Source organism: Bacillus rossius, chromosome 12, assembly GCF_032445375.1.
Source record: "Bacillus rossius redtenbacheri isolate Brsri chromosome 12, Brsri_v3, whole genome shotgun sequence".
NCBI classification, from domain to species: domain Eukaryota; kingdom Metazoa; phylum Arthropoda; class Insecta; order Phasmatodea; family Bacillidae; genus Bacillus; species Bacillus rossius.
Window position 1 is genome coordinate 41,037,467 of NC_086339.1, and position 144,179 is coordinate 41,181,645.

A 144,179-nucleotide genomic window follows, 5' to 3' on the forward strand; every position below is an offset into this window, starting at 1 on the left:
TATTTCTTCCGAAAATATTTCGAAAAATTCTATAAACTTCTGGAACATTTTAATAACTTAATATACATATTATTTTTATGTTCTCCAATGTTAAAAAATGATCGATTAAATATTTTCTCATTTTCCATACCGGGAAAATATTATGAATATTTTTAACTCTATGCATTGAATAACTAAAACAAATGTTATATTACATATTCCAACTAAGGTAATTTAAACGCTATTTATCATATCTTGCACTAATAACGTGGTCATATAAAAATTTGTTTTGCACCAAGGTGTAAGATAATATTAAGATGGTTTAAAACAAATTCAAATATGATAAGATATTTTTATTTTTATTTTCAACCCCTGCTTTTAGGGTGATATTTTTTTTTCATCAAAAATTGTTTCAGTCAACGGTTTAAACGAAATTTAAGTTTCATACAAATACATATAACGGATTTGATAGCATATTTATTTTAAAAAATAAGGATTTTTTTTTACATTTAAACCTAGTAATTTCCACCTCTTGCAGTAATGGTTGGTTACACTATAATTTATTTTAACAATAGTTTTTGTCAATATTTAGAAAGTTAAAAAAAATGAATTAGATAGAATACATGGTAGAGAATTTTTGTTTATTTTCTTATTTCAACCCGTTGCAATAATGGTTGTGGTTTTGTTATTGTTACAGAAAAAAAATAGATAGAAATTGTAATATTAACAAACATTTTAGAAGAATTTGATAGTGTGCCTAATATCGGGAGTTACGAATTTTTTGTCATTCAAAACTTGTTTGTTACACCCATTGCAGGCATTGTAGGTCGTTCGTATAAGAAATTATTTTAGACAACAGTTGTAGATAAAAAATCAAGGTTTTACAACCAATTAGAAAGAAGTTGATAGTGTACATAGTACGAAAAATATGATTTTTTTTAAATTCTATCCTTGTGTATTTTAAACCCCTATAGCAGTGGCTGATCTTATCAAAAAATGTTCAGACAAAATGTTTAGATAAAAATTATATATTTACAAACAAATCGAACTGATTCGATTGTGTCCTTACTTAGAGAGTTATTAATATGTTTTTGTCCTCCAACCTCTATTTTCCACCCCTTGCAGTTATGTTTAGTCGTATTAAAAAGATTTTTAAACCATTGTTTTTTGGTATTACTCCTAAGAGTTATTAAACGTTTAAAGGGATGTGGTATTCATCATTTTATGGGAGTTATGCGATTTTTTTTTTTGTTTTTCATAAGGCTTCCCTATTTCTACCCCTTTTGTTGGATATTGCCCTTTAATGAACTCGACCGATAATTTCCATATTTAAATTTTATGTATCTGCTTGGAAATGACTTGTGAAAAATTATCGCAGTTATCGTGTTCCTTAAAACGCGATATATATATATGTATACATTTTAATTTTTTTACTTGAATTGACAATGGGTTTGGGGTCTATGGATCATGAAACGAAAAACTATATATACATTTTCCGGAAGTCGCACTATGGTAAAGGCCACAATAGGTAGCCTTTTTTCGGAAATTACATAATATAAAATAGCGATTGATTTCTTAGTTTATAAATAAATATTATGCAATAATTTAAAAACGTACAATTTATTTTTAACTTTAATAAACAAATATTATACAGTTACGAATAATTGTAGAATGTTATGCTTAATGTTAATATTATAATCAAGAGTTTTGTTAAGAGGAAAGCTTAAATAAAATTTTAACTTAAGTATAGTTAAAATATTGATAAGTAATAATGACCCATATTTATTTTTGAATAACATGTGTGGAATATTCTGTTAACGCGGTCACATTTTGTAACAAATATGATTTTATTCTATTACTTGGCTGTTTTTTAAAATTATTAAAAACTAAACAGCCTATTAAAGCCAAATTTATCTCTAAAACTCTAACAATTATTTTTACGAGATGTATTTAATTTGGTTGCTTGTATATTTATATCAGTAAATATTCTGTGACGTGCTAAATAATTTATATGTGGTTGTTAAATTTTACACTAGTGAGAATAAAGTAACACTGGGTGTTAGATATCAAACCTCGTTGAATCATCATCTCTAACTACCACGACACACAATGCTAGAGGTTCTACACGTAAACAAACCGCACAGTGTTAGCAACAAAAACTTCATTTTGCTCATAAAAAATAACTTTTTATGAATTCGGGAAACAAAGTGTCATATAATTTCCATTTAAGTTTGATAAGTAAATAAATTCAAAATAACTTCCTACGACACACTTTTTCTGAAACAAACAAAATGTGTATTTGCCTTTAAGTTTTCTTATAATAAGGGAGAGTACGATTCTTTATTATTCAGACACATTTTATGTGTTATTTAAATAAATCATTCGCTTATTTTAAAGTGTGTAAAATAATTTACAAGAAAATATTTAGGAGGTTATTATCCCAAATAATTATTGCGCATAGTCTTGTCTAGCCTTTCCGCCGTTTATATACTGTCTTTTGTTGTTGTAAATGGAACCGAAATATTCATGTAAACTTACAGATATTTGTAAATTAGTACATTTACCTCAAAACACTTTTATCACTACAGTTCAGTGATCGCAGTAATATTGGGTTCGGATTCTTACCCGGGCATTAATGCTTTGTGTCCCAGTACCTCCAATAGTTAAATTTATTTATTTTTCAAACCGTTCCCTTAATAGATCACCAGTATAAACTTTGTATATTATTAAGCACAGTAAGATAAAACAAATTCAAACTGTAGAATATTCAATAAAAAAACTCTATGCTTAAATGAAAAATCAATTTAAAAAATTAAATTATGAGGAAAATTTTCTTAACAAATACTTAGTGTTATCATGGAAAATGTATTACATACATACATACTCTAAAAAATTTCAAAAACAAGAAATAAACATTTCATATCCTATCCCCAATACAGTAAATTATGTGTAATGATACGCCTGCAGAAATAAAAAGGTAAAGAACCAAATCTTTTGGAGACTTGGCAACGTTTTTTCCAATCTCATTCCGCCATAAGTGCATCCAAGTATAATTTTGTACTGAATTTGTTAAAATTACCTTCCCTTTTTCATTACACAAACACATTATTTATCGCATATATGTGATTAGACAATTAATTTTTTTTCCAGTTACATAAATAATAAAAACGAACCTATAATTTCTTTATATATACCTACCTATACATGCAAAAGTAACCGTAGACATGGGTTGTGCAAAGGGTGTATTTCTTGGCAAATGGTTTCCAAAGGACAACATGTTTTCTGTGTATCCATCACTGACCTGTGGTCCTGTTGGAGCGGGGTGAGAAAGGGGAAGGAAGTGGACGGGGTAAAGTGAGGTCCTCGCACGCGCTGTTGCCCACAGGGAGGGGGGTGAAGGAAGAAATGAAGGATCTGTGTCCGGGGCTCAGCAGGACACTGGACGGACTCCGGACAGAGGGCGTCTCGCCGAGGAGTTGTTGTGTAGGACACCGCGCACAGCGGGGGCCTGCAGGGGTGCCAACCACCAGCCTAGACCCTAGCAGCCTAGCCTGGACCCTGTACCGTGCTTTCAGCCCGCAGGTTCAACTCGCTTCCTTCTTGCGAATAATGTGTTTATTCATTTAATATTAATGTAAAACAACCGAAAAATCTGAAATAATACAAATGGAAATGAAATATATACACATATACTGAAATGAGTTGGAAACATAAGATAACAAATAAAATTACTTTATACAAACAAGTTGAATTATTTGTATCTAAATGTAATTAACTAAATAAAATGATGTAAAATGACATGAAGAAGCATCAAAAGGACCCATTTATAAAGAAATAAATGTATTTTAATAGAAACGAATTTTGTTCATTTTCTCGACATTACTATCAGTAAAGGTTTTTTTTTTTTTTTAAATCGGACACTTTACCTCTCTTGTACATATTTGTGGTTTTGTTGCAAGTTAATTCAACTGATATTTATTTGGGCGTAAAAGTCGCGCAACTATTTTTAATTGTTATCTTTTGCACGACGTTTTACAGCAGTTATATCACACATACATAGTTAATACATGTTAAAATTGTTATGAAAGAACAACAAATGCAAAAGTGATAAGAGTGTTAAATTTACAGATATAGTTCCTGACTGATATTAATGATGAGAAAATGATGAAATGGACATGACCTGTGAAACCCCACCTTAAGTCATGTAGGTGGCAAAGTTAAGGTAATACGCATTTTCGTTCTTTTGAAAACTTTTTTTCCATTAAATACCACATAAATAAATTAAACTTTACAGACGTAGAGTTGACTAAAAGGTCGATAATATGCTGACAAAACAACTTAAAAAAATTTCAATAACAAGAAATAAACATTTGATATTCCATCCTCAATACAGTAAATTATGTGTAATGATACGCCCGCAGAAATAAAAAGGTAAAGAACACAATATTTTGGAGACTTGGCAATGTTGTTTCCAATCTCATTCCGCCATAAGTGCATCCAAGTATAATTTTGTACTGAAGTTGTTAAAACTACCATCCCTATTTCATTGCATCAGCACATTATTTATCGCATATTTGTTATTAGACAATTAATTTTTTCAGTTACATAAATAATAAAAACGAACACATTATTTTCTTTATGTATACCTATATATGTAAATATGTACGTTTATTTCCATAAGGAAAAAATTAATAATTCATCGCTCTATACGTAAATGGATATCCATAAGGCCAAGTAAAGGCGTGCTGCACCATAAGGTTGAAAACTTGACTTGGTGCCCTTGCGTGGCGGCGGTGGCCACCCCTACGGACCCCCCAGACGTGCGGGCTGGCAAGGTGTCGCGGCGGGCTCGGACAATGGGGCAGTAACCCTAGAAGACATCCATACCTACCCCCCAGGTCTCCCCGCGGTCGCTGTGGGGTAGTGAAGCGAGGGCTGGCGGAGGGAGAAGTATTCCGGCGTACCCCCGCGCTCACAAAGGCCCCCGGGGGAAGGGGGGTGGCTGGTATCACAATACACAAGCGGCGCCGTCAAACGGCTCTTATAAACGAGTGTGGCCACAACGGCGAGTATTCATGCGCGCGCCTCCACACAACACCGCTTACATTATTTTATTTCGGTCCTGCCTCGCTGCCTTCGGGACACAAAAAAAAATTGTTCCGTCCCGCCCTTCGAATAGACCGGCCCTATTCGATTGTGCCCAAGAATAGTGAAAGGGGCGGGTGGAAGTGGCCTGAGGCTTCCTCTGTCACTCGACGTGTTTTGACTGCGGGAAACACTAACACAGGAAATAAAATAAATATTCTGAGAAACATTTCTCCAAGACCCGAATTTTACTTTGCCATCGCTATATTTTTCCGCCCAAAACAATGCGCAATTGGAGTTTGATAACGTTTGAAGATTTTATTAAGACTTTAAACACAGTCACTTCACAATGCAAACACTATACCTACTTGAACCAATATTTCGGACGTTTAACAAACATGGTACAGACAATTTTATCGGAAGAAAAAAATGGCTTCACAATTTTATCATGTACGTGGCCACCGGCTTATCAGCAATTATTTGATTTTGAAATTCATTGCTTTTTGAGATTATCAGGAATACAGATCGTTTCAGCGAATTTTTTACGAAGCAAATTGTTTCCTAGAGAGTTAAATGGCCAGTGTTATATTTCATGGAGCTTTTCATTTTTACATGTACGTATGTAAATTTTTTCGCCACAGAGGTTACAATGTAAGTGCATACAGTCATTTGTGAACCTTAATTTGCATTTTAAAGTTTTAATTGTGTATAAACTGGCTAAAAAAAAAATGTTGCACTGATATTTAACATGTTCGGAATTATTATATTCACTTATTTCCGTGAACCTTCGAATACACTTTGTGGTGAAAGTTGGCACATTTGAGTGATGGAATGCCACCAGTTGTTGCTTCCTTGGTTATGAGTATCGCTGCAGCTGATGGTGTAGACGCAATAGAGTACTCAAGAATCTTCACTGAACTTATGCTAGGCTAGTCAAAACAGATGATCCAAAATCTACCAAAGCCACTGGTGAACTAAGGTGGTTGTCACCTGGGCCTCAATTATACACTCACAAAGTTGCTGGTATAGTAATATGAGAGTCAAAAAATTAACATTTAATTTTTTTACAGTTTATTGTGTTTTAATTCAAGATTGACTAATCGTGTTCAAACATTATTACAACTGCACATATTTGACTCCAATAGTCCCAACTAGCTTCAATGACATTTGGCTCCAACAAATTCCAACTGCTCCAGTTGCTCCAACCAGCTCCGACTGGCTCTGACTGGCTACATTGGGCCCCACTTGCCACAGTTACATTTGACTACAATGTCCTCAATAGTTCTAACCGGCCACAAAAACCATATAGAACAAAAAAAAATGTCTTCGAATTTAAAGGTCAACTAATCATATTGTACGCATCCTATAAGACCAAGTATCACTAAAATATTTTATTACGGTTTTGCACATCTGAGAGTTCCTGGATCATGAAATATTGGTTTAAAAAAATTGTATTGTTAATTTGGTTTTTTATGTTACTTTCGCTGTTATGACATGGTTCTAAAACTATTCCATACAAGCTGAGATAATGTATATCTATTTCTTCTTCGAATAAGTACTGCATTTTCATCCAGGTGTTGAATAATTTCATTAAAGAAGCTTAATAATAATTTGCAAACCGCAGTAATGTTATGTGTGCTGCCTGTATAATGAAACAGGGCAAGAGTTGATAGGTAGTGTAAACTAAAGCAGAATGTTAGTACTGTAGCGTTGTGAGTTAGATGCGCCGCTGGGCGGAGTGAGATACTGCTTTTTATGTCGTCTCGCGTCTCACAACTGTGAGATCTGAGCGGTAAACATCACATTACATGGGGAGGAATGAAAATAAAGGTGCTTTCAAGAAACGTTACCAGTCGTTTCATACCAAAAAAAAAAGTAGTTTCAAAGCACGCGACTAATCGCCTATTATTAGAGACCTGAAAAATTCGCGCATTCATTTCACGATAGGCTAGAATCCAAAATGTTTGCATTTTTGCTGCTTCAGTGATTGGGCCATAGTATATCTGAAAGACTTTGGGCAAATGAGAAAATGTAAACAAAAGAAGTAGCGAATCACAAGCATCCCAGTTAACAGGAGCTACGAGTCGGTAACCAATGAGCAGATGCAATTCGCCCGAGTGTATAGAGGATCAAGGAGTCTATCATATAGGTCATTGAAATCGCGAATTTTTCCCGTCTCTACCTATTATCTCTCCAAAATATGAAGTTCAAAAACTAAATAAAGTAACATAACTACACGTTCGCCTTCAGCGCATTCTTAAAAGCTTACCGCATTTGGGTATCTTGAGCAGTTTTTGGAGCACACAGTTTCTTATAAAGCTCTGCACTCCCTACGTATGCCCAGGTAGGAAAATGAATGAAGTAATGCGTGCTCTCATTATTTTGGTGGCCATTAGGCACTTATCTCTGAACTGAAGCGCTGTTATCACGTCTTACATTGACCGATTATGTATGAAACTGTTTAGTAGTGACCAGTGTATTGAACAATGGGGAAATTAAGGGAAAAAATATATAAAATTCGTGTACCCTACGATGCTTTCAAACATCAGTAAAGGAAGTTTTGCTCCTATATAACCCACTGCGTCCATTTTAACTAGTAGATAATGCAGTTTAAAAACAAACTCTGAGGAAATAAAATAACTTATACAGTTCCGATCACGATATATTCACAAATTATCTTGGTAAACCGACACCACTCGCATACTTTCAGTCGATGTGTATTTTTAGAGCTTTACATAATTACATAACGTTTGTGTGTTCGGGTATAGAGGACCCATCAACACTTATGTATTTATTAAGTAATTAATGTAACATTAATGTAGTGCCCTCCCACAGAAACTCGGTTGCCGTGCGACTCAGCCGGGGAATCCGCACGAATTAAAAACCTCCCAGAGGTCGAGAGAGTCCGAAGGATTGCGGGCTGTGGAACTTTGTCCGAGCGGCGAGATTGGCCAACTCAAGAGGGCAACTTGGCTTCTCTCTCTCTCTCTCTCTTGGGGTTGGATTTAGGGGTGCCTCTGTCGATCCGGCTGACCCTTCACCCCTGGCCACCCCCGCAAACCCCCTTCGCTCGGCGCTCGCGTCGATAACTCCTGTTCCACGGGTCGCCCGAGTCCCGCGAGGCCGCCGACTGCAGATTACTTTCCCCGCTCCGAGTCGAGGCGCGCACCAGAACCACTCCTCGACGTCCGAGAGAGGTCACTCTTATGTGCCTGGCGTTCTGGCACGCCCTGTGGCAGGCATTCTCAACGAGCGACTGTCCACTGATGCAGGACCGTCGGGCAGGTACGATCAATAATGCACGTGAAGCCTCGACCCAGAGGCCAAGAAGTAGCGAGAATTACGCGGCCATCTCGTAGGTACCCAATCACTAGTGACACCTGTATTTCGCGAATACATTTCGTGTCAAGGTATTTTCAAAACACTGTAGCTTTTTCTAGGAGTCATGGCTGGAGACCTGTTAAATTCGCGATTTCAAATCCCTAAAGGATAACTCCATGATCCTCTATGCACTCTTTCAAATTACATCTGCGGATTGGTTACCGACTCGTAACACCTGTTGATTGGAACGATCGTGATTCGCTAATTCTTCTGTTAAAGATTTTTCATTGGCCCAGAGTCCTTCAAATAAACTGTGGCCCAATCACTGAAGCAAAATAATGTCAAAAGTATTTGGACTCTACCGTATCGCGAAATGAATCCGCGACTTTTACAGGTCTCTAGTCATGGCAAATTGTAAGGGTGCAGCGGTACGGTGACCACATTCTCATTGGCCCCGTCAAGAGCGGGACGACACCTCTCACCGACCTCAGCCAATAACCACAGGAGAAAAGCTACAGTATTTTGTGAAATACCTTGACACGAAATGTATTCGTGAAATACAGGTCTCCCTACCAATCGCTTTTCCGACTATAGTAGGGAGCGGCTGGCGAACGCAATGGGACGCAATCTGCCCTGCTCCACATGGCCAAGGGAGGCCAGGGAGGAGGCATCCATCCAACTGCAGGGCGAAACGCTTCTCAAAGTCCGGGAGAACCAGGACCGGCGGGGTTCAAGGGTGAACTCATGGCCGCGTAAGCCATATATATATATGATCTAGATTTAAACACCCAATACGCAGTCATTCAGCGTGTGACACAATTAATTTACTTCATCGCAAAATTATGAGTCTGATGGTGCGTTGCGTCCTTTACCACCGATTTAAAACAAATTTTGGTTACTGATAAACCGTGCATAAAAAAACATCTTGTAAAGAATAAATTTCGCCATTGCGCTGTAAAAATGAGAGAGCGTGTAACTCAGTACACGTGATAAAAGTGAAACTTCTTTGGAAAATGGAACCTCGACTCGTAAGTATATCGTAAGGGGTAAAACGACAGAGAAAGAGAGAAAGAAACAATTTCCTAAATAAATATTTCTCACTGTTGAAATACACCACAAATAAAAACTGTGCGCGTTACTGTATCTTCAAATAAATCTGCCATTTTTAAAACGCCAAATCTCTGAACGAAAATTTATATTCATAATAGGTAGCATTACTATGCGGGAAATGCAGGGACTGTCTACAGCGCTCTTTACTCTGCCGGTTGAACAAGGAGGAATGGTAGCGAGTTAGTAGCAAATATAAAATTCAAGGCATTCACAGCTGACTTATAGGATACCTATATCTATTTTCTTTTGTTCATCGATCTCTCTTAGTTATATTCTCGGGGGGTGGGTGACGAATCATCGCACAAAGAGGAGAACGAAAACGAGCCCAGGTACTTATATAGCATAGTGATCTTTTTATATCTCTTTGGCCAAGTACCTATTCTCTGTCATTTTCGCTTCACAAACGTTGCAGTAAAAATTGGGCCCTGAAATTTTACTCTCGTGCTGCCCAAAGTAGTAACACTTGAAAAATCCACTCTTTAAAATGAAGGGAAAAATTTTTACTTTACACCTTTTTATACTTAAATGTCTCAAGCAGTTATTTTAAGAGATACACTTGGTTCATTGGAACAGGTATGTGTTTGATAATTTCTGAAGCATTGAAATATAAAGTCCCAGCTGATTTAATTTTTCCTTGTAAAATACCGAAAGCAACAAGTCTGGACACTTTCCAACGACAAGATTACAATAAAGCAAATGACTGATCACTCTCAAAAATGCCTACATTTGATATTTTGTTGCAGATGTTTTTATGTTGTTGATCTGAGTTTAAAATGGCCGTGAGCATAAGTGGAAAATAATTTACAAAACAAAAATAAAAAGTGTATTAAATTTGGTTAACCATAAAGAAGCGCAAAAAAAAAGGTAGTGATTCATAGTCCGTCTATTGCTCGATGGGAAACTCCTAACTCACTTCAACAAAAGTTTTTGCTTAAATAGTTCATCCATATTGACAAGGATATGGCGGTTTACGTGACTTCATTTTCATAGAGGGTTGTTCGGAAATATTATGAAAGGTGAGTCCTTGTGAAAATTTGAATATAAATTATTCAAGCCACTTGCAGACTGGCTCATTTCCCGAGAGTTGTATTCACATAGGAAATTAAGGTACTGAAACGGTATTTGTGCAAAATAAAAAAAAACAAATAAATTACTATTCCATAATATTTTTGCTAAGAATATTTTTTTTCTGTTCATAAAAGTAACAAATATCTAACGTACTATTTTTTTCATCCCTTGACATGTAATATTTTCAAGCCGAATTATTGAGGTTTACGACATAAAGCAAATTTTTTTTTGCAAAACTTTCTACTACAGTGAGTTTCTGTATGGCACACAAAAAACGTTTCAGCGGGAATAGTAAAACGCCTGGTAGTGACTCACTATGATCTATGGTCACCTTGTCGCGCGACTTAATGCCCTTAATATAATGTCTGTGTTGGAAGTGGCGTTGTGTCGCTACTGACATTATCTGTCATCTGTCGAGATAAAATATTCAACTCACCAAAATAAACAAACGAATTTAAAATCAAATAAGGCAATATACAAGCATCTGTTTTTAGAATGTTCCTAATAAATTTATTTTGTTTATTGAACATGCTGAATTTTTAATGAAAAAATATAAAAATGTTGCTATATTTTAATATTGGATTATTTTGTAATCACAATAGTTTTTTTTTTAAATATAGCGTAAACGAGTTAACTACTTTCGTATCTCATAAGAAATTTTATTGACTTTTTTTCTGTTTTTTGCCTATTTTAAGTATTAATAATTAAATGTATATATAATAAAGTACTTGGTATTATGATATATATAAGTGCATAAAATTATATTATGTTAATATACATAGGTTCATATAGTTTAATATAGTATTATAATTTAGTGTATATGTATATTTGAAATGATGAATGACCAATAAAATTTTTCTTTCTAAATTGAACACTAGAATTATTAGCGAGTGTTTTCATCTCATGTTAAAACCACTTTGAAAAACATCCGATACCACTAAACAAACTCACTTCATGAAAAAAGACAATAAAGAATGGCTTTAACTTATCAAATAAAAGAGATATAATTCACGGGAAAAAAATTTACTAAGTCAAAAAGTAATTTTCCTTAAATTCTCAGTATTCAGTCAAATGTTATCTGTTGAGGAGACCATAAAATTGGGTTTTCATGTCCTCCTAATTAAATTTATATAATTGATAACATTACTTAAATAATGACTGTTTTATAGACATGATGTTGTTAAGAGAATCTGCGAAATAAATTGAATAATGTTAATAAAGTGAAAATGGAAAAAAATTCATTCAAAGACATAACAAAGACAAAACGTTTTTCTGGATGCTCGTTTATTTAACGCGAATAAGGCGTCACAAAATTTTTATATGTTTATAGGTACATTTGAGGAGCTTTCAGGCAATTCTCTTTCCTAGCCACCAGCTTCGTATTCATCCAACAACAATTAGAAACCATTCAATCAAAATATTAAATAAAGTATTATAATTTTTAGTTAAGGAGTTGTGTTTTTGTCTCGCACGCACATTTCGTTTGACTCGGTTCAGTAAGTTAAACTTTGTCGGTCATATCTGAAGTGTCGTGAGTAGTTGACGACCATGTCTGAACTGTCGTGAAAAGTTTGTGGCGTCACGAGTGGAGACTGACTAGACTCATCTCACCTTCATACGCATCGTTCCCCCAAAGCGCAGCAACATTCCGTTCCGTTATGCGCGCCGTGTATAAAACATGCACGGGGAAGAACGTAAAATGAGAACATGAGAGTTAATAAGGGGGTGGTTTGGGCTGGGGTTATTTTGTTGTGTCACTGCGAACGCGGGCGAAGAGGAGTTTATTAAACAAGTTTCACTTGAGGGTATGATGGCAAGGGGTGATGGGAACTTCTACCAAGGGGGGCAAGTTATAAATTTGCTGAATCCTGCAGCACGGCAACGTGCCTTACAACGCGGTTTTCATTACCCTACAAGCCTCGCACAATCACGTGCTCACGTGCTCACGTGCTCACTTGCAACTGCACGACTCCCTGAGCTGCGCTCGACTGCTCCGGGTCACGCGCGCGTACTCCCCTCGCTGCTCGAAGTCCGCTCGTCACCACTGCTCGTAGTCCGCTCGTCACAACTGCTCGTAGTCAGCTCGTCACAACTGCTCGTAGTCCTCTCGTCACAAGTGCTCGTAGTCCGCTCGTCACAAGTGCTCGTAGTGTGCTCGTCACCGCTGCTCGTAGTGTGCTCGTCACCACTGCTCGTAGTGTGCTCGTCACCACTGCTCGTAGTCTGCTTGTCACCACTGCTCGTAGTGTGCTCGTCACCACTTCTCGTAGTGTGCTCGTCACAAGTGCTCGTAGTCTGCTCGTCACCACTGCTCGTAGTGTGCTCGTCACCACTTCTCGTAGTGTGCTCGTCACAAGTGCTCGTAGTCTGCTCGTCACCACTGCTCGTAGTGTGCTCGTCGCAACTCGCGGGGATGGCTGCCCTCCAGTCGAATATTTTAAATCCTAATTATTTTTTAACGATCTTAACCAAAACCGAGTGCTGATGCAAAGAAAAATTGGCATTTTTTCTGCCTTTTTTGTGTATCCGTTAACTCTCTTAGACCGCACTTTTACAACACCAGAGCTTTAAAAATAATTATCTAATTAAAAAACAAACCAATCTGAGTAAAATTATTTATAATAAAATTTCACACTTACTTAACGCTAATCATTATTTGAATATTCCTACCACACAAAAAATAAATGGGTATCATATTTAAAAAAAAATTAATTAGCTTGAAAAGTAAAAAAAAAAATACAATTATTGGAATATTATAGCTCATGTTAACATGATAACATAAATCACTTTAAATAAACTTCAGTTCTACATTATAGAACAATAATAAGCCAGGAAAAATAAACCAAAATAGCTGCAATGGGCTTCAAATCAAATTTCTGTTATATCCTTTCATGTGCAGTTCAGATTACAGTTCAGGGTAAGGAAATTCCTGAAAGTTATAATTTTTGACTGACAAGAGCAGTACAATTTACAACATGTTTTATACGCACACGACTGTAGAAGTGGCTGCAGACAGATCTGTATCTTGTGATAGCCAACCGATTGTTTCGTTACAGTGGTAAGCGGTCAAAGACCGCAGGAAATGAGACTAACCTGTTATCGTGATTCGTCATGAAGAAAAATATTGTAATACTTTTGCAGTTGAAAGATGAAGTACAACAGCTTCCTTGATCGCGATTAGTAAGGTGATATCTTCATGCATGAAGTAAACCTGAACGAATAGGTCTGAGTCATTATTTACAATAACCATTCGTTTATAAGAACTAATTCGACTTTCAAGATGTGTGGGAAGAATCCGTCTATGTTTTCTTTGTTATTGTTCAAATCTGTGCAAAAACATTTTTTAAGAATGTTTTCATTTAATTGTTTGTCAGCTATTGACGTATTTTTATGGTCTTGATTTTTAATGAGTCATCTTCAGAGTAATATTTAGCTATTCTTTTAAATTTTCATTGTTTTTATTCATGGTTTACTTTACTTAACTTGAAGCTAATATGGCAGGAAAATTTTTCTGTTTCATGTGTTACTTTATTTTTCGATAACTGATATTTTTACCAGGTTTTTGTTATTGTGGCAACTGCGCTACTGGAGGGTTTTATTTTGAATTTTTTAGTTTGAAGATTTTTGGACATTAGAACATTGCACTTGCATTTCCAGTTAAATATGAGACACACTTTCACCTTGATGATTTTTAATGTTTTATTTGTTTTTTGACAGTTCTATGCATAACGACATATGATATATGATTATAGTTTCAGTAACAAGATTGAAAAATTACCCGTAAAGAGAACTTAAAATATTGTTACATTAGTCATTTTAATAAATTTTATAGAGTATGCTTTGTTTGATTTATTATACACCCTTTCTGTTGGACGGATGTAGGATATAAAAAGTTTGAATTTATTTTGGTAATCTCAATTTATAATTACAAATTTTATTTTAACACTTGAACACACTAAAAACCTTGAAAAAATTCTAGTTGTGCTTAAAAAGATTCCCGAAGCTTGTTCCTCCTAAGCTTATACGTGACTCACGCCCAGAAAATAACAAATTAACTTAACTAATTATTTTTTCTACTACTGTAAACCAAAATATTTTTAAACTTTATTACTAGGACGCCATATCTTCAACTTTAATCTGACTGGTAAATTTATTTCCTGAATATAAATTCAAGTATACATCTCTTAAATAATAAGTATTACATTTTTCATTGACCTTCCTTTTCCTATACCTAAGCTGAAAAACACGAAAGAAATTATTCCAGCTATGAACGTACATCGTCATTCTAACACGTTTCTCGTAAGAAACTTAGCAATTTAGTTTCTTCGTTTTTTTATTTCCTTGTGAAGTTGTGGGCAGCAGATAAAATATTTAATTTCTTACTCCAAAATGTTGCTTTTCATTGCGTGTTGAAGATACTGGTGAAACTGATAAATATAGGCTATGGTAGGGAAAACCTTTTTTTTTGTTTTGTTTTCTGATGACAGATTTTTATTCGTTCCAAAAAATTAATTACGTCTGTCACACACACTGTGACGCATAAAACTTTGTTGTGTACCAAAACAAAAAGTTTGGTTTGCCCAGTGATATTCACCTGACTAGACGAGGGGAACAAAAGCGCGGTGAACAGGTTTGGACCTGGCACCCACGGTGATTCCCAGCATTACCGGTGATTTATGCCTGCGTCCAATTGCCATGCTTCACCCCCCACCCTACGTGTGGCTGCGCTCAGAGCTTGCCCGAAATCAGACAGAAAATGGGGTGTTATTTATGGACCGGATATGACAGGCGGTCTTACAAAGCTAGTCAGAATTATAAATTGATGGTAATCTGAGGAAGAAAAACCTGCAAATTATGGCTTACACGCTAGTGTTCAATCTTGGAAGTTCCAACACGTACCGTTTATTCGAAAGTATTTTTAAATAAACATAAAAAAGTAATGGCCGTACTTGTGCGTGATTCAGGGGTGGCTGTGTAAATAGCGCACCTTAATACTGACGTTACACACAAGAGATTTGAAATTTTAGAGCATATCGTTTACCAGTTCAACATGGTTTTCTGCTTTTCGTTGGCCCAGAAAATTTCCTACTACTGCAACAAATGAATTACAGGATATTCACTCAGCCACATTCATGGAATTTACGAAAGCTTGGTCCTTAATGACTTTTATTATATCTGAGCCGTTAAATATTCCTGTTTTAATTTTTTCCTTACTCAAGTGAGGCATGTTTTCCCCAGTAAATCCAAAGCATGATCCGTCCATATTAAGAGCCTTTAAAAACTGCTTCGTAAGGCCCAGTTTGATATGCAGTGGAGGAAACATGATTTTCTCTTGTTCAACTAAGGGTTCGTTAGTAAATTTTTTTCTCCAAAGACCATGTCTTCTTTCTTAGGCCACACTTTTGTAACACAGTGGTGTGTTTTGTCTCTATTATCCCAGAGGCACAAAAAAACAAGGATATTTGGTGTGGCCACTTTGCTGTACGAGGAGAAAGTTTAAAATTTTTAAGTCCACACAATTACCCATTGATGGTGCTATATGTTTCTTTGATTTCTCGTTGAATGAGCAGTATTGGTATTGAACCATATTTGTTCCCTTTGTGTAGAAGAATGAATTTCAAGCTTCACCAATCTTAAAAAGTAGAGCTGATAGAAAAAAAAAACTAATTTCATATTTATACTCAGCTCCCAAAATATAGTTAAATCAGTTCCAAAATCTTACGCAGCAATTTTTCTTTTTCCTTGTTGGCCTGTGTAATATTTTAAAAGATATCACTTCTACTTAACTAACAAATTCGGAAAATATTCAAGGCATTGGCACAGATTTGTCATTTACTAAGCACCGAAAAAATTAAGAAAAAAATAGGTATCGGGGAAAAAATTTCAAATGTTGAGACGGAATTGGGAATAATATCATACTTTATACGAAACTCCCATTTAACCCGATGATGATGATGGGTTCAACTACTAATAGCGCCGGTAGTTCGTAGGCCACCGCTAGCTTCACTACGAGGTTGGTGAATGGAGGTGTTGCCGTGTCCTGTCTGTATGACCGTGTGCGCGCCTGACCCGGTCACGTGGGCGTCGCCCCAGCTGCGCCGCCGGCCGCGACGAGCGCTCCCTCACCATCAATTGATTAATTCATTTGCTAATTGCCGCCCGGCGCGAGGGCGCATCATCAGGCTAATGGCGACCCACCTTTGACGCCACCTTCCCCTCCCCCCCAACCCTCCTGCCGAGAGTGACGCTTCCGGACCCGGTGCTACTTCCGGTGTGCCTGAGCCGCGAGTGACCTCCCAGACACCCGGCGCGGTCCCTCCAACTAACCTCCAGGTCTTGACCGATGACCTGGGCTCGTTGCCACCGGTGCGAACTCAGCACCCCCACTATTGGAAACCAAACTTTCCTTTGGGTCATTTGTACAGACCTGAAAATTTCGCGCATTCATTTCACGATAGGCTAGAATCCAAAACGTTTGCATTTTTGCTGCTTCGGTGATTGGCCCACAGTATATCTGAAGGACTTTGGGCCGATGAGAAAATGTAAACAAAATAAGTAGCGAATCACAAGCATCCCAGTTAACAGGTGCTACGAGTCCGCTACCAATGAGCAGATGCAATTCGCCCGAGTGTATAGAGGATCAAGGAGTCTATCCTATAGGTCATTGAAATCGCGAATTTTCCCGTTCTCTACCAATGTGCCAATCATTTCCCCCCACTTAATTTTTTTTGTAACTCCGTATCGTTGTGAAATTGTAGTTGAAATTGTTGGTGTATGGGTAAACGCCAAGGAGACGATTAGGACAACACAAATTACATCCATGTCTTACCCGGGATTTGAACCCAGCGCCCGGCGCGGGCTGCCCGCAGGCTATCTGAACGACACCGCGCCTTACTCCCGACCAGAGAATGAATGTCCCTTGCGCGCAAGACTCAAACCAGCACTCTACCGTTCGCGCCATTTCGTTCTCATGGTAGTGTTTCCAGAAATATATTTCTCTATAAAAATTGATATATTTTTTTAATTCTCTGTCTCCAGAAAAAAAATATTTTTCGCTTATTGTGAACAGTCGGAATATATTTTAACACATTTACAATTGAACCAAAGCTTGTAATGTCATTAATACAGTGGAATACCTTTTTTTATATAATAGCGTAGGTCATTACTATTATTATAAAATAAAATTGTTGTTACAAGTAAACTATTGCACCAACAAAGTCACATTTACCTATGACAAAATAAAATAAATATACCAATATTTAACGGAATGAAAACGAAAATAAAGTTAACCCGTAATGGCCTAACCATTTAACCCATAGCTTGTGCCCGTCAACTTTACCTATGCCGCCTCTTTTTATGATATTCTTTAGATACTGGTTGCATTTCCTATTTATGTGGAAGGTCAGTGCATTTTTTGTTTTATTGAAATATATACTGATAACTATTTAATTTATAACTGCAACTATGAAATCTGTAATTAGTTATTAAAACTTTTTAGACACAAACGAAACACCACAGCTGTTACAAGTTAGGAATCCAGAACATTTTTACCTATCATCCTGCAAATTCATGTCTACCCATTTTGCGACTAAGTATTGATGTTAAAAACATATTACGTTATGATATCTGCTACCAATTTTATTTATTCAGAAAACGTGAATCTTTATATAGTCTCTTTTAATATTTTCTAACTCAATCTGGACTTTATTTATTTTCATTGTAATGTAGTCGTTGGTCGTTACTTACCTGGACGTTAAGAAAAGAGCGGCCTTCATTATGACCAAGAGTAAAACGAAACAATGTATTTTGTGTGTGTATATATATAATTATATATGTATATTCCGGTGCTGTTGTCCTCTATTAGTGCAATACTCCCCACGGTCTTAGTTTATCTTAATACCGATTTCATTAAAATGCTTCAGTTATCGGGGCGTAGCCGAAGGTCTCATTGATTTACATGAGACTGGTATGTGTGCTGGGCGCTCTAAGAACCTCGCACGCCCCGAAGAGACCTGCTTTACATGCGTTATCTCCGCCGGCCGAAACAGACCGGAGGAATGAATAATGCATTGTCGGGGCAGCGCGTCCTTTTTTTTTTTAACTTCGTGGCGAGCCCGAGTGTCAGACGTATAGTGGCCGTGTCAGATAACATCGTCCGGTCTCCGTCTTTGTTTCGTTGTTTTCATTTCTTTGATCGCTCTCTCTCTCTCTCTCTCTCTCTCTCTCTCTCTCTCTCTCTCTCGGGCGCAAGGGCGTAAAGTCATTGTTTCTCCGAGGATGACTTTCACCAGGGCCGAGCATCTTAATGAAATGCTTCCGACGACCGAAGCTCGTACATCCTATTTATTTAGTTTTTTTTTTCCTTTTTTTTCCCTTTTCTTATCGTTATCTCGGCGCGCTCATTCAGCGCACGTCACAACAGGGCTCGGTCGTCCCGTGGCGTGTGTCGGTCTCTCAGGGCCGAGAAGTAGAGTCTCGACGAAGGGCGACTCACCAGAGGGTGTCACGACGGCGTGATGCCCTGGGAGCCAGTACTGCCGGCCCGTCACGAGCCAATCAGCATGCTCGCCACCCCTCCCTCCCCAAGCGGGGCCCGGCCACCCCTGGAATCAAGAAGCCGCTCGAGCGCTTGCCAAATTGTGCCTGCGAAACAGGGTCGATAAACGCAAACGTCTAAATTTTTTTTTTTTGGCGTGACAACGTCCAATAAATCGATGAACGCCGGCTGCACGCACGAAAAAGTGTCCCGTTACGCCGTGTCCCGTTACGCCCATTGTACGCTTGCGCCGCATCTATCTCTCTTCCACTAGATTGGAACAACCGTCGATTTGACTTTTTCGAGGCGCATTAAACTTGAAACACTCCCATTCGTTTCCTACTTTTCCTATCATCGTCCTATCAACCGAATAACACAGATTGGAATAAGTAAAATAGAAACATGTATAAAAGTTAAAGTTATATTTAAAATAATCTCTTCGTTAAAGTAATAAACATATTTGAATTATTGAGTGCAAATAAAAGTAAATTTATCAATTAAATTGTGGATTTCATTTCACTCCTTCTTTGTATCCATACAAAATAAAGATAATTCAATAAAAATGATTCAATTTTATTCATAAATGTATGCAATCATTTCATCAATGTTTTGTTATGACGTCACGTTAAACTATCGTCCGTAAATCGACTTTACAGGCAACCAATTTTATTTATTGGTTTATTACAGTTGTGACATGCGCTCCAACGCCTCGTAAAGAGGGTACTGGTGCGTGCGCTGGGCCACGGCATTCGCCAGCAATGAGAATACCTGGACGAGCAGTCGAACCTGGGTCCCCAGGCTTGCGGGTTCGGTATGTGACCACTACGCCACCTCGCTCTGTTCGAACGCAAGTTCCGCTGTGCCTTCTCTGCTGAGTCTCTCAGTGCCAAGTTCTGGCAGTAGACTGACATGTCACCATCGTGGTCACGGTGGCTCTTGTCGAAGGGGGTATCGACCCGCTGGTCATGAAGGGTTTGGGTTGAAACCCACTACCTTCGCCTCATGAGCGAGACCCACTAGAGACCTTGGCCACGGTGGACCGAAGTTGATGAGGTGCAAATATCATATATCGGCTCATGTATTGTTTTGAATTAATATTTTTATCTGCAAGAACCCCAATCTCAAACATTTTACACACAGAGTTCCCGTGTGAGCAAAAACGATTGCTCGAAGTACAACCAGAAACAGTTATGACTTTTTGAGTAGTCATTAAAAAAATTACAGTTTGAAAACACAAGTTTAAAAAAAAATTTAAGTTATAAGTAATTGGCATTAAAAATAATATTTTTTTGCCACAGCCAGAGATAATACTTAGTAAGCTAGTTTTTCTGTATTTTTTTAAAAATTTATATATATTTTTAAAAAGGACTTGTGCATCTTAAGTTTCAAACTAAAGGCTTTTTTGCTCTTATTTTGTTTAGCTCATGTCAATGAGAAAATAGTTAATATGTTCTAGTGATGTGTATGCAGAATGATTATTCATCATCTAGCTTACTATAACTTCATCAACCGTTGTCAAGGAATAACACGCAAAAAGTCTGTTAAAGCTTTGCTAAAAAAATACTAGTCCTTTTTAAATATAATGGCTTCTGGAAGCAGAAACAACTACCCAAGTATTACATGCTCTCAGTGGCTATGTGCACAATATGACGTACGTTATTTGTCTCAAAAAACAACAACCTAGTGTGCATCGCGACCAAACTATGGCATTTTAATATTAACTGTTAAGTACTAAATACGTTTAAGCCTGTGATCTTAACGGCGGAAAGGAGAAATTTATTTCCTTGTGCAGCTATTTATTTTTATTTTCTTTATATGTTTCTTAATAACATGTCGTTGGTGAGGTGGTCATAAACTGCAGCACAAGAGGACACAGATCACGGATGGACAGGGAAAAGCCGGCATCGAACCTGAAGTGAACCTAGTCCCACCGGAAGGAATTCAGGAAACCACTGAAAATCAAAAGTCAGGACAGCCGGACCCAGACCTCACTCTAATTGTAAACCTGTCCTTGACACCATATAGCTAGCATCCTTTGAACATTACGTTTCGAAAGGTAGCTTAAGTCAAAGCTTTGCTGTGCTACAGCTCATTGTTAAAAATAAAAAAATAAAAATATTATAACGAGGTTTCTATTAAGATTGCCAGATGTCAGATAATTTTTCTTTTTAATTTCTGTTAGAAATACTTGGTTTATAATATCGAAGTGAGCCGTCGCCTCAATCTAGCTTGACAAATTTTCGTGAATTTCCTCCCCACCCCCCTCCGCAAACAAAATAAATGCTATTCGAACGTAATACAACCAACGATGATGAACGACGAAGAAGAAATATTATCCAGGCCGCTCCCTCCTCCCATCACTTCATCCACAGTCCTTCAGCAACCGTGAACCTTCCTTCAGACACTCCTCTTCAGTCAGGTCCCGCAAGACTGCAGGACAAGGATCGGTTACTGGCCTGGTGTCGGCAACCGCAGACCCAGCGCTGGGAATGGCTCATGTCAGTGTCTTACAAATGAAGGGACTCTTCGTTCGCCCAGGACTTGGGTGGAGGTCCTTTCACCCCGAGCCGAACCGTGCTCTCGCACCACAACAGCGGTCGTAATTGGCCGAAACCGTGGCCAATAAGAATGCGCGGCTGGGGACTGGGCTGTTATTCCATTCTGACACCGCAATCTACCCTCCTGCTTTCCTCAAACGCAGCAGTGCCAACTGTACGGAAATTTCCGTACCAGTGCGGAAATATTACGGTTTCAAGAAGCATGTATGGAAATATAAACTAGTGATCTCAAGATCTGGATGAAAAAAAATTTATAAATTTTAAAGTTGAATTCTCTGGAGGGAAGTTAGTTTACCTATGTAACTGTCAGTTTGACGATATTAATGAGAGAATGTAGGTTTATTATGTTTATTTCTCAATGTATTTTTTGCCACTTCTTGTACATATATATATTTTTATTTTCTTTGAGAACAGTTTAACTTTTACTTGCTTTTAGTTTTCAGTTTATATTGTAAAATAATTATTATTTATAGTTATAAATGTTACTTTAAAACTCTTTTTAACATAATTTTTTTTCTACCATAGCAAATTAAAAAAAAATGTTAGATAACATACACATTGACATTTACTGTTTGAGTCTGTTTTTTCGACATGATGTATCACAATTCCATAATTGTACATACTTTTTGACTTTTTTATTTTAATTTTATTTTTAAAAAAAGTTTTGTGAATGTATGGGCATTATGGAGTCGGTGTTGAACATTTTTATTTTGAGTACGGAAGATTCACAGTACGTTGTTGGCAACACTACTTAACTGTGCCGGGCGGTGCAGGAGAGGGGTGTAGGACTTATGACTAACAAAACCACAAACGATGCCAGCTCCCTCGAGACAGGACACCCAGGGGAGACAACCCCCGAATATTCTTGTGTCCTTTCAGTACTTTCCGCGACAGGTCTCATCCCTTAAGTTTCACCCTCCAAAATACTTTTTTTCCCCCATACCTCTTTCAAAAACACAATGCGTGCAGGAGAAGTCTCGTGACCCATTCTGCACTTCTCCAAAGATTTTGTCGTGGTTTCCTTTGTGCTAGGGTTTCCCACCCCTCGTCTCTGTGGCACGGACACAGCTCCGTCTCCCACCTCCGCCCTTCTTTTGTCTTCACCATCGTCCGGTGCTGTCGATCGTTTTTCTTCGGCGGCAAAACTTTCCTTCCTCTCCTCTCTCCCCCTCTCTCTCACTCTCTCGCTCACGTGCGATTCGTCCTGGTGTGTTTTCCGCTGTCTTCTCGTCCCTCGGACCTCATTCCTGATTTTCTCCGAGTCCGCGCCCCAACGCGACTTTCCCACGTAGTCCAGGAAACCAAGACTTAAAAAGGCACAAACCTGTGAAAAATTTGTCCAAAGCTGAATTTTTGCACAGTTGTAGATTTGACTATGCTTAATAACATACCGAAAGTTTACCGCTGTAGACCTTGTGCGTATCGCCGAAAATTTGCATTTAAGTCCTAGATGACAGCGACTTACATCAGTCCATTAAAATGCTACCCATTTGTACAGTTTTTCATTTAGACTGCCCATAAAACTACCAAAATAATCTTGAGACTCTAATACAGCCATTAATGTTGTAAAAATCATAAATTGTTAATATTAAAGATGTGATATTAAGCGATTAATTCATGACATATTATTTTTTATCTTTGCCACTCAGATAAAAATACTATTTAAACCAATTTGAAGAGTCCAATGCGAAAAATGTCCAAATAAATGTTTTTGGTTATACCTTTAGCTTTAAGACAGTATATTTATAAAGAGTCAAACGTAATTAGTTGGCTCATTAAAGCGGCCCGAGCGTTGCAGTGTACTGCGGCCGTACTGATCTCGCACGGCCACCGCCGCGCCGTTCCAGCGCGGCATTGCGACACACTGCGTACTGCGACACTCATTCAACTGGGTCTTATTTAGGGATTACTTAAAACATAGCTAATTCATATGAGAGGGTGTATGTTACATGTAATGAGAAATGCAATTTTTTTTTCTTATATGAATGTTTTTTGATACAATAAAATTAACAATAAACGTTTTCTGCTTGGAACTTGTAAATGAAAAACTCTAGAGGACCTCTGGTTTTATATCTGCATGGATTTATTCTGTTTCAAAAATTTTATTATTAAAAATTATTTTTTTAGCAACAAAATTTTTTTTTATTTCTGATACATCGTTTTATTTTCGATCAGAACAATGCAAAATTTGAATGTAGCCTGTATTCGACAAAATGAAAAATTATATATTTACTTCTTTAAAATCAGTTTACTACATAAAAATAGAATAAAACGATACATCGTAAATGTACTCTGAGTTTTTTTTCACTTAAAAAACATAATTCCTATAATAATAGGTTTTTTTTTCAGAAAATAAATAAAACACGAGTTGTGTTGTAAAACGTATAGGTAGCATTACATATTCAGTTTTTTTAAATAAGTTAATGTATTTGAGTGCTGCGCCTAGCTGACGTCGTTGGATTGCTAGTGGCAAAGAGCGGTGGTGGATGTTTTTGCAAGAGTTTGACCGTATTTTATGACGCTACCTGTGAGAGGGTGTTCGTACCAGAAATCCTAACGGCTAAGGAAACTATCCATTCTCTGTAGTCACGTACGGGTGTGCTACTCGCGCAATATCGTCAAATATCACAACTTTCCGGGACGTTCGGTCATTTCTCGGTTAGCTCTGGTTTCACCAGAACAAAATCTTGTCTGTAGTGATTTCATATTCCTATTACCGTAGTAGTATGGCGTTTGAGAACAAACCAAGTTTGCTGTATACTGGGAGCCTACTTAAAAAAAGTATTTATAGAGTTATTAAATTATTTACGAAACACAATTTTGTGGATCGTTTGGGAAATTATAATTTAGGACTTAACTGCTCGTTATTGGTGTGACGCACAAGGGTTACATCGGTAAACTTTTGACATGTTACTAAGAAACGTTTATTTTACAACTGTACAAAGTTTCTGCTTTGGGATAATTTTCCATGTTTCTTAACAGCGAAATTCGTCCCGACCCCAAGCCGACTTCGGCAACCTCACAGTAGTACACACTACACGGCTCGGATAGCTTCAGGGGTCAAACAAATTGTATGAGACCCTTAACAAATATACCCATTTAAAGAAGAATAAAAATGCAACAACGTTTATTGAAAGCGATTTTCACGTAGTGTTCTTTATATTTATGTAAGATGTATTAACTTTTCCGTGAAATTGAATGAAAATGAATTTCTCAACTTTAGTGATTTAAAATGTCTATTTTATATAAAGATGTTAAAACTGTGTACTTTTTATTACTATCATCATATAGGGCAATGTTTCTAGATTATTTTGGGTTCCATACTGTCAGTCTACGCCATAAACTGCATTTGCAATATCCATTATTGTGGATCGTTGCAAAAAATTGACATTTTGGGCTTAACTGCTCGTTTTTTGCGTGACGCACAAGGTTTGCATCGGTAAACTTTTGATATGTTACTAAGAAACGTTCACTCTACAACTGTACAAAGTTTCTTCTTTGGGATAATTTTCCATGTATTAAAAACCTTTGTTTCTTTACAGCGAAATTCGTCCCGACCCGAGCCTACTTCGACAACATCGCAGTAGTACACACTACGCGGCTCGGATCGCTTCAGCGGTCAGACTAATTGTATGAGACACTTAAAAAATATACCAATTTAAAGATGAATAAATATGCAACAACGTTTACTCTAAGCGATTTCCATTTTGGGCTCTTTAAGATTATGTATAATGTATTTATATTTACTAAAAATTGAATGAAAGTGAATTCGTTAACTTTAATGATTTAAATTGTCTATTTTATAGAAAGATGTTAAAAATTAGTACTTTTTATTACTATCCTCAGATAGGTAAATGTTTCTAGATTATTTTGGGTTCCATACTGTCAGTCTACTCCATAAACTGCATTTGCAATATCCATTATTATGGATCATTGCAAAAAATTGACATTTTGGGTTTAACTGCTCGTTTTTGGCGTGACGCACAAAATTTGCATCGGTAAACTTTTGATATGTTACTAAGAAACGTTCATTCTACAACTGTACAAAGTTTTTTCTTTGGGATAATTTTCCACGTATTAAAAACCTTTGTTTCTTTACAGCGAAATTCGTCCCGACCCAAGCCTACTTCGACAACATCGCAGTAGTACACACTACGCGGCTCGGATCGCTTCAGCGGTCAGACTAATTGTATGAGACACTTAAAGAATATACTAATTTAAAGATGAATAAATATGCAACAACGTTTAATCAAAGCGATTTCCATGTTGGGCTCTTTAAAATTATGTAAAATGAATTTATATTTTCTAAAAATTGAATGAAAGTGAATTCGTTAACTTTAATGATTTAAATTGTCTATTTTATAGAAAGATGTTTAAACTTAGTACTTTTTATCACTATACTCAGATAGGGCAATGTTTCTAGATTATTTTGGGTTCCATACTGTCAGTCTACTCCATAAACTGCATTTGCAATATCCATTATTGTGGATCGTTGCAAAAAATTGACATTTTGGGCTTAACTGCTCGTTTTTGGCGTGACGCACAAGGTTTGCATCGGTAAACTTTTGATATGTTACCAAGAAACGTTCATTCTACAACTGTACAAAGTTTCTTCTTTGGGATAATTTTCCATGTATTAAAAACCTTTGTTTCTTTACGGCGAAATTCGTCCCGACCCGAGCCTACTTCGACAACCTCGCAGTAGTATACACTACACGGCTCGGATCGCTTTAGCGGTCAGACACATTGTACCAAGCTCTCAACAAATAAACTAATTTAAAGTTTAAGAACTTTGCAACTACTTTTATTTAATGTTTTCAAATCGGGCTCTACGTGTTTTTGTAATAGGTATTTTCGTTTGTGCCCTTTTTTTCAGAACACCTCTCTTCTAATATTATTGAATAAATATCATATTTAGTCAAACGTAGTGAAAGATTTTTAAATTTAATCATTGAGAATAATGTTTTGAGTAAGTTTTGGTTTGCTATTCTGAAAGTATACTATAGTAATTACGTTATAGTGCCATATTGTTGAGTGGTCAATAAAATATTATTTAGGACTTAACTTCTCGTTTTCGGTGTTCCGCGCAAGGTTTGCGGAGGTAAACATTTCAAATGTTGCTAGAAAACTTGAATGTTACCACTGTTTTAAATTTCAGTTAGGAGCAAATTTTACAAAGATTAAAAATCTTCGATTTCGTGGGAGTGAGAGTGGCCACAGCGCTTGCGGCTGTGGCTCTGTCGCAGTGCGTAGACGACATTGATAAGCTCGGGAGTCTCTAGTGATCCTATAAATTAAGCTAGACTTTTGAGAGATATGTTCCTGTAAAGCTTAAGAACTATACAACAACTTTTGTTAAAGAAATATTTGTGTAAGACCCTTTATTTGTAAGTGAATTGTCTTTTTATTGCCTTGACTGATGTAAAAAAACTTATTTCATTAATTTAACATTTTTTTATTACCTTTAATATTCACTTTTATAACTTTATTCATTATCAATGTGAGTAGTAGTGCTTTAAGATTATTTTCATATAGCTATCGAGAGTCTACGGTAAAAAGTGCAAAAATGGGAAGCATTTTAATGAACTGCTGCAAGTCGCTGTCATCTAGGACTTAACTGCAAATTTTCAGTAATACGCACAAGGTCTACAGCGGTAAACTTTCGGTATGTTATTAAGCATAGTCGACTCTACCACTGTGCAAAAATTCAGCTTTGGACAAATTTTTCACAGGTTGAAACCTTTGTTTCCTGGGCTAACGAAGGCCAGCTGTCCACCAGCTCGAGTGGACAAGTCGCGGCAGGCCAACACTCCAACGCGCTTTCCAGTTGGATGCGAATAGCGTTCCAATGCAGTTTTCTGGACATACGCCATTCCAGTTTTGCACCGTTTGTCATGGAAAAATTCCGAAAAAAAAAAAAAAAAAAAAACATGTTTTATGCAAATGCAATGGATTATGTAAAAAAAACTCCCTTAAATCAACAATTCCCCATTTGCATGAATCATTTAAAGAACTTAGCAAATATAGTATTGTTATTCCCAAGATAATATTAAAATACTTTATCTTTTACTTATCATGTTACTTTAGATAATTAGTAGGTATAGAATAGTGGAAAATATTTAGTTTATGCAGATAGAACAACGTTTGGGTAATTTAAGTGGTTCCGCCGAGAGTCTATGATAGTGGTAAATCAGTTGAGGGGAAGCCTTTTTATGCGACGCTGTAAGAACCCAACATTGAAGACCAAAGGGAAATCTTGTATTTCAAAAAAATATCAGCCACAGCTTGCCATACAGTTAAATGTTTTAATTTTCTTAGCTCCGAAAAATACTTAATACTTGGATACATTTTGAAGCCAACATTGTCATCTACAGTGAGACGCGTGATATATTTAGTCATATTTCTCCCTATTGTTAAATACGTATTTCCTTTACCATACATTAGATATTGGATTCGTAAATGATATAGTGCAAAATATTTAATTTTTGTTTTAACAGTCCAATAAATAATATACATTAAAGACAATAGGAAGCGAACAATTAACAAATACAGTATTGGGAGATTAATCTTTACCTTCACATTTCTGGTGTTACGCTAAGGTTTCTAAGCATAGTCAACACAGCTAATGTACAAAAATTCAGCTTCGAACCAATTTTTGGGCAGTTATGTAAAATGTTTGAAATATTTCTTTACATAAACTTATAGGAAGCAAAATTATTTTCAATATTTCTAGTAAGACCAAAATTTCACAACTTGGTATGATAACTATATTTTAGTCCATACATAGAACGCGTAAAACCAAGACATTTGTGGAAACGTAGTTATGTATGTAGTGAATTTGACAACTCTTGTGATTGTTACGTCAAACCATGGAAATCAAAAGTTCAGTGAAACATATTTTAGATGTTACACACATATATAACTAACCAATAAAAAATTAATACTGCGAATTTGTCTTCTGACGTAAATCCGATGAACGTCGTATATTTTGTACGGGAGGTCATGACATAATCTTGGCGACACGAAAATAGGATTCATTGAAACGCCCGCTACGGCCAAACTATACACTCGAGGCTAATAACAACTATACCACCGTAAAGCCCGCTCTGACAGCAACGGGAAACGCTGGCGCCAATGCTTCCTCCTCCCCCCCCCCCCTTCAACAAGCATCACAGTCAATGACGTATAAGCGCTGGTTAGTAGTAGACATGGCTAGTGTTCGGTCGCAAGCTAGCTAGCAACGAAAGTAATCAGTCGATATGCTCCAAACAGCTTTTTATTCTTTCCGTTTCTAAAATAAAAAAAACTTAAATATTTCTTGCACATGATTTATATTATTTTTACGCAATCCGCGAGGAATAATTCCTAAAAAAAAAATTTTAAAATAAACTAAGAAGCAATAAGTGACACACATTTCTAACCCGCCACCTAAACTATGCGATGCAGAGAGATGTCGGATCTAGTGATTAATAAAGAAAGAAGCCCAGGCGGTCCCAGTGAGCGCGCGCGACCGAACACACCTCGAGGGGGACACACCACAACGCCGAAATGCCAAATTGACCACAACGCCGACAGCTAGAAAACTGCTGTGTACCACAACGCCGAAATACACTAACGCCGAAAAATGTCATTGCAGGACTGCCACAAAGGTTAGGTTAGACTAGGTTAGGTTAGACTAGGTTAGGTTAGGCTAGGTTAGGTTAGGTTAGGCTAGGCTAGGATAGGCTAGGTTAAGTTAGGTTAGGTTATATTACGCTAGGTTAGGTTAGGTAAGGTTAGGTTTGATTGTGGTATTTCGGCGTTAAGGTACATTTAAGAAACACACACAAATTAATTCAGTTGTTATTTCGGCGTTGTGGTACACAGCAGTTTTCTATCTGTCGGCGTTGTGGTCAATTTGGACATTCGGCGTTATGGTATTTCGGCGTTGTGGTAACGACCCCACCTCGAGCTGCTGCCGTCTGATTCGGCCCAGGCCCAGCGATAACGCGTCGAATATAGAATCAATGGACATGGACAAACCAGAGGAATCAGAAAATCACAACATGGCACCCGATAAACATATTTTTATTTTATTTTATCCAATCCTTCAAAGCTTCCTCATTTGGAACATGAATTGAATTCACGAAGAAAGAAAGAAAAATATCCATGGCGGTCGATACTGTAACCGTCGCGACTTCTACCCACCCTAAATTATTTTGGTGAAATTATCCCAAAATTATATAGAATTAAATGCTGATCTATAAAATAAATAAGTAAAATTAGCTTATTTCAGAAGAAAAATAAACCTATCACATTTTTGCTAATCGTTGCATCAAAATAATACCAATTGTACTTAATACATAACTAAAATATTTGAAACTTTTTTAAGTTTTCTAAAGTGGGACAGGCACTCCACATTGTTTCAAAAATGTTCACCGACACTAGTGGCCAATAAAACTGCACGTCACCAGTAAATACATTTATTAAAAATTATTATTTTTTGCATCTGTCCATGTTTTGAAATATTATTTTATTCGAGTGCCTAGACAATTAATTCGAAACTTATTTATTTTGTAAATTTGAATTTTTTTGTTTGGATGTTGCTTTGTATTATTATGACCATGTTTTAAACGTTGTATCACTTTAAAATGGTACTAAATATCACAAAAGCGGATATATGATTGAAATTTATGTGAAAATCTGATTTATGAGAGACAGATAGTCTGGAAATTTGTATAGCACAGAATAAGAATTCACAGCATTCGATTACTACGTAATAGACCTACGTAGTCATTTTAAAACCATGAGAGTCACATGAAGCGTGTTTGTTTCTTTGACAGAACAGCTGTTGTGGAATGATATACATATAGTGACCTAGTTTTTTAAGAATTGTCAAAATGTAATTATAATATTTGAGGCATTCAAACATATTTTACTATGATCCGCGAAATAAAATTCTTTATTTTTAAAACTGGTTTGCTTAGATCAAATTAATCATCGGAAATATCATAACAGAATTTATTAAACTTAAGTTTTAAAGAAGCTTTTAAATTAGAATTTTCTTTAGTTTAATTAAATTGAATGTCTTGCTAACATCGTGGTATTGGAAATGGAAAATAATACGAATCAGGTGTGCTACAAGAGAAATCGGCCATGGCGGTTACAAAAAAATATATATATCAGCATTTACGTATAGAGTGATTTGAGGCGCTGTGAATAACTAAAGTCAGTTTTGCTCTATCGGGATTCGAACAGGTTTACTGTGATGTGAGTTAATTTTCACTCAATTGATCTCTCTTGAAATATCATTGAATTTAATTAACATGGATTGTGCGTGCCATTAAATAATGCCAACAGTTTTTTTTTTAAATAGTGGGTTACCTTTAGGCCCTGTAATAAAATAACCATGTTTTTGTTTAAATAAATGATTATTTCCCAATATAAGCATAAACAAAATAATGATTTATTATTTGATTTTTATTATCTTAATTTCACAACAGCGGTAAAATATAAATGTCCCTTTTATGTGTTTAAATCAATAACTAGTTAATCTGTTACCATTTAGTCCAAAAAAATATGGGTACATGAGATTGCGTTTTTCACGAAAAGCTACCCAAACAATACATGTTTTTAAAGTTGACTTTATTGAAGTTTTCATATTTTTACTACAGTCTATAAAAAGGTCAGTAACGTATACAAGGATTGTTTTTTTTTCGAAGAATGTCAGACACCAGGCTTTAGAAAGTTTTCAGATCGCTTCGCTGCATTCTTGTCATGGATGTTAGGTGTCAGTCGAGTTAATTGACTTCTAAACTGTTCCCTTGATAACACATAATAACGCATTCTTCTTCTTTGCCCGAAGCATTCATAATTTCTCCAGGAAATTGTCCAATCATGTGTTGGCTGTCTCCGTAATTGTGTGAATATGCTAAATGCGTGTTTGTTGAGTAAATGTTTTCGTGCAGTCAACAGCTTTTATACACTTTTTTTTATTCTTTTGTTCATAATTCACACTTAATAAAACTGCCTTTTATTACAGTTTATTTTTATTTTTAAACCTGAGACGAATTTATGATAATAATGCTGGAATTTAGTGAAGGATGTAAATATTTAAATTCTATGTTGAACATTTTCAAGAAACAAGTAAATAAATGACGACACAGTAATTAAAAATTTATATTATTTTAAACTCTAAGTATTTTTAATGTTATCTTAATGTTCATTATACCATGATATGGACTTATCACTTTTAAATGTGAACAAACCTTGATTGCCATATCGTTAAAGCGGCACTTAATCAATCCATGAATTATATTAAATCAAAACACTTGCACTTAAAGTTCATGGTATACTTAATACCAACTCTGGTGCTTGAAAACTAAGAACTGCATAAAACGCAAAGTTTTCACACGCTACATTGGCTTCCAAATAACAACCTGTTATGTGAGATTGCATACCGATATGTCGAAGTGATGCCTAGAAAATATTTCAGTTGTCCGTAAATAGAACGAAATAAGCACAAGATGAAAAAAATTTAAATAACGACGTTTACCATATATAACGTAAGACGCAAAAACGCAACAAAACATTCGCCACTTTTCAACCTCTTGCTTTTTCGGCTTCCGTTACCGTTAACGTTTCAAACTGAACTTTTGTGAAAATTTTTAATTTTAGCCAATGTTAAGTTTGTGTAAGGCTTTTATTTTCTTTTTTTCACATTTTTATTGTTTTCACTTATTAAACTATTTGACAGTGAATCTAAATTACGCTTTTTAATAAAAGTATTAAGATTTTATTTAGTTTTGTGAAATCCATCAATTACAAAAAAACTGATAAAGAAAATTTCTTCCACAGATACACAATTTCCATTTTTAGGGTAAGGGCTGTGTGGAGACTTACGCGTTTCGTAAACTACCGTAGTTTCCTTGCGCACTCGCGTCTCTTGTAAAGTAGGCGCGCCCACGAAAGACCTCAATGCAGCCTTTGATTATGCAGACGGACACTATGCTTCAACGAGAAACCACTCACGTAGACATTATGCTTACAAGTAACTCAGTTGACAATAGCAGTTGAATGCAATGATGTATTCACGTACTACAGTACTTAAGGGAGTGCTCTATCATAATCTACCTTACTGTTCAATTGAGTAGCTTCTAGCCTATTTTTACACTACATTCTATGCTCACATATTCTGAGATCTTTCCATCACATACAGGGGTAGTTTCCTAAACTATTCTGCATTTACAACTTTATGCTACTGCCCATAAAATAAATTAAAAATAATAAAATAACTAAAAATTTTTTTCCATAATGTCAATACTTATTAATTGAATGGTTTTATGAATTTTGAATGACAACATTAAATTTGCAAACCTTGTATGAACAGAGGGCAATTAATCATATTAAATTTGAACTATAAAATTTTATGTTTCTACGCTATTATGAGATTCGACAGTTTCGTACTGAAGAAGACAGCAATGTTTTGTTTTCATACTTGTTTTTGTGTGCACCTGAATGAGAACTGTGTGCTGAGGTATTCTCGCAGCCGGAAGCAATGGAACGTAGAAGCGAGTGCGCCTGGATCGTGTGCACACAAGAGCTCAGACTTGTTGCTCCATCAGGCAACAACACCGCCGCAGGGCAAGCTGCAACTGTACTGTCATCACAGCCCATCGCGGGCCTCGAGGTCCGAATGCAAGATCCGGGCATCGGACCGCGGGCCCGCGTAGAGTTCAGGCCACGGATTGCCACCCAGCTACATCTAGTTGTGCAAATAGATGTTAGGTTTTGATGGTGATGTAGATAACGGATGTTTGGTGGCCATGAGGTGTTGTGGGTTGGGCGGTTTGACGGGGTTGCAGCCAGGACTTGAACCCGTGCTGTGCTGAGGGCGATTTCAGGAGCACGGTGGGAGAGTGTGTGTTAGTGTTATTTGGGTTCGTGGGTTCGAATCCCAGTGGAGAAAGTTTCAGTGGGCTGCATGCCCTGCGCTCTCTATTTCGGGTGTGTAGGTTGTTAGCTGAGAGCGCGGCGTGTAGACTGTAGAGGCCTGCACGAGGCTGCGGTAGAGCCAGGGTCGCCGGCGCAGCCACCAGCCAGCCCCGCTGTCCCGGGGGAACAAAGAGCGACCATAACTCTCGTGTGGGGCTTAGCAGGGGGTTGGGGGGTGTGTTTAACCCACTGGCCGAAAACTTCTCGCCGCCGCCGCCTCAGCCATAACTCAGCCTCCCTGTCTTCCCTCGCCCTTATTATAACTCCCAAATGATGGCCGCGAGCTGCGCTCGGCCGAAACAACTGATAGTTGGCGCCCAACTTTGGCTATCGAACAGACCCACCACTCTACTAAGTCCTGGACCTCATGAATTTTTTTTCTTCTTTTTTCTTCCCCTGGATCTTTAATTGATTGCGATGAAACGCCGCCGAACGACACCGCGCTGCTAGCCACGTGACAGGTTGTAACCGATATGCTCGCCGGCAGCGTGGTTCGACGGCGGTCAGTGAGGGACCGCGATGGCTAGGGACCGGAAAAATTCGCGGGCTCAATGACCTGCAGGATGAACTCCACAGTTCTACGTAAACTCGGTCAAATGTTACCCACTCATTGGCTACTGTCTTGTGAGACGTCCCAACGTAGCAGCCTGTGATTCGATAAAGCTTTGGTTTGGTGTTTCTCATTGGTCCAGAGTCATCCAGGTGAGTTGTGAGCCAATAGTAGAGGCAGGACTGAGGTATAACTATTTGTATTTTAGCCTATCGCAAAAATTGAATTCGCGAATTTTTCAGGTCTCTAGCGATGGGGCGACCAGGAAACCTTCCTCCGCGCACGTTGGGTCGTCGTCGTAGCATCTCCCAGCAATGTTAGGTCTCTCTGTCATCGCGAAACCGTCTGTCCAGCTATGCAATACCAAAAACCAACAAAAAAAACTCTCAAAGCCTTAAAATTGAAGCTCTGAAAATCTTTGTACGGTAGAGTACGGGTGGACTTTTCATTTGTCTTCCTTGTAACATTTATTATTCTATATTTATATGATATAAAAAATTGGTTGTCTGTAAAGTAGGTTTACGTACGATAGTTCAACGTGACAACGTCATAACAAAACATTGATGAAATGATTGCATACTTTTATGAATAAAATTAAATCATTTTTATTGAATTATCAATATTTTGTATGGATACAAAGAAGGAGTGAAATGATATCTACAATTTAATTGATAATTTTAGTTTTATTTGCACTCATTAATTCAAATATGTTTATTACTTTAACGAACAGATTATTTTAACTATAACTTTTATACATGTTTTCTATTTAACTTCTTCCAATCTGTGTTATTCTGTTAAGGATAGGACGATGATAGGAGAAGTAGGAAACGAATGGGAGTGCTTTAAGTTGAATGTGCCTCGAAAAAGTCAAATCGATGGTTGTTCCAATCGAGTGGAAGAGAGATAGATGCGGCGCAAGCGTAAAATGAGCGTAACAGGACAAAACGTAACGGGACAATTAGTCATCCTTTTTCGTGCGTGCAGCTGACGTTAATCGATTTATTAGACGTTGTCACGTCAAAAATAAATAATAAAAATTATATGAACATATTTATTATCCGTAATGTTACGTTTCAAACATGTCTTAGCTTCTAATAAATTATTTACGTTTTATAATGAGTATTTAAATACTTGCCTAACTTGTATTTTATGTGGGGTGCTGCAATTTTTAAATACATAAAAATAAAACTTTGCTATTGGTTTGGTGACTTGTGTACATCCGTAATAGAAAAACACACAAGAGTTCATTTTAAGTCCACCAGATTATTGTTCTGTGCTCAAAACAACTCGATACGATGTTTAGTTGAATAGAAATAGATCAAAAGTGGGCATTCAAAAAAGTATTAAAAAAATTATCTTATACTGATATATTGGAGCTGATAATTTTATTACCATTCATATACATAAATTTGGCCGAAGAGTTAGAGATATCAATTTTATTTATTATGTTGATTTTCTTGATTTTATCGTTCTGTTATATTTCGCGAAAAATTAATTTATGATTTGTTTAAAATATACTTTTTGTTATTTTTTTAGTTTAAGTGATACCGAGAATGTTTTTTACGTTAGTTGGAAAGATATAAATTAAATTTGAAAATTATATATATATTTTTTTACTTTCACGTTTTCTCTTAGAGAACCTTGGAACATCATTTAACTACAATTAAAATGTTAGGTACGTAAATATTATGTTATAAAGTACCTTGTGACACTAATGAATATCACTTTACATTTCATTATTTTTATACATATGGTTTTTACCTAGGATAAATTTTCAAAATAAAAAAAAATTACGCAGTCAGCTAACTTTGTCAAAAATCACTATGGCGTGATTTTTTCAAATTAATTACAATAAAATGTTATTAAAAAAAATAACCAAATATTTCAAAGCTGCATAACAGGTCTCACCTAATTAAAAGTTCGTTTCATGGGAAAGGGATTGTTGAAGATATATCGCATTTACGCACAAGGATTTGAACTTTTGCGCAGCTTTTCATTGGTCGGAATGGAGTAAAGAAAGTGTCACCTTGTTCCATAAATCAGCATCTTTTTTTTTTTTTTCATTTTCCCTACCTGAGTGTGTTTTGGTATTCAATGCAATTTACTTGACCATTATTCTTTTTGTTCATTAATGTAGGAGTTTGCAATTTGGTAATATGCGAAGGTAAGATTAGTCAAATGAGTCGATTTCAGGCACAAATTCTTTAATATTAAATTTAAAACAACCTTGGCGTTGTATATTTTAAGCATAGATGGCCAAACCCTACGATCACACTCCCCCCATCGAAGTCATCTATCCAGGTCTGTTCCCCAGCAGCGTCCAAACAGGAATTTTTCACAAGATAGAAACCAATGCTTCTTTCTGAATCTAATCACTGTACTTATGAGGAGGAAAATAAATTACGAACGAAGTCATATTTGTTTGGAAATAAAATCGAGCCACTTGACTATGTTGTATGTAGGATCTGCAGTTTTAACACAAAGTGTGTTGAATACTGGTCCTAGCTGTTCAATGGGATTCCGCATTCATGTCCAATGTGTGCGGAGACTTTTTGAAAGACGTCCTCCGACGGAAAGTAGAGCCGATCAAATTTTTTCCTAACCTCTTTAAATCTAAGTGTATTTGGGAGGGTTCCGGCTCAGGGAGGGACCTAGGTGCGTCTCAGGCCGAAGCCCATACACCTAGCTTTGAATATATATATACTGTATAGAAGTCGCCAGCCCAGGATAAAATTTCTAATACGGTTTGAGGTAGTTGGTTAATTCATCGCCGCAATCGCCACCATCTCTAGGACATCGACTTGTGGTGGTCCCTAGCGGACAAGTGTCGAACTCTTCAAACACCCCTTCCCCCTCCCGTTGAACGACCTTGAGCTGCAGTGAATGAAAGGTGGGGGGTGCGGGGAATGACAGCAGGCGACAGTGCTGCGCTCTAACGTGTAAATAACAACTAAGACGATACAGGGCGTTACGGCAGCGCCCTGCAGCGGTAAAGTTCCCAACAAGCTGCTCATCATACGCTCCTGAAAAACGTAGAGTAAATCCTATCCACTCGCGACTTCTATACAGTATATATATTCAACGCGCCTAGTCATGCTGGGATTAACCATGCTGGGAAGGGTCACATGCTTCGTGTGCTCGGAGAGAATTGGCCAGCCATGGGATCGATTGATGCCATGACTAACTCTTAATTCTTGATTACAACTATAGACAGGTTGGGCCCAGGTGAAACCTGCATAGAAGCTGGTAAATCCCTGTTCACTGTCATGCGGGGTGAAAATTTGCATGCACTAAGTGTAGGAGGATACAGGAGACCGAGGCTGGTCCGGATGAAGAGTTGGACAGAGTAAAAAGACTATCAAGCAAAAGGGCGGGAGCTTGGACATTGCTGTCCGCATTTGTTTCGGGGGCGACATTTGTCGTTTCCCGCCAGGCTGCCAGCCAGCCTAAACTCAGTTAAGAAGGGAAATTTAGTATACGCCTGTGAATTTAAATATGTAAATAAACACTAATATTAACAATTTAACATGTTTAATCTGGTAGCTTTTATAAATTGTTGCTTTTTTTTTTCGCGAGCTGGTGCATCGAGCCTGCACTCCGGAGTGGACACAGCTTCAGGTTGACCAAAGTTGGGCAGGGTTGAAGGGCGCCGAGGAGGGAATCACGAGTGCGGACCGCGCAGAGAACAGCGTGGTTAGCGCGGCGCTTGATGAATGGTCGGTCGATGGATCGCGGGCAGTTGTTCTGCCCCCCTCAACCGTCCCTTGTCCACTGGCCCCGGCATGCCCTGCGGGGAAACTCGGTCAGTCTGCCCCCTCCTCCATCCCCTCTTCCAGACCCGTCTTTACCGCGGCGCGCAGTATATCAACTCTTACGGCCCCGCGCGCCCAGAACGTCCTGATGGTTGCCCGCGCCCGAGCCAGGGATTCCGGAACACAGCGGTCTCTGGAATTCCCGGCCTTCGCGCAGTTTCCGGGACTTGGACTTCAATTTTTTTTCCTAACCTAACTAAAATTAAGTGTATTTGGGAGGGGTCCGGGTTAGGGAGGGACATAAGTGTGTCTCAGGCCAAAGCCTATACTCCTAGTCATGCTGGGATTAGCCATGCAGGGAGAGGGTCGCATGCATCGAGTGCTTAGGAGGGGATTGGCCAGCCATGGCAGCGATGGGCGCCATGTCTAACTCCCCTCACTCTTAAATCTAGAATAAACTACTAGATAAGTTGGGCCCAGGTAAAACCTGCATAGACACAAGGAGAACCCTGGGCACTTTCATGCGGGATGCCAAATTTCATGCATTAATTTCAGGCAGGTTCAATACGGGAGAAAGAAGGATGGTTCAGGAAGAAGAGTTGGTCAGAGCAGAAAGTGTCTACCATGCGGGGTTTGGGCGCTTGGACTTAATGTCCGCATTTTTTGTTGTTCTGCAGTTCTGGATCTTCTCCTCGTACGTGAATAACCTGTATCCCTGCAGAGTGTCTGGAACCTCGCTGAGCCTCTCTCGAACGAGGGTAGCGTTGTGCTGAAGAACAAAACTGTTTACTGCATTTCAACTTCCCTCGGGGACATGTGTGAGCAGATGGTTCTCTTAGGGTTCTCTGACCCCCTCTCTCCCTCCTCTTGTTTCCGGCGATTTTTTTGATTCGCAACTATTCCCGTTAACCTTTTTCCACTCATTAATCGTCTGCAATAACTTCGCTGTCCACTAAACGGTGAACCCACATTACTAAAAATAAAACGTTGTGGTTTAAAAGCATTTTATTTTCTGTAATTATTAAAGATAGTTTTTTTAATAGTAATACAAACCAGATGAAAAAGGACTAAACGCAAATGAATTTCCCTCTAAAAATCAACTGGGAATTTAAAGTTAACACACCACAATTACAACTATTAAATGGTGGCATTTACTAGCAATATATATGTTTTAAATAACATTCCTAATTATGTTAGACTTCTCGATAGCTTTTAACACCATACTCGTAAGAAATATTGAATAAGTTAACCAGGACTGGCCTATCCACAAGTGCATTTACGAGCTTTCCCGACTACCAAAATAACCATTCTCAACTGGTATAAATACCATTATTATAATCTCAGCTGTTTGTTCCATACGAATAGTCCAGCTATTCCTTGCACCAGAGACCAGACATTATCATCAGACCTGTGTTATAAGAAAACTCAATAGACATAGTAACACAAGATAAATAAGATGCTTGCGACAAGTATTAAATTTACCTACGAGGGTTATTTTTTTTTCAACCTCCGATCGGCTGTAATAAAAAAACGGGAATGAATAGGGAAATTATTTTAATGTCAAAAGAAACGTACATCTTTACCCTATTTTTCCACATAATCACCGTGCAGATTGAGGCATTTGTCGTACCGATGCACCAGCTTTCCAATACCCTCTGCATAAAATGATGCCTCCTGCCTATTCAGCCACGTTTTAACAGTGCCCTGCAGTGTGATTACAGTTTAATTTCTCCATGGCATGCCCATTAATCGATACCCTAATCGCTCGTACACGAATCGACACGTCTCGTAGTGTTTACCCCCTTCCACCAACCATGTGGAGCGGCCAACTCACACCTCAGTTGAAGCTTGGTTATGGGAATGTCAACATGGCTGCAACGATAAACTGTACGGCGAAATGCGAGCTGCGTGGAGTCATCCACATCTTACAGGCAGAAGGGCACACTGCAGCAGAAATCCATCGCCGAATGTGTGTTGTGTACGGAGAAAACTTTATGAGCGATGGCGTTGTGCGAGAGTGGTGTCGGAAATTCCGCGAAGGCCGTATTGATGTTCATGATGAAGGTGGCCAAGGAAGGAAGTCGGTAGCAACAGATGAAACAGTTCAGAGAGTTGATGCAGTTGTTCGTGAGAGACGTCGATTCACGATTTCAGAACTGTCTGAACAATTTCCGCTCATTTAAAAGTCAGCCCTATACGCCATTGTTACAGACAATCTCGGATACAGGAAAATCTGTGCCCGATGGGTACCCAAGATGTTGACTGACATCAACAAGGAGCGGCAAATGGCATCAGCCTTGTCGTTTTTGCTGCGTTACGCAGACGATGGTGAACACTTTTAGACTCAAATTGTGACAGGTGATGAAACATGGATTCATTTCGATAATGAAGAAACAAAACTTCAATCACAACAGTGGTTGCACACCTATTCTCCAAACAAGCCGAAAAAGTTCAAACGGACATTCAGCACCAAGAAACAGATGGCTACAGTGTTCTGGGATCACCAAGGTGTGCTACTGGTTGATTTCATGGAGCCAGGGACAACAATCAATGCTGCTGCATACTGCGCGACACTACGACGGCTAAGACAGTCGATACGCAACACGCGGAGAGGAATGCTGACATCTGGTGTTGTCTTGCTTCATGACAACGCCTGACCGCATAGTGCCGCCGTAACACAACAACTCCTTGCAAGATTTTGAAGGGAAATGTTTGATCACCCTCCTTACAGTCCGGATTTGGCACCGAGTGACTATCACCTTTTCCCCACGTTGAAAAAGTGGCTTGGAGGACGACGCTTCAACACCAATGATGAACTGCAGAGCACTGTTAAAATGTGGCTGAATAGGCAGGAGGCATCATTTTATGCAGAGGGTATTGGAAAGCTGGTGCATCGGTACGACAAATGCCGCAATCTGCACGGTGATTATGTGGAAAAATAGAGTAAAGATGTACGTTTCTTATGACATTAAAATAATTTCCCAATTCATTCCCTTTTTTTATTACAGCCGATCGGAGGTTGAAAAAAAAAACTCGTATTTACTCATTTGCCAGTAGGAAAGTGTTTTGTGCTAACAGAGTCCGCAGGAAGGGAAATTAATAGTGTGACAACCACTGTAACCTATACTGTGAAAATAAACAAGTGAAAAAAGCAAAATATCGAAAATTACAAAATATTCTGCAAACACTACTCGTGTTACGGTTGAAAGGTAACAGGGAGCTATATTACTTAGGACTTTCATAAATGAGTACCACGTCTACGTTTTTTTTATCACATCCAAATTTTTTTACACAAAATTATATTTGGCAAAGTAGTAAAAGGAAATTCTCAAATTAAATGCGCGCAGCATAAATACAAATGGCTCAAACTAAACTAAATGTTTGGCGTATGTAAAAGAATGTTCTCTTTGTATATTCACTGGGGAGTAACATGTAGTTTTAATGATATAATTATTGTGCCTCGCGAACTCGTTGCAAAATAACTGAAGTTGGGCGTTGTGGAGCAAGTGCAGCATTACAAAACATGTCCGGGGCTTCTATCCTCTGACGGCGGGCGAATTTTCTTGCCTCTGACAGAAAATGGCCAAGTTACCTCGCTGTTGACGAAACTTAATTAAAGGCCCGTCGTGTGCAGGAGCGAAATTTCCGTAAGACCTTCGCGAAAAAAATTGATCATCTGTTAAAACTATTCGAGCGCAGCGCACTCACGTTCGGACGAAAGTATAAGTCTGCGGAGTGTTTGCTGCAAGTTATAACGGAAACTTTTCTGACGTCAAACACCGGAAGGTCACGACCATAGCTCAGTGTGTCAGCCAAGTCACAGTTACACTAGCTATGCTTTAACTGTTGCGAAAAGCTCGCGCGAGCGAAGAGGTGCTCATACCTTGCGCGAAAAACTCGTTCAAAAACCAATACGAGACGTAATGAATTACGTAACGAAAGTCCTCTCTCCAGCAGTTATCAGTGATTAGTGCCTCAAAGTAAAAATAAGTTTTAAAGGCTTGTTCACTGCGAACAATAGAAAAAATAAATACTAACAAGTTTCACAGTGGAGTGTCTTTTTCACTCTGTTCACTGAAATAAAAGTTAAAGTAGCGTCATGTTTACGCAACTTGTCTGTGGCTAACTAAAGGTCCCCCGAGGGCAAACTCGCAAAAATTCACAGTGGAATTTGACCTAACTGTTTTTCTTAGTAAAATGTTTGGCTAATTTAAAACATAGGCTATATATAGAAACATATTTCAACACCCATGTGGGTGAAAAAAAAAGTCAATATGATTTTAAGATTATTTAAACCATCACAGATAAATTATTTAGCATAAAGAAAGATATTTGATATAAATAAAAAACATAACAAAATTACCAAAAAATCTTTTACCGTTGAAATTATGGGGGCGCCGGCCTTACTTGGTAGTTTGCGGCCGTGGCAAGTCTTGCACCTCACGCGACTCGAACTGGGGGCCTGGTGGTTGCAGTTCCTCGGACCTCACAGTCCACATCCAGGTTACAGTAGCAACTGCCTCGACGTGATGCACAGTCACTGGTGTAGTCTCTAGCTGGTGGTAGCAGCAACTGCCTCGAGATGTTGCTCAGCATTAGTGCACCTTTTGCTCTTCGCGCATGCACGGTCCGAAACAACACACCACAATTTTCCCATTAGTTCCAAAGTTTTAGCACTACTCTCACCAAAGTTATGGTAGCCCCCGCCCCCAACCCAGCCATTAAACAACCCAATTATGGTACTCTTCCGGTACGTGCGTGAACATTTGATTAAAACTAAGCTATAAAAATATTTAAATGTTAACAGATTTCACACACATAAACTTGACCAGCGCTAATTGAATTAAATATAATTGAATGTTTTATGTAAAGTATCAAATACAGATGTATAGATATAACTTAATAATGTAAGCCATACTTGCGTTAGCGCATAGCGTGTGCGACTTTATAGAAGCGCACCATAATTAATAAATCTAATAAGCCAAAACTGTCTCGAGGCGGAGCACGCCTCACCGCTTATGAGCTTATTAACTCTGTCTTGTCGTCGTAAAATGTATGATTAAAAGATATTCTAAGTAACATAGTTGAGCTTCAAATTTATACTTTTATACAGAGAGGCCTGAGGACCACATTCCCCATTTTGTCGTTTTTTTAAGGGTTTTTATTAACTGTCTTTTATTGTTAACAACCTCTTGAAAGTACCATTTCTTCGTCGTCTGGTTTTTGCTTCTACCGTAGACATACAATTTTAAAATGTTTAGTATATTTTTTGCAGGAAAGCAAGGATTAAAACAACAGTTGTTCCCTAATGCATTTCAAGCACTGCTTGGGGCTAACCGAGTAGCTGGTGGCGTTTGAAAGTAAAGTAAACTGTAGCCAATCTTATTTATTTAATTTAGAAATTTTAGTTACATTCTTTGTTTGGCGTGGAAAAATGTTCCACTAGTACCAAACTAATTCTCGAATAAAAATGCGTAGGCGTGACACAACAAACAACCTTACAATATAGAGCTTTGCGTGCCAAAGATTTCAAGCATAGAAAATCCATGATTTACTAAAAAGTATAAAAATTATAGGTTATCGAAATTTTAAATTTGGTCAATTAAATTCAATCATTATTTTTGCAGAGTTTTTTTTCTTTCGTTTCAGAAATCAGCATTTTCAAAGCCTTTTCTGCCCTTTAGTTCTCATTTGCGCTTGTGTTCTGATGAACGTATGAGAAAATTTATTCTTTATTCTCGTCAGACGTGGGAAAAAGTAATTCTAAGTAAATTTACCAAATAACGATTTTACAAACAATAATTTTAGTTGCTGGAAATTAATTAAGGAATATCTGAAGTAATGAAGGGCCTACGTACAGGTATTACTATGTATATTATCGACGCAAATTGCTGTGAGTAAAAAACGTTTTGAAAAAATCAGAAAGTTAAAACGTTGCAAGGATTTCAAACTCTGACTAAACATCAGCTAGAAGGCACTAGTTCGCTAACTGTACCAAAATTTATAATTAAGAACTTTTCTAATAGCCGATATGAACTTAATTGAACGCAAAGTCTTAAAATTTACAAAAATAAACGGTATTTGTGTCAAGGATATTTTGATATGACAAACAACAACCTATCCTGAAAATGTACAAAAAACGATTGGTTTACAAATGTTTGGCACTTTGAAAGAGTTTTCGTTAAAAATACTAAATTATACACAAATATAACCTTTCTACTATAGTGTACAATTGGTTACCATAGCAATGATATTAATTAACTGAAATTAATAAATTTGAACACTTTAATATAAATTTCAGGAAATGTAACCAATAATTAAAATATTTATTAAAATTACAGTCCATTAATATACAAAAAAAATTAAATTCAAATAAGAAATTAAATTATTTCTTCATTAATACTACGACTAGTCAGGGTAAGCAATTTATGAATTATTTGTAAACATTCAATGAGGGAGAAATAATTTTTTTAAGAATGCAAAGAATTAGTGAAGCAAAAGCATAATCAGTTAGATATTTCGTAATAATATATTAACATTCACAAACATTTAAATACTGTTTCAGATGTGTTTTACATAACATTTGACAATACAAACCATTCTGGTTGTAAGACATTCTTCAGGGCATACTATATATTCCTCTGGACTAAGGTGGTTAGTCGATGTCGAGGACATGGAAGACTTCCTTAGAGTTCTGCATGACGATCTATTCAGAACAGTCCTTGAAGAGAAAACACACATACAAATAAATGCAAATCTTAAATTCGACAGTCTGTTCTGAAAGTGATGATTCACATCACAGTGTATGAGCTTTCGACGTGTAAAATTTGATGACCACAAATAATATTACTAGTCCCAAATGCAATTCGTGGAAATCTTCTTCAATACAGTGGAAACCATAATGTCTAATGTCTGGCTGTGGAACAGTTTTATCATGTTTATCTTGATAGGCAGTTATAAAATGTCAAAATATTTCATTCTGCATTCTAATACTTTAAGCCAATGCGTAGATACATAATCTTGTCTAATTCCGTACTAAATAGTTTTCAGAGATTTTGTTTCCTAGAACTTTTCAAAGTCTGGATACGATGTCTAAATGTCTACTGTCCCTCTCGCTGTGCCTAATACTCAACTGTTCCTTTCTAACAGCTGTACAAGGATACATGCTTCTAATGGAAACCGTACTCAGCCAATCAGAAGAGTCCTTTCATAATCACACGAATTCCAAACCACTATTAAAACGTAAGAAATAGGTTATTTTTCCTGAAATAAAATATATTCTACAGTATTCTGCAACAAAGCAAAACGTATGTGAGAAGCATTAGACATCTAACGCAATACCTTTATACCCAACTAGCTGACCCGGCGAACTTTGTTCCGCCTTAGAGGCAATAAATGAGCAGATTTTGGATTTTATTAAATTCATTTTTTTATTAAGATAATAAATATAAATAAAAAAATCAAGTATTTTAATGATTCTTTATTGGCCATGTATTTTAGTGCATGGGTTGCACTCTTCATTGAAGCACCCTGTGATAGACGACATTTTCTGTTTTATTATCAGGCGCAAGAACAAATAACGCAGATGGTCTTCCGACCCGTGAACATGCCACATATAATTGACCATGGGAAAAACATGGATTTTCTAGATTCAGACCACAAACTTTCAAGGATTGGCCTTGTGATTTGTTAATGATCATGGCAAACGCAAGATAGGATCGGAAATTGAAGTCGTTTAAACTCAAACGGCATATCGGTTGGGATCATCGGAATCCTCGGAATGAGAACTTCCTCACCTTCGAATTTTCATTTGAGTATCGTCGCGTAAATCACATCGTTCATCAATTTACTTACCACCAAACGCGTTCCGTTGCACAGTTTTTGTTGGTTTATGTTTCGAAGCATGATTACTACGGAGCCAACCTTTAGTCGTAAATTGTGCGGTGGTAAGCCAGGCACATCCAAGGAGTTTAAAAATTCAAATGGATAGTTGGTGGATTCATCTTCATGTGTTACACAGTCAATAGATTTGAATGAATGCAGTGTACCAATGATCTCATTCTGAATTATGTAGTTTAAGTCATCTACATCTTTATTCTTAGCCGCCAAAATTGCTCGCTCACTCAACCATTTATTACTTTTGTGGTTAGTAATGATGTTTGGGAATACTTTGTTGATGAGTTCGTCTTTCGATGAGACAAAGTTACAGAAATTCGGAGGAAATGAAATCAATCCGCTCGATTCATCGATAGGTACTCGACCATTACCGATAGTCAGCAATTGCTCAGAGAAATCTTCAGCAGATGTACGTTCAGAAATAAAACTCTCATGTTTGTTGTTAGCTGAAGTTTCTTCACATAGCGCCATAGATTCGATGATTTGAGGCAAGCGTTTATTTCGTCTGCAGCAGTTGATCTTTAAATTACTAGCAGTGTTTGACGGAAATCGCCAGACAGTAAAATCATTGCTGCCGACGAAATAAACGCTTGCCTCAAATCATCGAATCTATGGCGCTATGTGAAAAAACGTCAGCTGACAACAAACATGAGAGTTGCATTGCTGAAAGATTCATTCGCACTTTGTAGATTTATCGAGGACCGATGACAATACACTTATTTGCAAAATAAGATTTTCGTCAATTTATATAATTTCACAATAATTAGTAGGTTTTGTTTATATCGCGCCAAAGACAAACTGAAAGAAAAGAGTTCGCACATTGTAAAGAAAAAAATTTCGCTCATCTGCGAACTCTTTTCCTTCAATTTGTCTTTGGCGCGATATAAACAAAGTCTACTAAATGTTGTGACTTTTAATTAAATGAAAAGTAAGAGTGGGTTATGATTATTGTGAACAATATACTTTCTTGATTTTCTATTTTTTTTAGTTTAGTTTTCTATAGCTATACTGTAAAGGCTGTTTTTTTTTTTAGTTTTTTGACGTGATAAGGTCTAATAAATCGATGAACGCTGGCTGCACGCACGAAAAAGTGTCCCACTACGGATGTGTCCTGTTTGCTCATTGTACGCATGCGTGGCATCTCTCTTCCACTCGATTGGAACAACCATCGATTTGACTTTTCAATCATATTTTCCTAGTTTGAATACTTAATATTATGTAATTTAACGATCGTCCACCGATTTACAGCACAATTGGTACGGTTATTTAAAAGTAATGTTGAATATTCAAATACATTTTGAACCAACAATGGTGTTTTACAGTTACACATAATAATTCAAATTACACCCGGGATCTTTTGCACAATGTTTTAAAAAATATTGTAACAGATTATAAATAAGTTTGGTGTACATATTTGGGATGCGTATTTGTTTTATAATCGTGTTATAAAAACGAAATAATATTATTCCCCTACCGTGAACAAAATTTTTATAAATAATAATATAACATCTGAAACTATAATTTTTCGGGTATGGCCTCGTGACCGTACGGTTAACTGATCTGAACTGAACTGACTTCCAATTCAAAAGGTTGTCGGTTGGAGTCCCAGCAGCTGCGAAGTTTTTTTTTTGTACTTGTAAAAATAAATACGGCGCACGAAACATTTCAAAAGTAATAAATATATTTGAATTAATGAATGCAAATAAAAGTAAATTTATTAATTAAATTGCACATTTCATTTTACTCCTTTGTATTAATACAAAATAGTGATAATTCAATAAAAATGATTAAATTTTATTCATAAAAGTATGCAGGGGTAGATTTTATCATACAAAAGATAGAAAAAAAAAATTCTTCCTCAAAGAATATAATATTTTTAATGCCTAAATGGTTTGGTTACAAAAACCTATTACGGCTGTCTCAGGCCTAATATATTTCCTTTTCTTCTGGATCAATCATTTCATCAATGTTTTGCTATGACGTTGTCACGTTAAACTATCGTCCGTAAACCGTCTTTACAGACAACCAATTTTTTTAAACTATTATTTATTTTTCCCCGAATGTCCGTCTCCTGGTTCTAAGCTACCTCCCTACCAATTTTCAGCCAAATCGGTTCAGCCGTTCTCGAGTTATAAATAGTGTAACTAACACGACTTTCTTTTATATATATATATATATATATATATATATATATATATATATAGACTAGCTGACCCGGCGAACTTCGTACCGCCTAACAGTCAATGAATGTCGTGTTAACTTTTAGCTAAACCTAATTTAGGATTTTATTAACATAAAATGAATACTCAAAATTCAATAAAAGTACAAAAATCAAGTATTTCAATGGCGTATCAGCAAGACATTTGCTTTATCGGAGCTATGTATTTTGCTGCATAGGTTGCACTCGGGTTGATTCTCTTCAGTGAAGCACCTTGTTATATACGACATTTTTGACGTGACAACGTCTAATAAATCGATGAACGCCGGCTGCACGCACGAAAAAGTGTCCCACTACGGATGTCCCACTAAGGATGTGTCCTTTTCGCTCATTGTACGCATGCGTGGCATCTCTCTTCATGCTCATTGTACGCATGCGTGACATCTCTCTTTCACTCGATTGGAACAACCATCGATATGACTTTTCAATCATATTTTCGTCGTTTGAATTATTAATATTATGTAATTTAACGATCGTCCACCGATTTTCAGCACAATCGGTACTGTTATTTAAAAGTAATGTTGAAAATTCAAATACGGTTTGAACCAACAATGGTGTTTTACAGTTACACATAAGCTAAATAATTCAAATTACACCCGGGATCTTTTGCACAATGTTTTAACAAATATTGTAACACATTATAAATAAGTTTGGTTTATTTGGAATGCGTATTTGTTATAAAATCGTGTTCATATTATTCCCCTACCGTGAACAAAATTTTTATAAATATATATATATATATATATATATATATATATATATATAACATCTGAAACTACATTACTTTAGTATTGCCTCGTGGGCGTGTGGTTAGCGTACCTAACTCTTAAACTAAAAGTTGTCGGTTTAAAAATCCGGCATCTGCGAAAAATTTTTTTGTACTTGTAAAAATAAATACGGCGCACGCAACATTTCAAAAGTAATAAATATATTTGAATTAATGAATGCAAATAAAAGTAAAATTTTTAATTCAATTGCACTTTTCATTTCACTCCTTTGTATCCATACAAAATAGTTATAATTCAATAAAAATGATTCAATTTTATTCATAAAAGTATGCAGAGGTAGATTTTGTCATGCAAAAGATAGAAAAATTAAAAAAAAATCTTCCTCAAAGAATATAATATTTTTAATGCCTAAATGGTTTGGTTGCAAAAACCTATTACGGCTCAGTCTCAGGCCGAATATGATATTTCCTTTTCTTCTGGATCAATCATTTCATCAATGTTTTGTTATGACTTTGTCACGTTAAACTATCGTCCGTAAACCGACTTTACAGACAACCAATTTTTTTCGTTTTGTTATCAGGCGCAAGAACAAATAAAGCGGATGGTTTGCCGACAGGTGAACATGCCACGTAAAATAGACCATGAGAAAAACACGCATTTTCTAGATTCGGACCACAAACACTTAAGGATTGGCCTTGTAATTTGTTAATAGTCATGGCGAATGCAAGACGAATCGGAAATTGAAATCGTTTAAACTCAAAGGGCATATCTGTTGGAATCATCGGAATCTTCGGAATGAGAACTTCCTCACCTTTGAATTTTTCTTTGAGTATCATGGCGTGAATCAGATTGATCATCAGTTTTCTTATCACTAAACGCGTTCCATTGCATAGTTTTGGTTGGTTTAGATTTCGAAGCATGATGACTACCGATGACAGTTATTATTGTGCGGTGGTAAGCCAGGCACATCCAAGCGGTTGAAAAATTTAGTTGGATAGTTGATGGCTTCGTTTTCGTTTGTTTCACAATCAATAGATTTGAATGAATGCAGAGTACCAACGAATTGATTCTGAATTACGAAGTTTAAGTCATCCACATATTTGTTCTTAGCCACCAAAATTGCTAGCTCACTCGACCATTTGTTATTTTTGTGTTTAGCAATAAAGTTCGAGAACACTTTGTTGATGAGCTCGCCTATCGATGAGACGAAAACGCAAAAATTCGGAGGAAATGAAATCAATCCGCGTGATTCGTCGACAGGAACACGGTCATTACCGATAGTCAGCTCAGAGAAATCTTCAGCAGATGTATCGTTCAGCAATGCACCTCTCATGTTTGTTATTAGCTGAAGTTTTATCACATATCGCCATAGATTCGATGATTTGAGGCAAGCGTTTATTTCGTCTGCAGCAATTGATCTTTGAATTACTGGCAGTGTTTGACGGAAATCACCAGACAGTAAAATCATTGCGCCTCCAAAACATCTCGAGTCATTGCGTAGAACTTTCAATGTTCGGTTAAGTGCTTCCAATGCACGTTTATGCACCATTGTGCATTCGGCCCAGGTGCTGTCAATCTGTTTTTTTTTATGTGGTGTTGCTGTAGTGTTAAGGGGCCTCCCTAGTAGCATCAGAAGTTAGCGGAACACTATGTTTTTAAAATAATGATGGGACTTTATTAATCGACACTACGAATCTGAAAATTTTTCACCCACGAGAAGATAATACACGAATTGTCTGTATACTTTTACATTTTTGTTTTTTTCTATCAAAATATGAAATAAAAAATCACCAACTTGTCCAACTTTGGGGCCATTTTATACTGCTTAGGAGAATGACAGAAAGAAAGTACAAGTCTAGAAAAAAAGATAATTTTTTCTGAAGAAATTCATGTATTTAAAACATATAGTCATCGCTTTGAATTCTGAGATATCTTTTCCACAATTTCTGCAAATCCTGAAAGTTTTCCACCGTCTCGTGCTGCCGCTCGGCGAAGCCAGCTCGCAGGCCACAGCCCAGGTAGCGGGATGAGGGAACCCGCGCCCGGAGAGGAGGCAGGCCAAGACTGGAGTCTTGGAGGCAGGCTACCTGTGTGTGCGTGCGTGCGTGAGAGGGAGACAACCCACAACCGGCACCGGTAAAAGATAATCCCGTGACCGAAAGAAATTCTCAGAATTGCTTTTAGTGTGCCTCGCCACAGTACCATGTGCTCGACTTACTCTGTGACTATATTCGTGTATCTCTAAAACATTGCTTTTGTTTAAACTACAAATATCCTAAAGCTTACCATACTAGATCATGTATTACGAAATAAAGTATTGAAACTAATCAATCAATACATTGAAAGTTGTCCTTCAAACTATTTATTGGTGGCTTTACAGACTCGCTAGCTAATTCGACAAAATTTATATTTAATTTTTAACATGAAAATACACTTCATTGTTTTTCCTTTTATTTTTAATAAAAATTCAAGAAACAATTATTATTCTACCCAATATTTTTTAAATTTTTTTTAGTTTTCCAAAATGATTTTACACATCTTACAACGCCGGGGAAAATTTTTATACTGGTATTAACCAAATGGTTAACTATTTACAAAAGTTTTGATACTTAAAAATGTAGGTTTTATATAAAATGTATCTTAAATTAAAGGAAAAATCGTATTTTGAAAACTAAATGTCATTTTGCAATGCTTTTTGATTAGATAGATATCTGATTGTCTGCACTGTTTTAAAAATGTTCATTGAATGATAAATAAAAAATAAAAACTAGGGAAGTTCTATATTAAATAAGCTAGTCAGAATTTTGTAAATGTTCCTCCTGGCGCAGGAATCACGAGGAGGATTAAAGATGAGGTCAGTGACCGATCGCTCACATATGTAGTTATGGATGGTTCGTTATTAATTACAAAATTCAAAAACCATTTTGAAGTTAAAAAGTATAATTAGTGGCAATGTTTAATAAAGATGACGTAAATTTTCAGATAAACTTATTTCTACAGCTCAATTAATTAATAAGGGCAGGAAATAAATTTTTTACAGCAATTATACAAAATTATTAAAAAAATTTAAACCACAATTAATTTATCCAAAAACCAAAATTAAGTAAATATTGCCCACACATTACAACATCCACGAAAGAACCTTAAAAAATTATTTTTGATAGATGCATTATTTTGCATTCAAGTTCTTTATTTTTTAATACTTCACCTACTTATAATTGTTAAATATTTGGCACATGGTCCGTCACGCCCAATTAAAGGGCCTGAATAAGTATCAACTTAAATATTTATGAGTTAAAACAAAACATAACTACCTATATGTAACGGATGATCAAAGAAATTGTGAAATTTTGAAAGCTTGTTCTGTTTTTATATAGCACACAAAGCAGTTAAACCATAAATTATTTGTTGTTGAAAAAAAATAATCCTTAACCTTTCATGCTTTTTTCATTTATTTTTATTACCACATATTTACGTTGAAGTAATACTTATATATATAACAATACAGCAATCTAGAAAAAAAATTAAGGTAGCCTTATTTCAAATATGTTATGATAGACGTTAGTTAACTAAGAATATAAATTCGCTTTACAACCACAGCTTGTACACAAGTCGTAAAAAAAACATGGTTCTACTTACAGGCCGTATTGAACGTAGGGTAGGTTTATGACAAATACAACAGCAATAAACATATGGCTGAGTCTGCTTTCATGTACACTTTTTTTTAAGTTATCACTTTTAAAGCGGGTAAAGGGTATCTATCAAGTAGCTTAGCATTACCCAAAGTGAATGTCGTGCTCCAGAAAATGTTCGAACTATGTAATATTTGTATCACTGTTGCGTTACAGACCTGCAACTTTTTTCAGTGCGCGATGTCACTCTCATGTAAAAATATGTCGTGTTTAGCGCAAACGTGTTCGAATGAATCCACATAGAGCTGCCAAAGAATACCTATCGATGTCGGCAACATACATAAGTATACAAACCAACGTTTACAAGTGTATTCATACGTAAGTATAAAACTGGCGGCGGGCCATGATGCAGTTGGTTCTTCGCGTACAGTCCACTGACGGGATTAGAAGCGTCAAAGATCTTATATGGATATTTTGTAAACTTGTATGTCATTTCACTGCCTGCTTTAGACAAACAACATCCATTACTTTTAGCTTTGGCTTGAAAATAATTACTCCGGCCGGCTTTCTTATATGACTTATTTCAGCTCCTCGTGCGACCAGTGTGTATAATTTGTCCGCGGCCTTATCTTTGGGTGAAAGTTATTTGGAAGGGAAGTTGTATCGGTAATGTTCATCATGTATTACATAACAATTTGACTTAGATACGCACATGTGTTTTTAAAATATATGTTTAATAACTTGCAATACAAAGTATGTGTTGAATTTCATGTATTGAATTTTTTTTACATTATGTACGAACATAATAATCACAATATTTCATGAGAAATTTTTAAAACATTTTACAAAGCAATCTCTAATTTCTTCCACACCTCATGGTTAACCTTACTATTTTATTTCATGTTTCAGTTGATTTAAACTGTTTGGAATCATAATATGACGGACATGAAGAATATTAGTTTCAGTAAATTTTATGAGAGGATTTACTTATTACATTAAATATACCTCAATTTTTACCTCAAAGGAAAATAGTTGCATATCATTAAATGATAAATATTTGTTTCCCATTAATATAGTTTATGAACACAACTTATTGTTATAATACCTACATTAGTTAAATTGTGTTTTTGTAATGCTCTCCTATTTCAGTAAATTTTTTGGGCAAATTGAATAGCATATAGTCGATCTTTAACATAAGCTTTTGGAATACATAAATATAATAAATTATGTTCTCGTGATTTTAACAATTAAATATTTCTTCGCATGAAAAAATTTCTTAACTAAAAAATATTTCAGTAATTTATACTTAAGGACTAAAAAATTTTATTTTTATAATATAATAATATTGTATGTATGTATACTTTTCTGAAAAAAGTAGATTCAAGAAAACAAATTTTCTTTTTTTTAATTTTTGTTTTTGAACTTACTTGACAAGCGATATTGAACTTCAACTTTATACTTTCGGTATAGCACTTTTCGATTTATTTTCTCCAAACGGGAATTAAAAGTAAACAATAAATAACATTTTCCTCTATAATTATTGCAGCCGTATACTGAAAAGTTTAACTTTCCTTTATTTGCATGATGCGGAGCTCCTAACTACACAAAATATTTGTTATTTATTTTGAACGTTGTATTTATGTTTCCTTACAAACTTAAATGAACCTAATAACATTTAATTTCATCAAAAGTTATACAATATAAGTATCAAGTTAAAATATTTTTAAGTGTAGTTGTGGCTATTTTATTGTTGAAAATGACAATCTTAAGTTTGAATGAAAGTGAGATATGATAAAATTATATTTGTAGTTAAAAACAGATAATTCATTTCAAATTCAATCTTTTGTTACATGCATATTTCCAAATAAATTTGACAATATATTAAATTCTATGCATTTGAATCTATTCGTATATTCTGCAGCATTAATTCCTATAAGCAAATACTTATTACGTACAATGTACTTTTAGTCCTGTCGTATAGTTATGCAAAACATTGTATCAAAAGTATTGTTTCTTCTATGCGGTTATGGTTGAAAAAGAAAAAAAAGTAATTTAATTTATTTTTAAATTGGGTTGTCAGTAAGAACACGTATTTAGTGTAATAAGACATATATTATTCTGTTCATTGAAACATTACTATCGATAACTCTATTTTAGATTTATCTGTCTATGTTATATTTAAAATTGATTCTTTTTCTTCGGCTTATGACAGCAGCAAATTTTGTTTTATCGCATATGTAATGTTTTTATGTTTTGCATATTATAATTAATGAGTTAGTATTGTTGGCGGGTGAGGCTTTTTCACAAATGGACGCGTTCTTGGCGGCTAGCAGATAGGACGCGTGTATTACGCAGGCTGGATAGGAAAGTACGACTGCGGGCGAGCTCCATGATAGAAGTAACGGGAGTAGTAGCACTCGGCTATTTGTATAGGTTGGGATAGCTGTGCGAATGGTAGAACAGACCACGGGACTATGGTGAGGAAAAAGGTCCCAAGCTCGACATCCCGACGATGAGACCGTTTACGAACTGTCGATGGATCATCAGGAAAGTTAACAACTTCTTCAGAAACTTGAGTCCCTCTTTCAAAATTCAGTTTAATACCTGGAGATGACTATATTCGGTGTTCTACCAAGCGAAGCATACTCTTAATTCATTACTAGTTGATGTTTAATATTTTGACGCAAAATAAAATTGTGAATCAGCTTACTTTGCTCATGCCAGCTTTTACAAGTTTTGTCAAAGTTAATTAAATGAATAAAAATTGTATCCCTTTGTTGCTGGCTACCCGCAAGAAATTATCATGGTGAATAATAATAATTTTAAGTCGACATGTAATATTATGATTTTTATGGGATTGTGTTTTGGAAATGGTATGTGTAACTGTCTTGTGTATTTTATTACATTCACTTCACGTAACGAATTGTCTGAACGTAATATTATTGTTTGTTTGTTTTAATATTTCGTTTTATTGAACAACGATACATAGTTTGCCGCTTCGAGCGACTACAGAAATGACAATACAATTAGTTTACAGTGTTACAAACATTTTAGTTTCCTCTACTGTACATGGGGCAAAATTTTTTTATGTTATGTTTACTGAAACCATTTTACGCGCTAAGTGAGATGTTGCGATTGAGTAGAAGGGAAAATATGTCTTAAAACCCTGCGTAATGTTATGAATTCCATTCATTCGTTTACTCTGTGATCCGGAGGGTCTAATGTTAAGACTGAATACATGTGCACTTCCTCTATGTAGAGTGGCTTCATTGAGATGAAAGCAAAGCTCACGTTGATGAAATACTTATTAATTTAAAAATAAAAATGTTGTTTTATGCCTCAATTTCTGTTAGTGTCGTACACAGATTAAAAATGTAATGCAGAGTTCCTCAGTTTTATGTATATTGAAATTTGCTCATGTGTAGAGTAGTTATTAAAAGCATAAAAAACATATATGACGAATTGTTTTGTATTATTTCCATTAGGCGTAACCATGAAAATAGATAAGATTTTATCATTATGTGAAATCTACATTTTAAATGTTGGCGTTTAAATATTTATGAAAGCGTGTGATCTTAAAGCACTATTTATCTATTTAGGAAGTAGGTAGTTTCTTTGATTTTAGAAGGTTTTTTTAAACAAACAACTAAATTAATTCAAAAATTTGAACTACTGCAAGCAAAAAATACTTTATTCCATTTTTATTTTAAAATTAGCCATTGTATTCTACCTTGCTTACACTCTATTATCGAAAAATATTTTTTTTTACAGAGATGAATACCGTAAATTAATACACAAAACATACATGTTTTCGTATGATACAATAACAGCTAGTGACAGTGACGAAACCAAAATTATTTTGATAGTTTGTATAGAAAATCCCCAACAGTAGTGGTGGTATATTTAGGGATTTCTTTGTAGATGGGTACTATTCCACAATAAAAAGGAGTTATCGTCAATTATCAAAGCAGCCATATTTCGTATCTTCTTTGACAGCCTAAATACAGCACCAAATGACGTACTTGGCTAAAAATTAATTCCAGCTGCATGCGTAGATTCCGGGAGGAGGGGAGAATCTCAGGGTGGCCCGAACCTCCCTGAAATAAAAAAGTCCGTCTGAGGGGGCCCGCTTGCATTTGCAAAATCTTCACGTTATCCCGTGGGCCTCATGGGAATCCTACAAATTTTCGCCCGTGATTCCAGCTGTACATTTCACTGACACCTTGAGCACAACAGTCAGTGCACACTGAGTTCTTCCATACCACCCGCACTTGTTTTCGATAAAATCTGAACTCAGGTGGATTCAGCGTGACTGACTAAGCCTGCAGTCTGAATCCACCTGTAGGCCGCTGTTGCAACAGCTAAGAAATTTACACTGCTCGTAGTGAACAGTCTGTATGTAACTCGAAACGGGATTCCAGTTCATTCGTATATACTTATTCATCATATTATGCAACGTTAAAGTCATTAAAAAAATATGAAAAAATAAAATAAAATGCTAAACATGTAATAAGAGCCAGAAAATAATAATATGCAGTAATATTTAGTGTAACTAAATACGACGTGAACCCTAGAATACAAAGTTGACGATGTGTCGTTGGTGGGAACACTTGTTTGTTCCTGACATTTTTTTTCTTTACAGAATTTAAAAGTGAGTTTGACATGCACTTTTTCTTCAGGAAGTAAGTTAAAAATTTATTTGTCGTTATTGTGATTTAAAAAGTTGATTTGTGTCTAAGAGTAAAAATAAATAATATTATTTTCATCATTTTATTCCCAGTTTTATTACTCAATTATTAGTAGGACGTGATTTCTCGTCGCGGTGCGGAATACTTTTATGAATGAAAGCACATCTGTTCGTGCAAAACCATTCATCACACAAATGTCAGTTCGAAAGTATAATGTTGGAAATTTTTTTAATGATATAATTTTTGCATTTTTTCCCCCCTGAAAACACAAGCTAACACATCGATTGTTGGTGACAGCATTTTTTGTAATGTATGTAAATCTCTTAATTATGTAGAACGTTAATTAAAAAATAAAAATACATGTTTTAAACAGAATTGACGATTGTTTGCATTTCATGGATATGGACTGGATCGCAACACTAATTTAATGTTTCGAGTTAATAAACACTGTCAGGAAGCAAGCAAGGCAATGCGAGAACATTATCCTTTTGGTTGAATGTAGCGAAAGGGAAAAACAGTCACCTTTCTTGCCACGATCTTGTTCGCAGATAACGCAGGTATAAGTAGTAAATGGACTCCACACAATGACAACCCTCCCATTTTTCCGCCCCCCTCGCTGAAACGCCCTCTCCCCCCTCCACCACGGCGCAGGCGACAGGCTCAGGTATATCGCCCCGCCCAACCACTGGCCGTAGCACGTGGCCAGTGGCCCCACGCGCTAAACATTTTTACTAGGGAGGCCCCTTAATGCGATTGGGTGATTCATTTTAATTAATTTTAAAGATAAAAGTAAACAATAAATCACAAAATGGGTACAAACAATTGTCCCTACCATGGCGACGACAAAAGGTTTAAAGCTTTGGTTCTTCTACTCTCTCTACTTCATTTGTTTGAATAGCTTCGCGGCTATTGCTTGGCGGACATAGAGAAATAACACTCTCAGTTTGTACGTCTGTAACTTTGTATGTCTATGGCCAACCTGCGTGACATGAGTTGTCAATTGCGGAATATGGTGGAGTTACAAACCTTATTTATTTAAAAATTATTTTTTTTCTGTGAATTTTATTAACATTTTAATAGTTATTCTGCTATTCGGGGCGAAGACGAATCCAACAAATCAGAGATCATTAAAATCGGTCCAGCCGTTCTTGAGTTATAAATGGTGTAACTAACCCGACTTTGTTTTATATATAGATAGATTAAATTTGCAAAATAAGATTTTCGTCAATTTATATAATTTCACAATATTAGTAGGTTTTGTTTATATCGCGCCAAAGACAAATTGAAAGAAAAGAGTTCGCACATTGTAAAGAAAACCATTTCTCTCATGTGCGAACTCTTTTCTTTCAGTTTGTCTTTGACGCGATATAAACAAAGTCTACTAAATATTGTGACATTAAATTAAATTAAAAGTGAAATTTAATTAAATGAAAAGTGAGAGGGGGTTATGATTATTATGAACAATACACTTTTTTGATTTTCTATTTTTTTGTTTGTTTTTCTATATAAAGCGTGTTTTTTTTAGTTTTTTTAAACTATTATTTATTTTTTTCCCATGGGAACAGGATAAAAAGTATCCTTTGTCCGTCTCCTGGTTCTAAGCTACCTCCCGACCAATTTTCAGCCAAATCGGTGCAGCCGTTCTTGAGTTATAAATAGTGTTACTAACACGACTTTCTTTTATATATATATATAGAAGATATAAAAATATAAGATTTTACATATTAAAAATATATCGTATAATTGGTCGCTAAGCAAACACTATAAAATTTAAGCTCCTATGCATAATTATGAAGATAAATTGAAGCATAAAAATTTTTGTAGCCACTTTATACAGATGAAAATAAAAGGATGACGTTTTTCATAAATTTCAAAGTTTTAGATGGTTGATTATAGTTTTTTCAATAAGGTAACTTGAAGAAAAATACTCCTCACACGTGGTCTCAGCCATTATTAAAGAGATGAGCGATTGAAAATATTTTGATGCAAAAAAAAAGATGAATTTTTTTTTTTTTTTTTTTTTGCGATGTTGGCTGTGACGCTGGGCCTCGCGGGTTGGGTTGGTGGGCCTGCTCTCAGGCAGGGCCACTCTCCGAGTGTATCCTCGTCTCGAGTGCGGACCGCCCACTCGAAACGCTCTCCCGAGGGTGCTGGCTGTTTACCCTCGCACCTCTGCTCTCCTTCCAGGAGTCCTTCCCCCTCCTCCTCCCCCCTTGCCCTGCTTCCCAGTGGGCGCGCAACGACTCCAGGCAAACATGTTCTAATTTCCAGAAACCGCATTCTTCGACGCCGGCCTGCAGATTGGCGCGGTTCCGGTTTGCGCGCGCCGTGGAGTCTCAAAGCGGCGTCTGACGCTCTTGGAGCGGTATTCTAAGACATTCGGGTAAGGTGGCCAATAAGCATCGCCTTGTTGGAATACAACCGTAACGTACCTCGCGGGCCGTATTCTAGAACGTGTCAAACAAATACGCAACGGTTTAAATAAACGACGCGCTTGAAAATGGTTTCAACGCATTGTAGCGGACGTTTCGGAACCATCGATACAATAATTTCTACGGTAAAAATACTTGACATTGCAGCAACATCGCACTTAATTTCTCAAGTACTTTTTAAGTTTGCGATTATTTCTTGTTGTGACCATTAAATTGTACAAAATGTATTCCAGGATAGTTTCGGTATCATTAAGTTTCTCTTGGCACACCAACATGCTTGGTAAGTCCCCCGATGACCAAAAAAAATGACTATATACGATTTTATGGCACCAGACGCGGGTCCGCCATTTGGACATCAACGAAAAAGTTAGCTCTGCACATGCGCGGCATCTGGGTGATAGATAGACAACGGATAGGACACCAAATTTTTTTTTTTCATAAATATAAGGGACTGCTCGTGTCCTATCGTTTACTCTAGGAAAACGGTTAGTGTACAGATATACCATTATATCACCCAAACCCATATTTTTGTGTATTGGAATACCGACCTTAGCGGAGTAGGAATTTACTTTACCCCGTGGCATTACGAAATAGACGAGGGGGTGAGATGGCGGCTTGTCCATTTCCGTTAGTGTCACATTGATAAAAAATCGTACTCCTGAAAACACAATCCAGATAATTCACGCAGTTACTTCAAATCACATGATGTTATGGAAAATTCATCTGAGGAATTATTTTATTTAAATTCATGTTTTAAGGGACATGAAAATCACAACGTATCTTTTTTACTGGATTTTTATTGTGTGGATGACTCAGCCATCTTAACCTCTGCCAGACTTCCAAAGTTCACTGGTTCACCAACATTTTAACGTCAGCAAAGAGAAAGTCTACTGATATAAATTATTTTATCATGCACAGTTGGAAGTTTATTTATTTGTAGGAAATAAAATTAAATGGTGGTTCTTTCTATGGTTGTTTAGTAGCACATAAATTATGTTTCGTCTCAGGAAAAAACACTTTCTTTAGCTACCTTGCTCCAAATTTTGTCAATTATTCAGTGACACTTAATTCGCAATGGTTCAACGTATTTCCATTTCAGGATTAAAAATTAGTGGAATTCGCAATGTAATCGATTTTTGACTTGTGAGTTCATTGAAATATCTGTAGAATCTCACTTTAAAACCGGTAAACTAGAGACACCCACAAGATGCAGTGACATAAGTTGCTCATTTTTCTTAAAAGTTTATTTACTTATATATTGTTTTATTTTAAATGTATCGACAAGGATTTTAAAATCTGAAGAAGCAGAAATATTTTCATATATTTGGCTTATAAACAAGAAACCTTTGCGCTGTAAAACAAAGTACGCTCATTGTTTGCAAGACTGCAACTTTTTTCCATTAAAAACTGATCTGTGTAACAAAATGTTAGCTGCACACATCACGTAAAGCGTTTGCGGTCGTCGTTTTGCATATCAGATAAGCCCTTTTGTGTAAACGGAACCCCAACTAACGTTTAACAACTTCGCTTGTGATGGAAACCACGTCTGCGCGTCACTTGATTACACATTCTCTTCGAAGAAGCGCAGTTCAGTGAGAGTTGCGGTCAGCACCAGCTAATTGGCGTCAACAATGAGTTTGTTGCGTAGAAGGGGTTGCTCATCATGCGTTCACATAAAATCGTGTCGTGCAAAGAACGATACTTATTTTACTCAGTCATGCCTCCCATAAATTAGTTGTATGATAGCAGTGAGGTCCACTTTCATAAAATATGTCAAGTTGGTAAATCCTGCAAAAGATTTTAAATTTAAAAAAATAGCCGGAAAATAGAAGTACTTGCAGGTCTGTAAAATATATTCTTGTAGAAATATAACTAATACAATATATTATGCCTTATTTGGGTTCGTTTGTAACGTAAATATTGTAAAATTTTAAAAGAAGCGAAAGAAAATTACCCCGGACGAAGACAGAAACCCGCGACTTTTGTCGCTGCGCCAACCACTGCTTGGGAATTACGTTAACATAAAACTTATGTACAGACCAATCAGCGACAATTATTTTTTTTAATTTCCTAAACGATTAGCCACCTGGTGACCTCACTTGCGTCACTTTCATTTCTAACAAGCCCTAAATGCACTGTGAGTGCGGACGAAATCGTCGATGACGAGTAGCCGACCACCTCTTGTTCGTAAAACAGAGCATTTTTACATCTAAACTTGACTAGGACCACAATATTAACACTTTGCAATGTGTAAATATATGACTTTAACTACAAAAATAGCCAACATCGCCAGGTTTACCATTCCACCTGGTATTGAAAGTCAGGTATTAGCCAAATTCGTTTCGACAGTAGACAAATGTTCGCCCCTGAGTGCTTGTGAGAAAGGGAAAAGTGACATAGACGACGTCGTGTACAAATATTGCGCATTAAGTACTTAAATTCGTATTTGTGATTGGATTTTGTTTATATTTTAACGCGGTTTTAATTTTTCCACTCGGACTCTGTGTATTCCTCTCGAGACAGGCATGCGGGACTCTGAAAAATTTTTGCAGGGGAGCCAGAAAATTCTCCCGGCGATCGAGGCCTCCGCGGCCGGGGAAACACCCGGCGCTCGGGCTCTGTGAACACGCCCACGCGTTCATTACTGAACTGGAAGCACATGACTTAAAGGATACAAATTGTTTTGCAAAATAAATTTTGAAAAACCTCTTACGTGTTTTTCTGTCAAGAAAATATATAGTTTTGTCTGTTATGCGCTTAAAATGGTAACTGTAAAACACATGTTTTTAAAACTGATATTAAAAAATCCCTTTTTATCCATTTTACAAAAAAAAAAATTAATTCCTTCAATTTGGCCTCTATAGTGAGGCCGGGCCCCATCAGAGTCCCAACTCCCACTGCAAGCATAAACTCTTGTTTCCTTCCACAAGGTAACACTTGCCCAGATGGGGCCTAACCTGCATATTAAAATCAAAATCAAAACCAAAATCTAAACCTAAGCTGAAAAATGTAAGGAGGCATAAACATTGACCGAACACAAAATATATTTTCCAAGTTTATTGTTAATCTTTATATCTCATAAATGGTATAAAAATAGTTAGATCTCATAAATATATCACAAATGTTTTATAATTTACTAGAGATATCTCATAAATAACATATTTTATAATTTACACACAATAAATATTCCTGACTAATACTTTCTTTGGTTTTCAAAAATCTAGGCTAGAAGAGCCAACATTTATTACAAGGTACATTTAAATGCTTAATGACTTTAAACCAAAAATAAACAAACTATTAATCAACTCGCAAGGAAAAGGTCTTTGGAGAGCTAAAATCAATTAATTATTGAAAGCAATATGGCCGCCAACAACAAGCAAAATGCACAGGAGGTGCAGCAAATTTTAAATCCACATCATGAACACCTAAGGCAACACTAAGTTTAAACAGGTGCATCATATTCGCACAAAACACAAGTCCAATGGTTACTACTCAAAGTTATTTTCATCATTATCAAAACTTTAAACTCTACTGGCCATATCATAAATAATTACAACACTCATACTTAGCTCTCCAAAACACCTTGCCTTCTGTCAATCTCTCTCTCTCTCTCTCTCTCTCTCTCTCTCTAATGCCTCATGATGATGTTGGTGATGGTCCTGCTGCTCCATGCCTAACTGATCAAAATCCCGGGCTTATATACCCATTTCTCACCCCCCCCCCTTCCCTCCTATTGCCCCTCCAATCTCTGGATTAATACAGATAATTTTCGAATGGTCTAGAAAGATCTTCATTCCAGTTCACATAATCGATAAAAAAAACCAATATCCGGGATTTATTCTTCTTCTTGCTAAATCCGGAGTTGTTAACACTGAATTCGATGTTGTGTAGGAATGAAGTCTCCACTTTGTCTATGGTATTTTGTTTGAAAGTGCACTGTCTTCTGCCGCACACAGCCGTAGCCTATCTATGAGTCGTGACGTAACAAAAGATCAGTTTATTCCTACACGTCAACATGGAAGGTAAGCTTCTTCATGTCCTTAACTGTTTTGTGGTGCAGGGTCATAAATTACCATCTCGTGACCACACACGGCCACATCAGGCTCATAGCCAAATCACAACACAGCTATAAAGTGAAAACTCGCAATAAACTTTAGTTTACGACGTGTTGCTTATTTTTCACCTATTAAAAGATATTTTATGTACGAAGTTTTACAATCATTAGAGACCGGAAAAATTCGCGATTTCAATTACCTATAGGATCCTCTATACACTCGGGCGAATTGCATCTGCTCATTGGTTACGGACTCGTAGCACCTTTTAACTGGGATGCTTGTGGTTCGCTACTTCTTTTGTTTACATTTTCTCATTGGCCCAAAGTCATTCAGATAAACTGTGACTCAATCACTGAAGCAACAAAAATGCAAACGTTTTGGATTCTAGCCTGTCCTGAAATGAATGCGCGAATTTTTCAGGTCTCTAACAATCATGATCAGAGGCGAGTTCCTTTAGAAACGACAATACAGCCAGCAAGGACTGAAAAGTGCTATGGACCTTCAATGGATGACGGAAGAGGAAAGGGTATGTATGGGGCATCATGTCGAAGACAATCGCGCTGACCTAGCTGAAAGTGCCTGCAAATGTCCCGTAAACACCCCGAACCCCCCCCCCCCCCCCAACCCCAAAGTTGTTTGTGACGATCGTCTTTGAGCTGGGGGGTTGAAAAGCTTTTCCCTGGACGCACCCGCCAATGCGGGCCCCAAGGTCAAAGCTCCCGACCTGAGCAACAATTCTTCCTGGACCATCCTTCCTGTCCTTTTCTTGCTCAATGTCTGCAGTACTTTAGCCCGCATGAATGAGCGCAAGGTTTTTCTTGTGTCCGTGCAGGTTTCACCTTGGCTAGAGTTTATTATAGGTGAGTTAGTCATGGCATCAATTGCAGCCATGCATAGCAAACCGTGAACAAAGTACACGATGCATGCTGCCCTTTCAGCATTGCTGAAACCCAGCATGATAGACGTAAGCGCTATATTTTGAACCCACATTGAGAACTTTTTCCAATACAGCAGGTACGTAGCGTCCTTCATACATGTCTGTTCCATCGATAAAAGTTAAATTTAGAGTGCCAACCATCGTACAGTTTTAACCAAGGGTTCTCATAGACTCGAATGTGTGATTTTCATGGTTTCTGTCACAAACGAATTATTTAAAACCCAATTTTAAAAATTGAGTCTTAGAGACATGGGGTCTTCCAACACAGACCCTGATCAAACAGATACACTTAGGTTTAGGTAGATTAAGGGGGGGGGGGGGAACCGTGGTATGGATGGACCTTCGACGAATGAGGAGAGGGGAAATTGTGTAACCGTTATTCCGAAGACAAGATGCGGCTGACCGCACCAGAGATTAGAGAAAGTTATACAGATGAAGCATAAACTCTGAACACTGTGGCCAGTTTGTTCACGTAAGAAGATGGCGGCCATTTGTTTATATAGTACATAGAAATGTAGTTTACTACATACTCTTGTACACAATCATTTTTCTCGAGTCAACAGTCTTTATTTGTTTAATATTCATGCACTTTTCCACCACCATACATATATCACTTAAGAGAAAATGCGATTTTCTTCATGTCACAATATGGCGGCGACCTGCTACCCCCTTACGTCCCCTGGCTTCAGCAGAGATACCTGCAAACTGTGTTTATGATCCATCTGTAACTTTCTCTAATCTCTGGACCGCACTGGAAGTACCTGCAAAAATCCTCTCCCTCCCTTCTAGCAATGTTCTTTGTGACGAGCGCCTCTGAGCCGAGGGTTGACGCAAAGCGCCCAGAGACCCTCGTCAACATTCTGCCCGCGGTGCGCGATGCCGTCCCAGATAGCCGCTAACAGAGCGCGCCCCACTCTCCCGACCCGGCGCCGGGACCGGTTCGAACCGGCGGAGAACACAAGGAAAAAAATCCCGGATAGCAATCTCCGGAAGCTCCCCACAAACAAGTCGAAAAGACCCGAGCAGAGGGACTTACAGGGACCTACTTACTTGCGGAGGCATTTAGGAAGAATGGCACTTTGCGGTTCGGCGCTGCTGTCCAGGAATTTTTGCTTGCTCGAGCCTGTGTTGAAAGCATTTCAGAAGTATACCTTCATTGAGAAACGTTTCGTCAAATAAGTAAATTTCTGCATAATTCGAGTTATGATATGACGACAGTCTATAAATAAAATTAGTCTACGCCTAAACCAGACATGGACAATTCTTTTAAGGGGGGGGGGGGGTCAGATAAACTATAATATATCTAGACAAGTAAAAAATAAATTAAGAAAACAAACAAATTTTTATAAGTGATAAAATTTATTTTTTATTGTTACATAACACACAACTTATATAATATTTTACAACGTAACTGGCATATGTAGCTTGCTTTTGAGAACAGCTTTGTTTTTATTGTTTATACATTTTGCTGGCCTGACAGTTTTTTTTACGTTCTTCTTCGTTCATAGTTTCATAAGTGGCGTACTTATGTTTTGTCATGAAGTGTCGAGAGTGGTTGAATTCCTTGAATACGGCTACAGCTTCATTGCAAATAAGGAACACAAATTTATCTTTAAAAGGAAATTCCAAGTCCACTCATATTTAAAAAAAAAACGACATTCTAAATCAAATTTACGTATTTTAATTGTAATTGTAACGATTAAAAATGTCAAAAAACACTACCAACAAGGCAAAACTATATATACACAAGCCAGACACTCAGCCGCAGAGGTGACTTGACATTGACTGCGTGACTGTCTGAACTTCACTGACCTTGAGAAAAGACGAAACGAAAATGGAGGCGCCCGAAAATACATGTTGTCCTATGTGTAATTGTAGGGGTTTACAAAACCATGTCGTGGACCGTAATTTGCCCATGAATGGTCTAAACGCAACTTCTCATGCCACCAGTAGTTACTGATGGGCCCTTAATTAATTTTATCCATTGTAAACACCTAGAATTCATTCGACAGTATTACGTGCGACTCGGAGAGATAGTGGAAAGCGACAACAGCCAATAAACGCATGGCATTGCCTGGATTGTGCACACAAAATTTCCAGACCCCTCGTCAATAAGACGTTTAGAAATAACACCAAATTAGTTGTGATGTCAACTAGTATTTAAGATGTTCTAATCAACTGGAATACACTTGGGGACTCATGCCTTCAACACCGAGAGGTTGCACAGGATGTCAGTTTTATCTTCCTTCCAGCCTTGTTTAAGTCATCGATATCAGCTGCAAGGGAGAGTGAATCCTCTTGCAGTTAGATACCGTGTAGGCTGTGAAGAAGGAAACAGTATATACCTTTTTATGAGTGCATTTATCACGAGTTTTCCTTTCCCTTATGAATTTTATATTTTATAACAGCAGCTTTTCTCTTTAAACAAATACAATAGAAATTAGAATTACCGAAATGTTAACTGACCGATGCACGTATGCAGTAAAAAAAATTATGTAACAAGCTGAATTCATATTTGAAAAAAAAAATAGAAAAAAATTTAACAGTAGAATTTTATTTCAAATAACAGATTTTTCTGAAAAAAAAATGGTTAATAGCACTACCGCTTAAACTTCAACAGCAGTTGTAAAATGAAACTGCGTGCGAGGGATTCAGACTGTTGTCCCGTTGACTCAGAGATGGAAGGAATGATGGTTATGTTTATACATAAAGATGTACAGATATAGAGATAGATACAAAAAGGTCATGGAAGCCAGCAGAGCAAGAGATCCGAAGGGAAGGCAGACGGAGATAATGCTGGGCATTTTCAATTTCCGTCTCTTCGAGCGAACGCGGAAAGGATGGGCAGCTTTGCGCGGGTGGTGGAGGGTGGGATGGTAAAGGGAATTGGGGGGGGGGGGTTGGGCTATGAAACTGTTTCTCCTCAAACTCGCCCGTTTCCTTTGCTTGCCTCACGCTGCCGGCCTGGGTGTATCACTGAACCCCGCGCGGCATTGCCGGCTGATATTGCCCAGGGGGGAGGGGCTCGAGGCACTGTGAAAACACTCTCCCGGGGGAAGAGACGTTTTGCCTAAGCGAGGAGCGAGTGGTATTGCGCGCAAGTTCCCACCTTTTATTCAGCACGCTCCGACGCCGATGAAGTTCTCCGGATTATTTCCTCTCGACCTGGCGCCCAAGTTCCGACCCCGCCATTTTGCGAATGAGGGGCAGAAAAAAAAGGGGGGGAGTTGGCAGTTTGACGTCACTCGTGAGTGTATGTCGGATTTCCTGAGATAGCCACACGTGCCTCTCCCGGGTTTCTACTGGTCCATTACGACAGACAGTTTTCATCTAAACTACGCGGAGAGACCGAAAATTCAAGCTCTACATCACGTAAAAAAGGGGCATCTATTTTTTGGCGAAAAGATTCGAAACCATCTATGTGTTAAAACACAGTAGGAATCGTCTGTGCTTAGTAATTGATTGTTTTTTTTTATGGGTTCACCCCCACTTTCGGCACACGCAAATGCGTAACTAAGTTCTGTTTGGCCATGCCAAACTAGGCAATGACTTCCCTTTCAGACAGCTGGCAATTCCGAGAAAGAAACCCCTGGTGTTGACAGGTATTCTCGGAGTCTAATGAACGTTCAGATCTTTCCTCTAAAACTAACTAGCCACACCGAAGCAAACTGATTGAATGGGGAAAGGTACGTGATTGGTTGTTGGTGAAATAATGTTCCTGTAGCACATTAAACTGTTATTAACTCTGGTTTAATGTGCAAGAATGAGTCTGAATTCGAACGAAAAAATTATGTTGCACTTCCATCACGACAAAATAAGTTGAAAACTTCCATACAACTTAGAGCCTAAAGGGCATCTAAAGGCTGGTATACGTATTTGAAAGTGGAGCCAAACGAATATTTTATTTAAATAATAAATAATGTATTTAATATAAAAAAAACTGGATAATTTATCATTCAACATAATTCAACAACCACAGTAAAAATTTCGCTCTCGTGAAATAATTTTTATAGAAATGATTGAGGGTAACAAATTTAATCCCCAACATAATTTGTAACATGTAACCTAATACCGTCAATTATAATTTTTTTGATATCACTTTACATCAACGACGAAATTAGTGGTGATTCTGGATATTCATTAAATTAAACGTAATGTAGACGCCAAGTGCTCAATTTTAAACACTTTCTCTATTATGTATTCATAAAACAAATATTCAGCTTCAGTTTTAAATGCATAATTATGCCAGCCTTAGAATGCACTCTATACCATAAGTAGAGACCCGAAAAATTCGCGGGTTCAATGACCTCCAGGATATACTCCAATATCCTCTACACACTCAGGCAAATGCCAACTGTTCATTGGCTGCTGACTTGTGAGTCGTCTCGACTGAGTGGCCTGTGATTCGACACTTCTATGAGTGGGGGTCTCTAATTGGCCCTCAGTCCTCCAGATTAACAATGAACTAATGACAGAAGCAGCACTAAGGTATAATTATTTGAATTTTAGCATAACACGAAATGAACCCGCGAATTTTACGGGTCTCTAACCATAAGTCGTATAAATGTATTCAAATTTTTATTTTTAAATTTGAATTCAGACTCAACCTGTATATATTTTTGCTGGTAGGACTCAAGTTTGGTTCCAACTGCCTAGTTGGTTGGTCTGTGTATTGCAGAAATGCTTTTTTATTCCTTTTGCTTTGCTTATTCTTATAAGCTTGGTCACACCATTCTGGCAAGTTTTACTGAAGTTAATTCTTTTAAATTTATGCAGCTTATTATTCTTGTGATTTATTCCTACCATGTAAATTAAATAGTAAATTTCGCTAATGCACAACGGTTGTAAGTAACAGCTTAAGGCACACATATAAAGTAAATCACACAACAATTGAGTAAAGGAAGGTGTGTAGTGTATACAGGAGAGACCGGTTGATTCTTCAAAGTTGTCAGTCACAGCCAACAGGAAAAAATTTAAATTATTGAAATAAAAACCAATTGAACGAATAGTAATTATGGTACATGGTCGTGATTCTACCGTAGAAAGTAAATTTTCTGATCGGTACTCTGTCATATATTCAGCTTGCTGACACAAATTATAATCTCTTTTCTTATATGTAGTGGGAAAAATGGAAAGTTAAAATGATGCAACATGAATGCAAATATTTTATATTCCCACTTCGATATATATTTGCTGGGTAAAACATTAAAAAATTCGAAGAAAACCTTAGTAACGTTCATGTTTCATGACTCTGGTGGTATTTATAATTATCTAAGTAATTATATAGATGATAATAATATTCGTAAAGCTCATCCAAAACTATAAGTTATCGTTAACTCGACGTGAAATTATCAGAGTGCATTTATTATTAACGTGTTCTCATGATTAAACTGAAGAAAAAATAAAATAAAATTTTATCTTTGACTTACAAACGTTTTAAAAATTATTGTGCACTCTTTGTATACGAACGAATGAATTACACTTGATATGGACTATTAATGTTTTCTACATACATAATATTCTACCAATAAATACGAATATATTACTAAGTATTTGTTTATTTCAACATTAGGTATGACATCAACTGCAAGCTCCATATTTCAAACATTAAAAGAGAATTTTTATTTTTATTTTTGGTTCATCAATACCAATACATTCCAAGAAGCTGGTCATAGTGGATAAACTATCAACTCTACCGGTACAATAAAATGTTTTAAACGGGAACTATTGTCTATTAGCAATAAGCTTGTAAGGCTGATTCGTTGTTAAGATGGACGCTAGTTTCAAGAGCCTTCCACCTCCCAATCCGTCCGTCAATACTCCGCTTTCATTTCACCCCCTACTCCTTTTTATTCACCCTAACCTCATCATTTAACGTGACCTTGGTTTCTTACAGGCGTTCGTGTAAAACAACGAAGAGCTGTTTACAAATAGATTTGGTTTGTAATGACGTTTGTGGTGAGATAGCAAGGACCAATCTATATACTTAGGCCAAGAAATCCTTGATTCGTGTGTGAACAGATAAAAGAGTTGTTTAGAACCAGCAGTGTTAGAACCCCAACTTTCTCATACAACTATCGGACATAGAATTAAACTATTCTTTTTTCTTCTTGTGTATATATATATATATATATATATATATATTGATTAGGTCTGTTTTTAAAATTTTTTTTTAAATGAAATCTAATGCATTAAAAAATATCTTCTCATTAAGTTAAAAAAATATATATATATAAAAACACACTTCCAGCAAAACTTTAACTTTATTTTTGTCGTTCGAAACTCAGGTTAAAATAAAAAAAACTCTGGAAGCGATAATTAGGTTGAAAGTTTTTAACGACGTGCCGTGTTTCATTTATTATTTTTTTTTGTCTCGTCTCGCCGGTTCGCCGGCCGTGTCGGGAACTGCCCGGGGGCAGGCGCGCCTCTCCCGCTCCTGGAACAATCCCCCGCCTCCAACCCCCGCCGCCCCCGCTCCGCCGCCCCCAACACAATTATTCCGACGGCCTCTCGTCTCCACCCGCGCGCTGCCTGGGGCTCTTGCCCCGCGAGGTCTGACGTCACGGGGGGCACCAGGGGCAAATGTCCCCCCCCCACCCGAAAAACCAGTTGTCTGCTACATTAATATTGCCGACAAAAATGATTGTTTCTGAAACCAATAAAATATTTTAATATAATTAATGAATTTCTTGTAGATACATAAAATCTGGTGGTTGGATGTTAAGTGTAGTGCGAGTAGATTAAATACAAATTTAGTAGTTTTAAGACATTTTTTCTCTGGCTATTCTGAAATCCTAGAGTGCCCCCTCCGAGGCGAACCTCTGGATCCGCCACTGGTCACTGCGGTGCTGGCCCGCCAACAGCTGGCTTCTCAAGTGGCTTGTGTTATGGGTTGCAGCCGTGTTCTTTGCGAATAGTTCACCGCGACGTCTTCGGTCTACGTTGGAGTCGCCATCATCAGAGAGCAGTCAACCTCAGTAGGTTAACTGCTCCCTGATGATGGCGACTGCAATGTCGACCGGAAACGTCACGGTGAACTAGAGACCTGCAAAATTCGCGGATTCATTGACCTCTAGGATAGACTCCACAGTCCTTTAAATACTCGCGGAAATGACACCTGTTCATTGGCTACTGACGCGTGAGACGTCTCAACTAGGCTGTCCGCAATTCGGCACGTTCTTGGTTTAGTGTTTCCCATTGGCTCACAGTTCCCCGGATAAGATGTGGGCCAATCGCAGAAGCGGTACGAAGGTATAGTTGTTTTGATGCTAGCCTATCGCGAAATGAATCCGCGAATTTTGCATGTCTGTACGGTGAATTATTCGCCAAGGACACGGCCACAACCCAGACGCCAAGCCGCTTCAGACAATGGCCGCGAAAGCCTGCGAACATTATTAGCTGGCTTCTCGAACATAACTCTTCCTTTGCCAATCATGCGAGTTGAAATAATGATATACCTCTATGTAAATGATAAAAAAAATCTTGCCACTGTTAAAAACTAAGCGTTTGTTTCTGGTTTTAAAACAGTTTTCAAGCCAAGATAAATTTTTATTCTAGCATGTGGTATACAGTTTGTATGTTATTACAGGAAATTTGTTAATATCCGATATTATTTAAACCCTTAAAAAAACTTATATTCCCAAGATTTCTAAATACTTTATGTAAATTTTAGTATGAGTGAATTCCTAAAATGAAGAGTTAAACGAAAATGACTACATTCAAACAATTATTTCGGAACAGTAAACTTTACTAGACAAATGCATGCAATCAGTGCTAAAAAAATGCTAGCAATCATGCTAAAGTCTAAATATGAAAATGCATTAAACCTTTTTCTACAAATCATTAAGGAAACACCTTTTAAAAAAGATACATTTAAAAGGCTATTAACCATTGTAATATTATAAAACCAATTTAAATCACAGGGAAAAAACATAATTGTAGAGAAAATTAATTTTTAATCTTAATATCTTCCTAATGTTAATTTTTTCGTAGTTCAAGACGACAGTATCTTCGTAATAACAACGTCACATGCTGACTTCAGAGTAGTATTCTTTTGTACACACAACATATTAAAGTGGAAAGAGAAATAGATTTTTTTTTTGTAAACCAATTTTGAAGGTTTTTTTTTTTTTTTTAGTATTACAAAACGTTTTTGGCGAGTTCATGGTCAAAAAAATTGAACTCAACTCTCGTAAATTTAATAATATCTCAGTATAATTTAAAACAGGCATTCTTCGTAATGTAATGTACAATTTCTTTAAAATTTTGTTAGGAATAGTCACAATTTGGAACGTATGACTTCTGATTGTTCATTTATAAATTTGGTCATTTAGAAAAGTCTGAAAAAAAGTTTTATTACGGCTTTTTACATTGGTCACAGTCAGTACCAGTTAACAGCAAAATATAAGATCCAGACATAGGACACAAGATATATATCTAAACACAAAATACATTACTTCACTGACTCATGTTACAAACATGAAAAATATTTTGTGTTTGTAGCCATAGTAGTCTTTGCAAATATAAGTTACACGTGATTCTTACGCCACGCCAAGGAATCGCTAACTCAACTGAATAAACCAGCTGGCTGCAACCCATCAAACACAAAAAAAAAAAAAAACAAATACCAACTGTCGGTAAGACTCTACATCTACTCCGGCAAACAAAAGTACTTTCAGCCGAGCCGATGAGCGAGCTTATGTACCCCTACCACGACAAGGGCGTTGGACCGTGGAAGGGGGGGGGGGGTTAGACCTCCCCCCCCCCCCCCCAAATTAGGGACCCGCTTGCGCCTGTAAAGCGTGACTCTGATACGGGTTTCATGTCAAAACTATGTCTTATGGAAAACTTTCTCTATATTTTAAAGTTTTGTGCTTATTGCATGCATGTAGACCAAATATGTGGGCAGCATACAACATACAAGCACCAGAGATGACGTGTTGGTTAAGGGGGTGCCTCCTATTTCAAGTCAAGATTTTATATTTACAGTAATTATAGATAAACTTGTAGAATTTTTCAATTGTGTAACATTCACGAAATGAAACATACATATATACAGCGCACACTTTTTGCATAATTAGCTGCCAAAGTTACATTTTTAACGTTTTTTGGGTTGTACAAATCAGGAGAATTAAATTTAATACAGAACTGAAACTTTTTAGGTTTGGCTGCAATGCCACTGGCTACTTCAAGAAATGGTTTGAATTTCTTTCAGAAACTATTAATTAATTTTACGTGACATTTCAAAATTCTCAAATTTGTTACGATTTTGACAGTTAAGAAACATGAAATGAGTTTTTGTGATAGAAATGCAAACCATATCATGAAGTTAACATGTCACTATATGTTTCTAAGGAAGTTAGCTTTAATTTTAGAGATAGTTAATGCTCTTTATATATTGTTTTTTTAAACTTAATTTATAAACTAGTGTTTCTAAAAATATTATATTGATATGAAGCTGGGTGTAAGTGGGATCGATGTAACTTCAACTGGTTAAGTGGGAACCAATGGTGTACCATTCCAGTATGATACAACAGCAGTTGTAAAAATGTTGTTATATTAGAAAAAACATGAAAGTAGAAAAAAAATATATTTTATTCATTAAACAAAAATGATAATATATTAAGGTACAAATAGATATAACAAATGTGCAGGCAACACCCATTAATCGTTGTGGTTTTTACAAACATGAGTATAAAACAGATGCTTGAAAAGAGAGCATCATGAACAATTTGCGCAATGAAATATGCGCCTGACGTAACACGTATTTAAGTACTGCGCATAAGGAAAATTCTCTTAATTAATGTACATTTAAAAGACCTTAGCAGGCAGACAAAAGTCATATAAAAGTCTCACGCAGAGCAAATTCGTTATCAAACAATTAAGTATAAATATTAAGGCTTTAAATTATGCATTAAGTTTACACGCAACATAAGTTTTCATGGCAAATTTAAATGGGAATCGCGTACCCCAGCTAAAAGACAAAAATATTACGACAGGGAGGAAGCCCAATGCGCAAAACAAATAATCAAGCAAACACTCATGTAAATTAAGGTCGGTGGTAAATGGAGCATCCAACAAAATTAGGTACAAGACCCATCTAGACCACTCTATCAAGAGCCGAAGGCTCGTAAGAAAGAAGGTAAACTTGAGCAAACAGACCATTAATTCCCGCGGAAATTACAAGGCAGAGATCCATAGTGGATTTAGAGCGAAGCTTCTAACATAACTAATCAACCATGAGCATGAGTAGCGCGGCCTCCTCCCAGCGTACTGCCTACGAGCGAGAGTGACTGAAGACAGTGCCGGCCTAAGCAAACTCGCGGCCTTATATACAGGCGAACTGTCTTTCGAGAACAATAGAGAAAAGCGGCGGAGGGGAAGGTTCGAGAAACGAGGAGAAGGGAAGACGGGAAGCCTCGGGAAAGGAGGGGAAATGCGGAGGGGAAGGCTGGGGCAAGGTGGAGAGGGGGAAAGGATGGAGGGGAAGGGAGCGCTCTGCTAGCCCGGGAGGCGGCAACTGCTGCAACCCCCCCCCCCCTTAAGTGGCCCTACCCTGAGAGCATAAGATCACGAAGTCGAAGAACAATGCGAAGCCACGCAAGCTGCAAAAACATGGATGCTGGCTCGCAGCTCGAGCCGAAACGTTGACGAGTCCAGAAGCGGGGCAGAAGACGCCATCAGTGTCGTTTGGTGCAGGGAATCCGCGAGTCTCAACCACCCAGGCCTAGGTGGGACTCCAGCGGAACCCGCCGTAGACCGAAGTGCCGAGGCAGGCAATCCAGAGCGGCAATCATCGTAAATGAGGGATCACCTCTGATGGGCTCTGGAGCATCCGAGCGCTCACAGGAGCGCGAAGGCGTTCAAACTGGAGACTGCAGGCGCTCAACAGGGCACCTCAACATGGGGCCTGCATCCGGGCCCCGCGAAGGAGCCATGCCATCAGGCAAGAAGTCGAAGCGAAGATTGCTCTCAGGGGGACACGTCCCGGCGGGGGGAGGCGAAGACGACGACGACGACCCGAAGAGACGTCTCTCCTCGAGGCGAAGAAGCAGGCTGGTGAAGATCGTAGAGATGCGGGGCCACCAGAGCGAGGGTAGGGGAGAAGAGGATGGCGCGCCAAACTAAAAAGGAAGAAAAAAAAAAGGAGAGCCGCAACAGCAAACACAACGAACAAACAACACTAAAACTTAATAATAAAACAGTTATCTAAACGCAAGCCTAATAAACACTCTCAAGTAACAATAGCAAAATACTTTAACTCACAAAGGCCTTGACTTGACTCACATGAGCCTTCTTAAACTTATGTTTAAACTTACATGACTTAAGTAACAAGGTATTAGCGGCCAAAATTCTATGCACACTATAAGGTCCTTCATAGGGAGGCAAGAGTTTCACATTTAATTTACTGGCCAAAGAAGGGAGGGTGAAGCTGCGACAGAGAACAAGGTCTCCGACTTTGTAACCATGAGGGGATCTGGATTTGTTATAAGATTCAGCGACAGCCTGACGGGCCTTACGTAAATTGCAAGCTACCGAGTCGAGCACACTGTCAAGGCCCGAGGCATCGAGGGCGGAGTCGAGAGGGGGAAGGCCCCACTGGTTAAGTAAGGGATGAGTGAGCTCACGCCCAAGGAAGGGAAGAGAGGGAGGAAATCCAGAGGAGGAATGAGTAGCAGAGTTCAAACCCACGTTAATATAATCCAAATCGGAATCCCAAAGAGTTTGGTCAGAACGATAGAAGGATATAAGGATGCTCTTCAAAACCTTATTTACTCGTTCGACCATGTTACCCTGAGGAAAGTAAGCAGAGCTATAGATGGGTTTCACAGCCCATTCAAAAAGAAAATCACTGTAAACAGAAGATCTGAAATAAGGAGCATTGTCAGAAACCATGATACAAGGGGGACCAAACAATTTAAACACCTGTTCTCTAAGAACTCTAACGATCGTAGCAGCCTTCATGTTTTTGAGAGGAAGGAGAATGACAAATTTCGAAAAAATGTCCAGAACCACTAGTAAACAGATATTTCCCTTTTTGGACCGGGTAAGAGGCCCAAATATGTCGATATGTAAAGCGTGCCAAGGAGCAACAGGAGGATCGGCGGCATAGAGCCCTACCTTGGAGTTGTGAGGGGGCTTTGATACTTGACAGTCTACACAAGAGCGAACATAGCTACGAACATCGCTCAGTAACTCGGGCCAGAATAAATGCGCGGAAATCCTGCGCTGGGTTTTCTCAATACCCAAATGGCCACCGAGAAGTGAAGAATGAAAATAAGCCAATACCATGGCCCTTAAGGCGGCTGGAACGACTGCCTTGCGAGCTCTACCTGAAGTTCCAGTAAAGTAAAGTAAACCCTGTTCTTCAATATAAGGCACAGGCCTTTTGTGATGAAGATCTCTACGAATCTCCTGGCAAAAAGGGTCATTGCTCTGACATTCTCTAATATTTAAGTATGACTCTGGAAAAATTTTACAAACAGAGAGGAATTCAGTTCTCTCAGAATAGTCCTCATCAACAGGCTCAAACTCATCAGTACAAAACATACGGGAAAGAGAATCAGCAATAATGTTTTCTCTACCTGGTATGTGATGAATGGAAAATCGGAACCGCGAAAACCGAAGGATCCAGCTACCCAACTTACCCAGCTGGTGTGGGTGGTTAAATAGCCAACTAAGGGCTTGGTTGTCGGTAAATAGGTCAAACTCGTTAGCATCCAAATAATTTTCGAATTTTTCAAGAGCAAAGAGGCACCCAAGGGCCTCCTTCTCGTACACACCCAGGCGCTGCTCAGATTCCGAAAGAGAACGGCTTGCAAAGGCGATGGGTCTGATCTTACCCTCTTCCAAATGACCTAAAACTGCTCCAAGGGCGATAGAAGAGGCGTCAACCTGAACTGCGAAGCGTCTACTGAAATCGGGTAAAATAAGAACTGGAGGAGAAGCCATACAAGTCTTCAAGGCCTGGAAAGATTTTTCTTGTTCAGGACCCCACTCAAAAGCTACATTCTTTTTTCGAAGGTGATTTAAAGGAGCACTTAGAGAAGCAAAATTATGAATAAATCTGGAAAAGTAACCCAGCATGCCTAAAAAACGCTGAACTCCCTTAATGTTGATAGGCTTAGGAAACTGTACAATGGGTGCAATTTTATCTGGATCCATGAGGAGGGTTCCCTGAGAAATGACATAGCCAAGGAATTTTACTGACGTCTTTGCCAAAATGACCTTATTAGGGTTAACAGTCAGATGAGCAGCTCGTAAACGAGTAAGAACTTCTGTTAAGTGGGCAATGTGATCGTCAAGAGTATCGCTATACACAATAATATCATCGACATAATTAAACACAAATTTATACTTAAGGTCCTTTAGTACATGGTCCAAAACACGACTCATGGCCTGACTGCCAAAATTAACCCCCATGGGTATGCGATTAAATTCAAAATGGCCAAACGGGGTGGAAAAGGCGGTATATTTGCGACAAGAAGGATCCAGGAGGCATTGATGGAAGCTTTGATTTAAATCAATAATTGAAAACACCTTGGCCTTGCCTAAGTGCTGCAAGGCACTTTCTACAGTAGGGAGGGGATAAACATCCTCCATGGCTATTTTACGATTCAAGGGAATGTAGTTGTGAACCATTCGCCAATTAACCCCATCCTTCTTACGCACTAGGAAGGTGGGAGTGCTAAAATCAGAAGTGGAAGGAGAAATAACGCCAGCAGACAAGAGCTTATCTACGATATCATGCATGGCCTGAAGTTTAGGAGGGGAAACCTTGTGATATTTACTGCGAACCGGAGTTTCATCCTTCAAGTAAAACTTGTAGGGCAAGATGTCGCAGCGTCCGATTTTAGGAGAAATGACATCGGAAAATCTATGCACGAGGTTGGCAACGGCTTGCTTCTGTAGAGAGTCGTTACTATCACGATATTCAAAAATGACAGGCTTAGAAGAGTCGAAAGTTAAAGGGATTTTGACAGTAGGTGCGAATCCAAAAGAAAGCTCATGAAGACCAAAATTTAAAACTGCTTTAGTCTTGCCCAAAAAATCTAAACCCAAAATAAATTCAGGGTGTAAATCAGAAATGACAGCGAATTTCCAGTTCCAGGAAAAATGTTTAATCTTTAAATGTAAAGTGACTGACTTGTTAGATCGAATGCATTCACCATTTGCAACACAAATATTAACTGGATCATTGCAATACACATGTGAAGCAATACTAGGAAACATTTTAATTAAATTCTGCAAAAAACCTTCGCTAATAACCGAATGGGTGGCGCCAGCGTCAACTAGAGCCGGAAAAGAATGCTCCTGAATATGAATTGGAAGAAAATGCAAATAGACTGGCACAGAGGATTTTTTAACAAACCGACAGAAACGACCTCTCTTACGTCCCGTCAGACGGAGTTTCCCGGACACTTAGCCCGGTAATGCCCTGTTCCCTTACAGGAAAAACATTTCCGGTCATTGTGCGGTATGAATGGCTGACCGCAGTCTTTAGAAATAAGTCCAAATATGCAACAGTTTGCACAGCGAGTGCGTACATTTCTTTGATCGCACTGTACATGACCTGTGGCTTTAAGAGCGGAGGCGGCAGCAAGGTGGGCGGGAGCATTTACACGAGGCGAAGAGAATGCGCCCGCTGCCGGCGCCCTAATGCGTTCAGTGTTGTGTGACTTTGCCTCTGAGCGAAATGTGGGTAACGAGCGAACCTCGCACTTTCAGTCGCGAGGTTGCCACTTACTATCAGTGTCACGACGCGATGGAAATTCCGTCTCATATTTAGAGACGGCTAACAAACGGGCCTATATTTCACTACCCCAGGCTCGTAAAGAATCAAGGGTGGAAGGAGGAGTTAACATGCTAGCAAGACTGAGAACACGAGGGGCAAAGTTACCTAAGACAAGCTGAACTAATTCCGCCTCGGGGGTATCAAGTTCCAACACATCCGCGTACGAAAGTACCGAATCAATGTACTGAGTCACCGACTCATCGGGGCGCTGAAAGCGAAAGACTAAGTCTCTCTTGCAGGCGTCCAACACCCGGGGGGGGGGGGGGGGGCAAACTCCCCTCAGCACGGATAACTTAAATGTGTGAAAATCCGACTTTTGCACAATAGCCTCAGTTAGCCTATTCACAAATATACCAGAACACTTAGTTAAGAGCGCCTTCATAAACGCCTCAGAAGGAACCAGGTTCAGCTTAATGAGGCGCTCAGCCTCATGAAAAAATTCAAGAACACGCTTAGGCTCACTGCTGTCAAGAGCGGGCATACACTTCAAAAGGGAAAAAAACAACTTTTGAGAAAAGGAATGAGTGGGAGCAGGACTTACTTCCAGTGAGGCTTCCACCTCGCCCCTTACAGGTGTGACGTCACTGCTGTCACGCATAAACCGAACGAGTCGGGCACGCAAGGTCGTGACAGTGTCGCCCGACTCGGCAGGCAGTTGATTTTCTTCACAGTACCGGAAAAGTTCATCCCGGTGCAGCTGATAGATCCATGTGACTCCAGGGCGGCTCATGGTAACAGAGAACAAACAACAAAGTAACAACTGCCGAAGCAGAGTTGCGCAGACGTTGAAGCTGGGTGTAAGTGGGATCGATGTAACTTCAACTGGTTAAGTGGGAACCAATGGTGTACCATTCCAGTATGATACAACAGCAGTTGTAAAAATGTTGTTATATTAGAAAAAACATGAAAGTAGAAAAAAAATATATTTTATTCATTAAACAAAAATGATAATATATTAAGGTACAAATAGATATAACAAATGTGCAGGCAACACCCATTAATCGTTGTGGTTTTTACAAACATGAGTATAAAACAGATGCTTGAAAAGAGAGCATCATGAACAATTTGCGCAATGAGATATGCGCCTGACGTAACACGTATTTAAGTACTGCGCATAAGGAAAATTCTCTTAATTAATGTACATTTAAAAGACCTTAGCAGGCAGACAAAAGTCATATAAAAGTCTCACGCAGAGCAAATTCGTTATCAAACAATTAAGTATAAATATTAAGGCTTTAAATTATGCATTAAGTTTACACGCAACATAAGTTTTCATGGCAAATTTAAATGGGAATCGCGAACCCCAGCTAAAAGACAAAAATATTACGACAGGGAGGAAGCCCAATGCGCAAAACAAATAATCAAGCAAACACTCATGTAAATTAAGGTCGGTGGTATATGGAGCATCCAACAAAATTAGGTACAAGACCCATCTAGACCACTCTATCAAGAGCCGAAGGCTCGTAAGAAAGAAGTTAAACTTGAGCAAACAGACCATTAATGCCCGCGGAAATTATAAGGCAGAGATCCATAGTGGATTTAGAGCGAAGCTTCTAACATAACTAATCAACCATGAGCATGAGTAGCGCGGCCTCCTCCCAGCGGACTGCCTACGAGCGAGAGTGACTGAAGACAGTGCCGGCCTAAGCAAACTCGCGGCCTTATATACAGGGGAACTGTCTTTCGAGAACAATAGAGAAAAGCGGCGGAGGGGAAGATTCGAGAAACGAGGAGAAGGGAAGACGGGAAGCCTCGGGAAAGGAGGGGAAATGCGGAGGGGAAGGCTGGGGCAAGGTGGAGAGGGGGAAAGGATGGAGGGGAAGGGAGCGCTCTGCTAGCCCGGGAGGCGGCAACTGCTGCAGATAAAAAAATTTGCTCTATTAGACATGAATTAATTATAAATAACATTATTACTACTAAAAATTGCTTTTGCTTAGAAGAGATAAAATTTTAATCACTAAAATATTCCATACATTTATAATGTTTTGTTTACATTATTATTTAGCGTTTTATTGCTCTTTAATCAAATTTATTTGGTAATCACAATGTAGATATCCTAAATCATTTATATCTTAAAACGACACGTGGTATGTATGGAGACTACACTTGGAGCTCAGTAATGGTGGCCTGGAAGGTAAATGAGGAACTGAAACCGAAGCATATCGAGTGTTTGTAAGTAAGCGTGGTTATGCAGTGAGGCAGCACTAATTTCTTAGTAAGAATATCAGTGGAAACGTCATGCCTTGTTATAAAATAAAAATGCAGAGGACTATAATCCGTGATCTTAAGTCCCATCTTAGAGAGAACATTTGACTTAAATTTTACAAGGATAATTTAAAACCATGTATCCTATTTATTGGATTAATAGGAGTGAAAATAACACGTTTATATTTTTCAGGCACCCAAAGTTAATACGTATATTTACAAGCCATATTTAAATCATGACCTGTAAGACATGAAATAACCTACCCAGATAGATAAAAAAAAAATATTTCTCTTGTCTCATTCAGGAAGAAATATAAATATGTCTTCCTGTAAAATCATTTTAATAAAATAAATCTATAGAGTTCTTATTTATAAGATTTTAATTAATTTTATGTTATGTTTTAAATGAATTGTATTAGTATCTATATAAATTAACCTTCTATGTTCTGAATATTTAAATAGGCCTAAGTGTTTTGATAACGTGATGAATTCATAGTGACAATATTTTTTCACATACCAATTTTAAAACAACTCTATGCTAAATTTCATTGTGAATAATTAAAGAATAAAATACGTATAAGATAATTATCATGTGTCTATAAACAAAAATAACAAGGAAACCCGTCTTAGTATTTAAAAAAGTTTATTTCAAGCGGAATTACTACCACCTTGTATGTGATCGTAAAATGTTTTGTCCGCACATATAATTTTAACTTTTTTTATTTGAAACATGGTAATGGAATCTGTCGTAAGCGTACATTTTCGAGGGACGTTTCCATGCACACACTTCGTAAATTGCTTTCATTTGCAGCGGCAGCGTCCGACTGCTCTCGGGGCGCACGAGACCAAAAAAAAAAAAAAAAAAAAACGAAACACAGGTGAGCTTGAAAACATGTTATTACAGAGGTTTTGTCTTATTATCTCCGGGAGCGAATCATTACCGCAGACATGTTGTTATCCGCTTCACTCTCCCGCCGCGCGGCGCTCTCTCGTCGGAAGGCCACACATAGGGAGGCAGGCATGCCTCGGAACTCTTAGCCCGCTTGCGGAAGCGCGATTATTTCATTAGACACTCACGGAACCTCAGTTAAGTCATCAGCCTTGGAATGACTCTCAACCGCTTATGATTAAAAAAATAAAGTTGAATTTTTACATGTTATAATACATATTATGTAAAAATTAATGTTTGTATGTTCGTCGTCTATGCGTTCGCACGTCGCTCATCAGATTGAGTTGTAACTTTGTACAGTTGTTGGTACTTTCCCGAAAGTTTCTGCCACAGTACCATCAATGTAAAATTGGTGGCGCGCGAGTGGTATCGGATAACTTATATTTATATATATAAATTTCGCTAATGTGGAGCATGATGAGGCAAACACACTGTCAGATATCCTGAAAATAATCATATCCAAACAAACTTTTAGTTTAGTTTTTTTATAATTTCGTCTAGAGAAACATTTTGTTGAGTTAGTTTACCATTAAGTTGTTTTTCAAAGGAAAAACTAAGTACCCAAAAGTGTAAAAAAAAATTTAAAAAAAAAATTATGAAAGTATATAGACATAAAAAAACTATTTAACAGAAATATATATAACTCTAACAAATTTTCAATAATGTATCGAAAATTTCATAAATGCAACATTCGGCAAATAACTTGATAGCAGTTACAGGTTACTTGTAAATTATGATTTTTTTTCTTCAAAATAATAAAAACATGAAAATTTAGTTACTAGAAGTGTTAAGAGGCTTCAAAATAATGTCTGGCAATTGCAATTGAAGTGTTTGCAACAACAAGGACTCATCAGAACCAATTGGAACAAACATGACACCAAATAGCAATGCATTTACATACACCAGTTTATCTGGTCGTGACATCCCATAAGTAGAGACCCGAAAAATTCGCGGGTTCATTTCGTGTTATGCTAAAATTCAACTAATTATACCTTAGTGCTGCTTCTGTCATTGGTTCACTGTTAATCTGGAGGACTGCGGGCCAATTAGAGACACTCATTCACTCATAGAAGTGTCGAATCACAGGCCATCCAGTCGAGACGACTCACAAGTCAGCAGCCAATGAACGGTTAGTTGGCATTTGCCCGAGTGTGTAGAGGATATTGGAGTCCATCCTGGAGGTCATTGAACCCGCGAATTTTCCGGTTCTCTACCCATAATCTCTGAACGTAACCATTTTTGCTACGTTATTTTTCGCTAAGCTCTAACGACCTTTTTTCACATTCAATTACCCTACCGGCTGTGAACAGGATTCGCTTCGTAAAAAAAAAAAATGCTCCAGATCGATCGTAACGACCGTAGTCACAATGCGTCGCATTACAATTGCGTTGAACGCCACCCGTACAGTGTGTGTGGTCAGGTCCGGTGCTACCACCGCCGCGACGTTAGCGTGTCTGGTTGCCTTGGTGACGCCCGCCGCACAGTGGGGCCAAATGCCAAAAAGCTGGCCAAAAGTCAAAAGTGTTATCAATTTGGCTGGAAGTCAGTGCTAGGGGGTTTTCGGGGTCGCTGATTACGAATCCGAAGTCAAAATGTGAAATAAAAACAAAATGGCTGATTTAAATTGAACCACTTTTATAAGAAATGTACAAAATAAATGCATATATTATATAATACGATAAAACATACAATTGGTTGATTAAACGTTCATGCATCGTCACCCGAAGAAAAGTTTGATTCACAATCAGTTGTTTCGACTTCGAAATCGCTGTAGCTTTCTGTACTTGCTGGTATATGTGGCACAACTAACAATAAAACTGCTTCTGGAATCAACGATTTTGAGTTTTTTCGAGGTAATTCGCGCAAACTCGAAATAAACGGATCGGATAATAATAACAAGCGTATAATAACGTCTTCCATTGTTTTGACTCGGGAACATTTTCTTGCAAAATCTTCGCGAAACATTTTAATGAACTTATTAGTAGACTCTTGAGCGTCTTCAGACATCTGCCCAATCGGTAATACCGATGAATTTATCACGTCTGCGCCATGAATCAATATCTTATGTACAGAATTTGGCATGTATAACCACGGATATAATTGCACAAAGTAGCGAGCTGTTTGTAAGGCATAATCTTGAAATTTTATGAAATCGATATCAAGACCACACGAAATTGTCTGCAATATGACATGGAAACGCTTAATTAAGACCTCGTCAACCCCTGTAATAGTTGCAGAAATGCTTGAGTTGGTGAAAAATCGTCGAGCTGTATTCCCGTAATTTGAACTACCGAAACCAGGCTTTGGTTGGTCGACTATTAGACCCAATTCCTTACGGAAACCCTTCTGTATATTCTTTTTTCGGATTATTATTTGTTCTTTTTCTACATCACTACGCGCTTGCCACTTTTTTATTTCAAGCTTATAAGCTATATGCAAACAACATTCAAAAAAACGTATCCATGCATGCAAATTTGATAATCCAAACTGTAAATGATCTTCAGAGATTTCCTTTCTTAGCATTGCATCGATATTGTTAAAGTCTTTTGAAGTTGCTTTGCATAATCTGATAATTTGAGTAGACATATTATGCGTAATAGCATTACAAACTTTACCATCGATCATGGTGAAAGCAAGTTGGAAAGAAACACTTATTTCTTTTCAATCTATGATATTTTTGAAAGGGACAAGATTGTTCTCTTGCTGTTTAATATACTCCATTTCGTCACGAGTTGCTTCAGGACTCTCGTGAAGAAGTTGGATCCTAATTGGCCTACAAAAGCGAGGTGATGAGGGCCTCGGATTTTTTCATACAAGAAGTCTAGCATTTGTTTCATGGTCGTCTGATACAAGCTGCAGTGGGACGATTGAGGTAACAAAAATATTAGCATCGGACATGCTTCCATCATCATTGGTAAACTTTTGCTTGTACGTACTTTGGCCAGAAGTGCCATCGCAGCCCCACTTACAAATTGAATTCAAGTTGCAAGTATTTTCAGGAGACAAGCTTTTGATAACATCCATTTGTGATAATAATATTCTTTCAGCTGTGTGATTCAGCAATGCCTGCAATTTTACCTCAGCACTACATTCATCGACAGAGATATCTGACTTGGGCGGATAACATTTGAGCTTGGCTTTATATAGCAATTTATACGGTGGATATAATTTGCATCTGTTCTCTTTGCTTCTATTACGAAGTCCCTGATATTGTGATTTTGATAGCTTTAATTCCACTATGAGCGACAGAGCAGCATCGGCAAATAAAGTCGTTTCTTCAATCGTATTTATGGATTCCTTATACTTATTAGCTTTAGTTGGGCTTCCCAATCCCAAATCACGGACAATTTTCGCAGCATCTAATTTCCCAGATGATCGAAAGCTCATTTGGGTCGCATACGTCAATTCTTCTGTACTATGTCTTGCGCGTAATTCTTCAGTCCTCCTTCGTTTTGTCCGGTCACTAGACTCTGCAAATTCTAAAGTGGGCCGCCCCAAATTATGGGATTTTTCTAGAGATGGATTAGTTTCTTCGAACGAAACAAACACGCTCAACCATGCAGAATATTTTTGCAGAAATATGCCTTCATTTCTTGATACTTGCTGCCACTTTTTACGAAAGTCATACAACAACTTTCGGAGTACAGGTTTTACATTGTCTGATAGAGAAAAGGGGCGTTTCAATTTAAAATACATGAACTTTTCGATCTCTACATCTGTTTCAGTCGCTTTGTCATTCAAATGACCTTTCAATAAAGAAAATATTTCTTCTCTTGTTAGGCCACATGATTCACGTTCATCAGCGACAGATTCTGAAATTGGAATATATATTATCTATATATATGGATACTTCCATAGTTAATCTCGTTATTATTATTTATTCCAAAATATTATTTGAAAAGGAAACTGAATTGTCATAAAAGTGAATTACGTATAATAGAACTCAATACAGTACAGACCTCACACAAATTCAAGAAAAAGAGCAACATATTTCGCGTCGTTAATGTACACAATTCAGTAACCTATGTTTTACATTGAAATAACTCGCACTAATGACACAATTGCCGCTAGTTGCAGCTAGTTTAAATTTTTTTTAATTCAATAGCAGTTCCACCTACAACATGCGATCGGTCCAATCACAGAATACTATCGAATTTATGAACTTTTCTCTACGTGTTTACATTTTTAATTTTACTTGTAGGTGTTGATTCCATTTTGTAGATTTAAAATCGATTGATTTTTAGCGATTTTTTGTCCTCTTGAAAATAGCGATGAAATCTTTACTTACTGCACGACACATCCAACTCAATTGAGGGTCACCTTTCAACTGAACTACAAAAGCAGGTATATGGGGTAGGGCGCGCTAATGTCTAGAATTCGACCTTCGGACTCTTACCCAATCTAACCCACGACTCGAAATTACCGGAACTTTAACTCTATTTTTAGACTTTTGGCCAGCTTTTTGTGATCTGGCCCCACTGTGCGCCGCCCAGTGTCTGTAGCACTCATATCACAGATGATGGAACAGTTCACACGGGGTGCCTGCTAGCAATAATGAGGCCAAACAAACCGACCATAGCCTCCTTCCATTGTGGCGACACTGAGATCCTTTCATTACACGATCACAGCACTGCGTTCGCCACAGTCGACCGATGTTGACTTTTAGTTAGAAACACGGTGATTCAGCTTTGGTATACCATTAACAGTTCGATTTCAGAAGTTACGACAGAAGAATTGTAGGTCTGCGCGCGTTACACACTAAAAGAAAACATTAAAAAAAATTGGTTGTCTGTAAAGTCGGTTTACGGACGATAGTTTAACGTGACAACGTCATAACAAAACATTAACGGAATAATTGCATACTTTATGAATAAAATGGAATCATTTAAATTTTAATAATAAAAGAATAAATTCTTGAAATTATACTAGTAATCAGATTTTTAAAATGCAAGAATAATTAACCTTGATGGCCGAAATTGTTGTAATAAGCAATCTAAACCACACTAACTTTTCACTTCACTTTAAAAACAGTCGAGTGGAAGAGAGATAGATGCGGCGCAAGCGTACAATGAGCGTAAGGGCACACAGCGAAATTGAACAATGTGCGTAACGGGACACAGCGTAACGCTACAATGAGCGTAAAGGAACTTATCGTAACGAGACATAGCGTAACGGGACATAGAGTAACGGGACACCGCCGGCGTTCAACGATTTATTAGACGTTGTCACGTCAAAAAAAAATCATTTGGAAATTAAATGCTGCAACAGTGCGATTTCACTGATAAACCTTTTGAAAAGTTTGCAAGCGATGTTCCCCGGATTTACCGTAGTTAGATCACTCCCGTGTTGAGAGTGACGTGTCCAGAGATGAGACACTCAGGCCGGTATTCCAGCACACGAGGTGTTGGATGTGCACCTGTACCCTAACCTCCCACAGCGGTCCAGCAGGGGTAAGGGGTGGGGGAATGATAGTCTGCGGGTTTATAGCTCGTAAAGCTCGCGGCGGGGTCGTCGGCGCACAAAGTGGGCGGGGGAGGCGAGGTGAAGGGTCGTTCCTGCGGTCCTCCAGCGGACAGCGAGCCACGGATTCGCGCCAGCTGGATGGACACAGGCGCCGGACAATCGTGGCTTTTCGAAGCGCCTCGGCTCAGCCCGACAACCACGACGGCGCTCTTTTAATCCGGCACATCCTGCACGGCGTCCCGTGGCGGATTGTGGCGGATTGTGGCGGATTGTGGCTCGTCGTGGCCGAGGAGGGTAACGCGGCAGGACCGCGACGAAAACAATTTTTTTTTTTTTTAAGTTTTATATCTTTAGGCGCGTCGAGGGTGAAATTTTTGCAAGCAACGCAAAAGCAGTGGAGTTTCGTGCGTACCATGGACTGGACACTTAAACGTAATGAAACGTCTAAAGCGCACGCGCTTCGCTGCTATACCTACCCGCATGTGCTGAAGTCGCCCAGAAAAGCCGGCCGCGTGTGGCGGCATTTAACTGTATATATTTGCTTACGTGAACACCGATGGACGTACCTAGCCTCGGTGTGCCATTGACTACATTTTACAAACTTTAAAATATATTTTTAAAAAATGATCGTTTTAAAAAACTTTATAATCCTGGGATTACAACATAGATAACACAATATTTTCCACCTCTGCCATTATGTCTATTCAGCTGAGTGGTTATGTGCATCACTTAGGATGTGAATTTTTTGAATTTTTACAGTGTAAAATACTGTTGCGGGAGGTTGCTAGTTTTTATTTGATCTGATAAAACATATTATTGTATTTTAACACTTAAGTTTAAGAACATTTTCCCCTTAACTATTAATTAATTAATTTGCCTTAACCTAAAATAACATTTTATAGGGGGTAGTACTGCGACGCCAGGAACATAACTTGCGTAAGAGAATATAATTTTGAATATTTCTCTATGCATTTAATGTGATATTTTTATTCAAGTTTAATTTTCAATTTTTTTCCTTTGGTGTGTCAAATTTTTGCAGTCTTTGCAATCAACAACCAGCAAACTGATATTCAGATTAATCAATGTATTTTCATAAATAGAAAAATTTGCAGAACGTGAATTTCTTATGTTTGTTTGGAACTTCTAATTAGTATTTAGTACAGCAATTTTTGTTTTGTAACAGTTAGTTGAATTTAACGTCTCGTTCAGGCTTAAAGTATTTGCAAGTGATACTTGAAATTATTTAGTAATCTTTATAATTTAGCAACCTAATCAAGTGAGATGTAAGTTATGTGGCATTATTTACAAACATACAACATCTACCAACTCTTTCTTACAACATGCTGAAGTTATACATTTTTAAAGGAGATGTTTTGAAAATAGTGTTTTAACATTAAAAATAATATATTTTGATCAAATCAAATTTAGTTTAAGTTCAGAAAATATTTAATAAACATACATTAACCATATCTTAATTCAACATTTTCCTTAATATTAATTTACTCAATACAAATATAAATATATTTTGGAGTTCACATTTGCGGCAAAAGATTTAAAAAATGGATGAGTTTTTTTTTTTGGTTAGTAAATACTGCCATATTTACTTAGTTCTTAATTTTTAGAATGTCATCCCTGTAGGAAAATATGATAGGGGTAAAAATTTGGGTATTTTGTTTAAGTATTACTAAGTAAACTAAGAGTCAATTAATATTTTATATAATAAATTTTTTATCTGTATTTTATATTTCAAATAAAGATGTGATTATATCAAATGTACTTTAAAAATAGGAGGTATTTGTAAGAAAAAGAAATTATTTAATAATTCTAAGAATATCTCTAATCATACTAAATGAAAGTTTTAGTGTAAACTATGGGATGAACTTTGTTTAAGGTGCGAGTTAAATAATATATATTTTTTTTTACAATTGTCTAACTCATAAAATGAAAAGGAGGAAAGTGCTATTTCATCAAGGTTGAACACTCGAACACTCTGAAAAAGAAGTTTTAAAATCAGATAGTTAATCTAAACTAAAAAAAAAAGGGCCTACGCATATTTCTCCAAAAAATTTTTTTTCTCAAACTGATATGTTATGAGATAAATATTTTATACATCTGATAATTCATTTTGTCGATTTATTCAGTAAAAATGTTTGGAATTAATGGCATAACTTTATTTTATTAGTAATATTTTAATAATATTAATAAATTGTGCGAGCGAAGCCGCGGGTTTATAGCTTGTGTCTAATAAAATTACATTCTCTCACCATCAGGATCACTTTCACGATGCTATGCCTCTGAGCTGCGACAGGCCGGATCTAGGTTTGGTACGTCAGAGAGATGACATATCCTTTTGGCAGCCGCCTGACTGTCGCGTGCAGCCTTAGAGCTTTACACTGCACTCAAACAGCGAGTTTAATCAGGCCACCTTTGCGCAACACACTACAAGCCTCAAAATACAGACATCACGACCATCACATGCATCAGTTAGCCAACTAATTCAGGGGGGAAGGTGACCTCTCCCCGCCTGACATCTACTAATTAACTTAGAGCCAAGCAACACGCGACAGCTACTTTACTTCCTACTGGACAGCGAGCCATTGTTAATGTTAAATGCACACACACACATCGCGGCCCGTCGTCGTTCCAAAGATTTAAACCGTGTTACGGGGTCGCAATCTTGATTTATATCACACAGAGCGAGTTATGGGAACATAATGCAGTTTGTCCATAAAATAATGTCCCATTTATAAATTTTAATAGTAGGGTTTTAACTGTAAGCGTGGTAAAGTTTCCGTTAAAGGTCACAATGAAAGAGTAACTCAGACAGTTTTTATATAAGCACATGCGCGTATACGGCTTTGTTTGTTTTTTCTCACGGCCCACCTAATGGCGAATCCCGAGCGTAATATCCTCAATTAGCAGAAGGTGAAACTGTAAACATTATTTGGCAACCGGATGGGGCCCCTCCACGTTGGAATCTCTTTGCACGAGAGTGGTTGACCGTCGGTCGTAATGGCCGAGACGACAGAGCTCTTTTTTCGCTGGCGTCCGCGTTCACATGACATATCGCTAATTATTTTTGACGTGACAACGTCTGTTAAATCAATGAACGCCGCTGCATGCACGTAAAAGTGTCCCGTTACGCACATTGTTCCGTAACGCTGTGTCCCGTTACGCTGTCGGCGAGTGCAGTAATAATAGGTTATGTTACAATTGACTAAAAAATTATGGTGATTCATATAATTAATGATAGATATTTGATTACAGTTTATTTATATGATAACTTGTTCATAATTATATTTAAACTTTATAGCTAAACGCCAGTTTTTAAAATTAATTAAGAGTCACCTACACGTGAACTGTTTCGTCGAATGTTTATAAAGTGAAGTGAATAGTTAATGTGGTTTTCATTGCTTATTACAACAACAATTTCGGCAATACATAAATGTTAATTATTCTTGCATTTTAAAAATCTGATTACTAGTATAATTTCAAGTATTTATTCTTTTATTATTAAAATAAAAATGATTCAATTTTATTAATAAAAGTATGCAATCATTTCATCAATGTTTTGTTATGACGTTATCACTTTAAACTATCGTCCGTAAACCGACTTTACAGACAACCAATTTTTTTTTCCTTTGGGGGGTCTATATAATATCTAGTCTACGTTATTTGCCAGAGTTGAGACACAGAATTAAAGAAGCTATTGCTTTTATTACTCCGGACGTGTTGACCAAAATGTGGGAATAATTTTATTTTAGATCGGATGTGTGCCGTATAACTAAAGGTGCACTTATTGAACAGTTGTGAAAAAAATAGGTTATTTTACCTTCAAATTAATATAGGTATGATTTCTTGAAAAAAAGTCCTATTTGAACTGTTATAATATACCACTGAAACTGGGACATTGTTCTATGGACTATCTGCAGTTCACACACGGCCGACCGAGCACATGAGGAAACGGAGGCGGCCTAGTGCTTGGTGGTGTGGATACAGCTCAGTCTGCATGCAGACCAGAAGCTTGCTGTGTTCTTTGTTCCTCTCGACGTCTCTCCCGACACAGCTCACGGATCCGCCGTGACTGCCTGGCCTCCGTCGACTAATTCCCCGCCAAAAGAGGGCCCGTTTGGTAATTGTGTCGCACGCGCAGTGGTTTCAGGCTTCCCACCACCCCCTCCCCAGACCTTTACATAACATGCTCCACATCAAGTTTACCTCCCGCAGTCAATTACTCGGCTCATGCTCTTTTGTTTATTTCGCGCAGTTTGTTACTCTTCTCACGCTCCTTTGTATACCTCGTGCAGTCAGTTACTCGGCTCATGGTTCTTTGTTTACCTCACGCAGTCTGTTACTCTTTTTATATTCCTTTGTTTACATCACGCAGTCAGTAACTAAGCTCATGTTCCTTCGTTTACGACACGCAGTTATATACTCAGCCCATGCTTCTTTTTTTTTAACATCTCGCAGTTAAATACTCAGCTCATGATTCTGTGTTTACCTTGTGCAGGCATTCACTCGGCTGATGCTCCTTTGCTTATCTCACGTGGTCAGTTACTCAGCTCATGCTCTGTTAGTTTACCTCGCGCAGTCAGTTACTCAGCTCATGCTCTGTTAGTTTACCTCGCGCAGTCAGTTACTCAGCTCATGCTCTGTTAGTTTACCTCGCGCAGTCAGTTACTCAGCTCATGCTCTGTTAGTTTACCTCGCGCAGTCAGTTACTCAGCTCATGCTCTGTTAGTTTACCTCGCGCAGTCAGTCACTCAGCTCATGCTCTGTTAGTTTACCTCCCGCAGTCAGTTACTCAGCTCATGCTCTGTTAGTTTACCTCGCGCAGTCAGTTACTCAGCTCATGCTCTGTTAGTTTACCTCGCGCAGTCAGTTACTCAGCTCATGCTCTGTTAGTTTACCTCGCGCAGTCAGTCACTCAGCTCATGCTCTGTTAGTTTACCTCCCGCAGTCAGTTACTCAGCTCATGCTCTGTTAGTTTACCTCGCGCAGTCAGTTACTCAGCTCATGCTCTGTTAGTTTACCTCGCGCAGTCAGTTACTCAGCTCATGCTCTGTTAGTTTACCTCGCGCAGTCAGTTACTCAGCTCGTGCTCTGTTAGTTTACCTCGCGCAGTCAGTTACTCAGCTCGTGCTCTGTTAGTTTACCTCGCGCAGTCAGTTACTCAGCTCATGCTCTGTTAGTTTACCTCCCGCAGTCAGTTACTCAGCTCATGATCTGTTAGTTTACCTCGCGCAGTCAGTTACTCAGCTCATGCTCTGTTAGTTTACCTCGCGCAGTCAGTTACTCAGCTCATGCTCTGTTAGTTTACCTCGTGAAGTCAGTTACTCAGCTCATGCTCTGTTAGTTTACCTCGTGCAGTCAGTTACTCAGCTCATGCTCTGTTAGTTTACCTCGCGCAGTCAGTTACTCAGCTCATGCTCTGTTAGTTTACCTCGCGCAGTCAGTTACTCAGCTCGTGCTCTGTTAGTTTACCTCGCGCAGTCAGTTACTCAGCTCGTGCTCTGTTAGTTTACCTCGCGCAGTCAGTTACTCAGCTCATGCTCTGTTAGTTTACCTCCCGCAGTCAGTTACTCAGCTCATGATCTGTTAGTTTACCTCGCGCAGTCAGTTACTCGGCTAATGCTCCCTTGTTTACCTCGCGCAGCAAGTTACTCGGCTCATGCTCCGTTGTTTACCTAGTGCAGTCAGCTCCCGCTCCTTACAGACACCGCGATAGAAGTTTCTTTTACTGCTCCACCTTCACCCCATCGACTGACTCATCAGCGGAGGTAATTAACACGTGGCAGTAAAACTAATTAAGTAGCAGTGATCTCACCTAAGTGGGTTTACTTTTAAGTACTTTTCTTCCGAGGAAACAAGTCGTTACCTCCAAAGCATGCTGCGTTTTAACGACAGTTTGGAGTGGCTTTGTGTCCCGAGCTTAAAAATATTGTGTGACGTCACCATTAAAAAAAATATTTTTTTACATGTGTAACCACAAACAATCTGTGGCAGCATAAGTATTCTTTTTTTACGTAATAAAACGTTTAGTTTTAACCACAACTATCCTTGCTACGATTCAAGTGAAAGGCAACTTTTCACTTTCTACAGCTTTCTATGTAATTGTCCTGCATCTTCTCCCGAAAACTACTAATCAATTAGTTAAAAAAAATAGACTTTACAAAAAAACATACATATAAATGGACTTAAATAATGGACTGTAAATCAAAGTGCATTTAATTAGATTTATCTAAATTATATATGAAATTTTAAATTTATAGGGCTCAGGGTTTGTACTAATGACATATGAATGGATCAAAAAAAATGAATACGAGAGTTGCGAGTGTTTGTTCGAAACATATAATATAAGCTGAACCGCAGAACATGTAGGATTCGTTGGATGGCAATCACTGTTAAGAATTGACCGCACCTTCTTTATAAGATATCTAAATATTGCCGTGCTTTTGCAACAGGTCGATGCAAGCTGTTTTAACGTTTTGAGTTGCAGCACAGGAGACATTTGCTCATAAATATATGTAGGGAGCTGAAATTATAACTGAAAAATGGCGGGAGAAGATGAGCTGTCGGCGCCACCAAAAAACTTGTTCCTGTCCGTCCAATCAGCGGCGCGGAAGAGGCGTCGTGTCCTGCCGTGCGATGAGAACCCCGTCTTCAACAAGCATATGCTGTCGACGAGGAAGATATTTGGTGACCATCCTATCAACAGCACCGATCAAAGCCAAGGAGAATTTCTTCAGCTGTATAACGAGAAGCTATCCCAAAATAATCAATGTTTCGTGAACGTGAAATAATGAGTAAGGATTATTCGTATATTAAAAAAAATTTGGTTGTCTGTAAAGTCGGTTTACGGATGATAGTTTAACGTGACATCGTCATAACAAAACATTGATGAAATTATTGCATACTTTTATGAATAAAATTGAATAATTTTTATTGAATTATCACTATTTTGTATGGATACAAAAAAGGATTGAAATGAAGTCTACAATTTAAATGGTAAATTTACTTTTATTTGCACTCATTAATTCAAATATGTTTATTAATTGAACGAAGAGATTATTTTAACTATAACTTTTATACATGTTTGCTATTTAACTTCTTCCCATCTGTGGTATTCTGTTAAGGATGGGACGATGATAGGAAAAGTAGGAAACGAATGGGAGTGTTTCAAGTTTAATGTGCCTCGAAAAAGTCAAATTTACGGTTGTTCCAATCGAGTGGAAGAGATATATATGCGGCGCGAGCGTACAATGTGCGTAACGGGACAGAGTTAAACGGGACAATGTGCGTAACGGGACACATTTTATTGCGTGCAGCCGGCGTTCATCGATTTATTAAACGTTGTCACGTCAAAAAAAGTGTTGCAGGTCTGACGACAAGTAAAGTGACGTGTCTCAACCGCTGGGAACACGGAACTGCGTAATCTCGTACGAGAGCTCACGAAGTGCAGAGTGACCAACCGCTGGCGACAAATTATTCGGCTCGTTAAGTGCGCACATATAATACCTGGATTTAGGATGGCAGATAAAAACACACAATAAGTATGTTAAACATCTGTTTTTTTTTTCATTGTAATTTTACGGACAATCTAATTACTTGCCCTTACATAATAGCCATTTATTAGAATTCAGACTGGAATTCACACAATCACACTAGTTGTTCCATAAAAACCAACGAGATATCACTTAATATAGTTGTAAATGTGGCTAGGGAAAATTGTTTGATTTGAGTTAAAAGTGAACTTGGCTTATCATGTTATCTAGTTAAAAAGTGATATATTTTCAACTGAGTAATTAGGAAATTTTTAATTTTACGTTTTATTTATGTACTTACTAGCTTTTACCCGCGGCTTCGCTCGCGTTGATGTCCTTAAATAAGTATCAAAGATCATTTCAAAGAAAATAAAATAATATGGTAATTGTTTTTTTTATTGCGTGACTGGGATCATCAGTGTTTAAAAATTCTAACATGCAATTTAGCTTAAAAAACTGAAAACTTGTTTTATTGAAATATGTTTCACTATTACAAAAATTAAATAATTTTAAAACTAACATTTAAAAAAGTTAAAAGTATTAACGTAGGAAGAAATTAATTTTTCTTTAAAAAATCTTAAATCAGATTATTATTCTAGGATGCTCCTGAATACTTTGTTATATATTTTTCTGTCCGGTGCATATATGTGAAGATTTCTGGTATTGGACACACGCGAACAGGCTACACATGGTTGGCCATGCGAAAAGCATGGCTTTTCCAAATGCACTCCTGCTATGCAATGTTTTTCCTTGAGCTTTGTTAATTGTAACAGCAAAACTAAGCCTGACGGGAAACTGAACTCTTTTGAATTGGAACGGTAGATTATTAGGGATAATAGGAATTCGAGGTATGATAACACTTTCTCCTTTACTTTCTCCTGCCCGAATTGTGTGATCCGAAGCCACGTTCCATTACATAGTCGAGGAGCATCTAGATTTCGCATAAGCGTAACTTGTAAATTTAGTTTCATTTGAAGTTAATGTGAGGATACACCCGAAAGTTCAAGTGAATTAAAAAACTCTGCAGGATATGAAGTGTTTTGTTCTGTATTCATGATTGTATGTATTGACAAATACTCCTTTTCCCCTTGCACCTCTTTTAAAATATGTTTTTGATTTTACTAACGATATCATTTGTTGGCACCAATATTGCTCTTGAGCACAACCACCAATCACTATTCAAATTTTGTTGCAAGTCCGGGAAAACTTATTTTATACTAAATTACAAAATTCTCTTGAAAGTAAAATATAATATTCAGCATCAACGTCCAAACAACCATCACCGAAGAAAATAAACAGACATTTTACCTAACAGTACTAGATTGGCAAATTATTTAATTTACTTACTGACACGCCAGATGGCGATAAATTTCACTCACATTACTCAAACTCTCAGTTGGAAGATTATACAGACCAATATAAAAATTTTTGCCCTTCGGAAAAAAATTATGATTTTGTTTTTATAAAAAGTGTCCTTGAAAATATGCGTACAAAATTTCATGATGATCGGTTGAGTAGTTTCTGCGTGAAAGCGTAACAAACAAACAAACTCAAATTCACATTTATAATATTGGTAAAGATGTTTCATACATGTTTCTTATTTTTTTTGGTCAATCCCAAAAATTAAAGTGTTTGGGAAATTTACGTCTCGAAGTTGTCGGGACTGGAAATCGTGAGCGATGACGCGACGGTGTGGGGTGGGAAGCCTTATTTTCACAGACGAGAGAGCCACACCCGAAGTTCCCCGAAGGATGCTTAGCAAATAACTTTTTAATATGTAGCTATCCAGGGCTAGGAAACCGTTTACATGATTTCACAGTATCTTCAATGTAGCTATCCTAACCACATCAACCGTCCGAAATGTTTTAAAGTATTAATAATGTAGCTAACTTAACTTAATTGACCATTAGTTATCATGAGTTGTCCAAAATAATAAAAAAAAAAACCGAAGATGCACGATCGGGCGTTTGGCACTCTCGTCTGTGAAAAGAAGGCTTCCCGTGTGAGGTCCGTTGGCTCTGGACGTTTATTTCCGTCTCGCCTGGGACCGCGCAGGGCCTGACCGGGGACGGACTCGCAGTCATTCATTGGTCGTCCCTGGCAAGGGGTCTCATGGGGGATGGAGGGGGAACTCGTGCGCGCACAGCCGGCGCGCGGCGACAAAGGGAACACAGTTGAAGCGGGATTACTGTGCCAGGGTCTGCATCGCCCGCCCGCGCGCTAATGAATTTTGGAAAGTTTTTTTTTCCAACTCGAACAATGACGTAATCAAAAAAAAAAAGGGAGTTGGGACGTTGGCCGGGCGCGGAATGGGTGAGCGCTCGTGTGTGCGAGACAACAGGGATATTAATTTTTTTTTTTTTAGACAATCGAATCCCTGCAGGACGCCCGTATGTACGTACGTCATTGTTGAAAGAGCGGCGACATGCTGGAGAACAATCCACTCCGGGGAATCATCTTGGCTGCAGGAACTTCTGAATTTTTCACGACCGTTTCACTTTTATGATCATGTTCTGTAAAGTTCATCCCAGGTTTTCTTGTACATTTCCACTAAATATTTAATACTTCATTGAAACACCCTATGGACTATAGATTAAGTATGTTTTGCAAATTATACATTTAATATGTATTTCACGTAGATAGCTTTCAATTCAATATATATCTTACATTTTGTGGGCCTACTTCATAGAATATTCGTGGAGAACACGTCTGAAACTAAAACTTTCCGTGTAAATATTCTGCGCTACAGACCAATACATGAAAAAATTAAAGAAAATTTTATTAATTTTTTTTTAAACTTTTTCATGTTCCATTACGACAATAATAACATTTGGATTATTTAAAGATTAACTGCAATGGTTTACTAATAATATAATTTTAATTTATACTGACGGACGTTATAAAATAAATATTTAATGTCAACAATCAAATAATTTTTTTTTCATTAAAGTCTTAAGTTATGTATTTGTGAAGATCACAAAATTTTTACTCTAATCGGTTTGGCTAATTTAAATAATCAATCTTGAAGCATTCGTGTAAACAATGACTTTTTATATTATTTGGTTGAAATAAACTCATAAAAAATCTAACCACAAAGATATTAAAAATCTAACCAAACCATAAACTTGGGTGGTTTGTATCCGAACACCAACATTAGCAATGTTTTTTTTATTCATATATAGCTATATTAATATTACATATTTAATTAATTTTGTTTCTTTGGTATTTTTTTTTATTTGCAGCGAGTCAGTATCACCATTTAATGACTTCATATTGTTTAGTTTGACATTCAATTTTCATTGGGCAGTGAATTAACAATATGACAGATTTGAGAGCAATTTAGGCGACAAACGTTACACACATTCCTTGTCTGAGACTCGAACCCGGACCCCTCGGAATGAAAAACATCGCGCATCTAATTGTGATGAAGAGTTTGGCTCTACTGGCTCCTTTTACCAAACTGTAATTTTGCTTTGAATTTAGCTTAAAATGTGACGGTAACGTCTTTTAAATTGTATAGTGTTTCGAGTTCAATTTTCTAAGTGAAATATTTGATGTCAACATTTTATAATTTCCAGGAATTCTTTCGTTCTGCTGCTTTTCTTATCCATAACAAAGCAAAGATTTTTCGCACAGGGTTTTCCATTTCGCTGATGTAAGCAAATGTTGCGCAGCATTATTCAGCGTATCGACGGGCAGAGGATTTTATCGTACAGTGCCGTGATTTTTTAAAATTATTATATAAGGTAAAACACATTTAGCATACAAAACTCTTGAATAGTATGTTACGTCAGTAACATATAATCATTAGGTTTTTGGAGTGCACCTATACGTACTAACAAATATTATAGTAATGAAAAACCAATCAATGTAAAGAGAGTTATCTGATGCGGTGTTCGTAGCATACAACTGTTCCTACAATACACGTAAGTGTAACGATTATGATTTCGAATGATGTTTAGGCAGATAATTAATATGTTTTCTGTGGTTACTGATCCTAATGATTTGTAACTCCTGCCTTGCCAAATAATTTCAGTAGTCATTTTCCTTTTTGCTTTCGTTTGGCAACGCTTTGAAAATTGAGTGTAAACAATGCTGTTCACTGACGAAAAATTAAAAAAAAAAAGTTAGATATATGTCAAAAATAAAAAAGGACCTAAATCTTCAGCCAGAATATTTAAAAGCATTATGTAATTATTGCGGTTGTTCTCATTCGCAACCATTAAGCAGGCGTTCCCACATTTGGTAAACCAGCGTCTCCAGTTATCCACAGACTGTTTCCGGCGTCTCTCCAGTATCAACCAATATGAGGTGGGCCCCAGAAATAGTTTAATACTAGCTTTATTCTACTATCTATGATTTTATTGAAACTTTTTATGTTTTGTGACATTTAAACTGAATTAATCTTTGTAATCTTTATTATAAAACGTTACTTTATGAATAGTTTACATGAGCTGGAAAAATGGAAGATGTACGGAAAAGTACGTAAAAGAAAGAGTGGTATAATACAACTGTAAATGATTAATTATTAGAGAGATTTATAGTTTATTTAAAATTAAAAACTGCTTTTTCCGTTCAAGGAACTGTTAGCTTACAAAACTTTGACGTTGCTAGCTGAGATATATATGCACAGATCAGTCAGTCGAGCGAGTGATTGTGTGACGTAAAAAAATATCTGTGGCGCGCATTCTTTTGGCATAGAGAAATTGAAGGTACCATGATCCGTTCATTCGTGTGATACCTAAGGCTACTGTGGGAATATGTGATCTGGCTTCAAGATATGCAGTGCACGTTTATCTATAGTCTTTAACTAACTAACTTGTAAACATCTAATGGTGTTAAAATAATTTAAGATTATTGTAAGACACATTTTTTAACTACAAGGAATATAAAGCGGAAGCTGAAACATTCTGTAAGAATGTTAAAAAAACCCAAACCTACATTTCATTTGAATCATTTCCAGACATTCTTCCTATAAATAAGAAACAGAGATGTGTAAAATAAGTAAGTTTGTTTCTGTGTAAAATTGCTAAGTAAAAATTTATAATTGGTTCCCCACTTATTAATATATGCGATGGATATACATGGATAAAACTTTTAAATGTTAAGCATACTTTAATATCACTGTCTATCAAAAAAATGTCTTTTCGAAGGGAATTTTATTTTTGGTTACGTAATCAACACATATTTATATTAAATAGGACGTATGGTTAAAAACACAATTCCTTTTGGTTTTAAGTTTGTTTAACAGGTTTTTATTGAACATTATTTTCTCTGCAAAATAAACCTTTTGTTGATTTCTTTTAAATCGCGAAAATATCGAGGAAAATAACGGTTCAAAAACCATTGAAAGGCTGGATAAAATTGTAAATATATATTTTTTTTTAATTCACTTATAAACTAAATTTAAAACAAACTTTAAAACTTTTGAATTGTTTATAAATCTAAAGCAGTCAAACACGTTTTGCTATAGTACTAAAATATCTCAGAATTTATTTCGCAATAGGTACTACGCAAGCAGGAAAGTCGCTTTTGAGAAAATTTCAATGTATGTCATTCGACGTATGCATGTAAAAACATCCCATGAATATGTAATAAGGAAATATGCTGAAAACGCTTATAGGTTTACACATATATTTCTAATGGATAAGTTGGCAACATTGAGGAAAACAGAGTAAACAGGTTTCACAAATTGCTTTTTATAATTCACTGCGGTCGCTGCTCTGCTACGTGACTATCTTCACATTGCCCATCGTGTGACAACTTAATAAAAACAAAACACCGCTGTGGAGTATTTACGGTTGCTGTTACCGAAAATGGCATCCCCCCACCGCCGATAGATAACAAATTTATTCAAGAAGATTTTCACGTCGTCAGAATTATTAACTCAGCCCGAGATTGCTACAGGCTGTAACATCGCGGGTAACTGGTTCCCTGAAGACCAGTTTTCGCCCAATCAGCCTCCCAGCTGATCACTATGGCTTGTTCCAGGTCACTTTCAACACTTTCGCAAATTGCTCGGCCTCAGATCATTGCTATTCTATCCACCGCCTGTGGAAATAAATATTTATGAATGCCTAGTGACTGTTCTCATTTGTCGATCACAAAAACATAACTGTAAATCTTTAGTTATGTAAGAGAGTTACTGCGAGAAAAGTTTTACCCTGATGGCAATAGGAAAAACCACTTTCAGTGTTTAATAGTTTAAAAATATTTTATTATTTTTGTTCTGACCAGAAGTGAAACATGACAAAACTCTTATTTGTGAGCCTAACTGTAAGTTACTGACGTACATGTTTGAGTTACACCTTTTTCATCTATGCATTAAATGAATTTTTTTCAAATATTGGATCAAATGTGTTATTAAAATGGCAAAAATCATTAACCTCAAATATGTTCGTATATAATCTGTTGCATTCATGTTCCAGCGGTGTGTAATTTTCGTTTATAATCGGGCGTTTTCTGCAAGGCCGAGGATTGGCTTCAATTTCTTTCTAATCATATGTGTTTTTTCTGATAATGAAAGTGGTGGATGTGCTAAAGTCTTCTGGGAAATACGTTAGTTATAAGTTAAATTTTGATTTTTGGTAAATATCCAATCGCTCATAACCAGTTTGCTAAAAATCGATGCCCATAAATTGTGAGTCATGTAAGAGTTAAGGGGCCCGCCTACCCGGGCACACATACGGTGTGCAGAGCTTCAGGAAAAACAACGCGATTTCAAAACTACTCAAGATATCCGCGTGGGGCCTATTTACGAATAGCATTTAAGAGTTCGCTGAGGACCGAAAAGTACTTTTAATTTCGGATTAAGTTTTTAAACTGTATTTTTAGAAGCGTTAAAATGCCTAAAACGCGTGTTTTCAGAGTAATTTTTAGGCATAAAACAATCAGTACAGATTCTTGAAAGCACTTAAGGGGCTTGCATAACACTTTTATCTTCATTTCTCCGCCATATAATGTTACGGTCACCGCTCAAATTTCACAGTTATCCTGTGACGACGAGACGAATGCGCGCCAGTTCAGAGACTTGCGCTTAGAGGCGACACCGCGCTGGAAGCACCAGCGAGCGTCGCGCTTATCATCCCGCCTCACTGACACACATACACCCCAGACGAGGCGGGCCCCTTAATGCGTGATAGCTCAAGTCTAAATTTTATTTCCACTTGAGGGGAACATGTGGCTGCCAGGTAACTCGTATTTATTGATAGTAACTAATTTAAGACAAACAATTGGTATCATTTCTCTTTCAGCGAAGCCATTAAGTTTTGCTCTAATACAGAATTAAGTAGAGAGTAAGAAAAATGAAAGTTCTTTGCATGTTTTCATCGACCATAGTTGCAACTGTAATCACACAGTGTGTACTTTATTGGTAAGTTTTATCAGTTAGGTGAAATATCACACGTTGCCACGCTACACATTACCACACACTATCACATTTGGGCATACTACACTTTACTGCACACCACAAAACACTCACCTTTGCAAAATAATTTTTTGTACACTTACTTCACAATATTTCTCGCACTTTGCATTTCGGCATACTTTCACGCACTGTCGTATACTTATGCATACTTCTGAAATATTCGTCATACAATTGAAGTAAATGTGACTTAGAATTATGTTCAGTAACTCACATATATTGTAGCAAATGACATTTGTATCGCACGCATGATCAAGTATATGTTGCTTGCTCAAGAGTAGGAACTCCAAAAACTATATACATCTATAAACCAAATCGGTAAACAAAAATGTCGTTCATCAACTTGCGTTACGTTATTAGTATTAGTTAAGGTTTCTAGTCACATGACTAAATGTTAATGTTCCTGCTGAAGAACAGACATGGCAGACACGTGAGCTCGGCGCGAGCTGGAGCAGAGCTCGGTGGATGCAGGCTCGCAGTCCGAAGTGCCCCGGGCCCCCTAGCCAGTCCCGCCGCCGGCCAGGAGACCAGCCCGCGCGCCAACTACCGGTAATGGCGCGAGAGAGCGGCGTAACTGATTATTAGCGGTGTTTTCCTCGTCTCCCGTCCCGGCCTGCAGGCAGGCGCGCCGCGAGGGCCGCGAGGCCACCAGAGGTCACGAGACGACAGGGCGACAACGAGACCGTGACACGGATGACGAATGTGTATCCCAAAGTGTGTCCTAGATGGCGAATGTGTGTCTAAACTGTCTCCTCGATAACGAAAGTGTCTCCAACTGTGTCTTCTAGATAACGAATGTGTGTCCAGATGAATCTCCTTTTGATAGAATGTGTGTCCAGATGAATCTCATTTTGGTTGAATGTGTGTCCTAGACCACGAATGTGTGTCCAAATGTGTCTCCAAGATGACGAATATGTGTCCAACCGTGTCTCCTATATAACGAATGTGTGTCTAAATGAATTTTCTTTTGTTGAATGTGCATCCAATGAGTGTCCTAGATGGCGAATGTGTATCAAATGTGCCCTTGATTACGAATGTATGTCCATATGTGTCTCCAAGATGACGAATGTGTGTCCAACTGTGTCTCCTATATAAACTAATGTGTGTCCAGATTGTTCTTTTTGTTGAATGTGTTTCCAGTGTGTGTCCTCGATGACGAAAGTGAGTCCAGATGTGTGTCCTAAATAAATGTGCGTTATTCAAGTCTTAAGTCAGGACTTAATGGTTCAGAACATCTAGGTTTGTGATAAGCGTAAAAACATTTTTCAGGGATACCTGGGCCCATAGTAAGTTAGTAAGTGTAAAGCATGGCTAATTAGCTGGTCTATAAGCTTGAAATAGGTTAAATCCATACTGTAGGACTAGCAGTTCAGATACTCTTGTATTGTGTGCTTTAAAGAGGTCATGGCTTGTTTCAAAGTTATGATAATTTTCGAAATAGGTCTCGTGTTTCGTATACGCTTAGTCTATACATTATACATAACCTGGTTATAATGTACGTCAAGTATCTAAAAAGTAGACTTTGTAGTTCAGAGACGCTTGGACTATATGCTTAATATTGGACATGACTTGGTTGAAAAGCATACCAAGTTTTAACGAAGAAGGCCTCGTGGAACGACCCTTGGTCTGTTTACTTGTAGCTGGAACTCTAGTAATTATAAGGTGAACCTAACATGGTACTCCATGGTAGGGATAGTGATATTGCGTAAAATATTTAGTCCAACAGTTTTCTTATATAGGGTCATTTTTTGTAGTGATGGTGATTAATAAACTCGACATAATATTGATTTTAAACTATAACTTCTCGTGGCACTGACCAAGGATTAACAAAGGATGGAAATCTTTTAAATAAATCAATATTTGAATACGTATTTTTTTATGGTTTTTAAATTTTTGCCCACATTTTTGATTAATAATAACAAATTTTCAAGATGGCGGATGCTACAATATTTTGGTAATAAATACTTTTGCAGTTTAGCGGGTAAAAAATAAACCAAGATTGAGGCAGTGCAATCTAGAAGACGAAAAAAAATGAAAATCCTAGATGGCCGCAATTACGTCATACTGTTTGCCGTGATCTATTTATTTGTAGTAGTAGTTTATGAAAAAGGGGGGGGGGGGGTTGTCAGTCTGCCACTAGCCTCCGTGAAGGGAGGACCCATGGCCCTTTCTTTCGCCCTCACCGTGTTTCAACAGAGGTCTCCAAGCTCCATGACGTAAGTGCTATTTTTTTCATTCGAATTTAACTAAATAAATTTTATTTTATTATAATTTTTATATATTATTTGCGAATTTACAATATGGTGGATGTAACATGATATTTAAAAATGGCAGAATCTAATATCGTGGAAAGTAAAGGAAACAATATGGCAAACGTTAAATAAAAAAATCAATATCACGGAAAGTTTTAGAAAACAAAGTGGTGGACGTGAAGACACAATTCAAGATGGCGCAAATGAGTTCATAATAAAAAATGTTGGAATCCAATATGCGTGGTTAAGGTAGAGATGACACCGTAATAAAAAGTGTAATATTATGGAGTGGGGCACTCGATTCCAAATGGTGGACGTATCGCCATGATTCAATATGGCGAAAAATCCTAGAATCCAATAGATAGAATTCAAGAAGACGGTAGGTTCTAGAAAAAAATGTCGGAAAACAAAATGTTGGAATCCAATATGGCCGTTTGAGTTATAAATCAAGGTCAAAGATCCATATCAAAGTTTATGCTCATCCAAGATGGCCCCCGTGATGCCACAGTCCAAGATGGTGGTCGACATCGCACTACTGTTGTTCAGCTAGCCCTGAGAAATTAATATGTATTACCGTATTGTTACATATAATTAAAGATATATTTTTAAAAAGGGAAATGTTTTTAACGATTTTTCCCCCTCAAATGAATACGTTTTATATATTTATGTCTCTTGGCATTATTTTTAAGAACTATGCGTTAAATTTGGTGTCAAAGTTTCGTATTATAGTTTTATTTTAAACATAAGAAAACATGAATTTTCTAATGACCTAGGTTAGAAGTTCACACAGAACTGTCCAGTAATGAAAGACGCACTTATAATATGTTTTTGCGTATAGGTGGTACTTCTGGTGGCTACTAGTTAGCAAAATTTTAATCTGTCCAACACAAATCAATACAATTTTGCCCATACTCACTATGTTGAATAAATTGGAACCCAAATAATTATGTCTTTTGGAGGACGTAATGCCACGATGACTAAAATGTATTAGAAGTTTGACCGGATTTAACTATAGGTGTATAATATCGTAATTAACAGAACCCGGTAGACGTCCTGCCTGTGTATATTTATTTTATTTGTTATATATTAAAATGAATGGTTTGTATTTTACCTAGATCCATAATTCATTAAAAACTATTCTAAAAAAACAAAGATAACTTAAAGTAATAAGATTTTATTTTATTTATAGTATAAAATATAAATATTTTAAACAATGATTCACTTGAGTGGACAATTTTTATGGCTATTTTATTTATGTAATTGAACTAATTCAATTTATTTTAACTAATACTAATAACGTAACGCAAGTTGATAACGATATTTTTGTTTACTGATTTGTTGTATAGATGTATATTGTTTTTGGAGTTCCTACTCTTGAGCAAGCAACATATATGTACTTGATCATGCGTGCGATACAAATGTCATTTGCTACAATTAAACGAATAATAGTTATTCATGTAGCACTTACATTTTATAGTTGCTTAATAATTATTAATCAAAATTGCACATCCAATATATATTACTATTAAACGTACTCACCAATTACTAATCACAATCACAATCAGTAATTATTATTTTTTGCTATGTGTTCCTTGAGTTATTGCAAAATAAATAGGTACTGTATAAATAATTTATATATAATACTTCCAAAGATAATTTAGTTGCACGTGATACAAAATATTTAATATTTATCGATAGATAAGACGTCCGAAGATAATTTTGTTACGTGTGATACAATTTTTTCCCTTAACCAAAATGGATAACGTGAAAATATTCTCCGTGTTCAGTTATATTTATGTATACCAATTTTCCTGGAGATCGGTTGAACGGTATTGAAGTTGAACCGCTGCAGCGCCATCTAGCGGCGAGTTACAAAAAAAATATGTTGCATAAAATCCTTCTAAATAAAAAAAAACACACTTCGATATGCCAACTTCCATGGAAATCGTTCAAACAGTGACGGAGTTTATCAACGACATACATACGTACATTTACCAACATCCAAATACACTTTATATATAGCCATGCAGAGTTTAGTAAAATAAACTACATAGGAACAAGGCACAAGCAGAAAAACAATTGAGCGAGACTTTCAGTGCTCGCCTATGCTGTTCAAACATGTAACCTCGATAACAAGCAAATTCGTGTGTTCTCATGTGGCAAATAAACATACAATATGAAACTCGGCTACCAAATTTAATGCAGAATTATTTAAAATAATGCCGGGCGTGATGAATATAAAACAAGTATCTATTCATTTAATGGATAAACATTAAAACTCCCCCTCCTTTTAAAAACCGGACTACACTTCTATTGAACACAATGGCACTATTGAATTCTTATTGTTAGCTGAAGGAGTACCAAACGCGTCGCATGCTGAACCTGGGAAGTTTTCGAATCATCAAACCTCGCATTTTTTAATATAATATAGTATATTATACGCGTTAAGGGTGGTGAAATTTTAGTATGCACCAGAAATGCAATGAAATAACAGCTTATTACACAAACGGAAATTTAACAGGTAGAAAGTACAATGCGTCTGCATAAAGAAACTGCTATAGCCAAGAGCCGAACCGAATTCGTCAAGATGGCGGCCCCGCGGGTGATAAAAATGTAAATATTAACTTTCGCGAACATCGGGTGATTTACAAAGCAAAATGGTGTCTGAAGTCAATTTCAATGTAGTGAAAATATCGTGGAATAAATTTTGTTGGTTTGAAAAATCATAACTAGATGTAATTTCAATTTAAATAATAATTATAATTTTTTATACGGATAAATTGAATTGGAACAAACATGGCGTCAAAGTTATTTACATTTGGTTGGTTTTCTAAAACATTACGAACACGGCGCTATGTTTTAAATGTTTTATCGAACTAAAAGGCGAAGTCCAATTGATATATATCCAAAAAATATTAGCCTGAAACATTTCACAACACAAAATATAACACTAAGTATATGCTCGTGTATTTTTTTTTTTGCTTAAATGAAAAAAAAAATCCGTGTGTAAATACTTCCTACAAACAGACCTTAACCATCTTGAGCTGATTCGACATTTAAGATATAAAAGTAAATATTTTATGACGAAAATAGTTGATTCGAGATGGCGACAAATATGCGCATTGTTGCGAGCGTACTGAAATAACAGCTGCGTGAGGCGGGCCAATGAACCTTCCAGCGGGACACCGTGAAGTGGCCTACCAGCGTCCGGAGAGTTCTGGGGTCGCCCTGCGCCGTCGGTTCAGGAACACTTCTGACGTCAAGCGCGGCGTCTGGGTGCTTCTACGCCTGGCCTCCGCGGGTATGAAAGAGAGAGAGTAAAGAGATTATCCCTATCGAGAAGCCTAAGATGTACATCAAGTTCTGTCCCTGCCCGAACACGCCCGAATATTCACCTTTGGCCAACCTCGGGATTTGTTTTATTTTTGCGCAGGAAAAATGAATTCAAATATTAAAAGTGGTCGGTTAGGTTAGCTACATTAAAACACTATGGACGGGTAGTTAGGTTAGTATAGCTACATTAAAATAAACAGAGAAATTATAAATATAGTATATAAATAAACCCGAGGTTGGGCCGAAGGTGAATATTCGGGCGTGTTCGGGCAGGGATCAGAGCTTGATGTACATGTTAGGCTTGCCCTCCCTATCGGGGAGTGATACCAGAGACACATGTCGGAGCGACTGTCGGCAGCTGAAGAACTGGCCACCGAGGAAGAGTCTCTCTGGAAGCGATGCCAGCGAGGTCGGCCCTTGAGAGTGTCTCGAGGGCCTCTGCGGTAGGAGTCTGGTGCGACGGGCGACAGTTCGGGACTGGGTTTCAGCGCAATGTGGGTGAGTGGTGCGAGGTAGTGGTGCGAATAAGTGGTGCGAGGACTGCTACTTCTTCGGGTAGTTTTAATGTTTGCATTATCGCATTGTCAGTGTAGGGCTAATTACTATGGACAGAGATCTAGAGTGCAGTGATTTTATTGATAGTGTAAAATGGAATAATTAATAAAACTGAACTAAATTATTTGGGCTATCCTTTACGAACCCCCAGTTTCATCCCCACACATTTTCCGTAACAATATGTGTGATAACAATTTCTTGCGTCTCTACAGTATGAAGAACGCTGGACTATCTCTACAATTTGGTGTTAGCTAAGAATTGTCAAAATGATAATGCATATTTAACTTATCATTATGTATTTTATTAAATATAAATTATAACGTCAATTAATACAGGATAGTTTTACCATTATAAAGTTTAGCCTGGTACACCAATACATCCCCTGATGTTCATGAGATTTAAAATAAATGGAAGAATCACGCGGTTCCGCTATCTTTTCGAGATTTTCAGAATTCCACAGATGGCATAACCTTGTTAGGGGCACATTTCCGTTCCAATCCACTTCCGTTTACAAAGAGCTAAGATGTTTACATATCAAAGATGAATATATTTAGCTGCTCCTTGTTAATTTATGATATCGATGATGGATGTATGATCACGAAGCATTAAAAAAAAATTATACGATCTGGTTTGAATGGATTCAGGAGTTTTGTAAATGGTGTGCTCAATAGATGTTGTCTTCTGCCAATAAGTTTCTTCTGAGTACTTCTGTGTCCCACCAACACTGCATTCTCTCACTGCTCTATTAGAGCTGGTACCTGACAAAAAACCGCTCCCAAACCCTTATTTTTTTAGGGACCGGATCTGGTGACCTAATTGTGGCCTATATGTTGTCCAAACTACCACGCACTTTTTCGGTTATTTCGTCCAGATGGTGGACCTGCGTCTGGCGCCATTAACTCGTATATAGTATCTATCGTGAACTTTGGAGGACATTTTAAGTGTAGTGGTGTGCCAAATGAAACTTTATGGTTGAGAAACTATCCTGTAATACATTTTGTGCACTTTATTGACCAAAACAAGAAATAATCACAACTTAAAAACTTCTTAAGAAAATTAGAACATTATTTTATCCAAATAGTTTCTATCATTTACGCGCTGTGGCTCTGTAGATGATTCATCATGTTCTCAGTATAGAAGAAAGAGCATTGTTAGTAGCATGTTAAAAATCTGACAGAGGCATTTTTTAAAACTTTTTATAGAATGTGTTCGTCCTGATGAACACTAAAATTCGTGTAAAAAAAATTTAAAAAAAAATCAATATTTGTTTGATATATTCCTTTGATAATTTATAATACATATCGTCGCTCAAACAACACCGCCTACGCAAATAAATATTTTAGTAACTTTACAGGAGTGTCAAAAAATTGTTTATTTTCAAGTACGTGTAATATGCATTTAATGTAATCTAGACTCTATAAAGCAATATAGAAAAAAAAAACTGAAAAATAAGGGATTCCTAATATTGAAAAGATTCCATTATCTAGCTAATGCTCGGCATGCATTGCAATGCCTCATTCAGTTTTGTTTTGTAATATGTTTGAAGTAGTTACACATATACAAATAATCTATCCATGTCTCTAAATATATATTTATCTCTATCTACATCTATAGTCCTATATATGTATGTATCTCTCTATCTGTATTTATCTATTTATATCTACATATATACCTCACACTATCTCTATGTATTCTATATGAGGGTACTGGTTGTTTCGTTGTTAATATCACACGGGTGTTTTTTTTACTTGTATGGGAAAATTAAGAATGATAAGGCATCTAGTGCGTGGAAACATCTAGCGCCTGCGGCATTGTCAACACACACTTCGTACGTGTACTGCATGTTGTATCTAACCCCCTCCAACGCATTTGATTCTAAATTTGACTTTTAGTAAGGATCCCCAATGTTATTGATAATATAATATAGGCTATAGCCTTCCTCGATAAATTTACTATCCAACACTGAAAGAATTTTTCAAATCGGACAAGTGGTTCCTGAGATTAGCGCGTTCAAACAAACAACCAAACAAACAAACTCTTCAGCTTTATAATATTAGTATAGATTATGGTTGACAGTTTACAAAACTTATAGCTAAACTTATATTTATTTAAAAATATGAAATCGTAATAGATTCGGATATCCTTTACTTTTAATCATTTGTAGGCGAGAGTATGCAGAATAAAAGGGCAATAAGTTGTATGAAGTGAAGAAAAAAAATCTTATCTATATAACATTTTAATTTTATTGCAGAATCCATTAGTAGGCCATAAATAGCACGTATTTTAAACTTTAGAGTGAAATACAATCAAAACTGGCCTGCTTAGAAAAATGCTAGTTGTGATGTTTGAATTATAACTATTTTACCAATAACACATAAAATACAAAATAATTCTCGTAACAATATCTAAGATATGTTTTTATACTTTAATTTTATAGCACTAGAGAAAGGTGTAATGTCTCCGAGAATATAAACATTCAATGCTTGTACGTACAAAGTGTTACCTGTGAAGTGTCTCCGGCACAAAGTGAGCTGTGGGTTTTTTATGAGCTCATAAAAATCGTTATCACCTTAGAGCAGAACCCTAAAAATTATGTAACTCAGTGCTTCACATACCTAGGAACCGTTCCTCTTTCAACGTTCTGTGTCTTGTTATCAGTTCGAGCTATAATTCTGGACTCAATTTTTAAACCAAATGTTTTTTTTTGGTGTGAAAGAATATTTGATAAAACTTATGTAATATATGTATGCGTATTTTAATAGTGTAAGCAGGCAAGATAATTTAGTATTACAATATATAAGGGTGTGTGTGTGTGCCTATGTGTGCCTGTGTAGTTTATGATATTATTAAGCAATTTTTTCACGTAAATACATTTACTTGAAAGTTAAAACACATGTTAGTTTATTTACAGTAGTTTGTCTTAAATTGTTTACAGATATTTGTGTTTGCTTTCCTGTCATCGCGTAGTCCGATATTTGATGTAGATTCATATGGTAGCATAATGCATTTGATTGAAGACAATCTAAGTTATTTGATCATTTTAACTTGTAAAAATACTATTTTATTATTTTGTACGCTGTCTTGAATACGATGTTTTAAAGACAAATACATTAAAACAGAACTGAAAGAAGTGATTAAATTAAGAAATTTGGCAAAGATACGTCTCAGCATTAGACAGTATGGGGTAAAAATGTTACTTTTAAATTAACTTTAGAATAATTCGTGAAAAAATATGTACAACAATTTTTATCTTTAAATTTTGTAATGTAATTTTCAAAAACTATTATTGTGCTGTAAGTGTTATATCAAATAATTTCCATTTCTTTTATCCCTACACATTTGATATTTGAACACTTTTACATTATTCTATAAGTTCATAATATTCGTCAGAGTATATTTACAACGATCTTGTGTGTGCAAAGAACATATACATATAATCATTAATCATCATTCATCATTACCTATCATTATCCATTATCATTTATTTTCATTAATCATCATTCTTAAAAATTCACCATCTTTCATCATCAGTATCATCGTTAATTTTTCAATTCTGTACTACTTATTCCAGTTCTTTTATATTTTAATGGTATGCATTATGATAGAGAGTTGAAAACGTTAAGCCAGCAATCAAAAGTTTTGGAATTAATAGATCAGTTCACTTTATTTAACCGTTTTTTTTGCGTAATCACATAATAGTGATTAATTTAAAATAAAATATCTTTAAAAGTAGATCAACAAGTTTTCTAAATGATTTTTTATTTCAAAAAAGTACAATTTATCATATAAATAAATTATGTTTTACTAAAATACTATAGTTACACTTAAGCTTACTGCATTTGTAGAAAAATTTATATACTATGAAGTTAGAATACACAACAAACTATGGCAAATCTACCAAAACATGCAATTCTTCTTTAAACAATTAATTTTTCTTCTATTTGAAAACGACAGTAAAAAATAGACCAATACGTGTAGTTATAACATTACCTTACATCAGTGGAGTCTCTGCTGCAATATTAAGTTGTAATGTTACTATTTTTTTAAAAGTGAAAAAAAAAACATTTATTTAAACTATTAATATTGTTTATGTATAAATGTATAAACTTACTAATGTTAAGTATTTCATTTGATGTGAATTCACGAGAATTATCTTGTTTTTGTTTAAAATCACCTTCAAAAACTTGTTAAGTGCACAGCACAAACAGTCACTCTTACTTATTTTACTTAAGACTTAACTGTTAGGCGTAGTTAAATGATTCGTCGAAACTGACGTGACGTATTAATGGCACGTTGATCAAGCAAATTGTATTACCTTTGCAACGAAACTTCAAAATCACTTGAAGATAGCCTGATGATCCAGTTATCCGAGAGAGAGAAAAAAACGCAGCACCTTTGTTTTATAAGTGACGCATTCTACAGTGATTTTTTTTACAATTTGATTGCGATGGATTTAGATCACTGGATAGCGCACAAATTTATCAGCCAAACACGTGTGTGGGACTCAAAAGTTGGTGTGATTTCTAACAGTGTTAAGGCCTGCACACACGATCAGTCAGAACTCAAAGATCGGACTTATCAGTCTCAACTGATCTGTCGGAACTGATGACTGACAAACTGACGGCTTTCCATCAGTAGTATAGTAGTATACAATAGCCGGACCGAGGACAGGCCTCAGGCGGTGGTGCCGGTGCCGGTGTCCGCCATCTTGGATTGTGACGTCACGGCGGCCATCTTGGATGGTTGTGACCTTGACCTTTGACCTTGACCTTGAATTTGATCCTCAAAAATCGCTAAAATCCGCCAAAATTGGGCAAAATTTGCCCAAAATTCCTCAAAAATCGCCAAAATTTCCATTTCTGTGGAAAAAAGTTCCGCCAAAAAATCTTAAAAAATTCCACAAATTAAAAATTTCTCATTTCGAGGGAAAAATTTCCCGTTTCGAGGGAAAAATTCCCGTTTTTAGTCCTTAAAAATCCCAGCGGCTGAAAATTCCTAAAACTGGCTTAAGCATCCTTAACTCAAGCCTCAGTTAAGCCATTTCTAGGAATAAGGATACCATGAACGCCATCTTGGATTATGTCGCCACCGTTGCAATTTTAGTTACGGTCGCCATCTTTAACTTTTTTATTATCTGATTTTAATAAAAAAAATTAAAATTTATTAAAAAAATTCAAATAATAAAAATTTAATAAAAATATTTAAAAAGCATACTTTTTCGACACGGAGCTCGGAGTCCTCGGTTCGAACCCGACGAATGCAAAAAAATAAAAATGACGACCGATCCTTCCCCTGTGGCGGGGGTGCTGGCAGACTGACCCCCACCACTTATGTCAATGCACATATACTATCAGGTAGTATGACGTCATGTCTGCCATCTTGAAATTTGAGACGCCATCTTGAAAATCTTTATTTATTATCCGATTTTAATGAAAAAAATTCCAAAATTCATCAAAAAATTAACGTATTTAAATTCTGTTTGATTATATCGATGTACGTCCTTGGTTCGATTCCCGACGAGAGTAAACAGTCGATCCTTCCTCCATGAAAGCTACCTAGACTGATCTATCACCACCAATACCAAGGTATATATCGTCAACTGGTATGACATCATGTCCGCCATCTTGTCTTCATCCACTGGAGACCACCATCTTGTTTTCGTCTGCTAGAGTGTGCCGATATCATGTAGTATAATTATCTGGTCACCACACCTTTGACCTTGACCTTGAACTTTGACCTTGACCTTGAAATTTGACCTTGAACTTGAACTTTGACCTTGACCTTGAAATTTGACCTTGAACTTGAACTTTGACCTTGACCTTGAAATTTGACCTTGAACTTGAACTTTGACCTTGACCTTTAACTTTGACCTTGATCTTGAATTTTGACCTTGACCTTGAAATTTGACTTTGACCTTGAAATTTGACCTTGACCTTGAGATTTGATCTTGACATTAAATTTTGACCTTGACCTTGAACTTTGACCTTGACCTTGAAATTTGACCTTGACCTTGAAATTTGACCTTGACCTAGAAATTTGACCTTGACCTTGAAATTTGACTTTGACCTTGAAATTTTACTTTGTCCTTGAAATTTGACTTTGTCCTTGATGTCCATCACGGATCCGTCATTTTATGTTCAGTACATGCTACCAGGAGCGACCACCTGCTGGAGTACACCATCTTGTGCGTGTACTCGTATTACCATCATGCTAGTTTTATTCTAACATGCTACAGTGCAGTAATCATTTATTACTGAGGTACCCACCATCTTAAAATTTGACCGCCATCTTGAAATCATGTAATTATTTAGCTAGAAATGCGGGAAAAATTCCAATAGTCTCCGAAAAAATCATTTATTAATTTACAAATCGAATCGATGGATCCCTGTCCACGGTTAGATTCTTGACCAGAGACAGTTGTAACTAATTATTAAATAAATGTTAGGTTCTGTTTTCCATTACCTTTCGCGGAGTTTATTAATCATTCACTCTACGAAAATCAACTCAAGTCAATATACCGGACCAACGAATTAAATCAGTGCCGATTAGCCTATTATGAAAGTCTAATTTTTCAATAATCTGAATAACATATAAGCCGTTCATGTACAAAGCCACACATATAGATCAATTGCCTTCAGTCCATGAGACCGAGTCATGTCATTATCAGACGTATAGGCTAGTCATTTCAGGACCACATGACCTTCGTAATCCATCATGGCATTTTTATACATTCTAAAGGACCAAGTAACCTTGTAAAATATTTTAGTAACACCAAGAGGTGATAAACTAGTAAATAGTCAATCACTACATTTTGTACTACGCACAGTCAACAAAAAAGGAAGCACCAACAACGAAAAGGCAGCACATTTGGAAGCACCGACTACGAAAAGGCAGCACATTTGGAAGCACCGACTACGAAAAGGCAGCACATTTGGAAGCACCGACAACGAAAAGGCAGCACATTTGGAAGCACCGACAACGAAAAGGAAGCACATTTGGAAGCACCGACAACGAAAAGGCAGCACATTTGGAAGCACCGACAACGAAAAGGCAGCACATTTGGAAGCACCGACAACGAAAAGGCAGCACATTTGGAAGCACCGACAACGAAAAGGCAGCACATTTGGAAGCACCGACAACGAAAAGGCAGCACATTTGGAAGCACCGACAACGAAAAGGCAGCACATTTGGAAGCACCGACAACGAAAAGGCAGCACATTTGGAAGCACCGGCAACAAAAAGGCAGCACATTTGTAAGCACCGGCAACGAAAAGGCAGCACATTTGGAAGCACCGACAACGAAAAGGCAGCACATTTGGAAGCACCGACAACGAAAAGGCAGCACATTTGGAAGCACCGACAACGAAAAGGCAGCACATTTGGAAGCACCGACAACGAAAAGGCAGCACATTTGGAAGCACCGACTACGAAAAGGCAGCACATTTGGAAGCACCGTCATCGAAAAGGCAGCACATTTGGAAGCACCGACAACGAAAAGGCAGCACATTTGGAAGCACCGACAACGAAAAGGCAGCACATTTGGAAGCACCGACAACGAAAAGGCAGCACATTTGGAAGCACCGACAACGAAAAGGCAGCACATTTGGAAGCACCGACAACGAAAAGGCAGCACATTTGGAAGCACCGACAACGAAAAGGCAGCACATTTGGAAGCACCGACAACGAAAAGGCAGCACATTTGGAAGCACCGACAACGAAAAGGCAGCACATTTGGAAGCACCGACAACGAAAAGGCAGCACATTTGGAAGCACCGACAACGAAAAGGCAGCACATTTGGAAGCAGCGACAACGAAAAGGCAGCACATTTGGAAGCACCGACAACGAAAAGGCAGCACATTTGGAAGCACCGACTACGAAAAGGCAGCACATTTGGAAGCACCGTCATCGTAAAGGCAGCACATTTGGAAGCACCGACAACGAAAAGGCAGCACATTTGGAAGCACCGACAACGTAAAGGCAGCACATTTGGAAGCACCGACAACGAAAAGGCAGCACATTTGAAAGCTCCATCAACTAAAAAAGGCAAAAAGGAAGCACAAGTTACGAGATCTAAGTCTTAGTAAGAAATCATAATACAAGAAATAAAAACATTACATTCTTATAATTTAAATTATTTATTTTATTGCTTTACATTATACAAATGCAAGTAAAACAAGTCAATATTGTATGTAGCCAGCATTCCTCAGTTCCTTGAGTATGAAGGATATTTCTTTGATGCACGAATAGTTTCCTGCACAAAGCGAACCATGTAGAAGTCTTAGCCGGTCAACCAATATGTTTGGATCTTTCCATGATGTGTAATCATTCTCTTCTACCACCATCTTCCTTGCACCTTTATAATAAATATTATGATCTCTGGTGTCTTCCGTTTTACCACCAACCTCAGGGTAACTTTCATGTTTGAGACGGTGATCATCACAAGCTTGATCAGATTTATTTAATATATCACGTCGTTTCCATCGTTTCGGTCTCAGGACACCGCCACATTCTTCGATCTTGGCAGCTTTAGGTGCTTCATCATAGTCTATGTCTTTGTCAACAGCCTCAGAGTCACTGTAACAATCACTGTAGAAGGAATCGTCTTCACCCAATTTACCGTAATAATTCGATGTTGATGATGTTGAAGTGTCTTCATCGTCTTCGTGCTTCCTTTTTAGGAGTCCATCATTTTTACAAAGTAGGAAAGATCTACTTGAATTCGGCTGGAATATATTCTCACTTTTCACGTTAAGGATTCTTCCATTGTCTTCATTCTTCCGTAAATCATGTCTACGCGACTACGAGCCATGAGGTTACGAGACTACGTGACTACGAATCTTCAAGTTGACGAGACTGCGAGGCGACAGATCTACGAAGCCTCTAGAAAACGAGTTTACGTGTCTGCATGGATACAGGAATACAAGTCTGCATGAGTTCTTGACTACGAAGCTACTCGTCTACAAGGCTACAATTACTACATTTGTCTTCGACGGAATTTTCTCTTTTACTACATCTGCTCCATCACCATTATGTTATAAGATTACAAGGCTACTTGCTTACGTAGCTTCAAGTCTACGAGGCTCCAATGCATCATGACTACGAGACTACGTGCCATGAGGTTACGAGACTATGCGATTGCAAGTCTTCAAGGTTACGTGATCCTGAGGCTATAGGACTACCAAGCTTCCAGAACGTACGGTTACGAGACTGCATGACTAATTGGCGGCGCGGCTACGAAACTTCATGTCTCTAACTGACTACAATAGCACTATTCAGTGGTGAGAGTTAATTTATCTCATGCAAAGGTACTTGCTGCAAGTAGTTCCGCTTTTCAACATCAGATGGCGTCACGTGTTGCTTGCAGGTAAATAATATTTATTTCTTATATGCGGGATGCTCACTATCGATCGCATAAGAAGGATGGCTTCGTTAGTCTCCAAGGAGAAGGAAGTTCGTCCTTCCTGCTAGTGCTTCTCAGATTTCTCACGGTCCACCATCTTGGATTGCGACGTTACAGCGACCATATTTGATGGGTGTGACGACCTTTGACCGAAACCGCAGGAATGATCGCAAGCACTCGGATTAATCATCAAAATATTGATAAGAATAATCAGGAGCACACGGAAAAAACCATCACAATATTGATAAGAATAATCAGAAGCACACGGAGAAAAACGACACATGTTTTCTTTGATATCATAAAATTACAGGGAAAAAAAATTCAAAAATAAAAATAAATTAATAAAAAATTTAAAAAAATTAAAAAATACATAAAATTCTGGCTTGTACTAAAACTCTATCTTTGCTCAACAATGATAAGTTTACAAGCTAGCAGAATCAGTTTATGTATTTTTTAATTTTTTTAAATTTTTTATTAATTTATTTTTATTTTTGAATTTTTTTTCCCTGTAATTTTATGATATCAAAGAAAACATGTGTCGTTTTTCTCCGTGTGCTTCTGATTATTCTTATCAATATTGTGATGGTTTTTTCCGTGTGCTCCTGATTATTCTTATCAATATTTTGATGATTAATGCGAGTGCTTGCGATCATTCCTGCGGTTTCGGTCAAAGGTCGTCACACCCATCAAAGATGGTCGCTGTAACGTCGCAATCCAAGATGGTGGGCCGTGAGAAATCTGAGAAGCACTAGCAGGAAGGACGAACTTCCTTCTCCTTGGAGACTAACGAAGCCATCCTTCTTATGCGATCGATAGTGAGCATCCCGCATATAAGAAATAAATATTATTTACCTGCAAGCAACACGTGACGCCATCTGATGTTGAAAAGCGGAACTACTTGCAGCAAGTACCTTTGCATGAGATAAATTAACTCTCACCACTGAATAGTGCTATTGTAGTCAGTTAGAGACATGAAGTTTCGTAGCCGCGCCGCCAATTAGTCATGCAGTCTCGTAACCGTACGTTCTGGAAGCTTGGTAGTCCTATAGCCTCAGGATCACGTAACCTTGAAGACTTGCAATCGCATAGTCTCGTAACCTCATGGCACGTAGTCTCGTAGTCATGATGCATTGGAGCCTCGTAGACTTGAAGCTACGTAAGCAAGTAGCCTTGTAATCTTATAACATAATGGTGATGGAGCAGATGTAGTAAAAGAGAAAATTCCGTCGAAGACAAATGTAGTAATTGTAGCCTTGTAGACGAGTAGCTTCGTAGTCAAGAACTCATGCAGACTTGTATTCCTGTATCCATGCAGACACGTAAACTCGTTTTCTAGAGGCTTCGTAGATCTGTAGCCTCGCAGTCTCGTCAACTTGAAGATTCGTAGTCACGTAGTCTCGTAACCTCATGGCTCGTAGTCGCGTAGACAGGATTTATGGAAGAATGAAGACAATGGAAGAATCCTTAACGTGAAAAGTGAGAATATATTCCAGCCGAATTCAAGTAGATCTTTCCTACTTTGTAAAAATGATGGACTCCTAAAAAGGAAGCACGAAGACGATGAAGACACTTCAACATCATCAACATCGAATTATTACGGTAAATTGGGTGAAGACGATTCCTTCTACAGTGATTGTTACAGTGACTCTGAGGCTGTTGACAAAGACATAGACTATGATGAAGCACCTAAAGCTGCCAAGATCGAAGAATGTGGCGGTGTCCTGAGACCGAAACGATGGAAACGACGTGATATATTAAATAAATCTGATCAAGCTTGTGATGATCACCGTCTCAAACATGAAAGTTACCCTGAGGTTGGTGGTAAAACGGAAGACACCAGAGATCATAATATTTATTATAAAGGTGCAAGGAAGATGGTGGTAGAAGAGAATGATTACACATCATGGAAAGATCCAAACATATTGGTTGACCGGCTAAGACTTCTACATGGTTCGCTTTATGCAGGAAACTATTCGTGCATCAAAGAAATATCCTTCATACTCAAGGAACTGAGGAATGCTGGCTACATACAATATTGACTTGTTTTACTTGCATTTGTATAATGTAAAGCAATAAAATAAATAATTTAAATTATAAGAATGTAATGTTTTTATTTCTTGTATTATGATTTCTTACTAAGACTTAGATCTCGTAACTTGTGCTTCCTTTTTGCCTTTTTTAGTTGATGGAGCTTCCAAATGTGCTGCCTTTTCGTTGTCGGTGCTTCCAAATGTGCTGCCTTTACGTTGTCGGTGCTTCCAAATGTGCTGCCTTTTCGTTGTCGGTGCTTCCAAATGTGCTGCCTTTTCGATGACGGTGCTTCCAAATGTGCTGCCTTTTCCTAGTCGGTGCTTCCAAATATCTTGCCTTTTCGTTGTCGGTGCTTCCAAATGTGCTGCCTTTTCGTTGTCGGTGCTTCCAAATGTGCTGCCTTTTCGTTGTTGGTGCTTCCAAATGTGCTGCCTTTTCGTTGTCGGTGCTTCCAAATGTGCTGCCTTTTCGTTGTCGGTGCTTCCAAATGTGCTGCCTTTTCGTTGTCGGTGTTTCCAAATGTGCTGCCTTTTCGTTGTCGGTGCTTCCAAATGTGCTGCCTTTTCGTTGTCGGTGCTTCCAAATGTGCTGCCTTTTCGTTGTCGGTGCTTCCAAATGTGCTGCCTTTTCGTTGTCGGTGCTTCCAAATGTGCTGCCTTTACGTTGTCGCTGCTTCCAAATGTGCTGCCTTTACGTTGTCGCTGCTTCCAAATGTGCTGCCTTTTCGTTGTCGGTGCTTCCAAATGTGCTGCCTTTTCGATGACGGTGCTTCCAAATGTGCTGCCTTTTCGTAGTCGGTGCTTCCAAATGTGCTGCCTTTTCGTTGTCGGTGCTTCCAAATGTGCTGCCTTTTCGTTGTCGGTGCTTCCAAATGTGCTGCCTTTTCGTTGTCGGTGCTTCCAAATGTGCTGCCTTTTCGTTGTCGGTGCTTCCAAATGTGCTGCCTTTTCGTTGTCGGTGCTTCCAAATGTGCTGCCTTTTCGTTGTCGGTGCTTCCAAATGTGCTGCCTTTTCGTTGTCGGTGCTTCCAAATGTGCTGCCTTTTCGTTGTCGGTGCTTCCAAATGTGCTGCCTTTTCGTTGTCGGTGCTTCCAAATGTGCTGCCTTTTCGTTGTCGGTGCTTCCAAATGTGCTGCCTTTTCGTTGTCGGTGCTTCCAAATGTGCTGCCTTTTCGTTGTCGGTGCTTCCAAATGTGCTGCCTTTTCGTTTTCGGTGCTTCCAAATGTGCTGCCTTTTTGTTGTCGGTGCTTCCAAATGTGCTGCCTTTTCGTTGTCGGTGCTTCCAAATGTGCTGCCTTTTCGTTGTCGGTGCTTCCAAATGTGCTGCCTTTTCGTTGTCGGTGCTTCCAAATGTGCTTCCTTTTCGTTGTCGGTGCTTCCAAATGTGCTGCCTTTTCGTTGTCGGTGCTTCCAAATGTGCTGCCTTTTTGTTGTTGGTGCTTCCTTTTTTGTTGACTGTGCGTAGTACAAAATGTAGTGATTGAATATTTACTAGTTTATCACCTCTTGGTGTTACTAAAATATTTTACAAGGTTACTTGGTCCTTTAGAATGTATAAAAATGCCATGATGGATTACGAAGGTCATGTGGTCCTGAAATGACTAGCCTATACGTCTGATAATGACATGACTCGGTCTCATGGACTGAAGGCAATTGATCTATATGTGTGGCTTTGTACATGAACGGCTTATATGTTATTCAGATTATTGAAAAATTAGACTTTCATAATAGGCTAATCGGCACTGATTTAATTCGTTGGTCCGGTATATTGACTTGAGTTGATTTTCGTAGAGTGAATGATTAATAAACTCCGCGAAAGGTAATGGAAAACAGAACCTAACATTTATTTAATAATTAGTTACAACTGTCTCTGGTCAAGAATCTAACCGTGGACAGGGATCCATCGATTCGATTTGTAAATTAATAAATGATTTTTTCGGAGACTATTGGAATTTTTCCCGCATTTCTAGCTAAATAATTACATGATTTCAAGATGGCGGTCAAATTTTAAGATGGTGGGTACCTCAGTAATAAATGATTACTGCACTGTAGCATGTTAGAATAAAACTAGCATGATGGTAATACGAGTACACGCACAAGATGGTGTACTCCAGCAGGTGGTCGCTCCTGGTAGCATGTACTGAACATAAAATGACGGATCCGTGATGGACATCAAGGACAAAGTCAAATTTCAAGGACAAAGTAAAATTTCAAGGTCAAAGTCAAATTTCAAGGTCAAGGTCAAATTTCTAGGTCAAGGTCAAATTTCAAGGTCAAGGTCAAATTTCAAGGTCAAGGTCAAAGTTCAAGGTCAAGGTCAAAATTTAATGTCAAGGTCAAATCTCAAGGTCAAGGTCAAATTTCAAGGTCAAGGTCAAATTTCAAGGTCAAGGTCAAAATTCAAGGTCAAGGTCAAAGTTAAAGGTCAAGGTCAAAGTTCAAGTTCAAGGTAAAATTTCAAGGTCAAGGTCAAAGTTCAAGTTCAAGGTCAAATTTCAAGGTCAAGGTCAAAGTTCAAGTTCAAGGTCAAATTTCAAGGTCAAGGTCAAAGTTCAAGGTCAAGGTCAAAGGTGTGGTGACCAGATAATTATACTACATGATATCGGCACACTCTAGCAGACGAAAACAAGATGGTGGTCTCCAGTGGATGAAGACAAGATGGCGGACATGATGTCATACCAGTTGACGATATATACCTTGGTATTGGTGGTGATAGATCAGTCTAGGTAGCTTTCATGGAGGAAGGATCGACTGTTTACTCTCGTCGGGAATCGAACCAAGGACGTACATCGATATAATCAAACAGAATTTAAATACGTTAATTTTTTGATGAATTTTGGAATTTTTTCATTAAAATCGGATAATAAATAAAGATTTTCAAGATGGCGTCTCAAATTTCAAGATGGCGGACATGACGTCATACTACCTGATAGTATATGTGCATTGACATAAGTGGTGGGGGTCAGTCTGCCAGCACCCCCGCCACAGGGGAAGGATCGGTCGTCATTTTTATTTTTTTGCATTCGTCGGGTTCGAACCGAGGACTCCGAGCTCCGTGTCGAAAAAGTATGCTTTTTAAATATTTTTATTAAATTTTTATTATTTGAATTTTTTTAATAAATTTTAATTTTTTTTATTAAAATCAGATAATAAAAAAGTTAAAGATGGCGACCGTAACTAAAATTGCAACGGTGGCGACATAATCCAAGATGGCGTTCATGGTATCCTTATTCCTAGAAATGGCTTAACTGAGGCTTGAGTTAAGGATGCTTAAGCCAGTTTTAGGAATTTTCAGCCGCTGGGATTTTTAAGGACTAAAAACGGGAATTTTTCCCTCGAAACGGGAAATTTTTCCCTCGAAATGAGAAATTTTTAATTTGTGGAATTTTTTAAGATTTTTTGGCGGAACTTTTTTCCACAGAAATGGAAATTTTGGCGATTTTTGAGGAATTTTGGGCAAATTTTGCCCAATTTTGGCGGATTTTAGCGATTTTTGAGGATCAAATTCAAGGTCAAGGTCAAAGGTCAAGGTCACAACCATCCAAGATGGCCGCCGTGACGTCACAATCCAAGATGGCGGACACCGGCACCGGCACCACCGCCTGAGGCCTGTCCTCGGTCCGGCTATTGTATACTACTTCCATCAAATCGGACTGCGGAGTCGAGAGCCCTCAGTCCGAACTGGCGTGTGTGGGATCAGCCTCTTGCCAGCCCAAAACAATGAGTCCATTAGCTGAGTGTCGGGTCAGACATTTTTGTAATACTCTTTGGTGTATTTGGCTATGTTTGTACTTTTTCTAACCTGCAACTGCAACATCCAAAGTTTCTTCCATATTCTACGATGGAAAGATACATCCAAGAGCTGAAGCGAGCATGGGAGTAAACCTGTGTGGGGAAGGAAGGCTTCAGTTCGGTCCAAACTGTCAGTCCCGGCTGGGAGCTGGACTGATCGTGTGTGTGTGTGTGTGTGGGTGGGTCTTAGGAAGGAGGGGGGGGGGGGGAGATGGCTTTAGTGATTTCGATAAACATCGGAGCGCTGGAATCAGAATGGTCGGGCCGGTTTATAACTTCGATGCTCCGAAACAGAGTGAAATGTCTCACCACTGGCGCTGGGACATTTAAGAGGCGCAGACAATCTAACCAAGCCCGCTATACCGGCGAGGTGGAGCAGGCGGCATATGGCCAGTCACTGGATTCACCTCCGGGAGAACCCGAGTTCGAACACGGCTTCACAGATACTCTGCAATTTTTTTCCTTCGTAAATGAAACAGATATGTTCAAATGAAAGTTCATATATTTGTAAATTAGTCCATTTACGTGAAAACAACTGTATAACTTAACGAATAGTGTTCGCAGTAATACTGACTTGGATCATACCTGGGAATTTATTATTTGTGTTATCCCAGTATCACTAACAGGTAAAGTTTTCGTGTAAATCTTTCCCTCAATAGCTTTCCAGTATTATCTGCGCACATAATAGTTAGAAGCTATGATACAGCACAATAAAGTCCAGTTATTGAATTTTCGAATATGTTTCGCATGGTTTAATAAAATAATTCTTTGACGAAAGATTAAATACATATATTAATATGCGCCAATTTTCGTAAGAAATACTCGGTAATATCTCGAAAATCGTGTTTCAAATATGCAAAAATAGCCATAGCCATGTATTGTAGAAAGTCACAATATCTTTCATGCAGTATTACAAACTACTGGTTGGCCACTGGTTTCGAAAATAATTTTTTGTAAAAGTAGAGAAAATATTTTTTTCTGTGTACGCAATTTGGTTTCCTAAGAATTCTCGAAACCTCTCCAGACAAATGCTGACATATTTTTTACTACAATAAAAAGCTTCTTCACGACCTAATTTTAGTGATTTGAGGCCGTCTCTAATAACCTAATTTGTCGATGAGACATCAAAATAAAAATGAAGAATAAAAATGCATACTACCTATCGGTGAATACAAACATTATTAATTTTCACTTTTGAATGATCACAATATTTAGTTCTGAAGGTAGCCAGATACGTAAAATAGCTATTATTTTTAATGAATAAAAAACTGCACAAGGTTTTTTTATATTTCCTGATAATTTAATTAATCACAAAAATTAAGGGCTGATATTAAAATTAAAATAAAAAGCCATATACCTTTATTAAGTACACTAATTGCTTTACCCTCTCAATGTAATACTTAAGGCTTTCTAGCCTTCGCCTCTGCTTCCCAGATACAGGCCATACCATAGATAATGATCACACACGACGAGTGATGCAGCACATGATAAGATCATTATAAATGGTTTGCTTAGTTTCTCCAACAATGGTGCTAATTACAATAAAGTATTCACTAGAGTGACCACGACCACAACATCCTATAACGAAATATTTTCAAGTAATATTTTTACAGCGACTTTTGAATCGCACACATGCGGTTGACAGATAATACTGTGCGCACAACAGTGGAAAAAAAAAATCTCCTGCAGTCGTTAAAAGCAAAAACAATAATAATAAAATTAAGGTCACTAACTCAACAGTGCTTTAGTTTGAAAATTAGTAGTTTGAAGTAAAATGTTTCAAGATAATTTTTTTGTTGCTAAAGTTTTAGAAATGACTTGCGTGTTGTAACTCCACGTCTTGCGTTTATTGACGAGATCTGAGTGTGAGTACATTTGATGACGCGGGCGTAAAACAACCGTAAGAATCGCCGGGCAACTGCGGGCAACTGTGTGCCGGACAGCCGGGATGAATGAGTAACGAGAAGGGAGTGTTCGGGCGGGAGTTTATTGGTTCAGGACGAAAGAGAGATGCGTAAAAGGAGGAGTGGTGGGAAAAAAAAAAAAGAGGGGATGTGGCGAGGAGGAGGGGGGAACGCAATTTATGTGTCGTCCAGTCAGAAAGCAGGCCGGCGGGCAGGAGAGGTAATTAATCTCCCTGCGGAGGCAGCGCGGTGTGCTCTCCGATGCCTGGCCGCGATCTGCCTGCCTGCTGGCTCGCGCAACACCGTCCCCGTACGCCCTGCTTTCTGCTGTCGCACCGCCTGTCTGGGCTCTCCACCTGCTGCACCTCAGCAGATGCAGTGCTTGTCCGTCCGGACAGACAGACAGTCCACAACATTGCTTTGCTTCCAGGTGAAACTGAACACTCTTGCAAGTCTTAACTCGGTTATTCATACCGACCGAATCAACATCTTGCAGACGATCTGATTCATCAGCAGACATCGTTGCATATCTCAACTAAACGCAGCAGTATCAAATGAAAAAAAAAATATGAACAAATCATTGAAATGTTTACTGAAAGAAATATGGCTAAATTAAAAAAATAAATAAATTTGTTGCAACGATCATGCACCACTAAAAGAGGAAAAATAATCAGGATATTCTTGTAGGTACTAATCACTTACAGAACATATTGGTAAGTCGTAAGATTTATAATAACTTGCTAGTCATAATAATAAATTTGAATGATAAAACTGGGCGGTGAAGATTATTTTCTTTAAGGCAACATAACATTCTGAGAAAGACATTTTGAACGATTTCTCTTTGCAAAATCAAAATAACTTTATTTAATGAAATGAATGTATGTATAATATCAGAAATTTTTTTAAGATACTTTCTCGATAGATGTGATTTTTATACCATATTTGAATAACAAATATACTAATTTTGGCGCATCAAAATTTTATAGCATTTAAAAATAATAAAAGATTGTTTTCTATCAAACATATAAATATAATCAATAATGTACGTTTAACATCTATTTTTCCTAAATTTTCATGTTTACCTATGGGTATAACACGGGAAATTTAGATTTTGAAACTCAATTTATGAAATAAAACAAAAATCGTCACAACTAAAATAACCAATTAAATAAACAATGACGCTAATATTGAATATATTTTTTAAATATTAACACAATTTTTAAAGCCTTAAAATACTTAACCAACAAAACCGTATCAGTTTGATGGCAAAGATAATAATTACGGAAATACTGGATTTATATCTTAACGTGAACGAGGCATCAATAACCAGTGGCCGCTGTCATTGATAAGTAAAAGCTTTAACAATGCAATAGCCGTTGCCATGAAAAAAAAGATAACATCATTAACTTTTCGTCTACTAGAGAAAAATTATATTACTTTATCTCTTAAAGCCGAATGTCAGTATACATGCATGAATTAGATTATAAAATGTGGTGTAGTTTAACTAAGTGTAAATGGGGTGAAATTTATTAAATAATAATAAAAAACATTTTCTTCAACAAATTAACGAGTGGAAAAATGAATAATAAAGATAAAAAAGTACTAACTCCTTTGTTCAACAGTCCAAAACTTAAACTCTTGAAGACATAAATTAATAAAATTTGTTTAATGAATACAGGCCATATCTCCGAATTAATTTAAGCGGGAGGAAAGAAACCTGGGAATAATAATATACAAAACCAATTACTTAGTATGTATATATATACATACATACATATATTAGGAAATATAATATAAAGTAAGTGATAAAATATTAGATACAAAAAATAAGAATTGCCTTGAAGCTAATAAAGCAAACCTTAAAATAATGATAGTAAAAATGAACATTTAAAATCCACACACCTTTCTTTGCAGCTTTGACAATGTCATACTTAAAGATGTGAAACAGTATAATATATAGTTTTTGTAAGTTTTCAAAATTTTTGTATATAATGTAAAAACAAAGATAATAAACTGAAAAGGAAAAAACTATTACTCTGATTTTGCTAAATAGGAAAGGAAGTAAATTGGCTTGACTTACATGTAAATACTTGATTTAGTTTCTATTCGGTCCACTTCGTCAAATTTAATCTCTAATAGGGTTAAAAACGTGAAAATTTGTGGTGTAGTGAAAACCTTTACCTCTATATACTTATTCCGAAGATAATGAATTGGATACCAAAAACATTGGGGGGGGGGGGGGGGACCTACTCTGAGTTTCTCCATTATAAATATCTTCATAAATGTCTTCATAAGCCAACATAAGTGTATGTCTCGTGGGCACGCGGCAATAGACCGAAGGTATTAGACCGAAAGTCATCTAGCCGAAAGGCACTAGACCAAAAGACACTAGACCGAAAGACAGACTGAAAGACACTAGACCAACAACTTGAATATTTTTCTCGCTGGGAATAGCTATGTCCTAACTCTAGCAACAGGCAGTTGCACTGAAAGGCACTAGGCCGAAGGTCGGTCTGGTGACTGCTACTCTGGTCTTATAATACTTTATAATGTTCCGGTGATTAGCTGCGGCAGTCTACAAACAGAACACTGTCTCAATGCTTATTACAGTATAAACATGCCCCTCTTCGTAGGTACGCTACTGCTGCGCTTCAAGCGGAAAAATATTAACTGATTCGGATTTTGAAATAAAACTTATGAAATTTAAAAAAAAATCGCAATAACTCAGGTAACTACAAGAAATAAAATAGACAAAATATACATTTGTATTTAATTGTTTAAATATATATAGTTTTTAAAAAGCAATAAACAGCAGTTTCTATAAGCCTAGAAATTCTAAATAATTTATCCAACAAAACCGTGTCAGTATGATGCCAAAGGTAATAATTATGTAAATACTGGATTAAAATTCTAACGTGAAAGAGGCATCCACAAGGCAATAGCCATTGCCAACCATGGAGAAGAAATAGCGTAACAAAGAAACGGCCGTTGTCATGGAGACGAAGAAAGAATCAACAACGCGACGACCGTTCCATGGAACTCATCGGGAAAACGTGGTCCAGCATCGCTTTAAAAGAAAGGAAAACAAATATGAAAAATCTCTTTTGCGTGCAAAGAACCCCCTGGAAGATTCACGAGCCAAATGTTACGGCTACGGGCTTCGTCGTCTCCGCAATACGCGAGCTGCAGACAGGCAGAAAATATATCCCCTCACTTTATATGCATAATACATATAATACACCATTAGCATTATGAACTTATAATGTTATAATACAAACATTTGTAAGTTGTATTTGTATTTTTTTTAATCTGATGTGGTGAGAAAGGAATTATTTTTATAAACGGTTGTCGCCAAGCGTACACAATCTTTAGTTGTGAATTTTTACATTTAAAATTTAATACAGCATAAATTTTTCTATACCTTCGTATTGTGTATCTTACCATTATCTAAAATATGCTCCCTATTTAATTAAAAAAGCGGTAACTTTGATTTTAACAAACTTTAAATTTATCTCCAAACACAATAAAACCGGATATATGAAGTCATGACACGTAATCGATCTATAAATTGGCTTACAAATACTACATTCGAAATTTGAAACCTCTGATGGATTTTCACAAATTTATTCTTCAATATAATTGACATTTTATTTTGTCTACTGCTTCAGTTAAGAAAGGTTTTATATGTTCACCTTATTTCTGATAATATAGTCGTTGCCATGAGACGAAGATTGCATCAACATTGCAATAGCCGTTTCCATAGAGATTATCGGAAAAACATGGTCAGAAAATAAGTTTAAAAAATTAAAACAAAGACGCACACTTCCATTAAAACCTCTTAGAATCGATGGTAGACCAAAGGCTACGTACCATCACAACCGTGAATCGAACGTGGTGAGTGGTTCAGGAGATTAGTGAAAGTTCACAAAACTAACCCTTTAAGTATGTTTATTGATTAAAAAATAAAGAAAGATATGGTTTAAATTCTAAATTAGTAATTATATTAAAGAAAGAGATGGTTTTAATTTTTAATTAGTAATTACATCCAAACATATATGTATTATACATTTTTAAACTTTATAATAAATTATTAATTTTTTTAATTTTATGTAAATCATTAAGTGGAAAAATAATCATTTATTCATAGCCTCAACTGACACGTTGTCATTGCATTATCATGCTATATAAATCTGAATTTTTTAGGATTTCGAAAAAAAATTTTTTTATTGATTAAGAAAATTATATTTTTAAAACAAAGAGTTTTAGACTAAGAATAATCCAAAACTATATGCCACAAAATTTCATGCTTTCAGTAAATATAAGAAGCGACATAAAAATTAGCCACCAATTTCATAAACACCATCAAAGGAATTGTTTTGGTAGAAAAATCCTTTAAATAACAATGAAATGTGGTTAAAATATGTATTAATTTAATCTTACGTTTAAAAATCCCGCTCAAGACTAGTATTAAAACGATCGAGATGACTGACACACTCCTAAAATTTCCACAAATAATTCAATTTGCTTTGAAGCTGAAAATAAATGGCATAGAAAAAAAACACTTACACTTTGACATGCCAGCTTTTTCCAGCCAAAATCATTGGTTGATTGGTTGTTGGTTCACTGTATCTCATCGTTCTGTCACGTAGACGCATGCCCTGGCTCACAATTGATGGGCCGGGGATTCGATTCCAGCCACAAGCACCGTGGCTGTGTCAGTCCAAACGGTTTTTTTTTTACGTTCCTAATCCAGGTGCCTGAGGTTCTGCACTTGAAATGACTTTGTTGGGCAACGTGCAACTATACATAAAAAATTGTGGACCATTGTTTTGTAAAATTTACGTTTATAAGTGCGGATGAATGGTCAAGGTTTTTCTGTTTAATGTTCTAAACTATTTAAAGCTTTAAAAACCACTGTGCATCAATGAAATCTGACCAAAAAATTTGAGCCTTTTTAAGAAATTTTTAAGAAATTTTTAAGAAATTTTAAGAAATTAGCTATGAAGTTTCCCTGATATATCGTACTGTTCACAGTTTCGTATTAAAAGCGCGGTGTGTTTAAGACCCCCACCTGCTCTGTCACACATGCGGTGTGCAGAGCTTCGGAAAAAAACACGCGATTTGAAAACTGCTCAAAATATTCAAATGAGATTTGTATGCGATCAGCTTTAAAGAATACGTTGAAACCTTATGAGTAGTTATGTTTCAGTATTTTGATTAAATTCGTATTTTTACGTCAGTGAAAATGGCTAAAACGTGTGTGTGCAGAATAATTTTCCAGCCTTAAAAATTCGACAATATATACAGATTCTTGAATGCACACACGTTACTTGCATTACAACCTTATCTAAATATCTCAGCCATAAAATGTCATGATTACCGCTCAAATGTCCTAGTCTGCGTGTGCTATGCACGAAGAGAAGGCGCGCCAGTCCATAGCAATAGCTTAAGGGTAATATCGCGCTAGAAGAAACAGCGAGCGTCGCACTTATCGTCCTGCTTCACTAACTCAAATTCACTCCTGAACTAGATACCCCCTTAAATATTCGGTCGTTTTGTGGAATGCTTCGCACTCCTGGCATGGGTGGGTCAAAATCAAGGATTTTCGCACGTGTGTAGTTTCACGGGCTTGCGAGTGACAATTGTGAACCACTGCAGAATCATCTAGTCAATTCAGCTCTGGTCATACCGTGGTATCCTGCCCGTGGCGATGTCACACCTCAGTACATTAACAAAGCCTTGGGAGCACAAGTGTGTGAGTGGGCACAACTTAGAGAATACCATGTTTGGTTTATTTTGTTAAGACTTTTACAATAAAAATTTTAAAAAATGAAGTAACAATATTTATTTCCCTGCTATTATTGGGCCATGTGTTGTGATCTTTAAAAGGCAAGTGATTCCAGAATTTGTCTAGCACTATGTATTTAAATAAAAATAAAAACAAATCTAAATACCTGTATGAGTGGGAAGCTTAGAAATTTAATTACAATATTTTAGCCATTCTCTGACCTAACCAAATATTGTTACCTTACTTAAAAAAAAATTATAACTTTTTTTTATTCTCAAAAGTAGTTAAAAGAATCTTAACTTGACTAGGTGGTGGGCGCTGGAAAGCCGAGAATGAATAACAAATAACTAATTTGAAAGAAGGGGGGTGGAGAGTACGTTTATTTTAAATGTGTAGAGACCTGAAAAATTCGCGCATTCATTTCACGACAGGCTAGAATCCAAAAAGTTTGCATTTTTGCTGCTTCGGTGATTGGGCCACAGTATATCTGAAGAACTTTGGGCCAATGAGAAAATGTAAACAAAAGATGTAGCGAATCACAAGCATCCCAGTTAACATGTGCTATGAGTCCGTAACCAACGAGCAGATGCAATTCGCTCGAGTGTATAGAGGATCAAGGAGTCAATCCTATAGGTCGTTGAAATCGCGAATTTTTCCGGTCTCTAGTATTGTGTAGGGATCAGAAAAATTCGCGAATTTATTTCGCGATAGGCTATAATACAAATAGTTATACCTTGGTGCTACCTTTGCTATTGGCTCACAACTCACATGGATGACTCTGGGCCAGTGAAAAACACCCAACCAAAGCTTTATCGAATCACAGGCTGCTACGTTGCGACGTCTCACAAGACAGCAGCCAATGAGTGGGTGACATTTTACCGAGTGTACATATAACTATGGAGTTTAACCTACAGGGCATTGAACCCGCGAATTTTTCCGGTCCCTACATAAAACTAATTTGGGAAGGGGGGGATGGAGAGTACGTTTATTTGTAATGTGTAATTACTGAACACCGAGTACGGTGCCAGGGCAGAAGCCACCTGCCGGAGCAGAGGAGCCCGGACACCCGGCGCGCTGGGGCGATTAGGGGCCTTTATCATCGGCCATCAATCAGGCCGGACTCTCGCTGGCCGCCCGAGAGCCGTTGAATTATCTCCGGAGGCTTCCCCTCCCCTCCCGCCAGGACAAACCCACCCCCCCTCTCCCTCTCATCTTCTACCGTCCACAACACAGCCGCGCGGCGTTGTGCTGGTTCGCATGTATACCACGGCGTTCAGCAAGCACTGCTGGACACCGTTAGGAACTTGAAAATCGAGCTATAAACTTATAATTCTTATTAGTCAAGACTGTTATATAGTATTTTATTTTATCTTGATCTTTTATATTCGTAGAGACAGTTCAAACTGATAAAAATAATATCTTCATCTTTACATTAAAAATATATATATACTTTAAAAAACAATACGTGCATTTATCAGGTTTAATTTTTTTGACGTCACAACGTCTAATAAATCGATGAACGCCGGCTGCACGCACGAAAAAGTGTCCCACTACGGATGTCCCACTACGGATGTGTCCTGTTTGCTCATTGTACGCATGCGTGGCATCTCTTCCACTCGATTGGAACAACCATCGATTTGACTTTTCAATCATATTTTCGTCGTTTGAATTTTAAATATTATGTAATTTAACGATCGTCCACCGATTTTCAGCACAATCGGTACGGTTATTTAAAAGTAATATTGAATATTCAAATACGTTTTGAACCAACAATGGTGTTTTACAGTTACACATAATAATTCAAATTACACCCAGGATCTTTTGCACAATGTTTAAAAAAAATATATTGTAACAGATTATAAATATGTTAGGTGTATTTGGGATACGTATTTGTTATAAAATCGTGATATAAAAACGAAATAATAGGTATTTTTCCCCTACCGTTAACAAAATTTTTATAAATCTGTATATAATATCTGAAATTATTAAGTTTAAGTTTAGTCTCGTGGCCGTGCAGTCAGAATTGCTAACATTCGATTAAAAGGTTGTTGGTTCGAATCCCAACAGCTGCGAAACTTTTTTTGTACTTGTAAAAATAAATACGGCGCACGCAACATTTCAAATGTAATAAATATATTTGAATTAATGAATGCAAATAAAAATAAATTTATTAATTAAATTGTACATTTCATTTCACTCCTTTGTATCCATACAAAATAGTATTAATTCAATAAAAATGATTCAATTTTATTCATAAATGTATGCAGAGGTCGATTTTATCATACAAAAGATAGAAAAATTTAAAAAAAATTCTTCCTCGAAGGTTTTAATATTTTTAATGCCTAACTACTGGTTTGGTTGCAGAAACCTATTATGGCTCAGTCTCAGGCCGAATATGATATTTCCTTTTCTTCCGGATCAATCATTTCATCAAGGTTTTGTTATGACGTTGTCACGTTAAACTATCGTCCGTAAACCGACTTTACAGACAACCAATTTTTTTTATAAAACAGGTTATGTTTAACCAACTGAAAATTTTTTTATTTTGTATTCAACACTCGTACAAGATAAATCTTAAGTGGCAATGAAATTATTACGTGAATTTAGAAATTTGAAATATGACCAAAAATCACAATATTTAAAAATATATACATATTTCATCAAATAAATTGTTTTACGTGGTATATCTTTTTAAAAAAAATTCGTTTGTGTTACGGCCTGAATTTAGTGGTATATTATGGACAGATCCCACGTTAGCAGCTTATTGTGACCAGGTATCACGGCTCCTACTAACAAGTCACACGTTTACTTGGGCAATAAGCATCTAGTATTCATAGTCACCCAGTTTACTAACGTTTATTTTCGAAGAATTGAAAGGATTAGGGCAACACGCTACAATTTGACTAAATAATCTGTTTAGCCATGTTTTTTGTGAAAAGTTTCTGTAACATATTTTTGTGTCCTTTTGAAATAGTGATAACACAACAGGACCTTATCACGAAAATCACTATCGGTTTAACATAACTGGAATTCTAAACAGCTTTTATTCATAATCTTCATCATCAGCAAATATGTATTAAACACCATACGGAAAAAATGATAATTTTCAGTACTTGGTATCGGGTTTAATCGAACAACGTAAAGAGCAATCCAATTCTTGTTTTACACTTCTGTCATCAGCGATGTAGCCTATACTGGATGCGATACGCAGAAACCATTCAGCGCTGCTGTCTCTCTCTTGTACTGCTGTGCGGTCGGAAAAGTCTTGACCAAGCACATGTCGGGTGAAAAAAAAAATTCTCATTTACTTCAGTATCAATTTTAAAGAAACACAGTTGAAGCTATTGTAAAAAATGTTTTGGTTAACGATTATAAGAGACCTGAAAAATTCGCGCATTCATTTCACGATAGGCTAGAATCCAAAACGTTTGCATTTTTGCTGCTTCGGTGATTGGGCCACAGTACATTTGAAGGACTTTGGGCCAGTGAGAAAATGTCAACAAAAGAAGTAGCGAATCACAAGCATCCCAGTTAACTGGTGCTACGAGTCCGTAACCAATGAGCAGATGCAATTCGCCCGAGTGTATAGAGGATCAAGTTGTCTATCCTATAGGTCATTTAAATCGCGACTATATTACGACTATATTACGATATGACTTGATGTAAATTTTTGGACATACGCAATTGCTTAGATTTTTTTATGTTGAAGAAAAACTAAAAAACTAAAAATAAATAAAGAAATAAATAAAACCCCAAAAAGACAAAAAACACAAAATTATGCAAAAAATTGCTGTTGTCAACAAGGATATAAACAACACAACATATTCTGTAACAGGAACATGGTCAACAAAATAAAGAAAAACAAAGAAAAATGTACTAAGCTAACGAAAAAATCCCCACAAATAATGACGACACAGAAATATTGAACCCAAAAAAATTCAGCACAGCGGTTGAAACGAAACAAAAACCCGACAAAACGATAAGACGAAACAAACACAATAGTTTACCAAAACAGAATAGAACGATAAAAAAAACCCACAAATGATGACAGCACAAAAATAATGAACCCAAAATAATTCAGCACAACAGTTGAAACGAGGCAAAAACACGACAAAACAAAAAGAAGAAACAAACACAATAGTTTTACCAAAACAGAAACAAGCGACGTTTCGGGAACTGCTATCTGCTCCCGTCCTCAGGCAGAGACGCACATGGTACGGAAACACAGGTGCGACTCGAGTGTTTCCGTACCATGTGCGTCTCTGCCTGAGGACGGGAGCAGTTCCCGAAACGTCGCTTGTTTCTGTTTTGGTAAAACTATTGTGTTTGTTTCTTCTTTTCGTTTTGTCGTGTTTTTGCCTCGTTTCAACTGTTGTGCTGAATTATTTTGGGTTCAATATTTTTGTGCTGTCATCATTTGTGGGGTCTTTTTATCGTTATATTCTGTTTTGGTAAACTATTGTGTTTGTTTCGTCTTTTCGTTTTGTCGGGTTTTTGTTTCGTTTCAACTGCTGTGCTGAATTTTTTTGGGTTCAATATTTCTGTGTCGTCATTATTTGTGGGGATTTTTTCGTTCGCTTAGTACATTTTTCTTTGATATCTTTGTTTTGTTGACCATATTCCTGTTACAGAATATGTTGTGTTGTTTATATCCTTGTTGACAACAGCAATTTTTTGCTTAATTTTGTGTTTTTTGTTTTTTCGGGGTTTTATTTATTTATTTCTTTATTTTTAATTTTTTAGTTTTTCTTCAACAGAAAAAGTTCTCAGCAATGGCGTATGTCCAAAAACTTACATGAAGTCATGCACTCCCATTGCACAAATCTTTCAAAGATAATATATTACGATATATTAACGATATATTAACGATTATATTAAAACACATAATAATAAGATCACAAAGAAAACACAGAAACGCACAGGTATATACCCAACGATGTGGCGAAACAGATATTCCAATCACCCGTCTTTAGTACAGATCACAGTTCCCGAGACGTCGCAACTGTTTTCTTAGGACGCCTGCTGTGTTTATCCATGCTGTCGTCGCTGTAGTGTCTCGAGCACCTGTTTTGGTACATCTTTGGATTCGCTTGTGCCTTTTTGTGTTTTAATTGTGTTGTTTACATTAAAGTTTAGTATCATCTTTGTGTTCGTATTTTTATTACTGTGCTGTCGAAGGTAGTTTGTTTTTAACTTTATTTACTGCCCTTGCCTGGCAACTGTCTTCTCATTGTCATTGTTAGCCCACTGTGTCAGTCTGTGCTGTAAATTCTTTTTTTTTTTTTTTTTTTGCTGACTAGCTCTTTCCACGGAATTTTGTGTGCTGTCTATGTTTACATCGTCGGTTTTTTGCTTGTTTTCTTTGTGCTTTATATATATATATATATATATATATATATATATATATATTTGTGGTCCGTTTCTGAGGTTTCTTATGTTGTATAGTGTAACCAGCGTAGGTCCAAAAAAATTCTTAAAAAAAATTTCTCATGAAGGAAAATTGCTACATCACGTTTGTTTGAAGAGTTTGCAAAAAAAAAAAAAGTTCAGTTCACTGAAATATATAACATTAAATTAACCTAACTTATAAGCACATATCTTACCTTAAATAAGCGAAGAATTTTTTTTTTTTGCAATGCCAGACATATGGACATTCGTCGAAACAGTGCCACGTTCCCTGTTCCTAGTTTTGGGCACTGTCTTAAAACACTCAGTGTCTTGCACACATCACACGACGTGGAACGGAATATGCCAGGTGCATATTGAAGGGAGGGGAGAGACTCTCATTTCGATGCATATCCTTAATCTCGGCACAAGAAATACTTGGAGAGAAGTTCTCTGTGCATCACAGTGTAGATGGTTTCGAACGGGAATTTGCTGGGTGCGAAACAGGCGTCAGAGATGGCATTAATTTCCCACTGGCGTCCCAGGCCGGGAGGGTCGCTATGGCCCGCAAAGGCAGGCACCGCCCATATTCTGGCCCCTCCCTCTTCCCAGAGTGGTTAAAACACCCACCAGTTTCGCAATAGATATTTTTCACTGGAGTGAAAGCAGAAGGAAGGCCACCCTCGTGAAAGCTATGGTAGCAGAAGGGGAGCTTTCTGCACGCAAGCCAATTATTGACTTCTTTGGAACCACCAGCCCTCTTTTTTTTAAATTCCGACGCCCAACCCCGACCATAGGACATTTCTCATCCCGGCGTCTACAGAGACTGCGACCCTGGAAGCGGAACTCATCTCAGAGGCGGGCTGTGGGCCCCCGAAGAAGAAGTCTTGGAAACAACTGGCGGGTAATGTAAAGAAGGGAAGTGAAGCAAGGCGACGCGAGGGAGACGGAGGAAGTAAAAAGAAAGTAACTAATTCATTTTGTCATACTTGCACGTTTAAAAAAGAAAATTAAATTTTTTATGGCCCCTTTCTCCCTCCTTTTTTTTCTTCTTCCTTGAAATGTTCTCTTCCGAGACAGCTGTGGAGTAAAGCACCTCTCTGCGTCTTGGCGGGGAGAAAAGGCGAAATTAAAGTTTTTTTTCCAAGAAGAATTAACATGCCTATGTTAATTTTCGGACTGTTTGTTTTCAAAAGTAAAGTTTTTTTATTTTTACTCGTGGTCACATTGTGTTTTAGTTTACCCTATAACAATCAGTCCTCGAGGAAAATTAAAAAAAAAAACTAATCTTAACTTAAAATGTACCGAAAAAAATCATTGTGACGGATATATATATATATATATATATATATATATATATATATATATATGTAAATATTGACCACAAAAAAAAACTTTGCTTTTAAAACTAAATAATAATTTTTGGTTTTATCGAAGAGGCCACGTTTATTATGTAATTTTTAATGTGTAGCAAAATGCACTTGAATCTCGCAAACATTTGTTTCAAATTTATGATAAGAATATATCGGTCTTGACACACCCTTATAGACCCTGAGCCACTTACAAACAAGGAGAAAAAAATGTTTACCCAATCACGTGTATCCGGCTCAACCAATGAGCAGTGTAAAATGGCTTGATGATTATATGCAGTATATGCAATTTGAGTCCAGCTAATAGTAAAATTAAAAACAAAAATAATCGTGGCTCCCTCATTGGTAACAGACAAACATTTCTAATAAATATTTTGGTTGAATATATGTAATTATTTTGCAATCACCAAAATATATTGTTAGTGTTTACATTGGCAAATTTAATTCTGTCACAATTTAATTTTAATATCATGTCAAATGTAATATATATATTTAATCCTAGTATTATGTAAGAGCCGGAGCCGCGGCGAGCGGTGGAAGTGAGTTCCTCGATCCTTGGAGAAGCCAATTCTCCCTCCAAGAGCTGGCGTGAGACCACGAGGCGAGGCGAGTAGCGACAGCGACAATGACCGCATCCCGTAGTAGCGACTGAGTTGAAGAATAAAGAGGGTGGTCTGCAATTCAAATACCAGTTATATAGACAGTGTTTGTGAGCTGCGTTTTGAGCAGAGTTGTAAATAGTCAGTCCGGTACATTTTAATGGAGAGTTATTCCATGCTTGCCATTAATATTTTAATTCTTAATGGCAACAGAATCGTAAAGCATAATTTGAAACAACGCATGTACTGGAGTAAATGCCCAGTAGGAATTTTAATCCCCATAGATACGGGTTTTATTGTGTGGGTGTTGCTAACCTTTTAATGCATATTGTTGATGTCCATATTCTTTGTGGTGACAGCTGATGAATAGTTAAGCACGACGTTTTAAAGTCGTAATTATTGCGGCAAGTCCACGTCGCTCGAGTATTCCATATCGTGGGCGTACAAGGAAAACCCTTTAAGTCCATATAATGAAATTATGAGAAAAATTGATTTTTATATTCATATGGGTTTGTAAAATATTGTAAAATATATACGGTACTGAAAAATGTTTAATCTAACATAATAATATACTTGTCATGTAATATACTTGTCATGAAAAACACTAAATTGGACTTTTGTCATATGAACATCTCATGGACTTAGTGGGTTTTCCTTGTACGCCCACGATATGATTTATATTTGATACTACGTGCCATTGAGTGGACTTCATCAATAAACGTCTAAGTTTAAATATGTTGTGTTTTGGCACTTAAACACAAGTTCATATATCATATCCTGTTCACATATATTCGGCATGTTTACCCTATTAAACCATGAATCTATTTAATATCTGTTTATAAGAAAAAAATATATAGTTGTTTCTTAGATGTAGCTGTTTTACAGAAATATACATTATTGCTAGTAGTATAATTCTATTATATACTACTATCGTTTGTTCTTTGTAGTTTACATTTACCATTCCAAAAATGTTAGATTATATAAATAATTGTTACAATCTCATAAAGTTATAATGATTAGTGAGAAATGAAGTAATAAAATTCATTTTCCTCTTCTTTTTTGTATGTAAAACCCTTTTCTGTATAAAAAGGTCCAATTTAAAAAAAAAATTATGCAAAAGCGTACGTCGTTTCTTTTAATAAATGATAAAATGTTTTGCAGGATGCGCTCGAATAAAACCTTCAATATGTTTGCACGTACATTGTACAGCACAGAAGCTCCTAATAAAAGTAACACATTAACATTTTTGACGTGACAACGTCTAATAAATCGATGAACGCCGGCTGCACGCACGAAAAAGTGTCCGGTTACGCACATTGTTCCGTTACGCTGTGTCCCGTTACGCTCATTGTTCCGTTACGCTGTGTTCCGTTACGCTGTCGGCGAGTGCAGTAATAATAGGTTATGTTACAATTGACTAAAAAATTATGGTGATTCATATAATTGATGATATACCTATATTTGATTACAGTTTATTTTTATGAAAACTTGTTCATAATTATATTTAAAATTTATAGCTAAACGCCAGTTTTTAAAATTAATTACAAGTCATATACACGTAAACTGTTTCCTCGACTGTTTATAAAGTGAAGTGAAAAGTTAGTGTGGTTTTCATTGCTTATTACAACAACAATTTCGGCAATAAAGGTTAATTATTCTTGCATTTTAAAAATCTGATTACTAGTATAATTTCAAGTATTAATTCTTTTATTATTGAAATAAAAATGATTCAATTTTATTCATAAAAGTATGCAATCATTTCATCAATGTTTTGTTATGACGTCACTTAAACTATCGTCCGTAAACCGACTTTATAGACAACCAATTTTTTGCGTTTCTGTTATAAATAATTTATTACTTTACAGTTTTAAAGTATATTTCGAGCAAAGAAAACCCACCTAAATTGTTACCATGGTGCGACTTCCGGGAATTAATTTTATATTTCTTCCTTTCATAGTCCATAGACACCAATACCTACTTATTTAATATATTTTATTTTATGGACTAAATAACTGCCGTAAGTTTACACATAACATTTTACGACTGATGCATAAAACGAAGAGATTAAAAATTTTGATTGATTTCATTAATAGGATATAAATGTGATTTTTAAAAATTAAAACTTTAAATTACTTAAACGTTCTTTGTGGGACGAATATTGCATCTGTTTAAAGTTATTTTACCTCTTTAGTGTACACAAAAAGATTTTGTACAAATAATTTTGTGATACCACCAATCATTACTTTTAAGTGGAGAGTAGAGGTTCAAAAAAAAGTAAATTTTAGCTCGCTTAGTGGACACATTATAATATCCATTAGAAACTTTTGTTAACTTTCTAAATTTTATATATAACTTATTTCTGAAACAATGTTTAGTACTTCCAAACCTTTTGCTGCAAAGGGTGTAAAAACAGGAGTTGATTGACCAATACAATTATAACATCATTTTCTGCGTACTCTTCCAAAACGTTAAAAGTCTTTGAAAACTTGTGAAAATTATAAAAAAATATTTGAATTAAACAAATTTTGATATAAATGACCATTAGGGCAAGGAGTACAAAAACATGTGTTAAGGGGGGGGGGGGTAAATTTTAAATGGTTTAAAAACCACTCTGGCAAATATTTTTTAAAATATTTTGTTAAGATTCTAAAAAAAAATACTATATAAAAACAATCTTATACAAATATATATGCCTGCACGAAAATGATACTAACGATTGAAAATATAAAAATACATTCACCTCTACCTTAGATAACTTAGTATGATGTTAGTTTTAAGTTATTGTAAAACTTCTTACCTTAACTTAGAATCAAACATTATTTTCTATACGACGAACTATTTTTGCGAAGTAATTGAAACAAATAGGTTTGCAAGGAAAATACACTTCATATCTTTAATAGTGGTCACAGGTACAGCCTAAAAGTATTTCCTTATTATAAACTTGTGATCAGTGATAAGCAATTATTTTTTATGGCCCACATTTAGAAGCTCATAAACAGCAGGGCACAAAATTTAAAACTCGCTACGAAGGAAGTCTCATTACAAATATAGAGCATTTCAATAACACATTGCCATATTTTTGGTTCGGAAACTTCCCCTCGACACGCAAATTTGTCCTAAAAACAATTTAAGTATCTTCTGCGCGGTGAGGGGAACCGGTCGTTCTCATGGCAACGGGGCTAGGCCGAATTCTATAACAGAGCCATTTCAATTTCGCGAGGCAGTTAAGATCTCAAAGAAGATACCTAATGACGGGGCCCTTGGCTATTAAGTTCCCTCGCCAGGAGGTCTCGTGGCCTGATGCCCGGAGACCTGTAATCTTTCCGTAACGCGATTTTGCACGAGTCTGACGCGGAACATCGGCGTGGCCGAGAACCCGGCTACCGTTTCAGCAGGCCGGCACTCAGGGGGATCCTTCACAACTACTACTGGATGTGTAGTAGCACGGAATCTTACCTCTCCCGTGCGTGCAAAACACAATACCACTTTATCTTTGAAAGATTTGTGCAATGGGAGTGCATGACTTGATGTAAGCTTTTGGACATACGCCATTGTTAAGCACATGAATGTCTGTAGAAGAAAACCACAAAAAAAAAAAAACACAAATTAAGCAAAAAAATTGCTGTTGTCAACAGGATATAAACACCACATAATATTCCATAACAGGAATATGGTCAACAAACAAAGAAAACCACTTTCAACTATACAGGATGAGTTACAATTCGACTGACAACTCAGGCTGCGTGTTCACCACGAAGAAGAAGTTAAAATGAGATCAGGCCTCGCCATCTCGCGGTAGCAAATATTTTGACACCGCTTGCTATAAAGCTTCAGGACTTTTCTTTTTAAATATTTTTGACTTTATCGTAGCATAGGACTAAGATTTGGCTACTTGTTGAAGTCAACTTTTGTGAACTGGTGTGGTTATCAAGGGAGTTGTAGTTGCCCTCGTACAATTATTAGTTATATACTCGCAGCGCTAACAGATTAGAGGCTATTAGTAAATATGTAGTAGCCTTGACATACCGAAAATTGGGATGAACAGCTACAAATTAGAAATATAGCAAAAATATGGAAAAATAGTACAACAATCGTCTTAAGGGCTTCTCCAAGCTGATAGATTTACGCCTTTGAATCACGAGATGAAAAACTGGTTATTGCAAATAATTTAGAAATTTTATAAAATGGAACACTTAAGGTCAGGAAAATAATCAGTTGTAAAATGTTCTACAGCCACCACAAAACACCAGGCGGTCATAAAACGATTTAATTTAATTAAAACCTTATAATAATTCTATGTCACAAAACTGTATGGACATTGTTGAGGTTATTCGTAGTTATTTCACTGTTATACTTTTAAGACAGCGACCATTATAACAGTGGTTGTTGAAATTTGTTAATTTAGACCTGTTTGACGCTTATTCTTCTATATTAAATACATACTCTACCCTAAACAATGAACTTGTTATTAAGCTCAAATATCACAGGCACATACCAGCCGTCGTAAGCACTTTAGGCCAGAGTCGAATAAAGGTTTTCATTCTTTTTTCGTCATGAACCTGTAGAGTAGGCTTGTCAGTCTAACGTACATTCAATAATTATACGCTAATATCACATTTAATGATTTAATATTAGCCAAATTTTTAAGTTGTGGCATTATTAAAAATAATGGACGCTTCATTTTTTACTGGAAGAAATGATAGAGGTTTTTTTTCTCAGTGTATGCTTTATTGGATTATAAATAAAGATATTGTAAAATGATTCACGTATCCTGAATTAAATAACAAGATTTTCTGGAAGCACATGCTGTTAAGTATTTAAGTTATTACTATTTAATTTCAAGGAAAATCCAATTAAAACATAGTTAAGGAT